We start from the raw sequence: 143493 nt of genomic DNA, 5'->3' as shown, positions 1-143493 counted from the left end.
AATGCAGAAACACTTCAAAAGGTGGGCTTGAAAGGTGTATCGGTGGAGCCCTTTGAGGTAAAAATTGCGAGTGGAGAGAGGATGAAGTATGAGGAGATTGTCAGAGATGTAAAAATGAAGGTCCAAGGGGTTCAAATTAGTATTGATTTACATATACTACAGTTGGTAGGACTAGATATGGTACTTAGGATATCATGGCTTCGGAGATTGGGCAAGATAGAGACAGACTACGAGTCGATGACCATGAAGTTCAGACTTGGCGGACGAATAAGGAAGTGGACCCGCTTGGGGCAGCAACGACATGAGGCCTTGTGCGGCCAATATGTTGGAACTGTACGGCCGAAAGCCTAAAGAAGAAGCTACATAGGAGGCCAATGGAGGAGTTTAACGACACTCGAAGCATATCCTTGGGGGCAAGGACATTTTTCAAGGAAGGAGGAATCTTGAGGACCCCCGCAAACCGCACCACAAGCCGAGCAACGACCAAGCACCAACCGAGGGCCAAGGTGGCCAATTGATATGTTTTGTGGTCGACCGATCCTTGGCCGACCACGAGGTTCATCCACGACTTCGGCACCGAGTGGGATCAGCCCGCGCGCCAGACCTCGCCCCATCAACCCAACGGGCAATCTCCACTTACACAACAATCCGACCTCAGGCCTGCCGAAGACCGAGCCGACCTCGGGTCTGCCGAACGCTAAGCCGAACTCAGGTCAAGCCGACCTCAGGCCAGGCCGACCTCGGAGCCTGCCGAAGGCCAAGTCGACCTCAGGCTAGGCCAACCTCGGGCTCTACCAAAGGCCGAGCCGACCTTGGCCAGAGGCCAAGCCGACCTCAGACCCCGCCGAAGGCCGAGCCGACCTCGGCCAAACTGAGACTCCCGAGCCGCGCGACCCAGCCAACCGGGACACACGTCTCGTGCATCCGGGACGCGTCCCAGCCAGCCATGCATCCCAGCCATCCATCAGCTGCATCCAACGGAGGAAGACCAAGTCAACCATCCAGGACGTGGGATCCATGCAAATCCGAGAGATAAAGATTGGAGATCTTCTAGGACCTCTCCAAACCATTGCTCACATGCCAATCAATGGTGGAGAAGCCTTGGATCCGTGGGAAGATCGTTTACCATGTTTATCTTAGGAAAAGTTACTTAATTTTGTCTAGGATCTTGAGTTTATAAAAGGGGCTACTGTAAAGCATCCCAGAGTAATTCGAGAATAATCCAAAGTTGAGTTTTAGTCTTGTTCTCTTGTGAGAGAGTCGGCCGTAAGGCTTGGGTGGCATTCTGCCGATTTCGATCTAGGGGTTAGGCCTTAGACTTAGGCTATTGAGAGGTTAGGCCTTCAATAGATTTCGGTCCTTAGATCTTGTGTTCTAGAACTTGGGCTAGTGGTAGATACATCAATCTCCACTAGATTGGGCTAGGAAGGAATCATTTCGATCCTTTGCTAGATTTGAGCTAGTAGAGATCCTTGATTGCTCTACTAGATTGTTTTACATTTTATTGTCCTTGTTCTTCAATTTGGAGTGGAATAAAATTCAATTTGCTTTCATTGTTGAACTTTGCATTGATTTATTCCACCGGCGTTACCACAATCGGTCCATCATCAACGATTTCTGAAGGGCGTACGTAAGGAGCGCAAGGCAAAGAGGCATGGTGAGGGGCTTTGGACCGTGAGCCCCTATTACGGGGAATCGCGCGCCCACGCACGGGCCCGCGGCATAAATGCCACTCTGTGGCATTAATGAGCCCGTGCGGACGGAGGAATCGCCCATGCGGTGTTTCACAGCGCGGGGAACCACGCGCAGGCACGGTTCCCCAGTGCGCGGAACCGCGCAGGGCGGGGAATCGCGGGCCCACAGGCGGCTCCGCGCCGGTGCGGGCGCTCTGCTCCGCGCGCGGGGCGCTTTGCCTGAGGAGCGCTTTCCCACCGCAAAGAAAAAAACGTACCAATGCGAATCGGCCATCAAAGAAAAAAAAAACATACCGATGCAAACCAGCGGTACACGACCGGTACGCATACGTACAGGTCGAGATCAGTCCGAAAACAGCTGAAACCAGTTTTCACGCTATTCGGGTATCGGTTCCAGACCGGACTGGTCCGTACCGGGCCGAACCGGCCGGTACAATCCGGTTCGGCAAACCATGGTTAAAACTATGCTATTAGATGAATACTTGTATGCATGGGTTATGGTCACCATGCACTAACAAACATAATAATGAAACTAGAAGTACTAGCGGATTGTCAAATCTTAAACTTTTACACAATTTTGAGACGTCTCACCTTGATCCATCTGCACTATATGCCATTGTGGTACACCAGTGTCCGGGAGCATCATAATCAACTCTAGATCCCAAACAATCATATAACCATGCTTTGATTTTTCCATCAATCGCAGTGGAGAATATAAACTGCAAGCATTACCAAGTAAGAGCGAACACAAATATGGTGTTAAATGGATAAAAGACGACTCTCCTATAAATTTCAGATATAATGTGGATTGAAGTTATCAACACCATCGGAGATAATGTGGATTGAAGCAAATGAACATGAGCTCACTTGCTCAACAAGTAAACCAAAATGAGGGCCAACCAGAAGAAGTCAACTTCATGAGCACTACCTGGATAGACTCTTTATAGTGAGGGCAGACAGAATACACAGGAGCTTCATGACCTTCGAATGCGAATTGCCTTTGTCCTGTTGTAGCGTCCCACACCTGTCAGTCATGCAATGAACATTGTGAACATCACTATGTCCTCTTCATTATCTTTTGAAAAACCAGAATAGTCTTCATTGATTAACCTTAATTGTCTTGTCATCGCCACATGTGATTATTGACAAATTTTTATTGGGATGAGAAAAGGCAATATCATTGACACCACCCATATGAGCGTCAATCTGTGCACCCAGAAAAAGGTCACAGGTTAGAAGCAAATATACAACTGCTAGGACAATATTGCTAGCTGACCTCCAATTGCTGTCGCAACTCTCCATTGGGATTAAAAGCATAGGTCTGCACAAGATGCTTTGAAAATGCAACTCCTACAAGAAATCACATAGCGGTGCTCACATGACTTGTCAAGTTGAAAAGAATCCCTATTCTGTGACAGAAAGGCATCCATATCGAAATGGAAATAGAATTAGCAGAGAATAATTTGCATTTAGCCATACCAAGAATAAATCCATCAGGACTCCATAAGCATCGATTCACAGAAATAGCTGCATCTTTCACCAATGCTGCCTGAATATAAGATTATTCTATTAGAAAGGGATATGTAAGTAATAGCATAATTTACCCAAAAGAACCTACTCAGCAAATAGAACATTACGAGTCTAACAAAGGCAACAGCAAACAATGCTCAGTCAAAGAACCAATACCTGTAAGGCCATTGAACAAGATTGTACATCCCAAACCTTGAACGTCTTATGTGCTATCTTTTCTCGAGATCCAACTTCCCATATTGCAATATCACCAACGTTTGTTCCAACTGCAAATGATAATGCAGCAACATATTGGTAAACAGTATAATTCAAAAACAAATGATTGCTAACATGACAATGTAGTTATTGTATCAAAGCAACTACCAAGAAGAATTATTTGTTGTTGTGGATGGAAGTCCAAGCTCATGACACTGGAACCCTGATTGAGGGCCCGTACCACAATTTTGGGAAGATCATCTGGAGTATAAAAGTTGGGAGGATGGCTTGCACCAGAGAATGGCACCTAAAAAAATCATTCCAATTATGTTTTCACAGACAAATGAAAGCATGATATTTAGAGAACCAAATTAAATCCTGGAGTATGTTTGCGGATTTTGATATTGCTATGCTCAACCTCATCGCATTGGCCAGTACGCATTTTCTTCATCAAGCTTTCAGAGTCAGCAGTTTGATAATCCATACCAGGCGCACTTGTAGGAATCCTTGGGTGCTTCAAAAATGCCGCTGCAACACATATCGCCACATTTTTAGATAACTCAAATGCTAAATATGAAACTGTCTCTGCTTGGCAATAATTCTACAGAGGTAAAAAGAATCACCTGTAGATGGAGGTTGCACAAGACCTGGGGCTCCTTGAGCCACAGCAGTATGTGGCATCGATGGGTTAGCACTCGACATCCATCCTGCAATGGCACTTGCAGATGGAGATACAACTGGTTGGAATGGCTGCATAATAAGCAGGTCTGCCATTAGTTAGTGGCCTGGAATTTGTGGAACCAATTTACCAGATAAGAGATAAAATAATTTGCTTACATTATGAGCACCAATAGGAGGAAATGCCCCTGGTTTTGGAATAGGTCCTACAAGGGGGCTGTTGGTGGGTGGAGGAGCACGCGCTCCGTTAGTAGGAGCACATGAGTGATCAGTAAAAAGTGTTTTGATATCTGGATTGGGTCGTGGGTTCTTGCAAAGTTGATGCTGCCAGTTCAAACTACAAGCAAAAGCATAGATAAGTAGAATATCAACTGAAACATAAGGTCAAGCAATGACTTAATGAAATGCAAAAGGAAAACCTACTTACACTATCATCTAGTATGGCTACAATACTGTAAATTTAGAGAGATGTGTGGGATGTGACTTCATCATTGTCTATGCATTTACAGAGATCATGATCTGTCACTACTCAAATCAAAGTCCTTCCACAATGAAATCAAATTTGTGAAGGAAACTTAAAGCACATAAACTGTCTCACTCATATGTCATGTACTATAAAACCTGAAGAATTGAACACAATCATTATGAGCACAAGAAAGGGTCTCTCAAGCTGAGAAAGGAACATATATCGATTTGGAATTAGATCTTTAGATACAGTAGGGCTCGAGATCTTAAAATTTATCACATTCCTTTTCACCAAAAATTGATTTCTTTGAAAGAGTAACATGAAAGAGAGGAGATACCTCTGGTTGATCAATGTCCGTAGTCTGGAAGCCTTAAAAGGTGGAAATGTGAGCTTGTCACGGAACAATGGATTAGCTTCAATAAGCTTCTTAAGCTCCATAAGCATAATATTGCGAGCAGACTTTGTGTCGCCATACTTGGAAAGCTGCTCATTCTGCCTGCACGAGCACAATTTAAACTGTAATATCGGTGCCAAGAAATGCAAGTCATGACGGAAAACAAGACAAAACCCAACAACAATTACCTGAAATTCTCCAGGGTAAGCAATTGAGTAATCTCCTTGAATAATTCTTCATTGAAAGATGAAAAGACTTTGAGATCCTTCACAAGTATTTCAACAGCCTTTGCTCTGTCATGCCTAAAATTAACACAATGACCAATTTAAAATAGTACAGATTTTACCAAGAATTCAGATGATAAAGTACAAAAAAACATTGGTCACACCTGTCAAGAGCCTCAAGATATTTCTGCTTCCTTATCTCAAAAAAGATTTTCATGGAATACCGGTTGTCATCAACCTTTGTGAACCCAGACAGATACCGTTCAACTTCATCCCACTCCCCTGCAAGAACTTGGTCCTCAAAGTGTTTCATATTAAAGAAAAAGCCAGATTCTTGTTCCAACCTAAAATTCCAAGAAAACGTGTGACGTCAGTATCCAGAGCCGATATAAAATTTATTCTCTTTTTCCTGAAATAGCTTAAGAAAATAAGGCAACTTACTTATGAACCGTCTCCCTGAACTTCTCCTCATCCAAGAACTGCAGTATAAGGAAAACCAGTTCCCTACTCAAGGAAGACATATTTCCGGGAATCCCTAAACGCTCCAGTGCAAAGATTTGATTTTTAAACAGGAAAACGTCAACAGGACAAGCAAAAGCCAAACTTTCCTATATATACCAAAAAAAGACTTTCCTTTATCACCTCCAAAATGACTGTTCCCTTCCTCACAAAACCCTTCAGACCAGCGACAAGGGAACCTTGTCCTCCCACTTCTCCCCACCTCCGCCTTCAAGATCTAGCCTGAGAGCTCAATTCCGGGTTCTCGGAGAATAATTTAGACCTCAGCCTTCCAAACTCTTAAACAAACAGCGGGAATAGAAAAGCAAAGCCTCCAAGATATATAAAAAACACAACTTTTCCCTTTTAATGCCCCCACTCAGCCCACAGAAACTCACAAGTTTCAAAGATCTGACCTGCAAACAAGAAAAACTCGAACTCAGCAAACAAACGACAACCACCGGCTCCGCTTCCGTCCTCCCCTCATGAAAATTTCATCTTCCGCCCATCCCTGACAAGCAAACCCACCGCATCAAAAACCCCAGAAAAAGCCCTTCTTGCCACCCACCAAACCCAGACGCACCAAACATCCACCCAAGAAACTGCAAGAAAATATCAAGAAAACCTACCAGCCAGCTTCAAATCCAGAGAAAGTCCTCGTTTCTTCGTCCACGCCAGATCTACAGCGAGAAGAAGATCCTTTTCGTGGAACTCGAGAGGAGACCTCGATCTGGGCCACGCCTGCCCAAGAAACGATGAGAAAGTAGGGAGATCTTGCGGAGAAACTGGATTCGAAGCTGAGAGAAGAAGACCCTTCTCGCGCTTTCTAGGGTTTCGAAAAGCCCTCCGCCCCTCTCTCTCTCTCTTTCTCTCTCTCCACCTTTTTCCTCTTCTGGCGCCGCGTTCGGTTCTCGGAGCTCTCCTCTCTCTCTCTCTTTCTTGGTGCCTTTTATAGCCCCATGCACCGATCCCCTCTCTCTCTATCTCTTTCTCTCTCCTCCTCGCTTTTATAGCCAGAGAAGAACCTGGCTATTAGTTCGCGTCCAACTTTGGCCCTATTCTTAACTTGCCCCTCGAGTTAGTTTCACCTCGGTGTATCCAACTGTCCTCTGACCTCTCACTTTTACGATTTTATCCCTATTCTTTCCAAAGCTGTTAATAACTCAATTTATAGTGGTGCCATCTAAACTTTACCAAAAACAAATTACACCTTTGACAAACTACTTTTATAATAAAATAAAAATATTTAAATATAACTAAAATACTATAATTATTACAAATATATATTATTACAATAAAATAACTTATAATTTATAATATATATTTTTTATTAAATAAAAATATTTTAACAAATACAGAGATTCAAACTCTACATGTATATAATTAATTTGAAATCAAATCTTGATAAAAATGTAATATTTTACATCATACTTTTGATATCACAGACTACACCCTTATTTTTATATTATTTTTATATAATAATTTTTATTTTATCTAATTTGAGGATATGACACAGACCTCAGCTATACGGAAATAAATAGTTTAAATTAAAAGTATTAACTGTTGTAAGTGCATGGGCTAAGATAGGGGTATTTCAGGAAACCGGGAAACCGGGTAAAGAGCCAGTCACGTCACAGCATTTAGAAAGCAAAGTGGGTGTCAGTTTCGACGGAGAAAACGGTCATTTTACAAACAGAAGGGTATTTCAGACATTAAGCCGAGTCTAGACTCTAGGCGCCACGTCATCCTTCCTCGTAGCTATTTCCTGCCCTCGCCTTCCAAATTTTTTCCCTTATTTTTTTAAGTTTATTAAATATTCCAAATATCTTAATTTCCGTAAAAAAATAATATAATAAAATCCTTTTTAACTGCGTATCTTATCTTATCGACCAATCAACGCGTCACTATCTCGTGCAGGGATCAAGAACTGTCCCGACTCAGAGAGATGATAAGGAGGCGTGCTTATCACGCCTCGATAAGCGCGCGGAGGGGCGGGGCCGATGGCCCGGTTTAATGCTTCGAATTGGAGTGGAATAAAAGTGTACGGGGTTTATCACTTCTTGGCAGGCCAGCCTGGAACTGGCACCGTGTAATGGTGGCCACTGGATTGATGACACGTGTCTCAGAAGGTACTATGGTCACGTGGAGTAGGATACTTTTTGTCTGACGTCCGCCGTATCCTTTTTCAGGTGGCCTCTCAGTTGTGGGCTTCCGTTTTGCGTGGGCAACGGGCGTGTCTTTCCTTTATTGAGGCTAAAAGCCGTCACGGTCGGGCAATGCGCTAAGGAAGCTTGGGCAGATGTGAACCCCATTGTTCTTTTCTTTCTTTAACATAAAAAAAAAAAGGTTTCTGCTCCCCAGAAAGAAGAAAAAGAGAGAGGAAAAAAAAGAAGGGTTATCTTCTGGCAAAGTGAACATCTCTGGAGTCTACTGTATCTCTCGTGCCTCTGCTGCATCTTTAGCACCAAAGATGATTCATCTCTTTTTGCAATGCCATCGGTGAATCACGTTACAACCATTTTAAGATTTAAGCAGATAGATAGAGAAAAAAATAATAATATTTTGAGAGTTGTGCAAAATATGATCAGATAGTTGATGCCGTGGAAAATGATCAGACATTTTTTTGTGCCAAAGATACAACCTCATCCGTCGGTCCAATGGCGAGGAGAGGTGACGTTGCAGTGCAAAGCTAATCTAGAAAGTAAAAAAATATATTATAATACAAATTTCTCATAAATATCTACACAATGATATCGTGTCCTTCATATCGTATTAAGAAAAGATTACAATCATGTTGCACTCGTTTCCTCTTCTAAATTTCTTCCAATTGAATGAAGACATAAGTATGCTTATCGAATCTTATAGTATGTGGAAACTTTTGTTGATGCTCTTTGGTGAATTAATTACATGCAACAAGGTTGCAGAGATATAGTGGAGTGCCATGAATATGTGTTGACTATTAATTGGTGCACTAAATACATCTAGTTATAATTAATTGAAGATTTTATGTAGTTGCATTTTTTTTTCTGAGAAAATGTTGCGGGCTCCAACCAATTCCTACGTAGTTGATGATGTTTGGTTGCACCGTATTTAATTCATTTAATCCTTCGGATACGTGGAATCGTCTCATAAAATTTATAGTGCAACTCAAATGTCAGTGTAGCAGTCCTCGTATACTAACTCTTTCAATGTGCATGGAGTTATAGCAATTGATAAGGAAAGTAGTACTTACTGAAAGTTGCAAGCAGTTATAACAAGTACCATGAAAGACAAAGGCATGATGATGAATTAAGATCGATTTCGGTGGGCCTTCGAGTATAAGATGGTAAGTTTCAAGTTGGTTTTATACGGTTAGAGTTGAAGGAGAAACTCGTATTAGATTAACTAATGTTTTTTATACGTGGTGCATGCAAAAAGAGACCAGAAGAGAAATCAAAGACGCGAGTTAAGTAAATTCGTTTTCCTTGTAGCATATAGTCTTATCCTAGCAATGGGACTTCAGAAGCCAAAATCAAGATGAAGTATTCCTATAATCCATCCTATATATCCCTCAAACTCTCAAGTGCGTTTCACGATATCATCTGTCTTCACACTTTTTTACTGTTAACTGCTCTAGATCTATGGTTTCACAGCAAAATCATTTCTTGCAACCGGTCACACCCTCCCATCAAATGGACCATTATGTTATATTCTCTCGTCCTGTGAACTGTTGATGGGGCACGTCAACAGTATCCCTGTCATATTTCCGTGCAAATAATTTAGCACCATATCACTTTGTGCTCAGATGATAGAACATTGAGTACTCGTTTGGTTCGCAGGAAAAAAATAGAGAAATATTTTATATTTAGTTGGAGTTTTTAAAGAAAAAAGATGAAAAAAATAATGAGACGCACTAAAAAAAATTATTTTTTCCGGCACTTTTTAAAGCCTATACCGACGTTTATAAGCATCGGTATTTTTTTCGACGGCGCTTTCTAAAGCGTCACAAAAGCGTCGGCTCGGTGAGGGTGGAAAAAAATCTACTGACGCTTTTAGCTAGAGGCCCAACCTTTTAGCGACGTTTTTTAGCGTTGCTAAAATCTGACACTTATAAGCATCTGAAAGTTAACGACGCTTAATGATGCTTAAAAGCATCGGCTTTCAACCACTTATATTTTTTATAACAATGCTTTAAAGTGTCATAATATTTTTAAAAAAAAATTATTAAAAAGATTTTTCTTTTTTAGCAAGCTTTAAAGGTCATCCTTCCAGCGCGTGGCGCCTTTCTTTTTAGCAAACTCAGAACAACGTTACGTTTCTGGCTTCAAATTTATTGAAAGCTCTGCATAAAAATTAAGAGAAAATATAAGAAAATAAACGAAATGGAAGGGATTTAAATTAGTAAAAGCCAAAGATTTATGAGAGGAGAAATTAGTAAATTAGCTCCACCTCGATTAACAACATATTCCTAAGGCTTTCATAAACTCTATTCCAGAATCATAACAAAAAATTTCCAAAGAACTCAATACAAGAAGGGCTGAAGTTTCAAAGAAAAAAAGAAACGAAGACAGGCAAACACAGGGAGGAAAGGGTGAGGGAGTACATGTCGAGCTCCTTGAGGTTGTAGGTGGCGCAGACGAGGCGGGCGGTGGAGGCGTCGTCCATCTTCCACCCAGAGAAGCTCAGTTGCTCTTTGCTAGCTAGCCAGCGACTGCTCCACCCCTCGCTGCCATTTTTGGCACACCCTGCTTGCCCTAAGTGCTCACTGTGCGAGGTCCCGGAAGGAGGAGACGAGGGAGAAAAGAAAAAAAGAGAAAAAAAAAGAGACAGAGAGAGAAGAGATTAAACCTGAAGGCAATAGCAATTGCGATATCGTTCCCAAATCCATGATCTTGAGAGGAGAAGCATTCTCGAGCTCTCTCGCCAGCTGATCGTAATCCACCTTCTCTTCCTCCTTCCTTCCCTTCCCCCTTCTCCCTCCACCGTTCTTGCTTCTTGGCGCAACTCCCCCGAAGAGTCGTTCCTCCTGGCGAGCTCCACCGCATGGAGCGGCTTCATGGCCTATTGCCTCTATAAAGGATAGTTGAGCGTCGACGACACAATCAACACCTCCAGATGCCTCACGAATCTAATTAAGGATTTGTAAGGAAGGGGGTTAGGAATTTTGTTCGTTCGGGAGGGGAGGGGGGTTAGGGATTTTGTTTATTCGGAAGGGGAAGGGGGGTTTATGTGGGAGAGTGGGGTGGTATCCGACGACGCTTTTAAGCGTCATCTGACCTAAGTGAGATGGCTTGGTCTCCGACGACACTTTTAAGCGTTGTCTGGCCTAAGTGGTGTCCGACGATGCCTAAAAGCATCGTCTTCAGTTAGTGTTTACACTGTTTAAAAGAAAAGTTGGTGTTAAGTAAAGGTTTAGTAAATAGGATTCCGACGACACTTTTAAGCATCGTCTGCTCTATTTTTTTTTGGCCTCCGATGACGCTTAGAAGCGTCATCTTATAAATTTGCTTTTTTTGATGCTAACTAGTATCGCCTTAGTTTCGTCTCCACCGATACTACTAAAAAGCATCGGCAAATTTTAGTGCACTCACCAAATTGTCGACGCTTATTTCTTGCGTTGGCACAAAAGAGTCGGAATATCCTATTTTTGTTGTAGTGATAAGACTCTCTTGTTTCACGGAAAAGAAAAAACTATGTGAGACGTAAAAAAAATCTAATACCAGCCGATTGGAAATTAAGATAATTTTTTTTCCAAAATATTCTTAAACCTTTAGATAAAATATGATAAAAAAATTTTATTATAGGCATAATAAGTATTTTATATAACTTTTCTAGAAAACTAGATGCTCAACTAAACGTAAGTCATTCTGAAATATGACATTTTTTTATAATCAACCAAATATAAAAAACAACCTTCTCATGTATCATATATACAAATATCAGTTTTTGAATAAAGATATTTCAGTAAAAAAAAAAATTCTGCGAACCAAATGAGTTTTAAGTGAAACTATTTGCTATCTAGCTTCAACCGATGTTTGTTGTCTGCTTTTTTTTTTTTTATGCTGAAAAAAAAGGGTAGGGGGGAGGAGGGGACAAGCCCACCCCCGCGTAGCAGCCCCACTGGGCCCCCGCCCCGCCAGGAGAATGTTCGATGCGGGCAGAAATGGCCGTGTGTTGGGCACCCCGACCGGTTTTACTCATACCCTCCCCACCCATAGGCCCGGCTCAGCTACTCCTCTGAGCTCTGGCTCGAGTCCCACGTGTGAGTACGTCACACCCGGCACCACCCCGGCTACTAGCAGTTCAAGAGCGATCCTACACCACAAGTCCAAGCAGTGGCCAAAGTAGTGAGCTCCGGTCCATAATTTAATCGTCGCCGCAGCGATTCGAACTTAGGACTTTGTGGTTAGAATTGCTGTCCAATACCACTAGGCTACCACCTTGGTGGCTTTGTTGTCTGCTCTTGGTCCATGACTTTTTGACGTAGATAAAGCCCGAAGGATTTGTTGCCTGAATCGTGACTTAGTGATCGGATAAAGAAGGAACACGTCGTGCACTTAATCACTAGTTCCTTGTGGTCCACTTTAATCACCAGTTTCTTGTTGTCCACTTAAGTCACTAGATACGGCTCGTCCATATATCATGGTCCACATCGACACGTCAACATCCATCTCTGTGCGTGGTCCTCCTTGTTGACCATGGAGGGTCACGGTTACGTTCATAACTGAGCCCACCACGTGGCGTACTGATCTTCTTACCGGCCAACGTAGACAGCGAGCGACGGGAGGCGACAAAAAAAAAAATCTAGCAAAGGCCTTAGCACGTACATGAAAAAGGAGACTCGCTGGTAATTTCACTATAGAAATTTTTACTGTCTTAAAGTTGGATCGTACAATTAAGCTACCAAAATGAGCAGCAGACCGAGATATAAACAGAAGTTATTTAGCATGTGTGTATATATATATATAATAGGTACGAATATATTTAAAAAAAATTAAAAAATAATAAGTTTTGGAGCGCTCTGAATAATCCCTCCTCTCCTAGATCAACTTTTTTTTTCTCAAAAATAATGTAACTTATAGTTTTTCTTTCCACTTTTTAAGGGTCGGTTTGTTGTTTAACTAGCATGCATGATGTACACGTTATCTCCTCCATTACCATTATTGCAGCGTTTAATCAAATGTGAATCATGGGTATGTCATTCTTGTGACTGATCACCACCTCCTGGTACATTGATAGGCGGAGTCAAGCAATGGTTCGACCAATTGATCTGGTGGATTTGGGACCACCTCCTATGGTAGGGTTTTAATGCACTCAATCAAGTATTCTATAATGCATCGAAGCTAGCACCTCCCCGAGTAACAATTGTGTCATCTATGTTCAAGAGCTGAGAGCCGCTGGGTGGGAGAAATTGTACCATACATCGTGTGCACGACATGGCTGTGCACCATAGCAATCATCTAGTATCTTTCCTATGGATCTTATTCATCGTCTGCTTGTTTCGGTAATTAATTCACGAGAAGAAGATGCGTTGATTAGCACAGTGCACAAACACATCGGTGCATGCAGTGTAGGGTATAATTTGGCTTTTTTCTGAACTAGGATGCAATTTATGAGACGATGAGTTAGACTTCCATTCAGCTGCATCCTATGTACAGGTGGTGCTGCAAAAAGTAGGGCACTGTATATATGTACTCTGAAGAGCGACAAAGCGATATCTAACATCATATTTTTTTGTTTCAATTTGGGAATAAAACGTTGCACTTCCAAGAGCTTGATGATCAGGCATGCACGTTGTTTCTTTTCAAAACGAGCGCATGATATCTACTTCACCTTCACACAGTACACACAACGCACGCTTACGCACAACACAGAGAGAGGGAGGGAGGGAAAGAGGGAGAGGTGGGGAGGGGGCCGCTCTAAATTTACTCGCAAGATATATTAGTCATTCATATGTAAAATATATGCATTAGTCTAGAGCTAAAGTCTTAGGTGGTTGGCTGCCAAGTCTAGAGTAATTGTGTTATAACGTTGTAACATCTATTATATAGACTGAAAGGCCTCTCTTTGTTTCATAGAGTTTTAATATTTGAATGTCCCGTACGTACGATTTTTTTTTTTTTCAATTTGATTCGAGGCATGATATTGAGAGAGGCTTAATTTACATTTTGAGCTAGGAGCTCGCGATACATGCATGATTATACTTTAACCCTATCTTAGGTATAAATATTAAAATGCATTCACACGTATATAAATGACTTTTTAGTAATAACTATTTATTATTATTAAATTGTTTTCTATTCTAATAGTTATTGTATTTATATATACTTATATAAAGGTAGCTAGATAATTTAAATTTTTTAAATAAATTTCACCGTCTCATAGACATATTGGTGTGCAAGACTTCTTAGCAAAGACAAAAATTGCAATTGATATTCCTTTGATATGCATGGATGTGGGATGGCCATTCTTCACCTCTCTTCCCATCTCTTTTCTTGCCTAATATTTTCATTATATCAATCACTACCATCCATGCCTTCTCTCATGTGCATTGCATTGTCAAACATGTTTGTACCGTCAAACAAAAACACGCACCTTTACACAATTATATATGTGTTTATACACAAGCATGCAAGCATTTAAATACATGCATATGAAAAATTTTAAATCTATCTACTAGTTCAATAGTTATTTTTATTAAATAATATAACAAACTCAATCATTAAATCATTATTTTTATTCTACAATCATTTTCATGTAATGTAGGAAGAAATGGTAATCAATATTTAATAGCTAGCCATTATTTCTATCATAGACGAAGATAATGATTGATTATTTCTAAAGAGCTTATGGCGTCAATAATGTCCATACTTTGCCTAAAACCTTAGGCCGTATGTTGTCAGAATATAGCATACTTTTTATTGAAAAAAAATGTAATAATGAGATAGTTTATGTAGTTCTTTGAAATTACACCACATCGATCATGCTAAACAAGATGTTTCAAAGGAAGGCAATGAACCTAGGGTCGAAATCTCTGGGCCTTTAAAGACCCCCCACATAAGTAAAAAATTCACTGAAACATGGAGAAGCTCCATTGGAGGGACATGGTCGTCATTGTCAAGCAAAACAAAAGAAAGAAAGTGGGAAAGCAGGAGGTTGGGAGAGAACCGCATCAGTGGTATGATTTTTGACCCTCCGACCAGTCTGCCTACCTTGGATTGCTATTGCTATTAAATATAAGTTTTAAAACGCCAGGAAAGAGATCACATGAGATTCGAGGAAAGTGGACATTCAGAAAAGGAACCATTTAGGTCGCCATATATAATATATAACAAATGATGGGATGAAATCGTGCACTAGAATTCTAGCACTGACTATTAATCACACACACACACACACACACACACACACACACACACACACATTTGCACTAGTTCCTTCTCAAATTGGCCTTACTAATCTTAATTTTTAGATTTTGAATCTTTTATAACTGCATTCTCCAAATTTAGGAGACGATTGTGGTTGCAATATATTGTAATCTAAACTTGTTCTCGAAGTGATGAGTCCTCCCAAAAAATTCACATATATATATATATATATATATGTACAGTTACTCGACATTATAGTTTGAAATTAATACCTTCGACGGACCCAAAACATGTCAAATACCACACTTGCCAATAGATTCTGTCGGAGCAAAACGAAGAAGTCCAACGAGATGAGCTGACAAAGCAGCCAAAACCATCCAATGGGTTTCGGAATCGGAGCCCTGATCTAGGAGACTAAGACCAGCCTTCTTGCTTATCTACTTTGATTGCTATCTGAAAGCAGACTTGAATTGCTTTCCTTTTGGACTAATTGAAGAAAAGCAATCGAAGTGAAGACCAATGAGACCAAAAGGCTTTTTACAAAGAAGCCTTGACCGTAGGCGAGTGAGAAAAGGAGATAAAAAAAAGAGGACAAGAGGTTAATTTGATGAAATGTCTGATAAAACTAGCGAACTAGATACTACATAAACGAGATTATCATAAAGGATAGATGGCTGCTGTGTCTCTGGCGGATTTTGTTTGGGCCAGAGACCTACAGGTTCCTTTTAATTGCCTCCGTTTGAAATTTCTGGTCCCCATTGACAAGCACAACTGCCAAGGAATTGTCTGTTGCCTTCTGATGAAGTTAGTCCAACTTTGGTCTCCTCTATCTAGTTTGTTGTAGGGTTCAAACCATGTGTTTGATTAAACTTTTGGAGAACTATAAGTCCAAACTTAATTCTTTGTAAACATAGTTTTTCAACAAATTATGTTAGCCCAATTCTTTGACATTCTTGCTCGATCACTGCTAGAAAAAAGAAAAAGAAAAGGAAACCATTGGAAGAGTCCAACAACGTACGCCAAGTAAAAAGCTAAACATTAATGCAAATTATCAAATTGGAGTAGCAGCTTAGTCTATACATTTTAAATAAACAAGCAGATCATCAAACAGCTAGCAGCTGGAGCATCTGATGAAGAGAGAACAACAGATCATGACTCATAGCATGCATGCACAAAAGGACTAACTTAGTGCTTTTACTTTCTTCTTTTCTATGTTCCGGGTGGTGCTCTCTACCTCCCTTTTCCTTAAAAAAAAAAGAGAGAACTTTCTTAGTACAGGGTTTTGCATGTAGACATATAATTCAAAAATGAAAGAGAGTGAGAGTTAGTTTTCTTCTCCATCCTTTATTTTTTTCACATTAAGCTAATAAAATAAGATACAATAGCAAGAGAAAAAAAAATCCATGATATTACCAAAACTTTAATAGTGTGACGAAAATGACCTTCTGGTCCCATGGCCTGTGCCTTAAATTGATGGCGACGTCTTCCAAACCTGCAAAAAAAAAAAACCGGCTTCTCCTTGTCTATGACCTGTTCATACCCAGCAGAGGGGCTTTTCTGTCCATAAAATAATAACAATAAAAAAGGAATACTAGTGAACAGAGAAAGGTCTCGGTCAAACCGTCAGTTAGGCGTTATAAAAAAAAAAAAAAAAAAGGAAAAAAGCCGTTTGGTTTTTAGCAACCGATATATCGCGATACGAATCTATGAAAGCGAAAAATAACGAGATAGAGAAGAAAAGAAAAGCCACGGTCGGAAGTGAGTGAAAGCGAAGGATAGAGCTAGCTTTTTTTTTTTTTCTTTTTTTTTTCTCGCACTAAAACAGGCACATCATACCATACGAGTACGGATACACGTAATAAAATCTGAAAATAAAACACCACAAAATGCCCTATACAATTCTCCCTCTCGGATCCATAGAGTACCATCCGAATAGCTCGCCACATAAGCAGATACTCAATCTGCAGTCCCATTGGCCTCTATGAATATATGTCGGATTTAGAAGATCTTCCTATTCCTTTCCATCGCTGATATATCTCAAATCAGAAAGTAATTCCTCCTTTTCACTTTGGCCTTCTTATCCAATCTATCACAGCTGATTGTTTTCTTTCTTTTGTGTAGCCTTTTTGCTAGTGGGATGATAGGCTGTACTCATATGAGAGCCGTGAAGAAGATGTAAATAATAATAATAATTAAAAAAAGCGAGGGATGGAGTGAGACGCACGCCAAGTCGCTGTCATCGGGCGGTTTCTATCGCGATCTTATCGTGTCGGCATTTTTTCTAGAATCTCCTGGAATAAGCCAACGTCGGCAAAGTCACTGCCATGCTTTTGGTGTTCAAAAATAGGAAAATAATACATCATATATCGCGATATATAGAAGGCTGTTCTCAGCTTGTGACGAGCATGAGAAGAAGCAAATGAGATGGATGGTACTCGCATCAAAAAGCTAATAAAAGTAAGCTGGATTAAGGCACGTGCGGAGAAATTTTATTATGGGCATTCCAAAGATATCATTCCTGCATGCTTTAAGATTGATTGCAACAATACAACAGTTTGGGATGGATGCAGGTAATCCATAATTAGCTGGCCTGCAGCAGACCATGAAAGGTAAGAGGGGAAAATTTAATAGCAATCATGACTGTCATGGGCTAAAAAAAAGTGCACACGAGTGTGTTGGCTGGTCAGTGTTTGATGTTGCATGGAGTTGTGTTATTCTTGAATCCTAATTTTGTGAAAGATCAAGATAAAAGGAAGGATGTAGTCATGGGTGGCGATTGTATCGCCATTGGATTATAGGTCGAGTCAAAATTTATTGGTTGAAACTAGATATATTTATTAAATAGATTAAAATTTAAATTTAAATCTAACTTATTTATTAAATATATAATTGATTCTGATTCGCATAACTCGTTTACTAAATAGATCGAAATAAGTTAAATAGAATAAATAGGTTAAGTAGATTTTTAATGAATTAAATAGATTAAGCAAATCCGTCTTAAAAAGATAAAAATGAGTTACGTAACTTTTAAATTAGTTAAATAGGATTTAAAAGAATTAAATAGGTCAAATTATGATCGGATCAAATTATTAAACAGATCAAAATAGATTAAATAAGTCAAAGATTTAAACCTCACATATTTAATAAACGGGTGTAGGCAAGTTGATCTATTTTGGATCCAAATCCAAATCTGCTTAAAGTGGGTTAGGTTGATCGGTCGTATCATGAGTTGCTGTTCCTAGGCGTAGCTTGTTGAAATGTGCAGGGAGTAGATTATATAAGCTTAAGATAACACGTGAAGTAACTTATATCTCAAACATTTTCTCGTGAGTTAATCTAATCGTGCAGCCATATGCCCTCTAGTCTCATCTCTACAATAATTTATATTTTCTCTTAATCAATCATGCAATGTGTCACGCCCCCGAAACCCATCACCCGGGTCCGGCACGCGACCGGCCGCATGATCCCTAGAGCAATGCCCTAAAGATCATGCAAGGCCTATGATAAACAACAATTCAAATAATTCCAATAATTCCAATAAATGCCAAAATCAAAGATTAATGGAATTCAATCAAATCCAGCTACAATGTACTGATTTATTACATAATTTCAAATGTCCATAAATCAAAGATAAATTGACTTCTAACTATCTAGCAGTCTGAATCCAGATCGAGCTCACTTCTTGTCCCATCCGACAGATTCTACGAATCCAGTGCCTCTGAAAAAAAAATGTAAGTGTAGTATGAGCTTTTTCAGCCCAGTAAGAATCCCAACAGCCACACACAACAAAATCATAAAATAATCAAGTATCAAAATATATATCATTTCATCATTTCAAAAGCTCAACAAACAACAAATATATGTAATCAGTACATATACACAAATCCTTTTTCACATTATGTGATCCATTCCCGTATTACTCAAATTCCAAAGTTTTCAAACTTTTCATTTCTGGCGTTGGACTAACCAAGATCATGTCCCAGTCCAAGACTGTACAAATCCCACGCATAAGCTCGTGGCAGCTATCCCACGCGTAAGCCCGTGGAGGCTATCCCACGCATCAGCTCGTGGCCGCTATCCGTAAGCCCGTGGAGGCTATCCCACGCGTAAGCCCGTGGAGGCTATCCCACGCATCAGCTCGTGGCCGCTATCCGTAAGCCCGTGGAGGCTATCCCACGCGTAAGCCCGTGGAGGCTATCCCACGCATCAGCTCGTGACCGCTATCCGTAAGCCCGTGGAGGCTATCCCACGCGTAAGCCCGTGGAGGCTATCCCACGCATCAGCTCGTGGCCGCTATCCGTAAGCCTGTGTAGGCTATCCCACGCATCAGCTCGTGGCCGCTATCTCATGACAAGGTTAGTCCAACCCATATTACATGTCTAGTTTTACATGTTCGATCACATTCCCATCACATCACATATTTTCATAAATTTTCAAAAATATGTTATTTCTTCCCAAATGAATATATCTCAATATATTCATTAAAAACAACATGCACGCCTCATAGGTGCCGCATCAACACATAAACAATAACAACATAATAATGAAAATATGTTGATAAACATTCATCTCATATGTGTCATATCAGCTCACAAGCAATAACAACACAACCGTAAAATAAATCCAACCAAAATGTCAATATATGCATAGAAGTGCTCAGATGTAGGGATTCTTACAGAAATTGTAGACTGACTCAAACACAGTCCGAATCACAACCTACGCGCTGGGGTGCTGAGTCCCCTGATCAAAACCTCCTGGCACCGCTGTCTCCTCCCCTACAGCATCAATCACAAATCACAAACTAAATCATTTAATATTAAAATATTCTGAACTATAATTCTCATCTGCTATGGGGTCCATCACCAGGTCCCCAAACATCTCAATCCCTCCAGATCTAGGGCAATCGGGGTGGCCCGACTCCCACTCCGTACCACCGGCCCATGTCGTCGCCAGCCGTGGCCGCTGCCACGCCGGCGACGATGGCCAGTCCCGATGAAAAGACCAAAAGAAGGGTGGATGATAGAGAAGGGTTCTTCCTCCACCTCTTTGGTCCAAGGGCAACAGTCGGGGTGGCTGTGCCCTCACCTCCCCACCCTCGACCACCATTGGCCGAACCATCGCCGGCCGCCCCTGCTGCAGTCGCCGGCGATGGTAACCGGCTAAGAGAAAGAGAGAGGAAGAAGTCTCTTCCTCTTCTTCTTTTTCTTCTTCTCTTATTACTATTATTATATTATTATTTTCCCTCCTTTTTCTTCTTCTTCTTCTTCTCCTTCTTCTTCTTTCCAACCGACACAGACCCCTCCCCCTTCCTCCATTTCTTCCACGAAAGGCCACCGTGATGGTGGCTCGGCCCCCAACCGACGACAACGACCGTGGCTCTCACCGTCGTCACCGGCCGGCGGCCAACCGACGAGAGGAAGAGGGAAAGGGGATGGGATCACGAGGGAGAGAGCCTCAGATCCACACTTCCCATCTTCCGTTAACCCTAGAAATCCCCCCTCAACCAACCCACACCAACACGGCCAACCCCATCGCCATAGATTCCGGCCAATCCCGGCGGCCGGTGGTGGCGAAATCCAAAAGAAAGGGGCCGAAACAGGGGTACCCTGTTTCGGATCCCTCTTCGACGGCTTCACCGGCCAAATCTCCAATCCAACACCTCCCAAAATTCAGAAATGGAAAGCAAAGGAAGGGAACCAAGCTTACCTCGGTCCGGCGGCGTGCTCCGGCGACCTTTCCGGCGAGAGATGGGTGGAAGAATCCGTGAGCAACCCGGATTAAAAAAAAATCACCGAAGAAAAGAGGAGGGTTTCCCCGCGGCCGGCCGGATCTCGGGTCTCCGGCGCTCGTCTCCTCTCCGGTGTCGCCTCTCCAAGCCGCCGCCGCCGTCGTCCCCCCCCTTCTTCCCCCTCTCTTCCACGATCGTGCCCTAGGCACGATCGTGATAAGGGGGTTGGGCCCGGTCTTTTCGGGCCGGCCCAACCGCCCCTTTTTTTTTTTGTTTTCTTTTTTTTTTTTTTTTTTTTTTTTTATTTTGGGGGTTTTACATTCTCCCCTCCTAAAAAAAATTTCGTCCGCGAAATTAATGTACCTGGAATACCAAAGAGTTGAGGATGTTTGGCTTTTATTTCTTCTTCGAGCTCCCAAGTGGCCTCTCTTTCGGAGTGGTTGCTCCATTGCACCTTTACATAAGGAATGGTCCGACGTCGCAACACTTGATCTTTTCTGTCCACAATCCGTACCGGGTACTCATCATAAGTCAGATCCTCATGCAGACTTATAGGCTCAAAATCTACCACATGGTTCGGGTCCGAAATATATTTCCTCAGCATTGAAACATGAAATACATTATGCACACTTGATAAAGCTGGTGGTAAAGCCAAACGATATGCCACTTCTCCAACTCTGTCCAAAATCTCGAACGGACCAACAAACCTAGGGCTCAATTTGCCACGAATTCCGAACCTCATCACACCTTTAGTAGGAGATACTCTCAAGAAAACATGATCGCCAACCTGAAACTCCAGTTCTCTTCTCCTATTGTCAGCATAACTCTTTTGTCTACTCTGAGCTATAAGGAGCCGTTCTCTAATCACCTGTATCTTATCCACAGTTTGTTGTACTATCTCTGGACCCAATACTTTTCTTTCTCCCACATCATCCCAACAAATTGGAGATCGGCATTTTCTGCCATACAGTGCCTCAAAAGGAGCCATCTGAATGCTGGCCTGATAACTATTGTTGTAGGCAAACTCAACCAGCGACAAATGACTATCCCATGCACCACCCAAATCCATGACACAAGCCCTCAACATGTCCTCCAAGATCTGAATAGTGCGCTCCGACTGTCCATCAGTTTGTGGATGAAAAGCTGTACTGAAGTCCAGTCTTGTACCAAGAGCTTTATGAAGGCTCTTCCAAAATTGTGACACAAATCTAGTATCTCTGTCAGATACAATTGAAACTGGAATCCCGTGCAGCCTCACAATTTGCTCTATGTACATACTTGCCAATTTCTCCAAAGAAAAACCAACTCTAAAAGGCAAGAAATGTGCTGACTTGGTTAGTCGGTCAACAATCACCCACACTGCATCATTACCCCGAGGAGTCTTAGGCAAAGCAGTCACAAAATCCATGGTGATATGTTCCCACTTCCACTGAGGAATGAGAAGAGACTGTAGTGGTCCAGCAGGCCTCTGATGCTCAGCTTTCACTTGCTGACACACTAAGCACTGTGCAACATATTGAGCTATATCTCGCTTCATGCCACTCCACCAAAATTTTTCCTTCAAGTCCCGGTACATTTTAGTACCTCCTGGGTGCACTGTATAAGCTGAGTTATGGGCCTCATCAAGAATCTCTTTCTTCATTTCTGGCACGTTTGGCACACATACCCTGCTCCCGAATCTTAAAGAGCCATCTTCATGCACCCGGAATTCTGACTGCACACCTGACTCTACTGTTTCTCTGATCTTCTGTAACTCTGGATCCTCTCTCTGAGACATCCTGATCCTTTCAATCAGAGTAGGTTGCACTGTGAGGGTAGCCAAATGTATCTTAGGATCATGTAACCGTATCTCAATCCCTGATCTCTCCAAGTCTAATACAATATGCTTCTGTGTAGTGATCAATGCTGCCAGTCCACTTGAGGATTTTCTGCTCAAAGCATCAGCCACTACATTTGCTTTCCCTGGATGGTAACTAATAGTCAGGTCATAATCTTTCAGTAGTTCTAGCCATCTCCTTTGCCTCAAATTCAGCTCCTTCTGTGTGAAGATATACTTCAAACTCTTATGATCTGTGAAAACCTCACAGTGTTCTCCATACAAATAATGCCTCCATATCTTCAGAGCAAAAACTACCGCTGCCAACTCCAAATCATGTGTAGGGTAATTCTGTTCATATGACTTTAACTGTCTAGAGGCATAAGCTATCACCTTCCCATTCTGCATCAGAACGCATCCTAGTCCTTTACGAGATGCATCACTGTATATGATGAAGCCTTCTGTTCCAGATGGAATAGCTAGCACTGGGGCTGTCACCAGACGCTTTTTCAGCTCTTGAAAACTCTGTTCACAGTCATCTGTCCATTCAAACTTTACTCGCTTCTGAGTCAAGCGACTTAGAGGCATGGCAATACGGGAGAATCCCTCAACAAATCTTCTGTAATATCCAGCCAATCCCAAGAAGCTGCGCACTTCAGTTACATTGGTAGGTCTACACCACCCAACCACTGCCTCCACTTTCATTGGATCAACAGAGACACCTTCTTTGGAGATCACATGCCCAAGAAAAGAAATACTATCCAACCAGAACTCACACTTTGATAGCTTTGCATACAACTTCTTTTCTCTAAGAATTTGCAATACTACCCTTAGATGTTCTTCATGTTCCTGTGAGCTCTTTGAATACACCAAAATATCATCAATGAACACCACTACAAACTGATCTAAATAAGGTTTAAATATCCGATTCATAAGATCCATGAAGGCAGCCGGTGCATTCGTCAAACCAAAAGGCATGACCAAAAATTCATAATGCCCGTATCTGGTCCTGAAAGCTGTCTTAGGTACATCCTCTGCCTTTATTTTCAATTGGTGATAGCCAGAACGAAGATCAATCTTCGAGAAAATCTGAGCCCCTTGCAGCTGATCAAACAAATCATCAATCCTTGGTAGTGGGTATTTATTCCGTACTGTCACCCTGTTTAGTTCCCGGTAGTCTATACAGAGTCGGAGGCTACCGTCTTTCTTTTTCACAAATAATACAGGAGCGCCCCAAGGGGATACACTAGGCCTGATAAAACCCTTATCCAGTAACTCCTGTAGTTGTTCCTTCAGCTCTTTCAATTCAGCTGGAGCCATTCGATATGGAGCCTTTGAAATTGGTCCAGTGCCAGGAATCAAGTCGATGGAGAATTCAATCTCCCTATCAGGGGGTAATTCTGGCAATTCATCTGGAAACACATCTGGAAATTCTGCCACCACAGGGATATTCTCTAACTTGGGCTCCTCTTTCTGGGTATCTAACACAGCAGCTAAGAATCCTTCACAACCTTTTGTGAGAAGCTTCTTAGCCTGTAAAGCTGAGATTAATTTCATTTGATGAGGTGACTTGCTACCCACCAACCCAAACACTGGCTGACCAGGGATCTGAAACTTGATCGTTTTCTCAAAACAATCAACAGTGGCATGGTATGCTGCCAACCAGTCCATTCCAAGAATCAAATCAAAGTCATTCATCTCTAAGACCAACAAGTCTGCATTCATTTCCCTGTCCTCAACGCCCAAAATACAGTTCTTGCAAACTGAATTAACTAATATAACATCTCCACTTGGCGTTGAGACACAAAGATCAAATTCTAATGGCACTGGTGATATTTCAGTATTCTTTCTAACAAAATTGGCCGATATGAATGAGTGGGTAGCACCAGAGTCAAATAATACATTTGCATCATATGACATTAACCTAATCATGCCTGTACATAGTCACAAGGCACCTAATCACAATCTTTATCCATACATGCACAAACATATATAACCCAACCAAATTTATGACATGCCAAACAAGAGAGAGTATTAGGAATGGATTTAGTACCTGTCACCACTGAATTAGAAGCCTTGGCATCTTGCTCTGTGAGTGCATAAACCCGACCCTGGGTCCTAGGCCTCTGCTGCCCTCCCTCTTGTTGTTGTCCCTCCTGAGGTGCTCGATTTCCAGGGGCTCTCTGAGAAGACTGAGGTGCCTGTCGCCTCTGCTGTTCCTTCCCACTAGGACAAACAACAGCCTTATGCCCTTCTTGACCACAAGAGAAACATGGCCCCCCAATCCAGGTGCAGTCTCGCTTAAGATGAGGTCCTCCACAGCGGTAGCATCTAATAGCACCTCGAGCTTGTCCTTTATCTCTGGTGACAACTTGATTCGGTTTCTGATCCTTTGACTTGAAGGGTCTACTATTTTGGCTCGGAGAATCAGTGGATCGAAACCTTTTCTTCATATTCTTTTCTCTGGCAGCCTGGGCATTGTCAAGCCCTTTTTCTATCACCAAGGCTTTGTTAACCACATCTTTATAACTGGACAGTTCAAATGCAGCGACTTGTTGTTGAATCCTTCCCCTGAGCCCATTTTCAAATTTCCTTGCTCGATCACTTTCCTCTGATATCAAAGTCGGAGCATATCGGGACATCTCTTCAAACTTTGCTGCATACTGAGCAACTGTCATATCACCCTGCTCCAGTCGGTCAAACTCCCTATATTTTTGGAATCGGATACCCTGGGGAAAATACTTCTCATGAAAAACCTTTTTAAATTCCTCCCAAATGAAGGGGGCATCATCCGGACCAAGCTTCCCTTTCTCCATCTCCCACCAGTCAGCTGCCTCACCCTGTAACATAAATGTGGCAAAAAGAACTTTCTCCTCATCAGGGCACCTCAGAGCTTGAAAGACTTTCTCCATCTGTTTCAGCCAGCTCACAGCCTCCATCGGGTCAGCTGTACCTTTAAATGCTGGGGGTGCATACCTCTGAAAATCCAACAGACTGACTCGGTGCTCCGACTGAGCTGTAGTGCCTTGGAACTGTTGTTGCTGCTGTTGTTGATACATAGCTTGCTGCTGCTGCAACTGTTGCTGCAAGAACTGTTGCTGCACCTCTACCATCCTCATTATGTCTTCCCTGGCAGCAACTTGCTGTTGCACCATCATTTGCATCAACTGTGAAGCACTTATCGTCTCCTCATGCTGAATACTTGGTCCTTCGGATGTCCCAATCTCCGGAGCTCCCATCTCTGGAGTACTACCAGTAGGGTCCATAGTGTGCTCCTGCTGTGGCACACTCCGAGTCGGCGTGGATGAGGTATCTTCCTGCTGTCCAGAGGGTGCCCAAGCCGTGGAGCCATCTGCAAATCGGGTCGGCTTTCGGGCACGCCCTCGACCACGCCCTCGCGCCATATCAACCTACACAATTTTTCCAGCATCAAGATCATCAGATTAAGAAAATTTCGCATCCTTCATATGCTAATCACACCATTTAATATCTTATGCATTTAGTGATTTTCCCCACTCAGGCTTACTCGAGCCTAAACCCTAGGATTCATAAACCTTAGGATACCTTAACCTTAAGCTCTGATACCACTCTGTCACGCCCCCGAAACCCATCACCCGGGTCCGGCACGCGACCGGCCGCATGATCCCTAGAGCAATGCCCTAAAGATCATGCAAGGCCTATGATAAACAACAATTCAAATAATTCCAATAATTCCAATAAATGCCAAAATCAAAGATTAATGGAATTCAATCAAATCCAGCTACAATGTACTGATTTATTACATAATTTCAAATGTCCATAAATCAAAGATAAATTGACTTCTAACTATCTAGCAGTCTGAATCCAGATCGAGCTCACTTCTTGTCCCATCCGACAGATTCTACGAATCCAGTGCCTCTGAAAAAAAAATGTAAGTGTAGTATGAGCTTTTTCAGCCCAGTAAGAATCCCAACAGCCACACACAACAAAATCATAAAATAATCAAGTATCAAAATATATATCATTTCATCATTTCAAAAGCTCAACAAACAACAAATATATGTAATCAGTACATATACACAAATCCTTTTTCACATTATGTGATCCATTCCCGTATTACTCAAATTCCAAAGTTTTCAAACTTTTCATTTCTGGCGTTGGACTAACCAAGATCATGTCCCAGTCCAAGACTGTACAAATCCCACGCATAAGCTCGTGGCAGCTATCCCACGCGTAAGCCCGTGGAGGCTATCCCACGCATCAGCTCGTGGCCGCTATCCGTAAGCCCGTGGAGGCTATCCCACGCGTAAGCCCGTGGAGGCTATCCCACGCATCAGCTCGTGGCCGCTATCCGTAAGCCCGTGGAGGCTATCCCACGCGTAAGCCCGTGGAGGCTATCCCACGCATCAGCTCGTGACCGCTATCCGTAAGCCCGTGGAGGCTATCCCACGCGTAAGCCCGTGGAGGCTATCCCACGCATCAGCTCGTGGCCGCTATCCGTAAGCCTGTGTAGGCTATCCCACGCATCAGCTCGTGGCCGCTATCTCATGACAAGGTTAGTCCAACCCATATTACATGTCTAGTTTTACATGTTCGATCACATTCCCATCACATCACATATTTTCATAAATTTTCAAAAATATGTTATTTCTTCCCAAATGAATATATCTCAATATATTCATTAAAAACAACATGCACGCCTCATAGGTGCCGCATCAACACATAAACAATAACAACATAATAATGAAAATATGTTGATAAACATTCATCTCATATGTGTCATATCAGCTCACAAGCAATAACAACACAACCGTAAAATAAATCCAACCAAAATGTCAATATATGCATAGAAGTGCTCAGATGTAGGGATTCTTACAGAAATTGTAGACTGACTCAAACACAGTCCGAATCACAACCTACGCGCTGGGGTGCTGAGTCCCCTGATCAAAACCTCCTGGCACCGCTGTCTCCTCCCCTACAGCATCAATCACAAATCACAAACTAAATCATTTAATATTAAAATATTCTGAACTATAATTCTCATCTGCTATGGGGTCCATCACCAGGTCCCCAAACATCTCAATCCCTCCAGATCTAGGGCAATCGGGGTGGCCCGACTCCCACTCCGTACCACCGGCCCATGTCGTCGCCAGCCGTGGCCGCTGCCACGCCGGCGACGATGGCCAGTCCCGATGAAAAGACCAAAAGAAGGGTGGATGATAGAGAAGGGTTCTTCCTCCACCTCTTTGGTCCAAGGGCAACAGTCGGGGTGGCTGTGCCCTCACCTCCCCACCCTCGACCACCATTGGCCGAACCATCGCCGGCCGCCCCTGCTGCAGTCGCCGGCGATGGTAACCGGCTAAGAGAAAGAGAGAGGAAGAAGTCTCTTCCTCTTCTTCTTTTTCTTCTTCTCTTATTACTATTATTATATTATTATTTTCCCTTCTTTTTCTTCTTCTTCTTCTTCTCCTTCTTCTTCTTTCCAACCGACACAGACCCCTCCCCCTTCCTCCATTTCTTCCACGAAAGGCCACCGTGATGGTGGCTCGGCCCCCAACCGACGACAACGACCGTGGCTCTCACCGTCGTCACCGGCCGGCGGCCAACCGACGAGAGGAAGAGGGAAAGGGGATGGGATCACGAGGGAGAGAGCCTCAGATCCACACTTCCCATCTTCCGTTAACCCTAGAAATCCCCCCTCAACCAACCCACACCAACACGGCCAACCCCATCGCCATAGATTCCGGCCAATCCCGGCGGCCGGTGGTGGCGAAATCCAAAAGAAAGGGGCCGAAACAGGGGTACCCTGTTTCGGATCCCTCTTCGACGGCTTCACCGGCCAAATCTCCAATCCAACACCTCCCAAAATTCAGAAATGGAAAGCAAAGGAAGGGAACCAAGCTTACCTCGGTCCGGCGGCGTGCTCCGGCGACCTTTCCGGCGAGAGATGGGTGGAAGAATCCGTGAGCAACCCGGATTAAAAAAAAATCACCGAAGAAAAGAGGAGGGTTTCCCCGCGGCCGGCCGGATCTCGGGTCTCCGGCGCTCGTCTCCTCTCCGGTGTCGCCTCTCCAAGCCGCCGCCGCCGTCGTCCCCCCCCTTCTTCCCCCTCTCTTCCACGATCGTGCCCTAGGCACGATCGTGATAAGGGGGTTGGGCCCGGTCTTTTCGGGCCGGCCCAACCGCCCCTTTTTTTTTTTGTTTTCTTTTTTTTTTTTTTTTTTTTTTTTATTTTGGGGGTTTTACACAATGTGTGCTAATTGGTTATTAAATGGCATAGGTCATATCCTAATGATAGATAAAATACTATGACTTTGCTCACTCGCCATGCTTGCAATTGATAAAATTATATAGACAAGGCTAAGTATTTGTAGTTTTATATGCGCCATGATTGCCAGCATTAATCTTGATCTCATGCATTGCATCATTGACCATTATCTAAAAAAATTATTTTCTAAAGAGAGCTATCCTTCTCCTCACAATGAAAACATAATTTTCAAGGAGCATGCTCCTGAGCCATCTTTAAGAATTGTTTAAGAGCCAAAGAAAGAGAAGATTTATTGTATTGTTCTTTCTTAAGGTTTTTCGTAATATATTCTTTTTAGTGCAATATATTTTCTTTCTGGAGTGGAAATGGATATTTAAGGTTGGCAGCTCAACAAGAATTTTTGATTACAAAAGGATCATTGAATGATGCTTGCCACTTTTCTACGTCTCATTCCTCCACAAAAATTTTCTTGGCTTTTCTCTTATTCCTTTCTTTATTTTTTTGGACTCAGTCAAAAGAAGCAAAGCATCAAAAAGCCGTTGTCAAACTAAACAAGCGATGCAGACATGGCTGGTTCCAAAAGTTTGATTGATCTTGACATCTTGAGATTGCACGACCAAAGAAGTAGTTTCCTTTACCAGCCGTAGTAGAAGGTAATGGTAGAAAGACCAGTTGGGGGAAAATAAATCGGGCCGCTGCACTTAAGCACATCGCCAACATATGATTGGAGGCATCCGATCGACCTAGAGCCGCCCGACCTGAAAGCGCCCGACCTGAAGACGCCCGACTTCAGGGCTCCCGATATCAGAGCTCCCGACTTGGCGCCCGACGAGCCGCCCGACCTGAAGGCGCCCGACTTCAGGGCTCCCGACATCAAAGCTCCCGACCCGGCGCCCGACTTCGAGACGTCCGACCCGGGCACCCGACCTTAGCATTCCTGACCTCAGAATCCCGGCCTCACCATTCACCTGTTGCGGTCACATTCTTCTGCAGCTCGACCAGGGACCATGCCCTGCTACCGCTGTCAGCAATTAATGCGCATGGCCTCTGCTGATCTCCGGCTCACTCACAATTGATGCGCATGGCCTCTGCTGATCTCCGGCTCACTCAACAATTAAAGCATCTACGGACCTCAAGCCCTCCACGGCAGATAGCTGAGCTACTCAGCCACGTCCGATCAACCACGACGACTCTCTGGCTCCGGCCTGATCTCCCACGGCAATGCATCGATTCACACGATCGCGCATTAATTCATATGATCATGCTCAATTACAACGGTAACCCGTTCGTCCCATCACATCATAGGTACACATGTACTCCTCTATAAAAGGAAAACCCCTCACCCTTAGAGGGGGCTGGACTCTAAAACTCTGGGATATATTCTCTCTCCCTCCACATACTTGCCCCCTCTGACTTAAGCATCGGAGGGCCGGTGCCAGAAATCCCGGCTACCGGCTTTTTTGCAGGTCTCCCGGAGGACACCACTCGCCGACAGATCGCCGCCCGCCATCTCACGTCGGAGCTCCTCCTTCTCAGCCACTGGTCGCCCCCGGGTCCAATTTCCAGCAACAAGACCCATATAGCAGTCAAATAACAAATCACAATTCTAACTTACTAGTTCACCTTATACACAAAAAGAGAAGAATCTATACATTACAATTTACAAGTAGGTTCTTCGATCTCTTTGGTTTATCAAAAAATTTGATCAGGTGAAATTGAAGTTAATTAGAAATGCATGTTAAAGCAAAATTTGATAAGCAAGTAGAATACTTAGTGTCTATAAGATAAATATTTCAGCCAAGTTTCTTTGGATTAAAACAAATATTGAAAATAATATGGAAGATGGTTGTTTAATCTTGATTTCATTGGATTGGTCGATTTATTCATCTCAATTTTCACATACTAGTCAGTAACTCAGACGATCTTGATACTCTCCAAAATTTCCTCATCTTTTGTCTCAATTAAGATAAGTAATGATATTTTGGCATTTGAAGACACTGCAAAGGACACAATATTAACTTTATTTGGGCTTTAATCTTGGAGATTAATGTCGAGCATCTTATCAAATTAGGTTGCAGGCCTTTGTATCTGGCCTTTAAAGTTCAATTATTAATAAAAAGAAAGGAAAACATAATATAGAAATATCTCCTTATTTATCCTCGTATAAGTGAGCTTGAAATAATATAAAAATGACTAAGCCTATAAAAGTGTGCCTATAAAAACTGATTACGCACAATTTATTAGACCATTTCCAATCTAATAAGCTAAACTCTTGTGGATTAGTTGCAGGGCTGATTTTTAGAGGGCGGAATTTGTTGCTCATGATATAAATAGGTGAGCTTAATTTGTGCTGGTGTAGATCTAGCATGTCTCAAACTATTTTTTTTAAAAGAAAAATTATAGATAAAATCTTATTCTATTTTTGGCATTGTTGTCAGCATGTTATTGGCCATCAAGAAAACATCTACACTAGATACTTATATCCTAGACACCAAAAGAGAGACAAATTTCGCACCCGGCTTGCATTTGCATGCATATATATACTCTTTGCTTTCTCCTAGAATATAGCATATGTGGTGTACATGTCCTCTTATTTTCTTTTAAGATGCAACATCTATATATACTAAAATATAGCATATGAGGTGTACATGATCTTTTTATTTTCTTTTAGAAAAAAATCTATCTATATAATCAATAAATGATAAAAAAGAATTTGAGCTTTTGACTTTGTGGTCAACGACCACATACTAACTAATTTTGCCATCCTTGGTGGGCAAAAGCACAATACTTTACCCTGTGGTCTGGATATAGAGATGTAGAGGCAAAAAAAATGCCACGACAAAATGCAGGATTGAAAAATACGGATACTCATACATGCTTCACACATAAATACATTAAGTTTTTTAAAAAACTTCTACTTATAATAAAAAACAAATCAAACATATTGATATTATATAGTACAATAAATATATTTGAGAGTAATTGATATTTTCTTTTAAACTGTACCAATGGGAGTGTTCTTTTTTTCTTTGATAGAAATGCTTGCAGGCAATAAGCTAAATATGGGAGAGTTTCTATACTGCGTATCATTCGAAAGAGTTTCTACGAGAGTCTTGAGGCTATTTCTCTCCCTCTTTGTCGACTTTTTTTTTTTTTTGGATTTTTCTGAATATACTCATGCCCGTTCAATATGAGGCGCTATTGTATCCAAAAAAAAAAAACAGGGAAAGCTCTTCAACAATCTCTAAACCCGTCCCAGTTTTGCCAAAGGCGGAATTAATCTTACAACACTTGATAATTAAGGAGTGATAATTCTCATTTACCATTATCTCTGCACAAGAAATTTTTGTTGCCAAACCACCCTAATGCCGTAACGGTTCACATCAGGAACAATGGATACAAACTTGCATGGTGGACCCTCCTATGGGCAAAATTGGAGATTAGTGAAAGTGATGGAGACTTTTGAAAGCTATCCTGAGTTATCATAATAACTATTTATCTTTTAGAATATTAACTATTGTACTTACCCAATTTTAAGATGGTGGATTGAGGTCCTTTTTGTTTTATTTTTCCATCCCTCTCTTTTGGCCAAATAACTTCGACATATTGCTTCCCATCTCATGCATGCCATTACCATCCTTTTCTAATATCATCACGGTTCTTAATCAATCACCCTCCCATTGAATGTGCCAGTATCTGTCAGATCCTTCAATCAATAAGAAGCAACAAAGTGGGTGGACAGATAGATTTTTCCATCATTTGGTAGTCTTAGATAAGACTATAATACAATAATATTCATCAATCACTTCCACTAAAGATATCTAAGTATCATTAAAGAAAGCCTCTCTTGTTATGGCAGGAAAACCTCTATCATTAATGAAAAATAAATCTGATGCCAATCACAATCACAGACAAGTAGGCCATTAGACAAGTGAGCAGTGGACCACTGCCACCCATCCAGTGGCAGATAGGTGGGTTCTTTCAGTGAGGATAAATTTCTAGGTACAAAGTGATGCTCCAGAGGTCCAACAGCATCCAAGACCATAAGCTTTTTAAGTGGTTAAAGGGTCGCATGCCTCCAAGGCCAATCAAATTATGGTACTTTAGTGCTATTAAAAATAGATGTGGAGCTTTTTGTCCTTTCTATTTCATTAGCATTCGGTGCTACAGCATGGTAGGTCTTGGATTTTGCTGACATTCACGCGCTTCCTGAATGGATTCAATAGAAGACAGGTGCCCGTCGCCAACTTTTCAATCAATTCTTCTAAAATATTTCTCTTTTCTTATTTGACTTATTCTTTGACATGCAGCTCTGAAAAGGACCCCAGGACCCCTTTCTGATCTCTTGTCTCAAATTAATGCATCATATTAACGTCTTAAATGTAAGTTTGTTGTCTTAATGATTATTGTAGTGGATATCTATTAAGGAACTAGTTGAGAATGGATAAATTACAAATTATTAGAAATTTTTCTTAGCTTAAAAAAGCATAATTACAACTTATGCAGCAGCTGCGGGGAAAAATATATTGTGGAAATGGAGGACGCGAAGTAATACATAAAATTAGGCCCATTGAAATATGTTGGAGATGCAAGAAACTAAATTAGAGGATATTTTATTTAATTTTTTCTCGATGCAATTCTCTAAATGAAAATTAAAAAAAGAGAAAATTCTGACAAATTTATCAAATTTTATGCTGGCTTTTCCGTCCACATTCCTCCTCCTCTGTAAGAAAATTGTTTAAGAGTTTATTTGACTATTTAAGCATGACTCTATATTAACCAAACTCTATCCAACTTAAATTCTATAGAAAAAAAATTTATGATTTTTTTTTCTGCAACCCAAAGATTAGAATATGAGCTGGATTTAGACAAGCTGTTAGAAAATACAATGTACATAGACCAACAAATCCAATTCTTACAGGCCACTCCTATAGAAATATCCAAATAGGCCCTAAGTTGAAAGAAGAATGCAAATTCAGAGAATTATATCGAGAAGTAGGGAACAAGTAAAAGGGCAATTTTTTAAACATGATTGATCATTTTGGAAATTGTTCAAGCTGAAAAATAGGCATTATATTCTTTAACACTTCAGAAGTTTATTGCACTGCTTTTTTGAAGTCATCTAGTTTCCTCACTGCCGTGCTTGGATTAGGATGTTTTTTTTATTAGCTGCAATAGCTTAGTATTAATGTTGTCAACCATTTTTTTAGCAGGACTGTTACAAGAGCCAAATACTGTTTTCAAAAGGTTAATTGGGTTCCCACCAACTCACTTACAGACAACCAAACATGCCCCCGGTCAAGACAAATATTTTTTGCCACAAGACCTTATGGCATGTCGAGTCTTACTTTCCGAACGAGCTAAAATCCGATTAGCAAGAGCGATACTTTGTCATCCAAAGGAAATAAAAATTAAAAAAGGGAAGTGTAACAAGGATCATTCTTACTGACTAGATTTTATTCTATTTTAGGGTATTTCATATGTGAAATGAGGGACATGTAAACCATGTATACCTCACAGATCGGATGGCTAAGGTCGGATTGGTGCTCTTGATCACATTTATCAAGTCTTCAGATCTCTCCCCCACAATAAGTTGGAAAGGTTAGAATGTAACATGCCACCAAGGTGGTAGCGCGTTGGCTTCCACCGGAGTGGCCTAGGTTTGAAACGCGTGGATGCTACCGGTGGGAGCATTACTGGCTCGTTGGTCTTGAGGTGGCGCTGGGTGACATACTCACATATGGATAATGAGCCTAGTGGAGGAAGCCCATGGGTTGGAAAGGGTATGCGGAAATTTGGGGCCTACATCGAATATTCTTTGGTAAAAGGGGGGCCCAGTGGAGGCTGCTACGTGGATGAAGTTCGCCTGTCCCCCCTCCTATTTTTTACCAAAAAAAAGAAAAAAAAAGAATGTAACATCAACTATCATCTCTTTCCAAAATGATGGTGGCTGTACCACAAATAGCAGACGCCACTATCATAGAAAACACCCTTTAGATCAGGATGTTTAAAAGAAGTGAAAACCGCGTACATCCATGCTTCAACTTACTCATCATTAGAGCACTAAAACTAGTTTAGGCTACTTTCCTTTTCCATGGCAATCTGACCATTCACAGGGTTGTTTTAATTAGTTGCTATGTTTTATTTAGTCCCTACTGTATCTTGTTTTAATTACCTTCCCCAGGAGCTTGTTGCATGATTTTTACCTTGGTCAAGTCTCCCTCCCTTTCAAGAATCTTAACTAGTATCTATGAATCTATGTTCACCGAAAAAAGAAAATCTACAAACCTATCATTAATTTTCAAGTCGAGCTTGAGCCAGGCTTAAGTGATATTGTTTAGGCTCTGCTTCAGAAAGGTCTGAAATGCTTAAGCTTCAGTTCAATAAGGTCTCTGAATTTTATTGAGCTTCTCCTCATGTCTATTTAAAAATTTTGTTATTTAGGTTTACATTTATATGTTGCTTTTATGGTATAGCTAGTATTATACAGACAACGTACATCTAACTACACCGACGATATTACTATATCGAGCACAACACAGATACCATACTCTACTCTATCTACCCTAGCTATTATGTACATGTTGCAATGAATTGCCATGATGTAAAGATAATAGGAATTTACTTGAAGCAGAGGAATCTTCACATATTTATTCCATGCCTCCTATTGTGCACAAATGAAAATTTTTCTTCAAGCTCCTAGTTTAAGTTCATCTTTTATCAAAGATCTTGATATTAGGCAAGCATGAATAAGCTACGTGGAGCTGCAAGTTTACCAAGCTAGTGAATCTAGGGGGTTGTGCAAATGGGCCATCCCTTGGGCTAACTTTTATGTTGTTCAGCCCAGTATTTTTACGAACCGGCACCATAGACCGGCCCATTTGCATCCCCAGTTTATCAAGGTTTCTCGAGAGTTAGGGATATACAAAGCCCAAATAGATACATACATGCACGCATGCATGCATGCATGCCCTTTGCTCAATTCTAAGGGATCTCAGGACTCACTAATTCACCAATTTGAACAAGCCTAACAAACAACCTGTCTTCTAACATCTATAGAAAATTACACCTACCTGATGGCCATTGATCCACTGCTCACAAGCCTTAGTTCATGTGTGGTTTGTGAAGATTGAGAAGGATGTTGGTAATATGGTATTTGAGGAAAGAACAACAAACACCATGAAGCTAGTCGGCAACATGTTTTCCGACATTCTCATTGTTGCGGACTATGTGAACTCCGATGTACTCACCAACTTTTTGTGTCCTGGGACTGAGAACAGTTTTTCCGACATATCTAATCATCATGGAGAAGCCAAATTTTATTTATTGAATGCACTTCCAAACCTCACTAAACTGAAATCAATGGAACAGTTTTTAAATGCTTCACTAATCAGAAGTAAATATGTTAAACTTCAAAAGAACTCTTGTAATGTCGAGTCAATAGTTGGATTAATTTACAATTCAATTTGAGTCAATGTCAGTTATTTCAATGGAGTTAAAAACCCTATGTGTGAATGATCTTTCTTCTCTTTTTTTTTTCTTGAGCCTTCTTACTTTATACATGCAGCTGTTTCTCTTCTAGGATTTTGTGTTCTCATGAAATGAACTCATGTAAATTTGCAAGTATCTGACCAATTGGGCTTAAGGTCTGAAGCTTGAGCGGCAGTGCCCTTTTTGAGCTTTTTCGGCCCACTCATTCCGGCCTGGCCCAAGTTACTACAGTAGAATGGTCAGTTGATCACTATAAAAAACATAAGACAAGTGGAAGACAGATACAAGAGAGCTTTAACAATTTTTAATGAAATAAAAAAAAGGAGTATGTGGAAAAATCGAAGATCGATAAGACCCACAGCATTTCTCTTTCAATGGATTATACTACATTATACGGCATAATATCCGTCAACTTCATTGCAGGTGGATAAATATAATAAAATCCAGATCTATGGGCGATCTTTGTTCTTTGCTATCCAACAGCATTGGCCATTCCGCTGGGCATTGCTTGATGGGTTAGTCTACCCTTGCTCCTACTCTCATGGCCTCCTCATTTATTTCTTCTAATACAGGGTTGCAAAAGATGCAAAAAATGACCACCTCATGGTCGATACCTCAATTCGGTGAATCGGATAGGAGCAGTGCTAAACCGTTTAATCTATTTAACTAGATTCATTTTTTTTAGGCTAGATTAAGTTAATTTTTTAATTAAATGGTCAGGTTCCGATCTAAATTTTAGATTAATTTAATAAAAAAAGTAAGTTTGGGTTGCCAGATTTTTGATTCATCGTATATTACCACCAAACGAGAATAAATAGAGAATGAGAATATTCATATCCTTTTTGGGACGGATTGAAGGGGACCGAACTACAACCCGACCCGCTGACACAATTCCTTACGGATTAAGGAACCACACCATATCCTCCCAATTTAAGGATTAGGGAACTGGATTTCATTAGGAGTCCAAATTTTTAAACGGACACGGATTTGGGTTTGGGGCGGACTGAACCGGATCGAGCTGCAAACCCGACCCGCCGACCCAATTCCTTCTCCTCTAAGGATCAACCACGGCGCCCCCCCCGTTTTAAACACTCCTTCGTTTCCTCACTTGTCTCTCGTCCTTCTTCCTCTCCGTTTCATCAGAGTAGGAACTCGGTCTCCATTTTTTTTTCTTCTTTTCCTGCCATTTCTTTTCTCTTTTTTCCTTGAAATTTTAAAAAAATGATTGGATTCTATCAATCGTAAACTCTTGGAGTTTTTTTTTTTTTTTTGATGACGTTGATCTCCGTTTCTTTGATGCGTTCCATCTACTCTTCGATTACGATTTTTTTCATCGTTTGGAAACGCTGGAATCGCTTTGGAGTTCTTGGATTCGAATCAAGTTTTTTTTTTCCTTTCTCGGGCTTTAAACCCTGAGAAGATTGTCTTGATGGGAATCCTCTTCCCCTGTTCCTTTTCCAAAACCCTAAGCTTCCCAAAACAATTAGTGTTTTTTCTGATTTCAGATCCAATTTGACTGCTCGTGAGCCTAATGTGGCTTAGAATCTCATAAATGATTGGAATTCATCAAATTTTATTCGACATAATTGCGAGAATGATACTATCAAGATCGATCTTTTATCCCATCCTTCCTGATTTCAGGTTTGAGTTGCATAACCCATCGATCATGGCTGCTGAAGCGAGCGCCAGCGCGGCGGTGGAGGCCCCAAAGACGGTCGTGCTCAAGAGTTCCGACGGCGAGGAATTCGAGGTGGAGTCGGTCGTGGCGATCCAGTCGGAGATGATCAAGAACATGATCGAGGACGGGTGCGCGGAGAGCAGCGTGCCGCTCCCCAACGTCGTCGGCTCGGTGCTCGCGAAGGTGGTGGAGTACTGGAATCGGCACGGCAGCCGAAAGTCTGATGGGGCGGCGGAGGGAGAGGCGAAGGAGCTGACGGAGTGGGAGAAGGAGTTCGTGAAGGTGGAGAAGGAGGAGCTGTTCGAGCTGATCAATGCGGCCAACTTCCTCAGCACCAAGCCGCTGCTCGACCTCTGCTGCCAGGCCGTGGCCGACACCATCAAAGACATGGCCGTCGAGGACGTCCGGGACTACTTCGGCATCGAGAGTGACTTCACTCCCGAAGAGGAGGCCAAGATAAGGCACGACGTCAGTTGGGCCTTTGAGTGATTCCTTCTACCTTCTTTAGACCGCCTCGATCTGCTCGCAACTGCGCGAGCTTTCTGGAGCCAAGCAAGTGCAGACACATACCGTCTATTTCTCGGTGTCTGCTCCTCTTTTAAAGCAAACAGGTAACATGCTATAATCTAGAATCATCGTAACATTATATTCAAGTTTGAAAAAAATATGTGTAGATGGTATATTGAATACGATTCTTCAATCATTCGAAATAATTTTTTCTTTTTTTATTTTTCACAAAAGATAGACGTAAATCTGCAACATAAGGAAGCCTTTCTATTAAAGGCTCCAAATCCTAATTGAATTTTTTGGCCTACATACCAAAATTACTACAATAGATAGAACTTAATCCTATACATCCAAGATGCACCAAAGTTCATAAAACAAAAAGATTACACATCATATTGGACTTAACCATAGTACCATTATGGGCCATACATCTAATTCGTTTTATAAAACAAAAATACGCAATCAGTGAAAGCTTATATTTTAAAAATATTCTAACAATAGATTGTTCCTAAGGCATAATAAGCTTGTTATTGGTTGAATTTGGGATGCTGGAGGTGAAAATCTGGTTTCCAGTTTGAAGAAGCAGGTTGATGGCATGAGTTCATGAGGATTGTGCTTCTAAAATTCTTACAGTAAAATGTGTTGTTGCTGTTTTACCGCTGCTGGCTAGCTAGTAGGTAGCTTTCGTTTTGCATTGCAGTGGGTCCTGGGGACATCCCTCCGCAGTGTGCAGGGAAGGCGGGATGGTGTTTTCATATGTAGCTGTGATATAGCAGTTTGAGATGTACAGGCAGGCCCGTAATCTATTCGACACAGAGACTAAATGGCTCTTTGTTATATTGCCTAGCCATTTAAATCGGTATTTTCGATGGTGTGGCCCTCGAAATTGTATGCACACATACGCCACATTAATTGGTTTTACGTTCCCGACAATTTGAATTCACTGGGAGGGGTGAACCGGGATAGACCCAACTTTTAGGGTGTGTTTGGAGATTCCGAAAGGATTAAGCTGAAAATTCTATAGAAATCAAACTTAGTGGCCCATACAACTTAATGCTTCTAAGGGCCAGCCCAAACCCAACCTAAATCCACCCTCTAGGTATGCTGGGCTGCAGGAAGGAAAAAAACATTCATAAAGATTATTTTTTTTCCCCCATAGAATTTGGATTGAGAGGTGATGTGGTTGATAGAGCCATGCTAAAATTAGTGGCCCAATTCAAGAATGTAGCAAAAATTTCATCCCAACCCTGCTGGATTATCCAAAAAAGCTCTTAGTAATCTTTTTTCTTACACAATAGCTATCTTATGACTTGAACCGCGCTGTTGTACTTGTCAGTCTAAACCTTTGGTGTTATACCAAGCAATGACTCAATGAAAAATATATAAAACTACACTATATTACCCAGTTATGCTCTTGATAATTTGGGATTCTATGAAGGATAAAATAGGGAAAGGCTTAGCCTTAGATTTTGAACCTATGTTATTGTACTTGTTAGTTCGAGCCTTTACCATTGTACTAAGCAATGACCCATTTTTTTAAAAAACTGAGGTCTATGCATAATGCTCCACTCCATTGCAGATTTTGGGAATGATCGGATGTATATGGATGGTTGTATCGCCAGGTGGCCTCATGCATCATAATGAAATCATCAAATCTTATATATCCATTTAGCTTGTTATTCCATAGTGCTTGTGGTTATGCACCAAAATTTTTCAAATGGTGAGTTGTCTTTGCCGTTTAAAATTTAGTGAGAATACTTATAGTGGTTTTCACTTTGTTCTTTTAGGATTTTTTTTTTTCCATTTCAAAAGAATTAAGGACCAACCCATCTATATGCAATAAACTAATCTTTATTTTGGTTAAATTAAACATATTTTTTTTTTCTAAAACGAAAGCTTTAAAATTCGTATTATTAAGTCCTATGCCAAGACAAGTGCATATACATATATAATTTAATTTTTATCCCTCATGTTCTTTCAATTGAACCATGTCATTACATTAACTCAGATTAGTTTCAGTGGCCCAGGTCCCTAATTGATAAAAAGAAGGTTGACATCTTTGAGCCCAAGACAAAGCCAAATTAGGTCAGGCTAGGTTTGAATAAACCTAGGGGTGGCAAAATATGATCCGACCTGCTAATCCGACCCATATTCGATCCGCCATAAACAGGTTTGGATTTGGCCTAAACAGGTTCGGTGATGCAGCACCAGTGCGGGGGAAGAGAAGAAGAAGGAAGAACAAGAGAGGAAGAAGGAAGAAGAGGTTCTAGAGACACAGGAAGAAGAGAAGGGGAGGAGGAGGAGGAAGAATAAGATCTGGGGGAAAAGAAATTCTTAATCATTCATTAAACCCTAATCATGAAAATAGTTCCCTATATATAGGGCCCAAATACACAACTTGCATAAACCCCCCTTACACAGAAATAAATCCTAATGAACCCACAAATAACACAAATAAGCCCTAAAATGCAAATAAGCCCAGAAATAAAATAAACCACAAATAAACCCTAGAATGCAAATAAGCCCAAAAATAAAATAATAAAATAAATATGCAAATAAACGAGTCTGGCTCAATCCGGGGGCTCAGAATCATCTGGATGAAGGGCTCTGATGTCCCCATCAACTCCTCCCGGGTGAGAAAAACTCGACCCCGTCGAGTACAGGTCTGGCCGGCTGTCATACTGCTCCAGAAGATCGGGGTCAATGCGTTGCAACTGTGCTTTGGAAATCCACGTCACATCAGACTTTGGTCGACCTTTCCACCGAACAAGGTAACGTTGGTAACCACCGTTCCTGCTTGAAATAACCTGCTCATCCAATATATGTTCTATTTGTTCTCTGCGTGCATGAAATTTGGGAGGTGGTGGCTCAACAGCAGGTAATAGGGCAGGGTGTCCAACATGGGCAGGTATAGCAATAAAGGGGTCAGAAGGCAGGAATATTATCTTTTTGTATGGGACTAAATCTTCAATATTAAATGTCGCACTAATCCCATAGTCATCAGGAAGATCCACAACATATGCATTCGAACTGGTTTTCTTTAAGATTTTGAACTGTTCTGCACTACAAATTTGCAATTTCTTAAACGTTTCCGAAGAAAGTCGTTCAAACCTAATTCTTATCATGATGTAATCTCTTTCACTTAACTCATTATAACGTCTGTGTAAATCAGCAAAGGATTTATATTTTAAGTTATTAAAGTGACTACAATTGCTGATTTCTCGATGCAATGAATGTGGATGTGATACAATTGATTGTGCAGACTCAAAGACTCTATACTGATGAGACATGAAAAACAGGTCTATGGGTTGCCTAGGTTTGTAATCATGCACTACTTCGAATGGACTCATACCTATGGACTTGTTAACCGAACTATTACATGCAAACTCAACTGTCGGTAACATTAAATTCCAGGTCCTAGCATATGCATTCGGTCTGAGCCTATGATGTAGAAGGTTGGGCAGAGATGCTCCGGGAACTAGATCGATTGCGCATTGGATATCATGCATTGGAGAAAGTGCATCCGGAAGATCATCAGGGAGTGCATCATGAAACTCCTCTAGAAGGGAAACTACTACCGGGGAATGTTCAAGGTTGGACTCCGCATGGGTAACTTTAGCTACAAGTGCCAATTCAGATGATTGGCTCTCAATATCTGTCACTACCTCTTCCACAGTTGTGATGTGAAGTGGCTTGGTTGTACTTAGATCACTAGTCTCCCTTTGAGAATCATTTTGGACAAAGTCTAATTCTGTAAGTTCGTCTTCAAAGTCTTCTTCATAGTCTTCTATATTTGGTTCATAGACTTCTTCGACATATTCGGCCTCTTGGTTCCTAACTTCTGGTTCAGTAATCGAGTAGGTTTTAGTGGAACATTGGGGCGCTATGTGGCCGAATTGTTGACACCTAGAGTATTGGGTTTGGTGCCTAGGAGAGTGGGGAAGGACTACAGGTGGTGCGACCAAACTGATTTTAGGTTGGGCTGTAACAGGGGTTGGCGATTTAGGGGTCCTAGAATTTTGCACGAGCTCACGGATCTCTTGTCTGAATTCCTTGTATCCAGCCCGTATGGCAACGATCTGTTCCTTGATAGACCTCAAAATGTCGGAATTCATGATAGCTACAGGGGTTTTAGGTTGACTGAGATAGTACTCCATATCACTACAGGTTGGCATGCAATGATGACACTGGGTGATGATGTGAAATGCAATGTCACTAATGAAACCTTAATAACTATAATGTAGGACCAAAGTTGATGCTGGACAACCTACTAATGCAATCTGTTATGACTTCAGAAATCAGCAAGTCTTCACAATAATAACTTAAAATTTAAATGTTGCTGATTTTTACTTCGGTTATTCAGAATTAAGGATTAAGATTATTCAATTTAAGAAGTTAGATTGCAATCAAGTAGTACAGTTGTTCTGATCCTAAATCAATATGATCGAAGAATGTTGAGAAGCATCCAGTTGTTAGGGTGTGCTAATTTAATATTTAGATTTTAACAGGGCAAATAGGATGGGTTTGAAAGTAGGGGTTCTATGTTCTGAATTTTGACAACAATATAAATTTTCAAGTATATGGCTATCATGCAAGAGAACTAGAACATAATTAAATGAACAAATCCAAGAAAAATGGAAACCTATCACCTGTGGCGGATGCAGTCAACCAGAATGGTGCGTTCGAGGTCTGGGGCGACTATCAGAAGCGAAGTGCAGCTGATGGGCTTGAAAAGGGAGGAGGGAGGGGGTGGTGTGGCCCCCCTGGAGAAGAAAAGGCCCGTTGAAAGAGGCTCTGCAGTGGCTCGGCCTGCTGACTTGGGCTCGTGAGAGAGAGTCGGGGCAGGCTCCTGCTGCGTGGGCCTGGGGTCGGCCCGTGTTGACTTTAGAAGGAGGGTGGGAGGCGCGTGGGATCGGCCAGATAGGAAGGGGTTTGAGGGGAAGAGGGGCGGCGGAAGGTGATAGGGGTTCGAGATGGGGACGGCCGGCGGCGGAGCAGAGGAGGCGGCAGGCAGGTGGCGGCGGTCTGGTGCAGCGGCAAACGGAGGGCAAGCCGGAGGCGGCGAGGGGCTTTGGTGGAGGGGACGGCGATGGGAGTTCGGAAGGTTGCGGCGAGGCGGAGGCAGCAGTGGGCGGCGTGCGATCGGAGAAGAAGCGGTGGGGGTGGCGAAGGCGGCCAGGCGGAGCGGCGTGGTGGAAAAAATGCTCGGACCGGCGGTTGCGAGGGCGGCAAGACAAAGGCGGCGCTGCGGTGGAACGGCGACGGCGGTCGCGGCAAGGACGGGCGGCGCTGTGGACGGCCGCGGTGACGAAGGCGGACGAAGGCGGTGGCAAGGCGGCGAGGCGGGCGGCGACGGCGGACGAAGGCGGTGGCGAGGGTGCTCACGGTGAGGAAGATGAACAGGTACCCTTTTTTTTTTTTTCCTTTTTTTTTCTTTTTTTTTCTTTTTTTTTCTTTTTTTTTTTACTTTTTTTAACTCAGACCCGTTAGGATTCGGGTTAACGGGTTTGACCCGATCCGATACCCTTTACGGACCCGTCACGTGTGGGTCACGTGAAACTTTTTATTTTTTATTTTATTTTTTTTTTTTGGACCCGGGTTACGGGTTGTGGGTTAACGGGTTGAGAACTCCCCGTTACCCTGATTCTTTCTTCAACCTCCCGACGGATTCGGGAGGGCGTCGATCTTCGCGGCGGCGGCTGCGGGCCGGGACAGGGATCACGACGGCGGCTCCACGACCTGCGGCGGCGGCGAGATCACGGCCACGGCTTCGTGGCCTGCGGCGAAGGTCGGCGGCGGTCCCCTCTATGGACCCGATGCAGGCGGTTGGCGGCAGACGCGGGCGACCCGGGTTGCAGCGGCGGAGGGAGGCGTTAGGGCGGCGACGGAGAAGGAGAGCGGTGTCCCACTTCTGGATCTGGCCACGGACGGTGGCCACAGGGGTCGCGGCCGAGAGCTTCCTCCGTCAGGACGGTTGCCGCGCGGTTGATATCAGGAAGGCGGGCTTCTGTGGGGTCACGGCGACCTCCGGCAGCGAGTCGAAGCGGCGGCGCTGGTGTTGTCGTCGGTGAGGGATGGAAGCGGTGGCCGCGATCGCGGTGACGGGTGGTCACGGGAACAGGGAACCTGCAAAGGTTTGTTTGTTTTTTTTTTTGGAAGGCTTGATGATGGAAGCGGGTGGTAGTGGGCAGTGGGAAGTCAAAGGAGAAAGGCGGAGGCGGAGGCGGTGGGGTGAAGCTGTGCAGCGGGCGTGGGGGTGACTATTCAAATGGCAGCAAAGAAGAAAGGCGCTGTGTAGGATCTGGGGCTTTGGCACAGGGGCAAAGCCGAGGCTCTGATACCAAGTTGATGCAGCACCAGTGCGGGGGAAGAGAAGAAGAAGGAAGAACAAGAGAGGAAGAAGGAAGAAGAGGTTCTAGAGACACAGGAAGAAGAGAAGGGGAGGAGGAGGAGGAAGAATAAGATCTGGGGGAAAAGAAATTCTTAATCATTCATTAAACCCTAATCATGAAAATAGTTCCCTATATATAGGGCCCAAATACACAACTTGCATAAACCCCCTTACACAGAAATAAATCCTAATGAACCCACAAATAACACAAATAAGCCCTAAAATGCAAATAAGCCCAGAAATAAAATAAACCACAAATAAACCCTAGAATGCAAATAAGCCCAAAAATAAAATAATAAAATAAATATGCAAATAAACGAGTCTGGCTCAATCCGGGGGCTCAGGATCATCTGGATGAAGGGCTCTGATTTCCCCATCATTCGGGTCGTAAACAGGTCGACCCGTTTAACCTGTTTATTAATTGGGTCGGATACAGGTTTTAGATATCTGACCCGTTTAAACCGTTTAACCCTTTTAACTGCTGGGCAGGTTAAACGGGTTAAATAGGTCTAAACAGGTTAAACGGATCTAAACAGGTCTAAACATGTCCGATTGGGTAGGTTAAACAGGTTGGATTGGGCAGGTTAAACAGGTCTAAATAGATTAAACGGGTCGGATTGGACAAACAGGTTAAACGGATCAGGTCGAGTTACCTATTTATTAAACATGACATGTTCAGATTGTAATTTCTAACCTGTTTAATAAACAGATCGGGTTCAGGTTTATAATTTTCTGATCCGATCTGTATGTGACCCAATTTGTTTATGACCCGACCCGATTGCCACTCCTAAACCTAGCTCAAGTTTGCAGCCCTAAGTTAACGAGAGTGGGTTTGCAGCCCTAATATATAAATAAAATACAAATAGACCTGCTGGTCGACATGGCAGTCCTAGGGGGGTAGGCGACAGCGGACACCTCGCGCTCCACCTGCACGTTGTACACCTCCTCCGGTAGCCGCGCCGCTCGATCCGCCCATGGATTCCCCCCCCCACCCCCCCTGGCGAAGCTGATCACGGCCGCGGCCGCCATGCAGTATCCCCCTCCGTCAACCTGGTCAGATTTCTTTCTGACAGCTCACCCCCTTCCGCTTGGTTCGGATTTTTTTTTGATCGTGAGGTGGCTCAAAATGAGCACCTGAAAAAAATTCTCTGTTACAAATATTTATTACTTCTACCTTTATTTTAATATATAACACGAACTCCCGAACCGTCCTTTTATCAACTACTCCGTTCGATCTCTCAGCTAGACAGCTCGCTCTCCGTCTCGTTTTAAAGACTGCATAGGGAAACCACCTAAAGACCTGCTTAGTATGACTATTTTAATTTTTATTTTCAAAATTACAAAAACCGATAATAAAAGTTTATATTTGGCAGTCAACTGATAAAAGTTACTTAGTAGGTGAGTTTGTGTGTCCGAATTTTTTAAAATTATTATTCAACTTTTTTTTAAAAAAAATTAAAGGGAATAGTTGAAAAACGGCACTTCTTTAACATGCAACATGTACCATGTTATCAAGTGCTCTCTTTACTGATGACTGAGAAGGCCCTAAAAAAAATACAGAACACCGTTCACACACCACAATACAGGCTTCTCTGTCCACAATATATATATATATATATATATTAACATCTATACCACTCAACAAATGGGCAGTGGAAGATGCTATGTATCCCACACCAGTCAACAGTATTTACATGGAGTACGGCTACCCCGAAGCAAATGTCTTAAGCTGGAGCAGGAGATTACCGAAAATTAGCAGCTGTCAGAACCACGGGGAGCAGTCAGATCGATCTAACTGAATAAACTCCAGCAATCCGTGCGTCTGTGTCCCAATAACGGAAAACCTAAAAATGAAACGAATATTATCAATGAAAGAAAAAGATACGAGCACGTCTTGGAAAATGAGAGAAAAAAAAATCTCACGCATTTTTAGGCACAAACCTTTTAGGGTCAGAATGATGAGGTGCCGACTGAGGTGGCACGTCCTGAAGCTTGAAGTTCCTTCAGAGTATTGGCGAGCCAATCCAAACCCTCGTAGAGGCCATCACCTCTAAGAGCACAAGTCCCTTGGATATGCCATATCCGGTTCCTCAGATCATATAGACCAAGCCCCTCACACACTTCCATGGGGGTCATTGCACCTTTCTGCATGAAAGCATGTTTACACCACATTTTAGGGACACGAGTATACACCCTTTTAATTCCTTTCTAAGAGATGGATGCCCATAGATCAGTGAATTTTTCAACTTGCTTGGGTCAATGCAAGAAAAATTATTCAAAGATGGGTGCAAAGCAATGCCTGTACAAGACTTAATATTCAAGTCCATGAAGTACCCTCTCTAATAAAAAAAATGCAGGTGTCTTCAACAAATCATAAAACCTAAGTGAGGTCACAGCCCATGACTCGTTATAAATTCTTAGCCAATGAAGTCATCATACCATAAACAAGAGAGAACCCGAATATCACTGGTCGGCAATCAATCCGAAAAGGCGCATGCTGAACGGCATGAGTCTGTTGAATGGAGATTATGTCCAAGCAAATCTTATGGAATGCCTGTCCAACTTTCTTTTAAAAATTTTTTTGATCAGGAGAGAAATCCCACCTGCTCGTTGTAGAAGAGAGTACCTGGGCTGATTTGAGAAATTGAAAGCAGGATCTGCACTGCAGAAATCCCAGAGTAAATTACTCAGTCAAACTCCCGAGGGAAGAACCTACTCAAGACTCTAACCCCAGACCCCCCCAGCTTGGGAGAAAAGGACTACGTCCACTGAGCTAAATCCAGGTTGTAACATGTTTAATAATTAACATGGACATCTCCTTGAAATCTCACCGACATGTGACCGCCACATACATGAGAACTATTCACCTGATAAAATTTCGATTTGTTAGCCTACCAAATGAAGCATACTTCCAAGGGAGGACTAAACTTACAAGTTACTGTCACTTTGTTTTCATCTGTTTCAAGGGAGAGGCAAAAATGATAAGTTTAACTCACAACGCGTAAATTTAGATAGAATCAACAAAATCATCTACATTCTGTTTAAAAATGTGAAAAGCAAACATCTTTTAGATGAACTAATTATGATATGACAGGAATGTTAACTACTAAATATAATTAGCCACAAATAACTTAGGGAAATAGAATCCTGCATATAATGTCTTGTCGCATGGATGTTCCTTCTAAATGGGGACGGACACTATGAACCTCACTCTCCCAAGGTTGCACATGCGGAAGAAGGTAGGCTGTGAGAAAGATGGCTTTGAGAGGCCAAGGAACAAGCCATGCGAGAGTAAGGGTACCTCGGCAATGAGAAGTCCTGGAGAAGGCAGTGCAGAGATGAAGGGTCAAGTCTTGAAAGGAAAAGAAGGTTAAAGAGGAGGAGACCATAAGGCTTATACAAGCCTTCATGGAATCAGTAGCATTTTCTGAAGTGGAGGAGAATTAGAGACAACCAGATGCATTAACTGGTAAGGGGATCTAATTGAAAGAAACTAGTGTCAGAGTTCATCCATAATGCATTGAAAAGGAGAAAGTTGTTTCAGCGGAAGCAAAAGAAAGAGAAGATTAGCAATTTAAAAGATTCTATATTGTCTTATTCATTTTCAGAGACCCGGATAGTAAATTTTCTAAACTATGGATCAAGGATTGTTTTGAAAAATCAAGTTTTGTGTTAATACAAGGTCAAGCCCCCACCTCAAGTCAACTCTTAAGACGATTCCTAGGATTATCTATCCTTTACAGTAAAAAAAAAAAATGATAGATGGCAAACTACATAAAATTTCATTAGTTATATATTGGCCTAAACTTGCAATATAAAGAGTTTCAATTATTCTGTAACCTGGATCTGGTTGCTTTCTAATAACCTCCAAAAATTGATATTTCTTAAAACAACAAACTAACATGCATGCGTACACACATATAAACAACTAAAAGCAAAGTTTGGAAAAAAGAGATCAAAGACTTATCTAATTTTATTTTGAATAATTGAATATAAATGAGAATTGCCGAATTCCCTAGTTGCATGATGCAAATTCTTTTTGCTTCTTTCTTCTTAACCAGAAAACCATCAGCTTCATCATGCAACCTTGGACAATTTGTGTGGTCAAAGCAAAAAATTAATCTAAGTTTAAGGGCCCCAACAGTCTCACAATGATTGCAATAGAATAGTCTCGAAACCTTGGTGACTAACAAAACATGAATACCAGCTACCTCAAGTGATCAAGTGCCATATAAATTGCTCCAGATAAATTCCTGCATGATGGCAACAATGATTATCCATAATCCCTTTTGCCCTTGTTCTTTAAATCAACAGGCCAGTTCCCCAGCAAAGGAGGGTCCCTTTTTGTCAAACTATTCAACACCCGTACAGCCTTCTTATGTGTCACTCTTACGAGAACTCTCTAATCCACAAAATACCTGTCTTTTCTACCTTTTCTATGGCCCTAGAGAAAACAATTTCTAGGGATCTGTGGAGTGATTGATTAAAACCCCATTTGATTTTGATGAGCTCAAAGCATTTGAGTATATCTTGTGATTACTAATGAATTCAATTGAGTGTTTCAGTGAAAATCCTGTCCAAGTGTCTCTAGATTTGGTTCATAGTATTTTGGATAAGTTAAGAAGTATGCTGAACCAAAGTCTGAGACTCGAGTCGACTTCCGAGTATCACGAGTCGACTCCAAGCGTATCAAGTTCACTGGCACGAGCTCGAGTCGACTCCAGATTAGTACGAGTCGACTCCGACTGAGAACAGAAAGAAGAACAGAAAGCTTCATCTCAGAACCTGTCAACGAGTCGACTCCTGAAGTGCGCGAGTCGACTCCAATGTTCACCGAGTCGACTCCAGGGAAGTAAGAGTCGACTCCAAGCAGTCACAGGCAGAAAAGTCAGAGAGCAGTTTTCGGGTCTGAGATTCGAGTCGACTCCAGTGGAACGCGTGTCGACTCCGATGGTTGGCAGGTCGACTCCAAAGAAGGTAAGAGTCGACTCTCAGAGGAACACAAGGAAAAAGTCAGAGAACGATTTTCGGACTCTGAGATTCGAGTCGACTCCCGCAGTACACGAGTCGACTCCGAGACTGAGCGACCATCAACAGACAGAAGACCATGTTACTGCCTCTGAGATTCGAGTCGACTCACAGACAGCTCGAGTCGACTCCAAGACAAGCTACACGTCAAAAGGCAGAAGACCAACTTTCGGAAACTGAGAGCCGAGTCGACTCCAAGGAGGTTCGAGTCGACTCCAAGACTGGATGAGCCAAACGACAGAGAATCGAGAGTTCGGGCTCTGAGATTCGAGTCGACTCCCAGGACAGTCGAGTCGACTCGAGTGGACAAAATTCAAATTTGGATCCACGGACTTCAGTGGATGAGCCGACTCCAAAAATTGCCAGGTCAACTCCAGAAGTTGGCGAGTCGACTCCAGGTCAAGACGAGTCGACTCCCAGTCAAGACGGCAACTTTAATTCAAATTTGGAACAGTTGCCGAGTCGACTCCGGAAAAGCGTGAGTCGACTCCTGCTACAGCCGAGTCGACTCCTGATCGCGCGAGTCGACTCCAACCCACCAACGGTCATATTGTCAGGCTGCGCAGAGTGTGCAGAACGGCCAGAAAAAGCAGAGTAACGGCTAGTTTCCGTGGGGGTTGGCTTAAATAGCCACAGAGGACTGTAGCAAGGCAGAGAACAGATATTCCACTCCAAGCATTCAAGTTTTCAAGCTCTCCAAGTGCTCTTAAACGAAAAAGGGGAGATCTGCATTTACTGCTCCAACAACTTCTTCCCAACAATCAAAGCTTCCTCCTCCTGCATTCAAATCGACCACTCTTTCAAGAGGAGACCGGAGTTCCAGAAGCCATACCTCTTCACCAGCTTAAAAGCGTTTGAGGGCTTCTAACTCCTTTACGATTATATTGTCTTAAATCTGCTTTTTGAGAAGCTATTTTCTGTTTTCTTCTATCTCTTGTATTTACTTGATTCAATCGGGGGATTGAATCAAGGGGTTTAAGGTTGGTTGGTGAGCCAAGTTAAAACCAACGTGTGTAAGGGTTTGATTGTGAGCCCGGGAAAACAATCGGGGTTGGTTCTAGTCGGTGAGCCTGGGAAAACCGACCGAGTTCGTTGTGAGCTCGTAAAACAACAAGTTTGGTTGTGAGCTTGCAAAACAACCGGCTGTAATCCAAGGGGGTTATAGTGAAATTCCCAAGTGAGACTTGGGGAGTGGACGTAGGAGCAAGGGTTAGCTCCGAACCACTATAAAACTTTGTGTTTGTAGTGCATTGTCTCTCATCTTCTTCCCCGCACATTACTCACAGCACTAGGCTTTAATTAAATAACTTGCTATAGTTTTTAATTAATCATCCACAAAGTTTTAATTAGCCAAATTATATTAAAAACCCAATTCACCCCCCCTCTTGGGTTGTCTATCTGGGCAACAAGTGGTATCAGAGCCAAAAACTCTTCCACTCAAGAGTTATAAGATCAAAATGACAACCCCATTTGGATCTTCTCACATTGAGGGTCAGTCCACCCAAAGACCCCCTTTCTTCAATGGATCTGACTACTCATACTGGAAGGCTAGGATGAGAATATTCATCCAAGCCCAAGACTATGAGATGTGGTCCATTGTAGTAAATGGGCCATACATCCCATCCATATACGTAGATGGTGTTAAGGTACCTAAACTTGAAATGGACTGGGATGAACATGACATGAGGAAGGCACAATTAAACTCTAAAGCAATGAATGTCTTCTATTATGCCTTAGACCGTAATGAATTCAATAGGATTTCAACTTGTAATTCAGCAAAAGAAATTTGGGACAGACTTGAAGTGACCCATGAGGGCACGAATCAAGTCAAGGAATCCAAAATAAACATCTTGGTTCATAAATATGAACTATTTAAAATGGATTCAAATGAAACAATCACATCCATGTTCACTAGGTTTGCTGATATTGTCAATGGCCTAAAAAGCCTTGGCAAGAACTATACTAACAGTGAGCTTGTCAGGAAAATCCTTCGGTGTCTACCGAGGTCGTGGGAAGCTAAAGTGACAGCAATTCAAGAAGCCAAGGACTTGAACAAGCTACCACTTGAGGAGCTTCTTGGATCCCTCATGACGCACGAGCTCACCATGAAACAACACAACGAGGAAGAGTCCTCCCATAAGAAAAAGGTAATAGCCCTTAAATCTACTTCTTCTAACAAGGACTTGTCTTGCAGCAGCAGCAGCGAAGAAGAAGAAGATGAGGAAGATGGTGGTGAGGCTCTTCTTGTGCGCAAGTTCAAGAAATTCATCAACCACAAGAAGTCCTATCATCAAAGGAGAGGCCCCTCAAATTCCTACCGCAAGGACAAAGGTAAGAAAAGGGAAAATGAGGGGATTGGTTGTTACGAGTGCAAGAAGCCGGGTCACATAAGAGCAGAGTGCCCCTTACTGAAGAAGGGGAGTAAGTACAAGAAGAAAAAGGCACTTGTGACTACCCTATCGGACTCCGACTCATCATCCTCCTCATCAGATGATGAACAAGAAGAGAAGGCCAATTTCTGTTTCATGGCCAACGAAAACGAGGTAACTTCCGACACGCATCCTGATTTTTCTTTTGATGAACTTTATGATGCATTTAATGAATTAATGGTAGAATATAAGGCTATAAATCTTAAGAATAAAGAACTGAAAATAACTAATCAATCATACCTACATAAATACGATAAATTAGTTAAGGATAAGGATTTAATCACCAAAGAAAATATAGAACTTAAAACAAGCAACCTACTTTTAACTCAAAAGACTAACACCTTAACTAAAGAAAATGAAAAACTAACTAAGGAATTTTCAGAACTTAAAAAATATAAACAAACCTTAGATAAGGATCTTACTAAAGAACTTAATGATCTAAAAGCCGAAAAACAAACAATAACTAAAGAACTTAACAAATATAAATCCATAGTTGAAAAATTCACATATAGCTCTGAAAAATTAAACATGATACTAAATAGTCAACGTGCGGTATTTAATAAAGCAGGTTTAGGGTATAAACCAAGGAATAAGCAAAAACTTCTTAGTAACTTTTTTGTTAAAGCTGGGGAAACTAAAATTAAGAAAATAACTTGCTTTTGTTGTGGAATAGTAGGACATAAAGCAAATGCATGTAATTTTAGGAAAAGTAAAACTAAAAGAAAAATTAAAAGGGTATGGGTTCCAAAAGGAACCAACTTGACTAACCATGAAGGACCCAAGAAAACTTGGGTACCTAAGATGACATGACTTGCTTGTGTAGGAGTGTCTTGCAGCCAAGGTCAACAAAAATTGCTGGTATTTGGATAGTGGCTGCTCAAGGCACATGACGGGTGATAAAGACCAATTTTTCACCCTTGAAGCTAAGAAGGGAGGTGCTGTGACGTTTGGAGACAACAACCAAGGTCACATCATTGGTATTGGTAAAGTTCAAATCACCCCTTCTACTTTTATAGATAATGTTAGATATGTTGATGGTCTTAAGCATAACTTGTTAAGCATTAGTCAATTATGTGACAAAGGATATGATGTTATGTTTAAACCATCACTATGCATTATAACAAATCCTAATGATAATAGTTTAGTTTTTAAAGGGATTAGACGTGGAAATGTATATGTGGTAGACCTAGAATACCTTGCAAAACATAACCAATGTTTAGTTGTTAATGAAACTAAAGATAATGATGCTAGTTGGTTATGGCACCGTAAGTTAGGTCATGCAAGCATGGCCACAATAACTAAATTAGTTAAAAGAGATTCCGTGATAGGTTTGCCAAAGTTAAAATTTGAAAAGAACAAAATCTGTGAAGCATGTCAATTTGGCAAACAATCTAGGAATTCTTTTAAACCCATAAAATGTGTCTCTACCTCTAGGCCTCTAGAATTATTACACATGGACCTATTTGGTCCAACTAGAACAACAAGCCTAGGTGGAAATAAATATGGTCTAGTCATAGTAGATGATTACTCTAGGTACACATGGGTCATGTTTCTAGCACATAAGGACCAAGCATTTTCCATGTTTAAAAAGTTCCATAAGGAAGTAACAAATGCTAGAGAGTCTTCAGTCATAGCCATTAGAAGTGACCATGGTACCGAATTCGAAAATCAATTATTTGATGAATTTTGTAGTAAAAAGGGGATAACCCATAATTTTTCTGCACCTAGGACACCACAACAAAATGGAGTTGTGAAAAGGAAAAATAGAACACTAGAGGAAATGGCTAGAACGATGTTATGTGAAAGTAACCTTCCTAAGTACTTTTGGGGAGAAGCCATTAATACTTCTTGCCATATATTAAATAGAGTTCTATTAAGACCCATCATAAAGAAAACACCTTATGAACTATGGAAAAACAGAAAACCAAAGGTTAACTATTTTCATGTTTTTGGATGTAGGTGTTTTGTACATAATAATGGGAAAGATAATCTAGGGAAATTTGACCCTAAATCTGATGAAGGAATATTCTTAGGTTATTCTACAACTAGTAAAGCCTATAGAGTCTTTAATAAAAGAACACTAGTTATAGAAGAATCTATACATGTTGTATTTGATGACTCTAGTGACATCTCCTATAGTAAGAAAGCCAATCTTGATGATGATATTGAAATACTTGAAGAAAAGATAGATGAGGTGGGATTACAAGATGGTAATCAAAAGTTGATTGAAGGAGAATCATCAAACCAAGAGCCTATAGTGGATCATGGGCTAACTAAAGCTTGGAGGTATGCTCACGGGCATCCTAAGGAACTAATTCTAGATGATCCATCACAACCGGTTAGGACTAGAGCATCTCTTAGAAATTTGAATAACCATCTAGCTTTTGTTTCACACTTTGAGCCCAAACATATAGAAGAAGCCGAAAATGATGTAAATTGGATAAATGCAATGCAAGAAGAACTAAACCAATTTACTAGAAACAAAGTGTGGGATCTAGTAGAGAGACCTTCTGAATATCCAATAATAGGTACAAAATGGATATATAAAAATAAACTAGATGAAAATGGAATTGTTATAAGGAATAAGGCTAGACTAGTAGCAAAGGGTTATAATCAAGAAGAAGGCATAGATTTTGATGAAACCTTTGCTCCCGTAGCTAGACTTGAGGCGATTAGACTTCTATTAGCATATGCATGCTCTAAGGACTTCAAGCTATATCAAATGGATGTAAAAAGTGCTTTTCTAAATGGGTTTATTAATGAGGAGGTGTATGTAGAACAACCTCCTGGTTTTGAAAATCATCAATACCCTAATCATGTGTATAAACTGAACAAAGCGCTTTATGGACTAAAACAAGCACCTAGAGCATGGTATGAGAGACTTAGTAAATTCCTATTAGAACATGAATTCTCTAGGGAAAATGTAGATACAACATTATTTCTGAAAAAGAAAAATAAGGATATGTTATTAGTACAGATTTATGTTGATGATATCATTTTCGGTGCTACTAACAATCGCCTCTGCGAGGAATTTGCTGATTTGATGCAGAGTGAGTTTGAGATGAGCATGATGGGAGAGCTGAACTATTTCCTCGGGCTTCAAATCAAACAATCTGAAGGAGGCATCTTCATCAATCAAGCAAAATATATCAAGGAGATGCTCAAGAAGTTTGATATGGAGGGAAACAAGTCAATCAGCACCCCCATGAGCTCATCATGCAAGTTAGACCAAGATGAATCAGGTAAATCTGTAGATCAAAAACTTTATAGAGGTATGATAGGTTCTTTACTGTATCTTACTGCAAGTAGGCCTGATATTATGTTTAGTGTGTGCATGTGTGCTAGATATCAGGCTAATCCTAAAGAATCACACCTAGCTGCAGTTAAGAGAATCTTTAAATACTTAATTGGAACTAAGAACATAGGGCTGTGGTACTCTAAAGAATCTAGCCTAAACTTAATAGGGTACACAGATTCAGACTTCGCTGGATGTAAGCTTGATAGAAAAAGTACCAGCGGGTCTTGTCAATTTCTAGGAGAAAACCTAATCTCATGGTTTAGCAAGAAACAAAACTCGGTTGCATTATCCACTGCAGAAGCTGAATATGTTGCAGCCGGGAGTTGTTGTGCTCAAATCTTATGGATTAAACAACAATTAGAAGATTATGGCATTAAACAAGATAAAATTTCCATTAATTGTGATAACACAAGTGCCATAAATCTAACTAAAAATCCAATTCAACACTCAAGAACTAAACACATTGAGATAAGACATCACTTCATAAGAGATCATGTATTGAATGGTGATGTGTCACTCCAATTTGTGTGTACTGATAATCAATTAGCAGACATTTTTACAAAACCCCTAAGTGAAGAGAGGTTTAGTGTGCTTAGAAGGGGATTAGGAGTGATTGATCCATCCTAGTGGGAGTTTTTCACTAGATTAATTGATTTTGATGATTAGAATGAGGTTAAAATAGAGTTTCTATGCAGTGATCATCAAATCAGTCCTTAATTAGGTGATTTTCCCTCATTTGGCACGATTATGGTATGGTTTTTAGGTGCGTGCCAAGGTTAGAGACGACTCGAGTAAGTTTCAGAGCCGACTCCTAAGGGGGAGTCGACTCGCGCATTAGCGGGAGTCGACTCGCAAAGTTGGCAGCTGAGGGGGAGTCGACTCGCACACTGTCGGGAGTCGACTCGAAGTCTACATGCGCTAACAGAGAGTCGACTCGCGCATATTCTGGAGTCGACTCGAGGTCGAGTCGACTCGCGACTCAGGGGAGTCGACTCGCAGTCGGGATCCGACTTTTTAACCCTAGGTTTGTCGTTTCGCAAACACTTTTCCTCAAGCCGCCACTGTTCACAAAGCCCTAGAGCCGACTCCTAGGTCATCCCCGATCGTCTCCAAGCCCTTTTTCCGTCGATTCTTCGCCGGACATTGAGTTTCCGTCCGTTCCTAGGTCATTTCCGGTCCGTCCCGAGCTTCCTCTGTCGGTTCTTCACCGTCCTCTAGGTATTTTTCTTCCCGTTTAGGTCAAGATGCCTCGTAAGACCGTCGTTAGGAAGAGGTCCCGTCCCGAGGCCGGTCCCGAGCGACGCTCCAAGGCGCGGCACGATCCCGCGAGGCAACCACCTCCGGATCGTTCCCCGCCTAGGGTGGTTCTCGTTAGGCCGTTGGCCGGGAAGGCCGTCACCTCCGGGAGGTTTGTCGATTTCAACTATCTCTCCCGGGAGGGGTTCACCATAGGCGATAGGCTTAGAGCCCAGGGCCTAGAGTACTTCCTCACCTTGGACCTTCCCACCTATCCTGGCCTAGTTCAAGAGTTTTACAGTACCGTCCATCGGGGAGATGGAGGTATCGAGGGTACGGTAGTAGGTGTCCCGTTGCGTGTCACAGAGGACCTCATTGCCCATATCCTTCACCTTCCATTAGTAGGGGTGGCTCCCGCACACCCTGAGGATAGAGTTGCGGCCCTTACGGTCGTCTTAGGGCATCCACCTCAGTCCCCCCTAGATGAGGTATCTGCTAGCTCACTTCCTATTGAAGTGAGAATCCTTTTGAGCATTCTGTCCAGGTCCATCTTCCCTAAGACAGGGAGATTTGATTTTGTGAATGAGAGGGACTTAGCTATTATGTCTTATATCCTTCAGGACACCCCGATCAACTTCCCAAAGCTCATTTATAGGTATATGTGTGAGCCCCTAGATAGACCTAGGCTCTCACTCCCATACGGGATGTTATTCACTCTTCTTTTTAGGCAGTACGAGATTCCCATTCCTGAGAGGGAACCCTCTCGTGCCTTGCGATGGACTGATCGCTTGTGTACGGGGACTATGCACAGGATGGGATTTCGGAAGAGAGAAGGGATCTGGGTTAGGAAGTCTACTCTCACTGCTCAGACCACCAGACCATCACTCAGTCCTGAGCCAGATTCAGACTACCCAGACCATCCAGACCTCCCATCCACTCCTCCTGCTCCTACCACCTTTGCCGGACCTTCCTCCTCAGCTACACCATCTATGGAGGTTCGGATTGATCCAGAGCAGCTCCGGGAGCTGCGGCAGGAGATCGTCCGAGATCTGAGGGACGAGCTGCTTCGGGAGCTCCGAGGTGCGGTGCCTGCTCCCACTCCTGCACCCGTATCTTCTCAGTTGGTCCCTTCCTTGACAGCCGTGACTGACATGACGGCTCATGTACGGGAAGAGATCTACAATGTCCGGAGTTTGGTCCAGGCCCAGTTCCACAGCATGAGTGAGGTTACGAGCTCCACTCGACAGATGCGAGAGGAGATAGGTCGTGACATGCACACCACCACCGAGGGGGCCGAGCGCTTGTCGAATGTACTCATCGACAAGCTGGACGCACTTCAGACATCGGTGACTGGGCTTCAGGCGTCGGTGACAGAGCTCTCCACTACACATAGCAGAGCCACCACGTCTATCATCACACAGCTTGGCCATGTCACAGATGCAGTCACCCTCCTCATGGAGCAGAGCCAATTGAGAGGAGGAGCACCATCCTCGAGAGGAGGAGCCACATCCTCGAGAGGAGGAGCCACATCCTCCAGAGGAGGAGATGCATCCTCGAGAGGGGGAGCTTCATCCTCGAGGAGGACATAGATGTGTTTGAGTTTTGTTTTGTATTGTTTTACTTTACTTAATGTATGCTCAAATGTATTCACATTCATATCAATACAATGAGTAGACATCTTATCTTCATTTCTGTGCCATTTGATGATTGGTTGTGCCATTTGTGCCATTGATTGTGTGTGATTACCTCCTTTTTGGTATGATGACAAAAAGGGGGAGAAATATGTATAAAATGTGTAAAAAGGGAGAAATATGAAAAAAATATGTAAAAGAAATCAATGAAAATAAATAAAAAGATAAACTCTTAAAAACACACACAAATTTGTTCTAAGTGGATTCGGTACCTCGAGGCTCATTATCTCTCTTTTGGGGCTCCTAATGGAGTAATCTCCAGAATCTATTCAAGGGATATTCGGAGATTAGCTGAATCCTACTCAAGAACAAATTGACAGATTTTTCCTCTAAAAACAAAAATTCAGTTCAAAAACTTCAAAGCATTAAAAGGAAATTCAGAGAATCAAAACATAGTTGAATGCATATGTTGAGGGGGAGAATCTGAATTTTAATCAAACTAAATCATTAATGACATATAAGCCAAACAATTGATTGCATAATATGAAGGCTTATATAATTCCAAATGAAAGGGGGAGCTTTAACTCCGAAATTTAATGTTTCACTCCTTTCAAACTTGGATAAATTAAATTATCAGACATTTGAATTCATTTATGGATTTTATTTCATTATTTATTGAGCAAGTCATTTTACATATACTCAAAGTTTTGTCATCATCAAAAAGGGGGAGATTGTGGAGTGATTGATTAAAACCCCATTTGATTTTGATGAGCTCAAAGCATTTGAGTATATCTTGTGATTACTAATGAATTCAATTGAGTGTTTCAGTGAAAATCCTGTCCAAGTGTCTCTAGATTTGGTTCATAGTATTTTGGATAAGTTAAGAAGTATGCTGAACCAAAGTCTGAGACTCGAGTCGACTCCCGAGTATCATGAGTCGACTCCAAGCGTATCAAGTTCACTGGCACGAGCTCGAGTCGACTCCAGATTAGTACGAGTCGACTCCGACTGAGAACAGAAAGAAGAACAGAAAGCTTCATCTCAGAACCTGTCAACGAGTCGACTCCTGAAGTGCGCGAGTCGACTCCAATGTTCACCGAGTCGACTCCAGGGAAGTAAGAGTCGACTCCAAGCAGTCACAGGCAGAAAAGTCAGAGAGCAGTTTTCGGGTCTGAGATTCGAGTCGACTCCAGTGGAACGCGTGTCGACTCCGATGGTTGGCAGGTCGACTCCAAAGAAGGTAAGAGTCGACTCTCAGAGGAACACAAGGAAAAAGTCAGAGAACGATTTTCGGACTCTGAGATTCGAGTCGACTCCCGCAGTACACGAGTCGACTCCGAGACTGAGCGACCATCAACAGACAGAAGACCATGTTACTGCCTCTGAGATTCGAGTCGACTCACAGACAGCTCGAGTCGACTCCAAGACAAGCTACACGTCAAAAGGCAGAAGACCAACTTTCGGAAACTGAGAGCCGAGTCGACTCCAAGGAGGTTCGAGTCGACTCCAAGACTGGATGAGCCAAACGACAGAGAATCGAGAGTTCGGGCTCTGAGATTCGAGTCGACTCCCAGGACAGTCGAGTCGACTCGAGTGGACAAAATTCAAATTTGGATCCACGGACTTCAGTGGATGAGCCGACTCCAAAAATTGCCAGGTCAACTCCAGAAGTTGGCGAGTCGACTCCAGGTCAAGACGAGTCGACTCCCAGTCAAGACGGCAACTTTAATTCAAATTTGGAACAGTTGCCGAGTCGACTCCGGAAAAGCGTGAGTCGACTCCTGCTACAGCCGAGTCGACTCCTGATCGCGCGAGTCGACTCCAACCCACCAACGGTCATATTGTCAGGCTGCGCAGAGTGTGCAGAACGGCCAGAAAAAGCAGAGTAACGGCTAGTTTCCGTGGGGGTTGGCTTAAATAGCCACAGAGGACTGTAGCAAGGCAGAGAACAGATATTCCACTCCAAGCATTCAAGTTTTCAAGCTCTCCAAGTGCTCTTAAACGAAAAAGGGGAGATCTGCATTTACTGCTCCAACAACTTCTTCCCAACAATCAAAGCTTCCTCCTCCTGCATTCAAGTCGACCACTCTTTCAAGAGGAGACCGGAGTTCCAGAAGCCATACCTCTTCACCAGCTTAAAAGCGTTTGAGGGCTTCTAACTCCTTTACGATTATATTGTCTTAAATCTGCTTTTTGAGAAGCTATTTTCTGTTTTCTTCTATCTCTTGTATTTACTTGATTCAATCGGGGGATTGAATCAAGGGGTTTAAGGTTGGTTGGTGAGCCAAGTTAAAACCAACGTGTGTAAGGGTTTGATTGTGAGCCCGGGAAAACAATCGGGGTTGGTTCTAGTCGGTGAGCCTGGGAAAACCGACCGAGTTCGTTGTGAGCTCGTAAAACAACAAGTTTGGTTGTGAGCTTGCAAAACAACCGGCTGTAATCCAAGGGGGTTATAGTGAAATTCCCAAGTGAGACTTGGGGAGTGGACGTAGGAGCAAGGGTTAGCTCCGAACCACTATAAAACTTTGTGTTTGTAGTGCATTGTCTCTCATCTTCTTCCCCGCACATTACTCACAGCACTAGGCTTTAATTAAATAACTTGCTATAGTTTTTAATTAATCATCCACAAAGTTTTAATTAGCCAAATTATATTAAAAACCCAATTCACCCCCCCCCCTCTTGGGTTGTCTATCTGGGCAACAGGATCGATCTATTTTTCCATTCTAGAAGAACTAAAAAAATGCACAAAAATATCATACAGCATTAAGATCAATGAGACCATACAAAAGAATGACAGGAAACCCCAATTTAAAAAAGAAGCATGCTTTACAATTAGGGATATATTTGTAAGCGTTCTTGGGGTTAAGGATTAGGACACTAAAAGTTTCCCAGACTAATGCAAACATGATTATGCTACAAGGTACGGTAAAAGCTTGAATGAGTTCAGTCTTCTGATTTCTCTATGTTTTGAAAGTATACATAGTATTTCGAGCCAAATTTTAAAACTCAGATAATAAAAGAATGATACTAAAAGAGAAGATGCTAAATTTGGACAGTGAAGTTCTGCAATACACAACATGGTGAAGAAGATGCAATATGCAAAACTACACGAGCATGGACAACGATTCAACAAACTGGCCAAATGTGGTAAAGCATTGAAAGAGAGATCTTTCAATGGACCCAAATGAAACTTCAGACAATTCAAACAAATTGTCAGATCTGATGATGCTGACATTCAATATTTAAAGGGGATTAAACATTGGGCCAGAACCTTCACCTTAACTGCCACCCCAGCTCCAGAAATTGTATTGCACCTAACTAAACTCTTTTGAGCATTTTTATAGCCCTTTTGTGGGTGGTAGACATTTTTTAGCTTAGACCATAGGTTACTATCACAATTTATGTCAATTAAAATTTGTTATTAATTCGCACATTATGCTTCATTTTTCAAATGGACCACTTCTGAATCTAGATATTATGAATCTACTATTTAAAGAATAAAAAGTCCTTGGGCAATCTCTTTTACCTATCTATTAAGCAATATTGCCCAAAATTTTTGACACATTCATCATGTGCATCTGCCTCCTGCCAAATTCTGGAACTGCTGCTACCCACACCTCAACTAGCTCCTTCTTGTAAAATCATATCAAGAAACGTGGACAGAGGGTTTCAATGAAGGCCTGCTGGCTAGTCACCTACATCAATGTTAAATTAAAGCAGTTTGGAGTAGTAATGTTCTGATGCTATGTTTTATGTCTCGGTACCGGACCCCGAAACCATACCTTGTACAAGTAACTTACTGATACATGTCAATCAATGATTCAAATCCCGTAAGGAAAGGCCGTCCCAATTTTTCCATGGAATGGAACGTGCCGCATCCCACCCAGCCCTGTCACTCAAGATAGTGGGGCATCCCAATAAATGTTTCCTTCAAAATTATCTTTCTACTATTTTAATAATTAATTTATACTGAAATATTACAATTTTGTAAAAATAAAATAATTAATCTATATTGAAAAAATATTACAATTTTATAAAAATATATATTGAAAAAAATAATTCTGCATCAGTAGTCAAAAAGGAAGAAAGCATGAGGAGACAGATGGAAACTATACATGAATACTCCTTGACTAAAAAGTTAGTTAGTCAAAAGTATTGATGCAGGCCACTCATTGAACCAAGGTTTATTTGTGTTAACTTCATCAAAAGGCAGATTTTTGATCTGTGACCAAAATTTAGGGACTACTCATTGATGTTTTCCTCATGAAAATTGAAAAGTTGCAGCTTCTGAGGCTAAGAATTCATCAGTGAGTAAAGATTTTTTTACCACTATTTCATCTAAAGGAAAATTTATCACTACAACCAAAACATTTTAGGGATTATTCTTTTGATGTTTTCTTTACCAAGATCAGAAAGTTGTACTTTGAGGGCCAAAACTTCATGCTGGGGTGTCATGAATTTGGACCTTCCACATCAGAGATTCCACATTTTCACGGAACAGAGCTGACTAAAACAATGTGCAAAAGTTTACCTTAAAATCTTTTCTCCAAATCTAGAATTACAAATCATATGTGAAAGAGTGAGGCTTAAACGTCATTCAGGAAACAGATAGCAACTTCGGAAAAGCCATAGAACCTAAGCACCACCAGGTAATTTAGTAGAAGTTTTGACAGGCATACTTAGAAACAAGAAGTTAAAAAGACGAGAAATTAAAAATATGCATGAGGTAGCAGTGAAGGTTTTTCTTTCTTAAAAAGAAAAAAGATTAAATACAAGGATCTTGAATTGTGGTAAATCCACCCTTATATCAACCTTAACCCTTCTCTCTTTGTACTAGTAAGGAACGAACTAAACAATGATGTTACAAATGATGTGCTGCTGATTGACCGACTTAGAATTACATTAATCAAATAAAGTTTAGATAAGTGCCTAAAATCAAGTAGATCGAAAAAAAAGAACACATAATGATTGCAAGCCAACTGTGAACACAAATATAAATGAAGCCAAACTAAACATAGAAAATAGAGTGAGATAAAAAGCGGAGATGTCCATACAGATTATTGCACAATAGCATGCATGATGGCAAGATTTAGTTACTCAAGGAATGTACAAACTAATACAGGTCATTCCACATATAAAATGCATATAGGTCAGAGCTTCAGGAAACATGGAACAAACGTGTACAATAAGCATAGCAGCGGACACATCATTAAGGTGGTTGTACAGGAAAGTTTGAGAAAATTAGTCAATGCTATAAAGTCAAAGAATTTAATGAGTCAAAACTTACTTGTTCTACCAACAGCAGTAAAACATAACCAATTAAGACAATAATAACAAATGCAGAGTAGTGGGGGAAAAGGACCTTAGTCCAAATACCAAAGCATTTAGCTACAGTAGGAAAGATTGCAGATATGGGCACGAAGAGCAAACTTAGTCTTCGGTAAAAGATTTGTAGGACAAAGCAACATATTGCACGTTTATCTAAACTCTAAACACATCAACATATCTACTTGTAAATTGACCACTTCAAGAAAGCCCTTCTCTAAAACTTTTTGGGGCACAACCCACTTGATTCAAAATAATTTGGTCTAGCTTTTTTAGCATCTTCTCACTTCATGATAACTTGAAGTAAAATTGTGGCCATGCCTCAACTGAGCAATAAAATTTGAGCAAGTTCTATTCAGTCCCTCATTGCTAATGAATTAAGAAGGAAACATGTGCAGCATGCATGTCCACTCTTCCAAAGAAAAGAAAGAAAGAGCTAAGCCCTTGAAAGGGTATAAAACTAGCTGTTAGATATTTAGATGGCATGCTGGGTTTCTTCACGAATGCATGGAAATTTATTACATATAAGCAGCAAGCTCTTGTGATTTGTGAGTTTCCAGTTTGACTTACCATGTCCTGTTTGTTTGCAAATACCAATATGACACTGTTAAGCATGAAGGGATCGTTGATGATGGCCTGATAGAAAATATAAAGTTGTAACCTGCATAAAAGCAGCAAAAAGAAATCTTTTATGCAGCAATAGGGTCTTAAACTAAGAATAAAACCTGAAACTCTGCTCTGGCTTTCCCAATTCTTTCTCTGTCCAAGGAATCAACTACATAAATCTGCAAGGAAGAAAGTGAACGGAAAATTTCATTATTTGCCAATAGAGGGACCTGCTTAATTGCACAACCACCATATCCGTGTAATATCCCCCCACAAGTTGGGAAAGGCTGAAGAAAGGAGGCTGAATCAGGAGTAGGAGGCTATCATCCTACAATCAGGAGATCTTGAGATCCAGGTATCACAGTTTAGATGCATTTTGGTGTTTCGATAGCATGAAATTTGGGAGATCAATAATCTCCCCTGATTCCTCCACCTCTCTCCCAAATAGCCTTCTCTATTCAGCAACTCCCACCTCTGTAGGAGACAAACAAGGATGCCCAAACAGGATTAAAATATATTCCAGCTTCAGTAACACTGACACACTTTATGAAACACATTTTGTAAGGTAACTGGTCACCGAGCTGTGATGTTACTCTCACATAGGACTGGATTTTTCATGATGCAAATGACAATTTTTGAGAATGTAACTTAGTTTACCAACATTTTCATAAGGCTTCTGCAAAAAGGATTCCAATTGCAGATACAAAATTCTTTCAAGAAGGAAGATTTACAGAATTTTGAGTGCTAAATTGAAATATTCAATAGTACTAGAGAAGGAATGTAGCTATAATTTATCTGTGAGATAAAACTGGTGATTATTTACCAGACCATCAGTGTTGTTAAAGTAATGCCTCCACAATGGCCTTAGTTTCTCTTGCCCACCAACATCCCACACAGTAAAAATCACATTTTTATACTGAACTTTCTCTACATTGAAGCCTACATAACAAGAAGACAAAGTAATAAACCACAAGTTCACTTTGAAGTCTATGAACTGCAGTGCAAAAGCAGTCATAATAGAAACTTTTTAGCACAATATAAAAATAATGAACTAAGTTTAATGGTTCATTAAGAACCATATGACTTTATTGCTGCATAACAATCAAAGAATAGATAGATGAAAGGCTTACTTTCATATATTACATACTAAAGGTTCCTATCATCTTGACTGCAGAAGTTATAAAGGGAGGTATGAGAGATAATTAGGCATGCATTGGTCATAAACACCCATATATTACATTATCAGAAGCTAATAGTTGCATATCTCAAAGTTTCTTTTCTGGCCCATACATGAAAAAGCTGTAACTAATGCTGCACAATTCTTAAAAAAATAAATCAGTCTGCAGTGATTTGGAGATTTAATAATTTCTAATAGAAAGCAACTGTGGAGATGCTTACTTCTCAACAAAGTAAAAAAAACAAAGTGACTATAAGGTGGGAGACTGGAAGGGAAAGAAATTTCTTATGCTTTAAGAATTTCTACCATAAGCATAATATCATAAGTCCATGTTTCTACAACATTTTAAAAGAACACTGCCAATTCGCTTCAATTATAGCATAAACCAAGAGTCTTTAAAAACAAAATGTTCTTTAGGCATCCTCTAAATTTTTTGCATAAAGTATTCAAGTTTAGAGGTGGCGAACAGGAAATTACTTATGATCAACTTATTATCCCATAAACAAATCAATGTAAACTAGCAATTTATGGGTTTACCACAAAAAAAAATTACTTGCAGCAGAAGATTTGTTTTGACAAGTAACATATAGAAAAGCTGAGAGAAGGTCAACTGATAATGAGAAGAAGAAGGGGAAAAAAAAAGCTCTTTACTTTATACACATGAAATAGAAACTAATATTGATACTAAAGCAATCTGCATATACACTTCCAGAATAAAATTAACCATTTATTCTGTTGGAATACCAGTTTAGGTGCACCATTCCTTCTATTGGTTATTTGGGGGTTATCCTGCAAAATGAGATAGTACATATATGAGCCAGCAATAAAGCTGTGGAAAGAGGCTCTTGCCTACCCTTTTACATGTGATTTTAATTGGCTCTTTTTCATGCGTTTCAGAAACCTTTAATGTTGTAAGAGAGGTGCTTAATAGTTTCTGCCTCACATTGGAAAAATAACAGTTGCATTAACTCTCTACGAATGTTTCTGAAAGAGGTAGACTGGACCAAAAGCTCATGCAAACTAACCAACACTTATGTGAGGAACATTCTTAGTGAACTACCAACCTCTTAAGAAGAACCAATAATTTCCAGGAAGTTAATATTCAGCTTGTGCAAAGATGTAAACAGTCAAGTTACAGGAGAAAAGATTAAAAAAAGATGACTGACCGCAATAATTGTGCAGCTGACTTTTATCCATTTAGCTTTTTATCTCTTAATTTTAATTGATAGGCTGTACATCCCTGTAATGGTGCCTTTTGGGAAAAAAAAAAAAGAAAAAGAGAAGGGATACTATATCTCTACTAGGACACTTGATTAGACCAACTAATAATTAGGCTACAAAGAAACCTTGTATGCTATATTATCATCCAGCCGACTTTATAAAGGCAAGGAGCCCAGCGACTTTAGGGATTTATTTTGGTCGTGTTACTTAATATTAAGTGATGGGTCACATACTGCAATGATATCACTAAAAAAAGAAAAGGAATCTCGGTTTCATATTATGTTCCTATCCAAATAGGAAATCAAAGGATCATTAATGACCAGCGATAAGGCCATCAAAAGGCTTTAGATTTTATAAAATTAAAACCTGAGAAAATTATCGCAAATTCTAGGTTTTCCTTCTTCCTACTAATACATTAAATTATAAATTAGTTTGAACCTATCAATATAAGTTCTACTACTAAGAAGACTAAACATTCATTTCTAATTAAGTTCTTAGAAGAAAATGTCATAAATGCCCAAAAATAACATCCTAGCAACAAATTTCCAATAGCTTATTTTACGATCACTGAACTAGACATTAAATAGAGTGCTCATGTTATCATCCATGCATACCAATTGTTGGAACTGTTGATAAAACTTCTCCAATGTGCAACTTGTACAAGATAGTAGTTTTACCCGCTGCATCTAGTCCAAGCATCACAACCTAAGGCATATCATTTCATAAAAATAAGAAAAAAAATTGAAAAAAATATGAAGTTCAGTTTATTACATATTAAATAACAAAACTGATGGCAAGAAAAGAGAATTGACTTTAAACCTTATCTACAAAAGCAAGAAAACACAGTCAAAAAGGACCTAGAATGTTAGGATTAAGGCAACGTCAGATAATGATAAGTGATACATATGCAATAAATATAACTTGAAGCAAACATTAAGCATCACTACTTATTTCAGTATTTCATGTGATAAGGTCCAAAAATGTGATCAGTACATACAAAGTATATATGCAATACATGGTATGAAAAAGTAAATTTTTCAAATCAAAATTCAACGAGACATACTTAATAACTACATATTCTGAAATTCAAAATACATAACTCCTTGCTAATGAAAAATAGGAGTTGAAGAGTAACTCCTTGCTTAGGAAAATACCTTTTGACCCCTCAAGTTTCCCCAAGTTTCACTTAACTCCTCTTTTGTTTACAAAAAATTTCAGTTAGATCCCTTAAGTTCATTAAGTGATCCAATGTGGTCCCACTGTCAATCTCTTTTTACATGATCTCAGTGGATTACATCATGTAAAAGTCACATGACAACTTTAGGACTAAAATGCCTTTCACTTGGCAACACTTTCTTTCTATTTCTAGGATGCAAGGTAGCGAGTGAAGATGGTCTTGAATAGGTATTTGGAGAAATGAGGGCTTGCATAGCAACAGCCTCAGGCTCGAGGAGTGCAACAAGGTCAGAGATGAGGATGAAGAGATCAAGTCTGACAATCCCCAGCTTCCTCCAGCAATCGTCGGAGATCCAGCCGGATCCCACCTTTCCCGCATGCCGGCCCACCTCTATCACCCCTCGTTTGACTAGCTGCACCCTGACGTGAAGCTCTCCTGCCTCCCGTTATTCCCCTTCACCGTTGACAACTCGAACAATACCATCAAAAACCTGCCTCAACCCTCAGATCTCTCATCCACCACCAGTCCAATCATCAAATCCCCAATCTGTCTCCCTATCACCCCCAAAACCCCAAACCCACCAAGATCAAAGCCTAAAAAATCGAGTCCTAACTCCAAGAAATTACTTTGAACTATTCACACAAGCACTAGAATTTTTTTTGATCACTCTCAATCAAATGGCCTTCAAATCGCCTCCATTTATCCATTGCCTTCTTCTCATCTCTCTCTCTCTCTCTGCTTCTTTTTGGGGAGATAAAGAGTGGAGCTTCTTCTGAGTACCAAACAAGAGGTGAGGGGCAACTGGGGGGAAGTCATCCAGCAAGTTGGAGGAAGTTGGCATTCACATAGGTGGCGTGGGGGTTGCCAGCGGTGGTCAACTGGTGGATCTTGGCTCCCAAAGGGTAGCTCGCAATCGAGGTGATTAGAGAACAAAGATTTGTGCACGAACTTCATGGCAAAATTGTCATTGGAGGCCAAAGAGGAATAGTGATAAATCTACCCCGATAAAAGACAAACGGAGAAGAAAAATAACAAAATAAGGGATAAAAAGATGGAGAGGGCCATTTTGTTTTATTTTTTTATTTTTCTCTGTTTGAAGTGGCATTAACTATATCTTCTCACTTTTCTGTTTCTATTGCTGCCACCGATGCTACTCCCAGCATTGAGGAAGAGGTTATCAATGGATGCAACACCATGGAGGGTGAGCATAGCCGCTGCTAAGAAGAACTTCCCCAAGATCTGCATCTAGGAGTCAGATGGTGTGGCTGGGACATCACTTGCAATATCATTGACAACCTTGATGCGTCGATGCCATACAAAGAAAGGACTTCCTTTGAGCAGGGAGGCAAGAGCCTCAGGGTAACAACGCCAGAGCCTGTTCTGATCAGAAATTTGAAATAACAGCAATGATAGCTTTGTCATTTAGATAGCATCTTAAAGCATTAGGTGGCAAGCAAGTCTCGGGACCACATTGGATCACTTAATGAACTTAAGGGATATAAATGGAAATTTTTAAATAAGAAGGGAGGTTAGCAAAAAGTATTTTTCCCTAACATTTATTTGATACATTACGACAGAACCATAGTACAAATGACCTATGATTAGAATTTGTGATTGAGCAAATTCCAAGCTACAATAACAAAGAAAGAATGGAGAAGACAAGAAAAGATTTAAAATACATGGTATGTCACTAGTACATAGCATCCCTACCAGTCTAAGTCAACCCCATATTGACCCATATGGATACATGTACTCTCTTGTGCAGGCCAAACCATTAGGTCGTATGGACCCATACTGCAATACATGTTGTATTGGTGGTGCGGACGCCAGTGCTAGACCGCCAGTCACTCGGGTCTACAACCGCTGCAGGGGGATGGTTCAGCCAGTTTTGGAGTGATTTTATTTTATTTGGACTTATTAGGGTATATTGTTATTGGACAACCTTTAGGGCTTATTTTGGTATTTTGTTATTTTGAGGGTCTTTTGTGAGACTAGTTTCTTTTTATAGGTCTTTTGCATTTTTTGGGTCTTATAAATATGTTGGAATGTACATTGTTTAGGGTATGCCATGAATGAAAATTGATTTTGAATTTCTTTCTTTAGCCCTAGCGTGTGAAACCTGAGCGGGGCTAGGTGCGAAGCCTAATTCTTCTTCCTCCTCCCTCCTCTCTCCTTCTTCCCTATTTCTCCTCTCTCTTTCTTCTCTCTTTCTTTCTTTCCCTGCTGTCCGGCATCAATTGGCCTATGACCGTTATAGGCCACGCCATGGTTTTTAAAACCTTGTGTACAAGCAAGGAAAGAAAAATGAAATGTAAGATAAAAGAAAAGGTATCTAACAAACATTTAGATTATAAAAATGATGTCTGATATAATTAGACAGGTTTGAGTACTAATTCGTGTATCTTCCGACATTTTTTTTTATAAAAGAGTATAAATTTACATCTTTATAAACTTGCAACAAAATCAAGAGGAAAAATTCAGATGAGTAGCTTGGGAGATATAGAAGAATCTATTACCAAAAAGAATGTATAGCACAATGACAATGCTAGACCAGAAATTAGAGATGCAGGTATACTGATATGCCAAAGCATCTGTCACATTTAACCTCTGCTGCGCCAATAGAATCAGTAAACTTAAAGTTCAAATCAAGAACCAAATAACCTTCAAATATAAAAGAATTAGTTTGGGTCAAGAATCAAGTAATCATCAGTAGTAAGTAGGTTGCTGTTGAAAATTATATTATTCCAATCTACATAGCACATCGTGCAGGGCATGAAACATATGATGTTTCACATCTCAAATGAAAACTTTGTTGTTCCTTTAGTAACAATCTTTCCATGTCAGCTTCAATGAAACTCAGACATAAATCCAATAAAGAAAAAAGTATCTATTCAATATCTGGGTCAATTAACAGATTTAAAACATTTCCCATCTTCGATGAACAGATTGGATGAAATTGTGCCAAATAAAACCTTACAAAAGAACATCAATTCATGTTTATTCTAGACCTCAAATCTACACACTACAGGTGTTACTCTAAAAGCCCACCAAGCATTAGGCTCAACCCAAGTTGACTAAAAAAGAGCCTCCATGATGTGTTGTGCCGAACATGTCCCTGACAACACAACACCTAGAGCAACTCAAAATCTCAGAGCATCTCCTTTGAAATCCTAATTGCTTCCTCTTACATATACATACATGTACATGTATATGTGTACGTATACATACATGTGTATATATATATTACAACTATGACATACAATCCACAAAATTGTAATAATCATCATCACTAAGCAAGACCCCCAAATTATGCAGTTGTGCTTTAGAAATTCAAGATTTTTTCATCAAGATGTTTGTGAGTCTCATTTCTTGCCTGATTACCTACCACTCCATCATGGTTCCTACATTACCTAAGTGCTCCAACAGAGTACCAAATTCGAGAGTTTCAAGCACCACCTTTACGTTTTAACATATAGGAATGTGATTTAAGTTGGTTGAAAAAATAGTGTAATACCCTGTAAAAAATGTGTTTCATTCTGGTCCAAAAGAACTAATCTAGATAGCAAAGCATATCCATAAGCTAAACGCTACCTTGTGAGATCAGATGAATTTTAGTGCTTCTATATGGCGCACTCCCATCACCTGTAGTTTTTCTTTTTAGAAGTGACGTCTATAGTATCAAGATCTAGATCATTTTCAAAGACAAAAGAGCTACTAATTGAAAATCTAGGACTATCTTATTGTCATAAGCAACCTTGCTCCAAAATCATTTGATTCATTAACCACAATAAGAACCAAAGAAAATGTTAAAGTTCTCTTTAAATGCCAAGGCAATATCTTTGTCAACCATCATCTCCATATGGTATAACTTGCATTTTATTTATTCATTAATCACATCTGTATTAAACCAGAAAAGCTTAAACCTTGACTATTTATGATCAAGCACACCCTCCAAAACATTAATCTACAAAAAACAAATCCAAGTTGATCCTCCCAACAAAACTTTTGACCACTGTTTCTTTGGAAACCACCCAGACCTAATTTAAGATCTTCATAATTCATCTTTAGATATTCATATGCTCAACTTTTGGTTTCTCCCCAATGTATGGATCTTCAAAATTCTCTCTTCTATTGCCATCCAACTCTCACATAAAAGAGCTTTCTCATTCTCATCCTATTACGCTATGAAGTTCTATATTTTTATCTACTAAAATGGCATCACTATACATGTCCTTAGTTAAATTTACACATATATCCTTAAAAATTTTAAAACCAACTAGCAGGGCATAACATCTCGCTAATCCATTAAAAATAATTACTGAAAGTTTTTTGAGTAAATAATGCCTAGTCTCCAGATATGGGAAACAATTACTTCAAAAGCAAGTTTGGAGGGTCACAGGAAAGCTCAAATGGTGAGACTTATATTTGAAAAGCCCATCGAAGCCCATCTTTGACTCTGTCTGGTCAGCAAATAGTTGAGGCAATCAACTCAATTCCCCGGATCAAACCTCATAATAAGTTCTGATGCTATAGTTTTGTCTCAGCCTCACTTTCTAAGTATTTTACATTATTTCCTATCAACTTAACAAGATAAATTAATAAACTAGAAACAATGAAATCGTCAAAATGGACTACATAAGAAGCTTTATAACATTTTACTAACAGTCCAAGAAGGCCAGCTTAATAAAAATAGCGATTGCACATCAATCTACATGTTTCAAATCTTTTTCTTTGAGTGATAAAGATTTATTCATAAACCATTACTGATGGGGGACAAATAAGATTTACAATGAAACCAAATATGATGCACGGTGTTTGTTACTTAAGATGATGGTTCTGAATATAGAAGCAATCGACCGAAGAAGATCAAGGAATTTTATCAAAAGCAAGAAGAGAAAAAAGTTAAAAGCAATTAGTTGGAAGCTAGTGACAGTCGCTACCATGCCAAGAACCACAATGGAACACTAGAAATACACATCTTGCAGCCGGATCGAAATATTCATGCCCAAAGAATAATGTTTATGTAACAAGAAAATTGTTTCCAGTTGCGTAATAAAACAGTAATTTTCCGTAAAAACCTTTCAAACTCCAAACAAGAAACCCGCGATCGATCCCCTGTATAAAAGAAAACCCACACGCCACCTCAAAATTCTCACGATACTTTGTACCTCCCATGATCCCGGACCAAAAGGCTCGAATGCAGACCTAAATCCTAGTTCGCGTTCCAAATCGCCGAACCCCAAGCCACTGACCCAACTACACAACGAAATCAAAAAGAATATCCAAAAAGAACAAATACAGAGGGTGCAATGGAAAGAGTTTAAAGAAAATCCCCCGATGGTTCAATCAACCATGGAAAGGGTCGATCATAGAAGAAAAGAATTGAAACAAGAAAGGCGCACCCTCATTTCTTTGTTGCCGAAGAAGGTGTCGAAGAGCTTCCGAAACGCCTGTCCCATGGCCGATCCTCCTCTACGGCTCTACGTCTCTCCTTCTCTTCTCCCACTCCTCGATCTATAACTCAAATTATCCAAACCCTTCAAGATTTTCTTGGGAAAAAATCGAAGACCGAGAGACACCGAAAGGCTTCGTTTTTAGGTGGAAGAGAAGGAGAGACGCGCTTCCCCCAGAAGCCTGTAACTCTTTAACGGCCAGTCGCTAATGCTGCGTGGGTACCGTACATACAGTGGTTTTTGTATAAACAAATCTCGACCGTTCGTTTATCAAGATGCCAAATGGACGGTCAGGAAAGGTCTTCCCTGAACCTCTTACCTATATAGTGCGCGCATTTTTTGACCCGAAGATTGAGACCGAGGTGAATTAATTGGAATCATTTTTGGTTCAATAAGATTTTATTCAGTCTCAAACAGGACTCGTTCATCCCCGTGTTCACTAGCCTCAGGACTACCATTCACTCTTTTAGCAGTCTCTTCACTACAACTTCCTTTGGATAAGTATCAATTTAGCCAACTCATGAATTGAAGGGAGGACTCATTCATCCCCTTGTTCACTAGCTTCAGTACTACTCTTCACTCTTTTAGCAGTCTCTTCACTACAACTTTCTTTTTTTTTTGCTGAAATACTACAACTTCCTTTGGATAAGTATCAATTTAGCCAACTCATGAATTGAATGGATGAAGTGTGTGTGCGCGTGAATGGATGAAGTGTGTGTGTGTGTGTGTGTGTTTCATATTTGGCAATCAAGGTTTGGGACTTGAAAAAGGTTGGGTTCATTGTGAGATTGAGCCAATCGAAGATTATGCGTCACTTTGATGCCAATTATACAATACTCAGATCGAACAATAGTCTAACTTCATTGTAAACTTTAATACTATTTGATACAAGCTTTTCTCGACAAGATCACGCTTATGACTTGATCTCATGAATGGTTTCTTAATCAAACCAGATTCAAGTAAACGATATGGCATGTGCCTTGCATTGCAATATGACTGATGCCAAAATATTTGTTATATTATTGCAGTGTAGAACCAAAAGGTGATGTATGCAGCATGATGGAAAATATTTTGGCTTTAGCCATTGCAAATTGTGGTTGGAGGGAACAACTGCAATAGATCATCCATCAAGTGCTGAAATATTTGATCACCGTCGGACCTAAATCTCATCTTCCCAAGCATCAATATAAGGATCTTTTTATTCTTTTATAGTTACTCATCTGTGTACAGATTCAATATTTAATTAAAATGAAAGCTGATACAACATATCCCGAGCTCAAATAAAGACATCAAGGAGTAGCTTTTTTCACTAACCACCTCTTAAAGAACGTTCCTCGTAGAAATTTGTCCTTGAAGAACACATCCTTTGCAGTATTCTATGTCTAGAAAAAACTCCAGAATAACAAATGCCAAATAGTTCCTTGCAAAAAAATTCCATGCAGCATATCTTGCAAGGCGATAATTGTAAATTTTAAGGTGAGAATACATATGCAATGCTATGGTGACTTACTAGTTGTTAATGCAATAGAAATCTTTGTAAACCTGTCCCTTACTGTCATTAGTGATCGATAGTATCGTATTAACGTACATGGTTTCCGAATTTATTATTCATATTCCAATTTTCTTAACTAATATTGCGGAGATGAGCAGTGCATGTACTACAGTTCAATTTGAAGTTCAAATTGCTTGATGCTGGAGATTATGAATTGAGTAAAATTAAGATACCTTTCGATTTTGAAGTCCTCTGCTATCCAAGACACTTGCATTAGATGATCTGAACCTAATATAATTTTAGAGTGTTGTTAAAAGAAGAGTTTCAAAACTTAATGTGAGAAATCCTTGCCATAAACATTTTTAAATTTGACAATTCTATGATTCAAATGGTATTTCTTGAAAATAGTAAATTCTGCTATGTTCATTCTAGAAAAGGAGCTTCTGAAATCCCTGTGTAATAAAGCACTTATATGTTGAATGGATTGACCGAAGGGAATTAAATGACAAATTTATTAGTTAAACAAATCCAAGATATCTATATGAATTCAAATTAGTTATTATATATATGTATGCAAACAATAATGTCATTATATTTGAAAAAAAAAATCAATATTACCATATTCTATAGGTGTATGTTTGAAATGTGGTCATTCACTGCGAAACAAGTGAGGGAACATTGATTGGCGTTTCAAACTCGGACAAGTCTACTAGATGATCAATTATACAATATCCTAAACTTACAGTTCTATCATGAATTCTGGTTGACTCTAGTCATATTTATAAGCAACTTTTAAGTTCCACAATTTGAATATCAAATATCTCGGTGACATTATGCACTAGAAATCTGCAATAATCTGCCTTTCAGGGATGGGAAGTTGCTGACCCAGCAAGTACACAAAGTAGCCTTTCATATCCCTCTATACTTCCAGCTAATAATTATTTTAAAATAAAATTGCAACATATGATTTATAACGTTATGATTTGAAGGAATTAAGTTATATTTTTACATTCTTTATGCAATCTTGTTGCCATATTTCATGAAAGCAAAATGGTTGAGTGATTGCTGCACTAATCGTCTGATGATTGATAGGACAAATGAAATCTGCAATAGCTACTTTGCCTTGCTTTTTCAGTTCTTGTCTCATTTTAATACAGGTAAACATGTTTTTATTTTAGTAAGGCATATAAATTAAATTTAATGTCATAACTAGTTTTTCATGTGGAGAAGAGCTCATACCTCAATAGAAGTTTCCAAAGTGCTAACTTCAGTAGAATTGAGAGTATTAACATAAATATTTGATTTTTCAAAATATTATCAATCTCTTACAATGTACAATCCAATTACAATGATTCAATTCTATCATATCCACTATTATTGGTAAAAACAGTGGTGAAAAGGCATCTAGTTTATTGTAATTTTCCACATAACACAAGCAACAACTGTTGCTCTTAATTAGCTTTGTAAATCCAACTTCGGTTATCTAAAATGTTTTCTTCAGTGTATAATTCCTTGCAAAAGATAGATAAGCAGCAAAATTCAATGCAGACAGGCCTGTCAACGCCAAGAAGTAATAATCGAGGTGCCCACTGTTCAAATCCTCCGATATCCACCCCGGACTCCCTCCTCTTGTCGTCGCAAGATCAACAAGTGTGACAATAAGAGAGCTCAAGTAACTGCCAAAGGAGATGGTGAGCAATGCAATTGCTGTGCACATGCTCTTCATTGTATCAGGTGCCTGGCCATAGAAGAATTCAAGCTGGGTAATGAGACTGAAGACTTCTGAGCCTTGCTATAATAAAATACTGGGGAAGTTGCCATGCGATACTTATATATTCACCAGCCTTGCCCCTCTCCAATCTCCTCGCCTCCACAAATGCTGCAGTTGCCATTGCTAGGATCATCAAAAACCGGCCAATTCCCATCCTCTGCAGTTGTGAAAGTCCCCTTCCGTTCCCAATGTAGCTTCTAGTTATTGGAACTATGATTTTATTGTAAAAAAGGACCCAAGCCATGATACATATCACTTCAAAAGAACACAAGGATGCAGGAGGGATAGAAATGGACCCGATCTTCGTGTTCATCGCACTGCCTTGTTGGATGAAAGTGGTATTCATCTGAGAATATGCAGTGCAGTAGAGGATGCCAGTCACCCATATTGGCAGCAGGCGCAGAAGTATCTTCAATTCTTCCACTTGAGTTATTGTACAAAGTTCCCATGAACTTTGAGGATCATTATCTTTTAGGTCTGAATACAAGATAATAGCAGCTTTGTCCAAAAACCTGAGCAGACATCATATAATTCCTTAAAGAAGACCAGTATAATAAATTCTACTACCTTAGAAGAAGACTCAGAGAGACGGTAAGAATCAACTGAGGGAGCAGCTCAGGATTTCATTTATCCATGACAATGATTTATATAGACGTAGTTTGTGTAAACAATATAAAATTAGAAAGGGAACATATTGGATTCAGCGAAATGACTAGTTGGCATAAAGTCAGTTTGTCCCTTGCTATTGAGTCCTGATATTTTCAGAAGTTTACCAAACAGATAATTTCATAAGCAATCCCTTGAAATAGGAGCTGTTCACTGATATATCTAAAGCCTACATTTGAAAAACATTTCTTGATTTGGAACCTGGAATATGGATTTCCTTGGCTTCATTGTAAAGTTTAATCAAAAAATATTAGTTGTGGCACCTGTCACTTTAAATTTTATAAAAGTACCTGAATTCTTCAGTATGCATCAATCTCTCTTGTCCCAAATTATCCGAGTTCTTGTCATTCACCTCATGCAATAGAGTGCTGTCTGTGGGTACTTCCAAGCTCATCTTCCTACAAGAGGCAACCAATACCTGAAAAACACTCTTCAGAGGACTCCCACTTGGCATCCGCAGCCGATAAATTGGTGTTCCTAACAAATAGCCTCCAAAGGCCAAAGCTATGCACAATGTTGCAATGCCAAACCCAAGTGCCCAATCTACATTTTCCTGTATATAGACTATCAAAGTGCCCGAAGTAAGCAGTCCGAAGGTGATAGTAACATAAAACCAACTGAAGAAAGCACGCTTCTTTTCTCTCTCGACCGGGTTCTCATCACTGAATTGATCTGCACCAAAAGGAAGCAATGCCGACCTGACTCCTCCACTCCCAAAAGCAATGAGATACAGCCCAGAAAAGAACATGAGATTCTGAGCTCTAGTTGCTGGCTGACATGAGCTTCCTTCACATGGAGGAGGCTTTAAAGATGGAGCAAAAGCCGAGACAGTGATGGTAATCATCCCCTAGTAATAATTAAAAAGATCAATGTAGAAGAAAAAAATAATTATTGTCATAATTTATGACAATGGAGAACGTGTTATCACACTAGTATTTTCGGAATGAATGATGAAGGGTTCTAAAGCTCGCAGACCACGAGATATATTGTGAGGGAGATGAGTATTGTCTTGTAATTCCCCCAATATGTATCAGCTATAAGAGCTCCAACCAGTGGTATAAAATAGCTTGTTCCACTCCAAGTAGCAGCATTTGCAGCATTAGAAGCATTGCTTCCATGGAGGACATTGCGTAGATATACAACTAAGTTTGTAGCAATGCCATTGAAAGCTGTACTCTCCAAGCATTCAAATCCTAGAAGAACAAGGAAATTTTAAGTCATATGCTGTGTCCTCAAAAAAGATTGTTTTAGTACAGGAAAAGTTAAGCTTGTACATAACCAACCAATTTTTTTTTTTTAAAAAAAAAACCATGAGAATCTCAATTTGTTCTTATGTTTTCCGTTTAGTATCAATGTCATACCAAACTAGGCCTAGAAAATTCCTGATACCTCCAAAACTAGTTAAAACTCTGAACACTTGCTGCATTTTTGCTCATATTCTGCAAGAACATGCCTTGTACCATACGGTGGCCATATTAGTAAATCTTTGAAAGGTATCTTGAACAACCTATATGATATGGGAATAGATTAAACCTCACCCAGAATAATTTTTGGTGCTTTCCAGTCACTAGGTTTGTCCTGTAACTGAGGTCCTTCACGTACTTCCAGTGATGTGTCATCTTCACAGTGCCTTGATGAATAGCTCTGGAAAAAAACACCAGATATCAGCAAAAATTATCATGGTTGATAACCCTCTGCAAATTATTAGTTAAGATTGTGTTGTGATATCTAGGATAAATGCTGAACTGTAATTATGCAAAAGTGTTTTGGTTAATGATGGCCAAGAAATCAGCAGGGCTGGGCATAAGTACAAACAAAACAATGCCCCAGAACAAACTGAAGACCCAGTTATATCCCAGAGCCATCCTTTATTTTTTTTCAGAGGCTTCGATTTGCCAAAGGGCCTTGAAGTAGGGATTCAACAGATCTCCAGCATTGATGAATTTATAAAGGGATATTACAGCTGTCAGGAACTCAGGATTGTGCACAAATTTCACCCATTATAGTATGCACGATCTTGGATATCATAGCAGAGACGCATACTGCATGCACAAACTTAGTATATCAGCTTAGAGCAATCTCCATATCAAATTCAAATTTAGTATCTGTACTAAATCATACAATTTTGCTATTCTATTATATTATATCTGATCTCCAGTATCTTTTCCATAATCATAGAATTTTGTTATTGTATTGTACTATATTTGGTCGCCCGAGTCAAGGGGATCAACTTAGTATATAAAGTACACCAGTGCCATAAACAGAACAAGAAATTTAAATCTCATTTCCAGTAGTATAAATTTTTCAAGGGAGCTCACAGAGAATGATCTATTGTTAGTTAGCTTCTAGATTGGCTTATCCTCCACCCTGGTTGGTCTCCAGACGGGCAGGCTTCTGAGTTCAGTCTCCTCTCCTCATCCAGAAAGGCTCCCAAAGCATCGGTGTATTCCATATTGGTTAGTTGATTGGAAGCATGTTTGCAAGGCCAAGTCTGAAGGGGGTTTGTGAGGCAAGAATTTAGAGGACATGAACTAAATGGGCATAGAGATTCCAAGTTAATCTGACAGCCAAATGCAGGAGACTAATGCACACCTCGTACTATTCAAGAAGGTTTCTGGCTCCAAGAACCGGGAAATTTGTTGTTGGCCTCTCACTTACATGGAAGGAAATCAGTAAGAACTTAAATGCCTTCTCGAACCGTTCAGCTTTCAGAGTTGGTAATGGTAGATGTGTGAGATTCTGGGAAGGCTCATAAGGAAGAGTCCATCCCACTTGCTCTTCTATTTCCCAATCTCTACTCAATTCATTCTGAAGCCTAATGTACTGTAGCTTCGTGATGGAAATGGAGAACCAGGGAATGGAAGATCGCCTCTTGGTATTGTGTGTTCACCATTTGTCTTTTAGATGGATCCAACCTACTTTAACGCACTCTTTGAAGTGATCTTGAATGGAGCTTCCCCTTCTTTTCTACTCATATAAAAGCCTAAATTAAAGCTTTCAGAGCAAGAAGGCTGGCAAAATTGTAATGATCGGAATGATAAGGTACAGAAGAAGCGTCAGAGCGCATGCAATGAGTTATGTAGATATCTAATTGTCGATATGCTTTGCTACATAAAATAGCAGGCTTCTGAAATTGGCTAATTGCGCTACCAACATAACAAAGAATCAATTTAGATGGTCAACATTTGTGAAGTTGAAGGTGCAAAAAGCCTAACTAAAGGGGTCTGGATTTTTTTAAAAAGAAATTGAAAGATCCCACATCGGCTAAACTCGTTTTAGAGTTTGAGCATATGAGGCGGATGTTTCTAAATCCTACAGGCGCATTTTGGATGGAAAACAAAATCAGAGAGGAGTCTAAGCGGCGCCTGCGCACACGTGCGGGCTCCGGAACCGGACAATATCTAGCAGGAAAGCTCCGTGCTCCCCCCTCATATAGTCCCCACGTGGGTACTGGGTGCCTCACGTACCCTACGCAGGCGGAGGCGTGACATTTGGTATCAGAACCGAGAACGACTCTAGTCCGAGGATTGGTGAATGAAAGATCTCACATTAGCTAAACTCATTTCAGAGCCTGGGTATATGAGGCAAGTGTCTTCAAATCCTGCATACGCGTTTTGGATAAAAACAAAATCGGAGAGAGGTCTGAGCGGCGCGTGTGCCCACGTGCGAGCTCCAGAATCGGACAATATTTGGCAGGAAAGTCCCGTGTTCCTCCCTCATATGGCCCTCACGTGCCCCGCGCAGGCGGGGGCGTGACAAAAATATTAGCTGAAGCATCATTTAATTTATTTTATATTATTTATTTATTTTGAGATCTGTAGGGGCCGGCTAATTCTCACCTACCCCAGTATCTCTAGAGAGTCCAGTTGATGATAGGGTGGGAGCTTGCCTGCTTCTTCTTATATGTTGAGGAAGATCTGATTGGCTGATACGGAGAGATTAGGCATAGAAAATATTAAAATTTATATAAGCCCGGTCCATGATCAGCTCTGTTTGAGAGCTAATTCTAACTTGTGCTGTGGTCAACAACGACGACGACAAAAAAAAAATGCAGAAAGGAAATCTGAAATAAAATGCACATAACCTTCCTTGACAAAGTCTAAGGGCAGGTAAGAATCCAAAGAGTCAAAAGTAAACAAAATTGACAAGGTCAACCCCCCTAGTTCATTCAAGGCTTCTTGTTGGCAACATGATTGCTAGAACTGTTAACACTTAGGATGACCATAAGAAGTTTGGTGGCTTGATGGTTGTTGGGGTGCAATGGACAGCTACCACCACGAAAAACAATAGCAAGCACCATCCAGCTGACACGTAGCCATTTCACGCGGCCCCACTACAAATACACGTATGTTTTTCCCCGATACAAAATGTTAGAACCCAAACATTCCATTCTCTCACGAATTTAGGAGAAATCAACGTAAACTAATACCAAAACGGGTATTTTGAGGGGAGAAAACAGATTAATAACCAGAAGTTTCACCAAAAACAACATAATAAAGATGAAAAATTTAAGGAAAAAGAGGATGTCGCTACCTTACTTAGCAAAGGCGTTCTCTCCCCTCTCTCCATAGAAGAACTCCCCAACTCCATTGCTCTTCCAAGTGGAGTCGGCCCTTCCCTTATCCAAGACCACCTCCTTCCAACCATATATATTTATGTTGTTACTGCTGTTGAGCAAAATGACTATAATGCCTTCACAGCATTGACGAACTTATGGATCAAATCAAGTACTTTGGGGTATTAGTCGTCTTCGAGAAAAAAAGGTTGGTGGGGTTGGTGAGGTGACGTTGGGCTATCGGCATACAGCTTCATGATTGGACTTTGATGACAAATAAATTTGGATGATTCATAACAAGAGGCACCACATGAGGTTGGGTTCAGGTTGCATCATTCTTGCGAAAGATGATTGATGTTCTTTCATGACATTGATCATTAGATTAGATTGCACGCTGAACAAATCTCAAAACATTTTAAAATTCTTTATTTATTCATCTGCATTGATCTCAAAGTGGTCATTATGCGGTCCAACGATGCATTCAGAGGAAGGTTAACCCTTCCTCAGAGTTCATTCCTTCGTATAATCGCTTCATGCAAACCACCAAACAGAAGGGCCTGACTATGAGCTCTGCATAAAGACAAGCTGAAAGTGCTGAGTGCAAAGTTTTTCTGAAATCTTTGGTATGTGGGTAACCCTTTGGTTTAGGCTCCACATACAAGATACTGTTATATATCTCGGATGATTCCAAATGGTGTTATTAATTTTTTTGGGTCCGCATCATAATACACGAAATAAAATTTTGCTGGCAACTTAACTACATCTTGAGCTTTTGCTCCAAAAAAAAAAAAAAAAGCCATCTTCAATGCTCCATAATGACTGTCTTGGGTGTGTACTTCCTTGCAAAAGCAAGATAGACAGAAAAATTCAATGCACATAGGGCTGCCCACAGCAAGAAATAGTAGTCTAGGTGGCCTTTGTTCACATCATCCGAGATCCACCCTGGTTCCCCTCCTCTGGTTGTTATAGCTGCAACAAGTGTGACAACAAGAGAGCTCAAGTAGCTTCCAAGTGAGGTTGAGAGCAGCGCAAGTGCAGTGCACATGCTCTTCATTCTTTCAGGTGCCTGACCATAGAAGAACTCCAGCAGCGTAATATTGCTGAAGACATCGGAGCCTGCTTGAATAAAAAACTGAGGAAGTTGCCACATAATGCTTATAGGTTCGCCGGTCTGAACACTCCCCAATCTCCTTGCCTCCACATATGCAGCTGTTGCCATTGTCAGGATTATTAGAAAACGGCCAATTCCCAAGCGCTGCAGCAGGGAAAGTCCAGTTCCATTTCTGAAGTAAATTCTAGTTGCTGGGACTATGATTTTGTCATAGAGAACGACCCAAATCATGACGCAAATCACTTCAAAAGAAGCCAAGGATGCTGGAGGGACGGAGAAGGACCCGATCCTGGTGTTCATGGCACTCCCTTGTTGGATGAAAGTTGTGAACAATTGAACACATGCAGCTGCATAGATGACACCAGTTGCCCATATAGGAAGCAAGCGCAGCAGTATCTTTAACTCCTCCACTTGAGTAACGGTACATAGCCTCCACGAACTCCTAGAATCACCATCCTTCAAATCCAAATCAGAAACAACAGCAGCTTTGTCTAAAAACCTGAGAACAAAATGCAGAATCTTGATAAGCGAATGTTGCTTCCCTTAGAAACTTCTGAAAGTATATGTAGAACGGGGGAGCAAGCGAACGGTAAAATCAGAAACAGCATTAGGCTTCATCTACAAAACCGGCGACCGTGGATCTAGTGATATGGGTGAAGATCAAAGCATATCAAGACAAAAATCTAACACTGTTTTAAGGTGGTAGACAAATTGATTTCGTAAATGGGTCATATTGATTTTTTTCTTTTTTTTTTCAAATGAACATATTAAGTTGAAAATATATGTTAGTCCAGATTTAGTGTAATCCAAATAACCACTCACTAGCATCATATTTCTTTAGTTATTGGTGGAGCCTTGCCAAGTACAACTACCTGAATCCATCAGTATGTGCTAATCTCTGCTGTGCCAAATCATGCGAGTTTTTATTCTCCTCGTACAAGAGACTGCCATCCTGGGGAACTTCCAAGTTCATCTTCTTGAAAGAGGAAACCACAACCTGAAGAACACTATTCAAAGGGCTGCCGCTTGGCATCCGCACCCTATAAGTTGGTGTTCCTAAGAGAAAGGCTCCTAGAGCTAGAAAGATGCACGTAGTTGCAATGCCGAACCCTAATGCCCAATTGACATTTTGTTGTATCCAGACTATTAAAGTGACCGAAGTGAAAAATCCTAAGGTGATGCAGAGATAGAACCAACTGAAGAAAGACCCCTTCTTTTCTCTTTCTGCTGCTTTCTCATCATTGAACTGGTCCGCACCAAAAGGAAGCAGTGTTGACTTGATTCCTCCACTCCCAAAGGCAACAAGATACAACCCAGAAAAGAAAGCAAGATTTTGAGCTCCACTTGCTGGGTGGCATGAGCTTCCTTCACACGCTGGAGGCTTTAAAGATGGGGAGAAAGCACAGAAAGTTATTGTGATCATCCCCTAGCAATGATTAAGGAAAGCATATCAGAGTAGACAAAGCATGATAATTGTTGAAATATATGACTAAAGAACAAGCCACAATATGGTTACCTATCTATATGTAAATAAGCATGTAAGCATGCAAATATATATGCACGTATAAATACTTTAGGAATGAGATATAAGGGGTTATAAATCTGACATACAAGAAGATAAATCATGAGGGAGATTTTGATTGTTTTGAAATTCCCCCAGACTGAATCAGCTATTACAGCTCCGACCAATGATGTGAAATAAGTTGTTCCACTCCAGGTAGCGACATTTGCTGCACTCGAAGCACTGCTTTCATGAAGGATGCTGTGAAGGTATACAACTAAATTTGCACCAACGCCATTGAAAGCTGCACTATCTAAACAGACGAGTCCTACAAGAACAATGTGTTCATGTAAGTAGATGTTATACATTTACAGAAGTAGCCCGTGACCATGATACATTTAATCATAATGGGCCTTATGTTACATGAATAAACATATCTGCAAATTGTAGCTTCTATTCCTCAAACTTCTCATGAAAAATGTGGAACACCAATATATATTATTCTGGAATTTTTCTCTTCAGGAATTGTACTTTAGAATGTTTTATCCGGCTGACAAAGAAAGGAACAAAAGCATACCCAATATAATTGCTGGTGCCTTCCAAATACTAGGTTTATGCTGCAGGCATGGCCCGTGACGTACTTCCGATGATCTGTCATCTTCGCAGTTGCTTGATGAATAATTCTGAAAGACAAGGCCAAGTAGCAGCATGAATAATAATGATCTTCTAATGCGGTACATCCCTCAAGTTTCTTCGTTTGTTCGTGAAATAATTGTTTACGACAGATAGCACAAAGTTTAATTGCTAGAAGAAAAACAGAGATAGTATTGTATGTAGATGAAAGCAAGGAGTTTAAATGGAACTATATTGATGAGGAGAGAAACTTTTTCCTAGAAGTATGGAGAACTTTTTTAAGGAATTTTGTTTTTCTTCTTTTAAAATTATGCAGCACTAAGTAAAGAGAATGACCATGGTTGTGGGCTGAAACAGACCATCTTGAGCTAGAAAGTAATCTCCACCCTTCTCTTTACTTAATTATGACCAAAGTGCATTCTCATCTAACTAAAATTGCATGATATCTAAACTAGTAAGACATCCCAAGAACTTATGGCATGCCTACCTCTGATACCTATCCATACCATATATTCCACTGAACAAAAGAAAGGACTCAAAGATCACATATCAAAGTCAAGCCCTGCATCAACTATCACCATTTGTGCTGACAACATCTACATATGTCATCAGTAAAACTAATGGATCTATCCACAACTTTTAAACCATATGGTTTTGCAATTGGATGAGTTGATTATAGAGGCAAAAACAAAGATAAGACATCGTATTAGAACTACATAGGAAGGATTTTTTTCTTACTCTAATTTCTTCATTAACACAATACGATGCAACAGATAAAGATGGATTCAGTAAATTATATTAGTTAAAAAGGTTAGATACAAGGAGTCGCCTTGTGTGTGGATTTCAGAAAACGTCATTAGCACTTGTGAGTAAAGTTTCATGGAACAATGGTGTCTCGCAACTTTGTATGAATCTAAACAATAGAGAAGTTCAAGAACATATGATGAGTGCTGTAGACGTTTACACTTTGAGATGAATTCCTTGTACAATTCTAATTATTTAGGCAAAAAAATAGCAACTTTTTTTTTTTTTGTCACCATGGAGGAGCTCAGTGATTGTCAATTAAAAGCAGTAGTCAGTGAAGATGGTAGGATGTGCCTAGCTTCTTTTTTTTTTTACTTGTTTTGTCAAAAATAAGCTTAGAATAACTTGAAGAAGAAGAAGAAGAAGGGAGATCTACAAAAATTGGAGAGTACATACTGAGATTACCTTGTTTAGCAGTAAAGGCCTCGTTTCCCCTCTCTCTAACGAATCCCCGTGCTCCATTGCAAGAGAGCAATGAAAACTCCAAGCCTTTTTTTGGGGGGGGTTAAAAAGAAAAAAAAACTCCTTGCTTTCGAGTCCCAATCTTTGAGGCCTCTTTCCGTCCCCTTCCTTCTTCCAGTGGAGACTGGACCGCTGGTGACACTTTTCCTCTAGTGAAGTTTTTTTTCCAATCCTGTCCACGTCCTTGCAACGTTGAACGCTGAAACACCAAGTTGGTCTTCGGCTCCACCGCAATTACTGGTATTCTTAATAAGTTAGGTTGGTTGGTGGAGCCGGCGGAGGTTACGAGCCATAGCATAATTTCCACATGATCACATCCTAATAAAACAATCAAGCGTAGCTGGCATCCAACATCCGGAAGTCGTGTACTCCCCGCTCAGATCTCACAAAAACGCTATATTTAATTTTAGATATGATTAACAGATGCGACCAATCATTTCAAGAACCATGTGATCTTGGGCACGACTCCCAAGATTTGGAAGAAGAGAGATAAGGACATCTGATTTATTACAAACAATCACAGGCTAAAGTGTAGAGAAGTATGAGAAACAATAGGAGGATAGTAATTTAGATAATATGGGATACAATAGAAAGCCAATAATTTTCTACTTGTAGAAAGAATTTTCATTCACTATTCTAGAAAATTGATGCCCGAGTATATAATGCACAAAAAAGTGGTTTTTTAAGATTGGGTTAACCGTGAGAAAATGACACGTCCTAGAACGACTTATATTTGGTTGAGTACGATAAAGTTATGTAAAATACTTGTATTATCCTTAATAAAGAATCTTATCCTATTCTATCTAAAAGTTTTAGAATAATTTTGATTATTCTAATTTTCAGTCAGTAAAAATTAGATTTTATTTATGTTCCGCATAAATTTTTATTTTCTATAAAATGTAAAAAATTTATTTTTATAAAAAAGTTATTTTTTCGATCACTCTACTTTGAAAACTTCAAGAAAACACGAAGAAGCACTTCTACATGTCCTATTAAGTATACTTTTTCTCCTCATTTTTTCTGCAAACCAAATGAGTCCAAAGTGGTTGGACAGGTTGGCTTGCAAATCATTGAAACTATCATAATTGGACTTTTAAGGGTTGATGCCGAGGTGAACTTAGTTTTGAGATTTCAATTTTTCTAGGGCATTTCTCTGTCTCTCAAAAGGAAAAGAAAAGAAAAGAAACAGGATACACTAACCAAGAGTGAGCTGACAGAGGTTAGACCAAAAACAATGGTAACTCGCCTGGGATTTGGATTTGAATATTTATCATTAGCTATTTGTAACGCTAAAAGCTCGGGTGTCCGGCCACGCACGGCCAGACACTACAGTCCAAAGCTTTCCTATTTCGTCACAAGATGAGGGGAATTTTCACTTGCCTCAATACCCTTTTCAAGAGCCCCAGTAGATTTTTTTTTATTAACAAAGATCGTCTTTTCTATTAAAAGAATTCAATGGTTCTCCTTTTGCGGGCCAAACATTAGCTGGAGATAATTTGAATAGAACTGGGAAATTTTATGGCCAATGTGCATAGATGGTGATGAATGGATCTTTTAAATGGTCTCCAGAAGCGCGGCGCCGCAACAAAATAAATTAGTTTCATAAAGAACTACATGAAAAATCCTGTTACTGATTTATGTTGATTTTCTTCGATACTTATCGGTCATTACAAACTTAACCATCTCGCCCTGCACCTTGCCAATATATTAACTATGTGCCTTTCCTTTCTTTTTTTTCATTTTTGGGTTTAGGCAGCACATTTAGATTTTTCTGGAGCATATACATCTCGTAGCATCAGTATGAATAACATTTCATAACTGAAACCAAATCTACTAGGCTGAGTACCACACAATTAAGCCTGAATGGTTAGTCACATAAAAGGTTACTCAATTAGCTGTGCTATTCGTCATCCTGTAAATGCGAATAATCCCAAAATGACTAAAAGTGGAGATAACCTCATCATGTTATCCAGGATAAGGTGAGAGAAAATCGAGTCGGACAGTGCTTTGATAAGCTATTTGATGACTGCCTTGGAGTCTCTCTCTAGAATGATGTTGGGGGCTCTCAGACAACCATATACCTTTCTCTCCCAATACCAATTTTTCTTGTATATTTTTTTCTTATCAATGAAAAAACCTCTCTTGTATTTTCCTGCAAAAAAAAAAAAAAAAGCGAGAGTCTCACATCGGCCACTCCTCCGAAACAGTCAGATTAGATTAGACTGCACCAAGAAAATGCCTGCAAAAATATAACTTTACATCACCAGATATATGCAATACTGAAATTCTATATTTAAGCTGCAGCATGTCAGACTTACCTCGCCCAGTAAACATTTAAGCAGACTTTATTCTCAGAAATTTGAGCACTTCATCTTTTGAGAGAAGAATTTGAGCACAAAGATGTTGATATAATTATCGCTTTTCAAAATATGCTTTCAGAAAACATGATAATTCGTTCAATTATACTGATACAACTCTACAAAATCCATTAAGGACACAAGAAACAATTCGCTTATAAGGATATTGCTGCAGCTATACACAACTGTAATGAGAAGAACTTCTAATTCATCATAGCATCAGCAATTCAATTTTGTAGGCTAATTTTTCTGACTACAACTTCAACTTCCTGAAATGACTTTCTTCAGAGTGTACTTCCTTGCAAAAGCAAGATATATGAAAAAATTTAATGCACATAGGCCTGCCCACGCCAAGAAATAGTAGTCAAGGTGCCCTTTGTTCAGATCATCTGGCATCCAGCCTAGTTCCCCTCCTCCTGTTGTTATGGCTGCAATGATTGTGACGACAAGAGAGCTCAAGTAACTGCCTAGTGAGATCGAGAGCAGCGCCAGTGCTGTGCACAAGCTCTTCATTGATTCAGGTGCCTGGCCATAGAAGAATTCAAGCTGGGTGATATTACTGAAGACGTCCGAGCCAGCCTGAATGAATAGCTGAGGAAGTTGCCACAAAATACTAAGTTGCGGTTCACCAGCCTTGACACTCTCCAACCTCCTCACCTCCACATAAGCAGCTGTTGCCATTGTTAGGATTATTAGAACACGGCCGATTCCCATCCGTTGCAGCTGGGAAAGTCCAGCTCCATTCCCAAAGTGGCGTTTAGTTGCCGGGCCTATGATTTTATCATAGAAAATGACCCAAACCATGACGCATATCACTTCGAAAGAACCCAAGGATGCTGGAGGGATGGAGACGGAACCAACCCTGGTGTCCATTACAGTCCCTTGTTGGATGAAAGTTGTAAACAGTTGAACACATGCAGCTGAATAGATGACGCCGGTTGCCCATATCGGAAGCAAGCGTAGAAGTATCTTCAGCTCCTCCACTTTACTGATGGGACACAGTCTCCATAAACTATGAGAACGACCATCCTTCAAATCTGAATCAAGAACAGTAGCAGCTTTGTCTAGAAACCTGAGAATGTGATGCAAAATCTTAATAGGTCATTTTCTATTCCTTTGCGAAGTCTTGAATTGAATGCAGAAAGGAAGGGTAAGGCAAGATATAGAACCTAAGAATGAAATCAGGCTTCATCCACAAGATAATGACTATGGATCTAGAAAAAAGTGTGAAGATCAATGGTATAAAAAAAAGGGCATATACCCGAGTTCAACCCATTACGACAGTATATAATCAAAGTCGATGCTTTAAGGTGGTAAACAGCCATATTTAGCACCTGGTGTTGATCCTGTAGTTTTAACGTGTGTATGTGCGTGTACATATACATGCAAAGAAAACCATCTACCATCTTGACTTTGACTTGGTAATATAAATTCAATCGGATTTGTTGCAATTTAATGACTTGTCACTAACATTATGTTCTATTGTAATGGGTGGAGCAATCTCAAGAATAACAACTATGTAAGAGTACCTGAATTCATTGGTATGCGCTAATCTCTGTTGCATCGACTTGTCTTTCTCCTCGTACAAGAGACTGACATCCCTGGGAACTTCTAAGTTCCTCTTCCTGAAAGCAGCAACCAGTACCTGAAAAACACTCTTCAAAGGGCTGCCAGTTGGCATCCGCATCCGATAACTCGGTGTTCCTAAGAGAAAGGCCCAGAGGGCTACAAATACAAGAAAAGTTGCAATCCCAAATCCAAGGGCCCAATCTATGTTTATTTGTATCCAGACTATCAAAATGCCCGAAGTAAAAAATCCTAAGGTGACAGAGAGATAGAACAGACTGAAAAATGCCCCCTTCTTCTCTTTCTCTGCTGGTTTCTCATCATCGAACTGGTCTGCACCAAAAGGAAGCAATGCTGACTTGACTCCGCCACTCCCAAAGGCAACAAGATACAACCCAGAAAAGAATACAAATTTTTGAACTCCATTTGCTGGGGGACATGAACCCCCTTCACATGCAGGAGGCTTTAATGATGGAGAGAGAGCAAAGAAGGTGATTGTTACCATCCCCTACCAGTGTTTAAGAAATGCAGATCAGAACAGAAGAATAATCAGAATATACCAGTATAAAATTACCTTTATCAATTGAGGAAAAGTACAAAATTGCTTTTATCAAAGAAAAGGAACACCATAAAAGAAATCTGGGAATGAGAAATGAAGGGTTATAAATCTGACATACGATGAGATATATGATATGGGAAAACAAGATTGTTTTGTAATTTCCCAGATATGAATCAGCTATGACGGCTCCAATCAACGATGTGGAATAACTTGTTCCAGTCCAATTAGAAACTTCTGCTGCACTTGCAGCACTGCCCACATGAAGAATGCTGTGAAGATATACAACTAAATTTGCACCGATGCCATTGAACGCTGCACTGTCTAAGAAATTGAACCCTACATGATCAATGAATTTACGTAAGCATTTGACTACAGTAAATTCAATTCCTCTAGATTACAGTTCAGCCATTAAGTATATATGCAAACTATAGGCTTCTATCCCTGTGCTTCACAAGAAATATACGGTAGTAATTGCATCCATATACATTAGAAAGATGTATCTCTAATAAACAAGTATAGAATGGGATCATACCCAAAATAATTGCTGGTGCCTTTGAGTTGCTAGGTTTATGCTGCGACCGGGACTGCTGTTCTACTTCCAATGATCTGTCACCTTCATGGTAGCCTGATGAATAACTCTGAAAGACGACCAAGTATCAGCATGAATAATAAAGAAATTCTATTGGTAATGTTCTGTCTGTTAGTTTCTTCATTTTTTCATGATCATATAATTAATTACTATAAGAGAATATCAAATGTCCATGAAGGTAAGAAGCATATATGGCACTATATCAATAGGGAAAGAATTTTTCTTTTTATAATAGTATGGATCACTAAAAGAAGTAAAGAGCATATCAGTAATACGCAGTTTGTGATTATCAACCAAAAGAGAACTTCTGAGCTGTAACAACATTCTCTTACTTTGCATGTCTTAAGTTGTGATCAAAGTGCACTTTTCATGACTCTCTCTCTCTCTCTCTCTGTGTGTGTGTGTGTGTGCGCGCGCACGCGCGCATGCGTGCATGTGTGGTGAGGAGTGCAATGGGAGTGCCAAAATTGTCGGAAAGTAAATCAAAGTTTGATGAAGTATAAATCAGTCTTGATGTATTAATTTAGCATTCATGAATGTGGCTCTAAGTATTTGTAAATGATGTCCCTTACAGTTCTATGTAAGTGTTTAATACTTGTGTCTTTTGGGGTATTGTAGTATATTTAGGTAAGGGCGTACAGAGAGTCATAGAGTCTTGCAATCAGTCAGTTTGTAAGTGGGACAACCAAGTGAGGAATTATTGTGTTGAGTATCTCCAAATTAGTCCCTTTGTAACCTTGTTTGAGAAATAGAATATTGTTTATTTCTTGTTCTACTTGCTCTTCTTGAGCTTTCAATTTTTCCCCACATTAAGCAGAGAATACTAAGTGTTTGTAACCTTGTTTGAGAAACAGATCACTAAGCAGCAGGGCCCAACATTAATCAGTCCCAGTCTGTTCTCACAGAAATTTTGTCATCTATCTAAAATTGCATTAATCTCTAAAATAGAAAACATCGTAGAGATTTTATGCCCTTATGCACCTTGAAACTGAGATGCTTTTCTCCATTCAACAAAAGGGAGTCAAAAGATCACTACTTTGATACAAGAGACTTTGAGCCAGCTGGTTGGCAACCCTTTCTTCAGTGCATGAGTTGAGGAGAGGTTCTTCTTTCAAACCCATAAGGTGGCAATACCACAGTATTTCTCCAAAAAATAAATAAGAAGAAAAGGATCATCTCAACCCATGTATCTGCTGTTACTTTTTCTGTCAACAAATTTTGCATCTCATACATAAAATCTGACGCTGACGTTCACAATCTATGAACTGTGAAGACATAATTTAATGATTGTGTCGATTGGCAAGGCAAAAACCACGGCAAATTTTGAGTTTGAGTTGGAATCATGCAGGAAAGATGCAACGACATGTCTTGAAATTAGCCGACTACAATGGATGCTATTTTATTCGAAAGCGAATCAAATTTGAACCTCTAAGAGATATCCCACAGAACACAATTGTCCCTTTTAACTCCTAGTTATTCTTATACATAATGTTATGCAATAAAGAGCGACATACTAACTACCCTGGATCGGGTTGGAAGGGTTATGGGGAGGTTTTCAGCGTAGTGTCTGCACTTAGGACTTTCGAGCGTAAATTATGTAGAACAATTGTAAGGCTCACAACTTTGTATGAACTGGAATAATGTCAATCAATAAGAGTGACCTAACATATAAGATCAGTTTCATAATATTTAATTGTTAAGATGGATATCTTGTAAAATGACAATTAATAAGGTAGGAAACAGCACTTTCAAGGAAGCTCAGAAATAGCACTAAAATGGTTGCTTAAAGGAGTAGGATGGTTTGGATTTGGAAACAATTCAGAATTGGATTTGTACTGACAAAGGGGGGAAAAAAGGATGAAGACCTAATATGACAAGGATAGAAGTTGGGAGAGAAGGATCATAAAGTCAATCCCCTGTAGTTGGGTTCACGCACTAAATCATTATGCTTATGATACTGAATCGTTGTAGGGAACTGCAATTCCAGGCAGCAAGATGCAAGAAAATAAACAATGAAATAATGTTGACTGAGAACTTTTCCAACTCCACTATGATCATAATTACTACGTTTTACTTGGGCGAAACCTCCAGTTGCCTGTTTGCAGGCGGCCCTGTAAATTTAAATTCAGCAGTTCCATCACAATAAACAATTAACCAAAATTTACAACAGAGTCTTATGATGATCCAGTTTCTGCCACCAACAAGGAATGCTAAATCCCATCCAAATCCAAATAAAAACAAATCTGTCCACATGAAATTCAGACAAACAATTTCAGACATATATTGAGAACTAATTCTAATAAGAAATTTTGGAGAAGCAAAAATCAGATATTTTTGAGAGAAAAAAGCCAATGATTGCAAACAGAGATGATCGTGCCTTATTAGAAAGCAGAGGCCTTGCTTCTCCTTTCTCCACAGAATCCTCGTGCTCCATTGCTGGAGAATAGTTGAGACTCTTGGTTTCCAGACCCAGTGCCTCTCTTCCTCTCAAAGGCTTCAATGAGGTCCCTTTAATCCCACCGTCCGCTAGCGTCCCGTTTCCTCCGTTGATTTTTTTTTCTTTAACTCTAGTCCATGTTCTCTCACGACTGTGATGAAGCTGACCTCCTGCCACACAGCTATTTTCGGCATTTTAAATTGGTTAGGTAGAGTCGATGCAAATGGGCCTATCGTTGGGGACAATCACATAACATGACCTTTTTTTTTTTTTTTTGCTAGAGAATAACATGACCTTCACATGGTGATGATACTACTTGGGCAAGTAAAGGTAATGAGAAAATGTCATGGGCTTGGATTCCCATGATTTTAAAATTATTATACATGCCACAATACTGGTGTCATTCTAGATGATTGTACGTGGGTCCGGATTTTTGGAGATATTTTAGCTTGTCATTAGCATCGAAAGATTCGAAGGCCAGCGTACATGCAGACTCGGAGAAGACGGTGTAAAGAAAGGGACAAGTTTGGCTCGCAGAAAGAAAAGCGAAAAAAAAAAAGTCAATATATATATATAGTTGAAATTTATATATAAATAGTTTTTTATAAAAAAATATTTTATGAGAAAGAAAAATTTATATGGAATATAGAAAAGTTCAATTCTTCTCAGCTGGAAATTAAAGATATTTTTCTGCAAAAATTTTTCTTAAACTTTTAGATACAATAGAATATTTTATTTTATAACAAGTATTTTATATTTTTTTTTAGAAAAATAAATGCTAAGTCACATATCAATTTGAAAATAAATGAGTTGTTAGTTGTAGAATATTATTTTTGTTAGACTTGAACCTAACGAAAATAACAAAAAAAGATTCAGAAAATTTCGTCCTCTTTTCGACAAAGTAAATAGATCTAAGACCTATCCACACTAGGATTTTTTTTCCTGCTATTTCAGATATTTGTATTTTATGTACTGTAGTAATTAGGAATAGAGAATTTTTACTTTTTCATAGTAAACTAAATACACAAAAAATATTTTTTAAACATTATATATTTAGACATTAATTTGTTGGAAGAAAATATTTCAGCCACAAAAAAAATTCTCGGTGGGGACCAAATGAGTTACGTGAAAAAGCCTCCCTCTTGCTCGTCTTTGTTGGTTTCTTTTTCTCCCCGCTAATCCGGCTTCGACAAACTTCACCATCTTAAATAGACTGGAAACTAACTGGCTGTATTCAAAAAGACAGCTTTCCTCACGCGATTTCTGCAGTCCGCATTCCCGGCCCCAGCGTACTAACGACCTGCCACCTTCCGCTACGTTTTATTTTTAGTCAATGGATTCCTAACCCCATGTTGCTTAGCTATATTTTATGAAAATAAGCATAAAATTGACTCTGTTTTTATAGGACCAAGCACACTCTGTAACATGTGACAACTTCACTGAAGAAGAATTCTATACTTCTTTTTTCAACAAGCGAATCAAGAGAAAAAAACTCTCTTATCCCTAACTCAACCTTTTAAAATTGATGAATTACACTCGACTGCATTAAGAATATGCAATCCTTGTAGAACTTCGAATCACCAACTACATTTAAGCAGTAAAAAAGTTGAAGTTATTTTGGGCCTTGTAGTTCTACATTAATATCATTAGCTTTTTATCTGCCATCATGTCTTTCCACTTTGTAAGTAACTTTCCAGTCTCATAATTGATTACACAGTGGTTACTAAGAAATGTAAAAAATACTTTTCAACTAGTCTTTTTGGATGAAATCTTGAATTGTTACAACAACATTATTCTCTTTGAGGTAAATCTCCTAGCACAAACAAGATAAGCAACAAAATTAAGGGGACTTGATGACCAGTCCCCATGCGAATCGAACTCTAACAGAAAAATCTCCATCTGCCAACTTTTTAACATCAAATCCATTAGGTATATTCTTTTTAATTTCTGGTCCCTTAAAAGGCGCACGCACCGTACATGCCTAACATGGTGGCGGATGAGGGAGGGACCAAAAATTTAAAAAATGGTCCACAAAGGGACCGCATGTTAAATAGCTCTAAAATTAATTTAAAAGCGAAAACATAGAGCCCTACCATCAACCACAAGAAATAATCAAAATGCCCCTCATCCGAATTATCTGGTATCCATCCACCCTGGCCTACTCACGAATGTGACAACTATTGAACTCAAGTAATTCCCCAACAAGATCATGAGCTGTCCAATGTGAAGTACTGAGGAGCTTGAGATCAACTTCTCATTCTTTGCAGCTGAGTGAGTCCAAGCCCACCACCTAAATAACTTGTCGCTAGCTTAGCAATCAACGTGCTGTAGACTTAGACCCATAACATGAAACTTAGCACTTGGAAGCCAAAGAGAGTCAAGTAGGAGGGATGGAGAAAGATCCAATCTTGGTATCCATCACACTCCCTTGTTCAACAGATTCGTCGCACGTTTCGGCATACGCAGTTGAATGGACAACGCTAACCAACTAGATTGGAAATAACCTCGAAAGTATTTTCAACTCCACGCGGGCGGCTGCGCATAATTTCCAACGACTGTAAACGCTGCCTGCTTGCAATCTAAATCCGACAAAAGTTGCAGCTTGGGTCAAAAACCCGAAAGACACGGGCAAAATGATTTAGACATTTAAGTGGCCTGGCTTGCTAAAATTAGAAATTTGGGAATTTAGAGATTTATTTACCAAGATACATACAAGTTCAAGCTAACGAGAGATTCTAATTTAACTTTTTTTTAAAAAAAATAAAAGAATATCGGTATGATTCATGCATAGCATACCATATCGTTTTGGTAATGATATTTAGTATGGATGACGTACCGAAGTTTGATATATCAAAAAAAATTTTGTACCGTACTATATCAATATTGTACTAATGAATCTCGAAAACCAGCAGTTACTAGAGCTGCTTAGTACGTGCTATTTTGGTGCTCGTGGGATGTTAAAGTCAATTGTCTTGCACCTCATACAAGCAATTTTTAGCTGCTGTCAGGCAGGCCTTGGGCAAGCAAGTTACAAATACCTGAAAAGCTCTCTTTAATGGACTGCTTGGGGGTTCTCACACCCTATAAATAGATGCTTCAACCAGGAAGCGCCTTATGGCCAAAAGTCATACAAAGAGTTTCTGATTTTATTGGATGTATTCGTACTCGTCAGATATAAATCATCCATTCTAAAAAAAAAAAAAAAAAAGAGGAGAGAGAGAGATAAAAAAAGAGAAATGATGCCATATCCAACTGCCAAGCCCTTCTCGTATGTCCACTGGACACTATCAGCATGCTAGAACTAAGGGCACCAGCATCTATGCAGCAGTAGAACCGATTGCTGAAAGAACTTTGCTCGTTTTTTTTTGCTGGGTTCTCATCATCAAACTGATGATCTGCACCCAGAGGAACTGAGGAAGCAGTAATGACTTCAACACTACAAAAGGCTATTAGATATAAACTAGAATAGAAGACAAACTCTTGCACTTCCATGGATGAGGGACCTGAATTTCCTTCACAGAAGGCTGAAAGTGTGACAATTATCATCCCGTCAGAAGAAAAGCTTCTAGGGATAGGAGATAAGATTGCATTCCTAGTGATTATTAAGGAAAACAGCAGTCATTTCATAATGTTTGCAGCGCAATGACAGTGTAGGACGGTGTGTGGCTTCAATCAATTAGCACTGAAGACTCGAAGTGAAAACACAAGTTAGCAAGCGGTGATCAGATGAGCCCAGAAGGCTAATTTATGAGCTACTCCACAACAATAGTTCAGAGATTAACTAGTATTGAAGACTACAAAGGGCATGCAAACATTCTAAGAGCATGATACCCATAGCATTCTAAGAGATTGCAGCCGAGCACGGTGCACTGAGATGCCCTTAAGAAACAACATGCTGTACTAAATTTGGTGACTGCTCTAATTTATGACTGCCATCAACCTGTGTAACAACTCAGGATCTCATCCAAATGGCTAGCCGGAAGATATTATTTGTATTTTTTGGTCCTGTATAAGTACCCAAGATCTACTCAGCAAATAACCGACGTAGAACTAAATACACACCCGCACGGATCCTCACATACTCCCTTCGTTCAAGCCCTGACATCCTCGTCAAGCTAAGGGTTCAAATCCATTCAAATCTAATCACAAACACCACAATCGGCCTGTGGTCAGCCCCAATAGATCTGTGCTGCAGTGTCCCATAATCCATAAAGGTTATGGGTCAGATCCGCTTTGATACTATTTGTAACAAATCAGGACCTCATCCAAAATGGCTAGCTAGAAGGTATTATTTGTGTTCCTTGATTCTGTATAAGTACCTAAGATTTACCCAGCAAATAACCGATGTGGGACTAAATAACCGATTGTGAGGATCCATGTGGGCATGTATTTAGTTCCACATCGCTTATTTGCTAGGTAGATCTTAAATATTTATACAGAATTAAGGAGTATAAATAATATCTACCAGCTAGCTATTTGGACGAGATTCTGAGTTATTATAGGATGTGCCTCCAATGAGCTCATGTTACTTTTGAACCCAAAATCGATACCCAACACAGGCTCTGAAGAAAGAAGTGCCAAAATGGCAGACCCAAGTCCCATCCACGAGTTCATTATAATAAAATCATCTTCCTTTTCAAGCTTTCTTTTCCCCTCAACTTTTAACCGAGACCTGTGATTGGAACAAGTTCTCTTTAATCAACATTCCGTCGCAATCTTAAAGCGACAGATGGTACAACTAAACCGTACATGAAGGAGCTGATGTCCGTGTGTTCGATATTTCTCTTGGGCAAGAATACCGCACGTGTGATGCACGTGAGACGAAGTAGATCATTTCGATCTCCCGCGATCACGCCAATCAGTAGCTGTGATTCTCTAATTTAGGAAACATGTGTCACTCGCTGGAGTTATCTTGAAACAAAATGTGTACCCCACGGTAGATCGTATCGTGATCGTGCAGCCTAGATGAGTAGATGGTACCTAACCTTCACCTAGAAGAGCGTCCCTCCCTTCGCTGCACAGTAATTGGCATCTCGGGGCATTCGGGATTGGTGCGGTACACGAGGTCACGTGGGTGAGCGGTGGACCCTCAGGACGGCTTCACCAATAAGTGCGTGGACGTTGAGCTGTCTCATCAAAGATATAGCGTTCGGCAAGCCGCCTCAGGATACGGACGACGGGATTCTATTCCAACTAGCTTCTAGAAGAAGCATCATGACCGTCCTGTAGCAATCTCCACCGACAAGTAGCCCCAGTGTTTGAGACGGTGCTCAAAGCAACGTCAAAATAAGAAAAAACCTTCATATGCGAGATATATGTTGGAGGCTGTATACGGAATATATATTGAAGGATGTATACGTCGTCCAAAAAAAAAAAAATAGCCTCATTGGTTGAGCGCTCATGAGAGCAGGTAAAGCATCTGCTTCTAGACGATACATGATGGATGCTACAAAACTATCATACTATCTAGATCAGATATATCTTTAAGAGACGAACCATGCTGCTGATTGGGTCGCATTATTTGCTACCCATCATTCTGAAAAATTTTTCTGGACCTAGCGAACATCTATTCCTTCTGCTTTGTGTAGCCTTCTTTCTAGTGATGTAGCTGGCTATGCTCATGCGAGAGCACTGTGAGCAGCCAATATACCAAAAAAAATAATAGCTAAATATTTTTTATTTTAAATTAAATGAAATAATTTTAATCAAAATTAAATAAGAATGATTTTGAAGATAAATTTAAAAATAAAAAATATTTGGTTTTGATTTCGGATTCTAATGATTCTTCAACCAATATCGAAATCCAATGTCGATACCAACCTCGAAACCAAAATCGAAATCAAAATCAAACTTGATATTTAATAATTATAATATTTTTATATTTTATATAAATCTAAAATATTGTATTAAAAATTTAATTAGATTATGAATTATATTATGAAAAATTTGGATAATATTTTTAATTTAAATTATTATATACAAAAATTTTGAAATGAATAAAAAATTACAGTTTTTGGTTTCGATTTTAGTTTTGCAATTTTTTTAGTAGCAGTTATAGTTTTTATTTCAAAAATCATTCGATTTTAGTTTTGATTTCGGAGGTGGTAGTGGATTTCGATTTTAATTTTGATTTTTTTCGCTAAATGCATCAAATCCATCCCCTTGGCATCCCTAATACACGATAGGATATAATTGAGGGACCAAACTGTTGCCACTAGAATCCAAACTGAAGAGCTAAGGCCAGTCTACAACCCAGGTGAGTAGTTAAGGTCTGTATCGAAGCTCCGAGCTTAAAAATTGCGTTGGAGACTGGAGAGTTGGTGGAAGCAGTTGATAGCAAATAAACTTGAGCTCGGACAAAATGATGCCTCAACAACCTAAAAACAGAAAAATAAGTTCTCTTGCTAGAATTTGTTTTGCGAAAGACCCTCCAACGTTCAAGTCAATCGAATTTTAGGAAAATAGGGAGACTTTGAGAAAGGCAAAGCTTCAAAATATAGAATGGGTGAGAAGAACATATCTGAAGATCCCCCCGGTCAGCCTTTTGTATAGAGTGAGGTTGGTGTATATTACCAAAAATTATAAGATGTGCAATAACTACTGGGCAATAGATCCCACATTGCGTATGTGGGGACAATCGTTTTCGATCGTGTAGTAATGGACGAGCTAGCATAAACACCCCTAAGTAGCCACATTCTTAAGGGTCATTAACTATCTTTTAAAACTTAGTTCAATGGGAGACACATGTTTCTTCTTTATTGCTCGATTGGATCAATTTAGTAGTCGGCCAATAACGAGATAAAGTTTACTTCGAACATTATCGAGGTCAGAATGACTTCGAACTATATCGGGATCCGGTCAATAAATATTCACCCATCACTTGCCTCCTCTAGTTCCAAGCCTACAATTTTTTTAGCTTGAGCAAAAGAAGTAGTTACACCATCCTGACAGAGCTTATTCATTAAAGTTAGCTGAAGTCATGCCTTGGACGCTTTTGGAACCTCATGGAATATTCTGGAAATAACATTTAATGCCGATGTGTTCGTTGAGATCTCCAAGGCATCATCATTTTGGCATGGTTTTTTGGACGGTGATTGGACTCTTCGATGAGATTTGAAATGGCGATACGTGTAAACTTTTAGCAGCAGATTGGATGACAGTTTATATAGCCGATCATTTAAGTGAAACTCTTTGGATGGATTATATGTGTTATAAGTATGCCCTATAAGCTAATGTGGCTGACACATATTTGTAATCTGGAACATAAATTTACACTTGACCCTTATTATTTATTAATAAGATTAGGCATTATTTTCATTCATGTTTGTATGTGTCCATGGATCGTCCAAGGAATTAATAAGATGACACATATTCTCAAGAGTTGAGAATTTAAGGCATGTGTCATTAGTGATTAATTTCTAAATGCTCCTAATCGATTGATCATCACGAGGACGGTGATCGATCCGCAGAGATTAGTGCACAAATCTCTTAGTCAGATGGATGAGTCTTGAATCTATAGTATGGGGACACTGGAGTGATTGTGAAAGTATTTGTTAGAGAACAAGGGTACTGAGCGTGACCAAAGCAAATAGTCACATGGATGTCTATCCACTCATCAATGACATACTTATACTGCAGTTGTATGACTGGTCCTTTGACCTGCGGTGCCTCGGCTATTCACTGTGAGGTTGCTGTAGTTTGACGAGTACATACATATGGGCTCTAGCCATTCGGATCCTTATTGTACAGATGAGCTGTAGTAGATTCACTGTATGAATAGGAGTGCATCTAGAGGGGATCTATCAACCTTGATAGATTAGGAGTGATCCTATGTGATTTGTGAGACTGAGTTCGATTAAATTCTTGGCCAGTTATTTTGGAAAAAGAGTTTTCCAAATCTCGAACTAGAGTCAAATAAATCTTGCATATGATAGAAGATGGGGTTTGACGAGTTATCCATAACCTCCATCCGGTCGGAATCCATGATAGAGGGATTATTTCATACGCTAACTGTACTTAGAGGTTCACACATTCCGTTCTGCTGGGTTGCCACTACATGCTGCTAGGTGTCACTGGTGGATTGTGAGACTCATAGGCATTTATCTGATGATCGGTAAATTCTGGTGAGTAGAACTGAAATTGTTTCAGTCCACTGAAAAGAATTTCAATAATATTGAGATGGAGATCTGAATATATCTCACTACCAGATAGAATAGAACCTACGGGGTTACACACATAGAAAATTTGATTAGTCAGATTGTCGTAATTATGATTTAGAATCATAATTGGTGTCAATTATCATTATGATTGGTGATTGAATTAACCCACTAAATATTAGTAAGTTAAAGAAAGAAGAATTAAGTGTAATTGATTGCAATTGGGCTGATTTGATGAGCCAAATCAAATTGGGTTCAACCCAAATTGAGTTGGATTCATGATTGGGTCAACCTTGATTAGATTAGGGTATATTTTTGGAATATGCCTTAAGTCGTGTTCACACTATGCGAACTTTAAAGTTTCCATGGCATTGTAGGATAAAAATACATTAAGTCGTGTTCACGCCATGCGGACTCTAAAGTCCACATGACATTGTAGGATGCATGGCGCCCCATCTACTTCTCCTAATATGATTAGGAGTTAGCCTAATTAAAAGACAAGTACTAATATGATTAAGACCCATCCAAGGAGCCATGAAAGAGGTCTAAGCCCAATGTGATTAGGCTCTAATCTCTTGATCCAAGAGCACATGTCATGCATTGATTTGAGGCGCCACATAAGAGGATTCTAATCCTCTTGATCAAGGCGCTATGGACACTTGGCATTGATCTAAGGGTGGGCAGCAAGGAAGAGTTTATCTCTTGATTAAATAAGCCTTGAAAAACCCTAAGCCACCAAGTATAAGAAGGAGGGAGGGGAGGCGTGTGGGAGATCATTGGAGTCTCTCCTCCACGCCTCCTCCCTCTCCCTCTCCTCCTCTTCTCCCACGATAGTAAGAGGGGTCCTTCCTCTTCCACGGCAGCAAAGAAAATCCCTTTCCTTCTCCTCTTCTAACGCAAGCAAGCAAGGCAGAAGAAGAAGAAAAAGTTTCTTCTTCAAGAAACAAGGATTGGTAGCTATTCTTCTTCTTTTCTTCTATGACAATCAAGAGAGATCTCTGCAAGGAGCTAACACCCTGATGAGATCATCATCTCTGATTTTCAGATCCTCATGTGGATACTTGTAGAAGCCGGACATGTGTGCGGCTACAAGGAGAATCTTTTACCATCGATCATCAGATTGTGGCAAGCATTTACCTGCACAAAGGTGAAGATGAGATCTTTACTTCCTCTGATTTTTGTTTTGGTTTTGTAATCTGATTTTTAATCATAATCTCCTCTTCCTTATGGGTTCAAAGGGATCTTCTAGATTATCGAATTCAGAAAAATTTTTGAATTCAACAATCCATGGCATGTTCATGAGATGAACAACGCCCTATGCGTATTTCCACTGCGATCGTCACATCGCATAGGGCGTAACTCAATAGTGGTATCAAAGCCACATTTTTGGGAGCATGATTAAGATTTAAAAGTTTGATTAAGTCATAATTAGATCTGATTTTAATTTTAATGCTTGCTGAAATTTTCTGCAAGCAGAAATTTCAGATTGCTGAAATTTTCTGCATGCAGATTTTAATTCCTTTGATCTTGCAATATTGTTTTTACAATTACAATGAGATTGCAATGTTTAAATTCAATTATTGCATGATCTGAATTTCAGAGGATAGCATTATAAATTTAAAATACAGATCTGAAACTTTTATGCATGAGATGCATGTGGTGATGATCAATGGATCCAACCCTTTTGGTATCAAATTGTAAAGACCTGTGATGTTTGTAATGTCATGTAATCTTTAAATTTTAGATGTCTGTGTGCATCTTAATTTGATGTATTTGAGAAACCTACGTGTCTCATAAAAGGGCTGTAATATTAATTATTATTTTTGGGTTTTAATCTGTGATGTGATGTACGTCAATGGTTGATCGATGTACAAGTATGAGATGCATGGCGCGATCTGAGTAGATGATGGCGATGGATCAAGGTGTTGATCAGAATCGAATCAAGGGTGCTCAGGATCGGATCAAGAGTTGAAGACGATCTAACCGATTGACGTACATATGTTTGTAATATGACCCAAACCGGATCCATGATCATCACCAGTTTAAATTTATAGCTTTTAATCATAGCTTTTAGCATTAATTGATATCTGCCTGCAATGAGCTTTAATTGCATGAGATGCAAATGTGAGCTGAGTGGGGTAGATTTTTACATTAGATGTAAACCTATGAGACCTAAAACCTCCTCAATCAATCGAGAGTGAACGATACATTGAGCAAGCCATATTTGATTAATTGATCTAATTGGTATCTAGGAGAGCATTAAAGGTGGTTACTTAATTAGGACTTTACTCTCTGAGTAAAGCGAGCCTCCCATCTACTTACCTCGCTAATTGATTGATTACCTTTGTGTTTGTAATATGACCCAAGAGACGACGGCATGCCAGTGCGGGAGATCTCCTCCGCATGAGAAAAGGCCCTATCCGCAACTACCCTCAGCTGAACTCTGCTGTCGTCGAAGACCCGAGCATATCTTTTTATCAGCTAGCCTTGGCATCATCGAAAAAGTAAGCACAGTCAATTTTTTAAAGAGAATACAAAAATATATTTGCTTGGACTTACAATGAGATGCATATTTTTAATATTGATATAGTATGTCATTCTTTACATATAACTCCTCACATAAAGTCTGCCAAACAAGATTGAGACCCTATTGAAGTATTATTTCATAAAGCCCATACAATAACTCTATTTGGTTGACAAATATTGTCTCTATGAAGAAGAATAGGCAAATCTACTGCTGTGTTGATTTTTTAAACCTAAATAAAGCTTAACCAAAAAGATGACTTCTTAGGTCTTTGGTACATCTTCTTGAGACAATTCGTGCTCAACTCCATGCCAGCTTCAATTATATATGAAGTTCGACTCGTATGAAGTCGGCAATCTAGGAGCCCACTTGATTTCAAGTTGTAAGCCACATATGCCGACTTCATCAAGCCCTTAACTCGCAGGTGGGATGATGCACTTGGGGCGGCGGTGGAGAAAATAATTAGAACCGTTTCCTTCTACGGCGGTAGCGCGGAGACGTACGTGGAGAGATGATACTGGCCCTCCTCTTCGCGAACACCGACGGCAACATCCTCATCGAGCGGTACGCACCCCACCCCGCTCCCGATCCCTTCTTCCCTAACTCTCTCTGTTTCTCCTCGGAGTCCTCTCTTTCTTTCTTTTGAGGAATCGCCCCGGGTTCTAAGGTTTCGGATCGCGCGTAGATTTCCTGATTTCCTTCTATTTTCATGTGATTCTCGTTTTTTGGGCGGTGAGTGGATGGAAAGATGACTTCCTGGTTGGATTTTAATGTCTGATAGGGTAATGAAACTAATTTGAAGCCTGATGCCCTAAATCTAGATCGAGGAAAACCTTGCAGTATAAATCAGATCATTGTATTATCTTTATTATCGTAGATTTCGTTATACCTAAAATCTTGCAGTTGAGCAGACAAAATCCTAGATCTGTAAATCATCTGGTAGTTCTTGAAGAGGAGATGGAACAGAAGGAATAATGTTATTGGCCTGATGAGACTGTTAAAGATTTGCTTTCGAACATTTTCCTGAAAACAGCTAATCAGTGCTCTTTGAGTTTTATTGCTGTAAGAACCTTAATGATATGCCTCGAAGTTGCATTCCTTGAAGAATTTGTTTTTTTTTTCCAGCATGAAAGACACAGTTAACGTTTTCAGTTAGCGAAATGATTGCTATAAGTGAAAACGTGTTAACTGTTTTTTTTTTTATTAGTCATCACATGGTTTGGAAGCACTAATGGGATGAGTGGAAACGCTAATGGCCTGTTGGTTTTACTGGTTTTCAGTTTTCATGGAGTGCCTGCAGAGGAGCGACTGCACTGGCGATCTTTCCTTGTGAAACTAGGAGCTGATAATCTTAAAGGAGCTAAAAATGAAGAGCTTCTTGTTGCTTCACACAAGTTTGCAAAATTCCCTTTCAAAAATTTAAGATTTTGAGTCGTATGGTATACAAGTATTGTGCATAAATTATTCTATTGACCTGGTACGAATTTGAGGGGCATGCATTATCATTCGAATTCTCTTGGAAATTTGGGATTAAAGTTGAAAAGAAAACATAAGGTTTGATCAGCTTAAAGTCTCAAAACTGTTGGCTTCCTCAAATGTTTAGTTTGTCACCTTAGGTTATTTTGTCATTTGCTTCATTTGATAGTTTTTATGCATATTTGATGTGTTGCTTTGTCCTTGAATTCTCTTCTTACATGTGGAGGATTTATCACCTGATACAGAGCACAAGTAACTTGTCAGTATATGTGGCTCTGTCATGTTATACTTGAAATATCTTGGATTTTCTTTTGTCGGCAAATGAAAAGAAAGGAATTACTCCTAAGATACCTGAGAAAAAAACTAAGTCATATGCAATATCAATAACCATCTGATATATCACTTAACAATCTTTCCATTAAATGCAGCAATTGTTTCAAATGCAGATGTCTAAGAAAGGGACCTTAAAAAAATAAAAATAAAAAGCAGATTTTTTGGTTTGTACAAATGGGTTTCCCTTCAAAGGCTGCCTTGGCATCAGTTTGAAGTATCAAGCTAATATATTTTTACAGAGCAACTGCTATATGTTGTCTGATGGTTTTCTTTTTTCTTTTCCTTTTTCTTTTTTTTCTTTTTTTTTTGTTTTTTTTTGGGGGTGGGGGGGTGGGGGTGTTGGGAAGTGTGGAGATGGAGTAGGTGGTATATGAAATGCCCTGAAACATGTGTAGGAGCATGAGTGAAATTCTGCTGGTGAAAGGTTGAATGGCACCTGAGATAGAAATTTGAAGCTTCTGATGTTCAGATCAGTAAACTTGGCCTGTCTTATCATTGGTAGACATGTATCAGTATTCTAATCTTTGCTGCACCTTAGGATTACTCATGACCGAAAACCTAAGAGCATATTAGTGTAAAACCCCATAGCTATTGTCTTCTTCAATTGTTTAGTGTTACATGAGCTTATCCTACCATCGTGGCATTGTTTTTAGTTGTTTTATGTATTTGGTGTCATGTCTTTGAAATCTCTTGGGTAGGAAGATTCAACACCTCAATACTACGAACGTATTATGGTGAGCCTATCTCTCTATTATGTCATATTTGAATATCTAGATTTGGTCTTGTTGGCAGTAGGAGAACATTTTCTTCTTTTTTTCAAGATACCAGGAATAAAATGTCAAAAGGGTGAGTCTTGGCACAATAGTGAGGTTGCTCCATTATGACCCGAGCATCACAAGTTCAAAACACAGAAATAGCCTCTCCACACATGTTGTAAGGCTACGTACATGTGATGCTCCCCAGACCATGCAAAGGCAGGAACCTCGTGAGATGCCGTTTTTTTGGAATACAATGACAAATTATATGTAGTATGTTTAGCCATCCAAGTTATCAAGTTTCTTTTCACCAAGTATGGTTATTTCCTAGAGGCACAACCTAACTCGAAAGATATTATTTCTTCCAAAAGAAGGAAGAGGAGGGGGGAGAGGAGGGAGAGAGAGAGAGAGAGCACATTTAGCACATAGAAATGGATCTGCCTTTTTTGTTATGTAAAATGGATTTTCCCCTGAAAGCTGCCTATTAATGGGGTGGAATTGTCACGTTATTAATGAAGGATATAATGTTGTATGGCATCTGATCTGGTTTTCTTCTTCTTCTTGGGCTTTGTGGGTTGGGGAGGATTTTCTCCTCCTTTTTGCTGGTTTGGGCTTGTGCTGGTGGGTGGGTTGGGGCCTTTTGGTTGGGTGGTGGTGGCTCATGACATGCTGTCTAAAACTGACAACTGATGGGGTCTTCTGCAGGGGTTGAAAATAGATACTATTTTCTGCGGATTGTAAGTTTGTTTCCTTGATAATAAGTTGGAAGCTTTGCTTACCATCTTCGCTGCTTTGTCTCATATTAGAACTCTGGGCAGGTGCATCCCTGCCAGTTTATGTGATTTACTGAATTATATGAGGGAGTCTACATGTTTTGAATATTTTACAGCCATACATGTAGAGTTATGCTTCATTTTCCTCTTCCATGTATTTAACTTTTTCCCTCTTTCAGGTCTGTGTATATTGTATACACCATCCTTGGAGATGTCTGTGTTTATGTTGTTGGCAAGGATGAGTATGACGAGCTTGCTTGTGAGTGTTTGGACTTTGGTTGCTTTATCAAATATGATCAACCTCTACAGGGTTGTCTCTATCTTAAGTAAAAACAATGTGACCTCATGTTTATGTTCTTCCTTGTATTTGATTGTGTTCAAGTGGCAGAAGTGATCTTTGTAATCACATCAACAATGAAGGATATTTGTGGAAAACCTCCAACTGAGCGCCTGTTCCTCGACAAATATGGAAAGATATGTCTGTGTCTTGATGAAATTGTTTGGAAGGTATAGAAACTATCTATACTTTTATCTTTCAACTGCTGATTTGATGAGTCTCTCTCTTCATTTCGGAGACTTTTATAACATTCACTGTTTTTTGATGCCTGTACCTATAACTTGACTTCGAGTGTGTAAACTATTGGCTCCAGGCTTGCTGGCCTTTTTATGTATGCCATATTCATATCAGCTATCCACCAAAGCTGTGGCAAATCCTCGGCTTAATAAAATATTGAAACTCCTAATTGATAGGAACTCTATTGATCATCAAGTTTTCTGTGCTGGTCTCATGAGAGCGGAAATATGCGTCTTATTTTAAGTGCATGGCAGCTTTTACACTGCCTGATTGTTCTAATTTTCTTGTTGTCCATTTTTGTTTGTTGTTAAGGGGACGCTGGAGAACGCCGACAAGGACAGGGTCGGAAAGTTGATAAGGCTAAAACCTCCTGCTGAGGCATGACTTGGAGACCTCTGGCGCTGTATCTGTCAGATCTATAAAACCAGATGGCCCATTTCATGGATCACCCTTAATGTTCTCTGTTCATTTCTCCCACATTGCTTTGTGTTTCACACTGTGTGTCGACCTTGTTTTATGCTTACTCTATAGTTCTCAAATGCAACAGTTGTCAATGGGTTTTGTGAAATGTTTCTTTTATTTATTTGTTTACTTTTGATATATCAGAATTCAGAAAATATATATCTCACTCTCCCACTCTCTCTTCCCTGCTATTGGAATTAAATGACAACCTAAATTATGTAGTCTCACCAATAACTATGCTTTTGCAGGAAATTTTTCAGCTAGAGTTTTCTGATGCTTTATGAGGATAATTGTTGTGGTGGAACTGCAGAGCTTCCTCCATCCAGTAGTTTCACCCATAACTATACTTTTGCAGGAATTTTTTTAGCTGGATCTTTCATCCAGATAACATTGATATCTATGCCTAATTCCTTATTGAAATGACGATAAATTGTGGCAAGTCTATAAAGTTAGTATTGGGTTTTACATGATTAAATCTAGGCCGAAAACATCAGATCCAGATTTATTACTGAACTAGGTAGCATGAACAGTGGATGATTAGAAAATAGCCTTTATGGACTGCATTGTGCTACGTAGTTAAGAGGTGATACGATCATGTTCCGAGGATTTCTTGATAATAGTTGGCAATGCGATTTTTATGTCATGATCCAACTCACGAAAGAAAGATCAATCTTTCTTCCATGCGAAAGGTACAATCCGGACCTTTGGATGACATAGTAATATTATTTAAGTTGGTAGTCAAAAATAAATATCAAACAGAACCCTCAATTATAATCTCACGACAAGGCTCACAAGTCACGACATGGTGATATATGTTTGTAAAACGTATGCGGTACATGTAAGTCTTAGAACCAAAAAGAAAGCAGCAAAAACTTGCACCAGCCGGGAATCGAACCCGGGACTGTACCGTGGCAGGGTACTATTCTACCACTAGACCACTGGTGCTTTGTATGACCTTGAAGTCAAACGATGTATTCTTGATGAGCCATTGTTTTCTTTCCTCGGCTGTTCGCCGCTTTGCACGAGATTCATCGAAAGTATGGAACATCTCATGCGTCAACTAAATTTATATATTTACGTCTGATTTGGTATCGCTTTTTATTATTATTATTATTATTTTTACAAGAATAAATTTTTATTTTCTTTTATTTTTAATTTTTGAAATGTAAATATATTTTGGTATGATTAATTATTTTTAAAAATATAAATATGATTATGGTGGTTAAGGCAACTAGGCATCAATAATGGCGGTGGAGGTAACAGAAGCGATAGTAGTAGTGAAGGAGAACCAACAATATGGTGGTGGTACAAGCAATTATAGCGACAATGATTGTTTAATAGAGATGGTGGGTGTGGATAATGGCAGCAATTACAATGGCAATGGTAAAGATAGAGTAACTATGGTAACCATTATAGTGTTGAAAATATTGACAACATTAATGACAACAACAACAATAATGGAGAGTGGCAATATAGAATTAATTATGGCAGCGATGGAGATGACAATTGCAGTCATAATAATGATGGTGCCATTAGTGGTGGTGATAGAAGATGCAAGTGCTCTATTTTTGAAAATAATAAAAATAATATTTTCTTATTCTTATTATTTTTAGAACTAATAAAAATATTTTTTTTTAAAAATAAAAAATAAATATAATAGCGCCAAACTTTTTTGTCTCGATTTTTCTGTGTTTCCATTTTCGAAATAAAAATTAATATATAAAAATGATGCCAGCATGTTTTGACTTTTCCGTACCAACTCTATTTTTTGTTTTGTAGTTGTTGTTTCTCTCCAAATTAGTGAAAGCACATGGAGATTAGCATCTATGGCATCACATTGCACCTCCTTGCTTCTGTTTTGCTGATTTCCAAAAGCTGGCCATTTTTAAGAAAATTAAAATGGTTTCGACCTAGGTCCAAATTAGTGTCTTTTTCTTCTTGATTTTTTTTAATAAATTGGATGATTTAAATTAAACAAAAAACAAACACAATTGAAGCGTATATTTTTTTCTTCCTGGGCCTCATCCCCGTTAGAAAATGTTCGATACGGACGGACAAATTTTACTCATACCCTCTCCACCCGTAGGGAGCCCCACCATGTAGCAGCCTCTTCCGCGTGTGAGTACGTCACACCAGCACCACCTAAGTACCGGCAGACCAGATGGCGATTCCACCGGATAAATCAGGCTCCGCATTTAATCGATGCACGCGCGTTTTGAAACTGGGCTACTCCGGTGGAATCTTAGCTCTGTTCCAACCATGCTACCACCAGGATTGTTTTTTTTGGGCTTTTGAAAATGATAGCAGCTGCAAGAGAACCTTACAATTTCAATACAAAGATGCTTTGTTTCATTGAACAAAATTGGATTTTAAATCTCTGCGGTGAAAGAAAAAGGCAATGCCGAAATACATGCATCCATTCGCGATCCCCATCCGATAATCCCCTCGTTGATATCTAAATGAAGCCGTACGATGTTCCCCACTGGATGATCCAAAGGAGCCAGCGTAGGACAATTTTTATGCCAACGGTCCGGAAGGTGGTCCGAGATGTACTTAGAAAGAGCCTGGAGGGAGCCCAATAATCTAAATGCTTTCTCATACAAATGGACCAACAAATTGGCGTCCATGTAAACTACTTCGTTAATAGATTGCAAGGGTCATTTAAGCTATCTGAAGTATCCATTATTGCTAAATACCGCATGCTCATTTGATCGCTAATTTGCAATTTAAAATGAGTCATGTATATGTCTCCCAAAAATTTACTTTTTATACTTTGTGAGAGAAAAAAAGCACTATAATTTCTATCGAGCCAACATACAATGTAACAGTAGCTCGAGCAAAAGCCATAAATTGGGACACATGTTGAACTTCATTAAGTCGACAAAACTAATAAATTTCTCCAAAATGTTATTTTACTCTTGATATGCTACTTACCATTTTTTCTTTATTCCTCGTGACTCAAGGTTAAATTTTTTTTTGATCTATATCTTATTCTTGTAAAATTTTATGCAAAACTCTTCACTTGTTCTTCGGCGTATAAGTCACGTACAATGAGTCGGTCTAAATTCTTTCAAATTTAAGGGAACCATAGGGCACTTACTGTATGGTTGTATCAGGCCTTTTCATTCATATATTGGTACGAAAACTTAATCAAAAGTTTTATGAGGATAATGTATATAATTCAGACTCGACTCGATAAAATCAGACAAGATATCAAGCTGCGGGGTCACAATCAAGAGCCTCTTGGACCAGATCTAGGTCCACCTAAATTCTTATTTCTTAGTGGCTTTGGACCTCATCCAATTTACCCCAATTTTACCACCAGATCCATTTGGGCAAATTGACGAACCCGGGTCAAGCCTCTATTGCCTAAGAGAAAGAGATCCAACCGGTTGCCCAAAATGACCCCCACTGTCTCCTTTCCTGCCCTAACGTTCCCACCCTGCCCCCGCGCCGGCTGATTTCCTTCCCAAAATACTTCCTACAAAAGTTGAATATTTGTTTCGAGGGAAATCTTTTCATCCCGAAGGGGAGGAGGAGCGATGCAGCGATGGTGCATCAAGCTCGGCCGCCACTTCCTATCCTCTTCCCGTTCTGCCCTCCGTCCCATCCCTCCCCGATGCCTTGAACCGGTGGCATTTCCAGCAAATACGCCGATCCTCAGGCCCGTTTCCTGGGACCCATCTCCCGGGGCATCCCGCCCCCAGCTTCTAGGATTAGGGTTTTTCCCTCCCTCTCCACTTCTTGGGGTAAGCGCGAGATTTTAATTGATTTTTCTTTCCTAAAGTTTGGTCTTGCTTTTTCTTTTCAAATCGAGGAGACTGGTTTCTCCTGTTTTTAATTACAAAATTTATGTTTTTTAGATTCTTTTTTGATTGATTATGCTAGCATTGCTTTTCTGTAAAATTTCTTTTCTTGAATCGTTTTTCTAACTCGAAGAGAACACCATCTGCTGTTTTTGTTAATAAAGTTTGGGATTTTTGTTTAATTTCTTGATTTATTATGGGAATGAGTCGTATTCGCTATAAGTTCTTTATTCTTGGATCTGAATGGATCGGTTAGCCCTCCTTTCTTTTATTTTCTCAAAAGAAAAGGTATTTTGATGATTTTTTATTGACAGTGTTATGAGTTCTGTGGGTTTTATTGGTGCTTTAATGTGGTTTCAGGCGATGCAAGCCCGGCATTATGCAGCCAAGGAGAAATCAAGAGCTCCAATTACGCCAGCTACTTCGAAAGTGAAGAAATACAAGCTTAAAGCTTTCTCGTGGGTTTGCTTTTCCTTTCTATTTTTTAGGGGTTTAATTGATTTCTCTTTTCTTTGATTATCTAATGTTTCCTCTTTTTGTTTTTTGGGTTTTAGATCTTTTAAGTTCAGATTTAGGACTATGAAGGATGGAAAGATCCGGCGGTGGAGGGCAGGAAAGCGACATAATGCGCATTTGAAGGTAGCCTTTTTATCCCCCTCTTCTGTAATAGATGCATCTGCTCTGGTCGTGCCTTGAATATAGTTGTAATTTAGTAGCAGAAACGTTGGCAACATAGCAGTAAGATCTTAAGTGGATCATTTTATTAGAATTATGATAGCCATAAACATCATGGCTGTTGTAGTATTGTAATATTAGATCTTGCTATATATAATATAGCATGCATGAGATGAATTCATCCATATACTTGGCTTTTTTATACTAAAATGAGGTAGCTTGTTGTCATATGCTTTCTCCTAAGTAAAATCTTTTACTTTTATGATTCATACACTACAATAGTCTGATTCTAATACATGACGCATGCATGAAAGAGAATTACATGTGGATTCAGATCAACCAAAACCAAAACTGATGTGTTGGGCATCTGGATTTTCTGTAACCCAAACCATAAGTATAGGCTTTTTCTTTGTCCTTTATTGCTGTCAAAGGTTACGTCTAGATATCCTTCTCACATATTGTTGTCTTATTAGAAATTTATTCATGATGTCTCAGCTATTAATTTGTAAATTTGATTTGATCGATTACAAATTCTAAAAGATGAGTTTTGGCTCGTTGGATACATGAGAGTTTGGGCTTTGATTAGTTGACAACGAGGTTGCACATGATATTTGTTAATAAAGGCTTTTTCTGGTATTCCATCATGTGTTGGAACAATTTACCTAATTAAACCTTAACTCTGATTTCAAGCTGATTTCTTGATTGAATTAAGACTAGTTTTGGTTTTATTATGATAAAACTTTCTCATATTAAGGAACTAGAAGTTGTTTTGGGGTAGTGGCCTTTCCTGCTACCTTTTTGTATTGGGAAAGTAATAGTAAGGGCCATTCAGAGACATGTTCTGGGTCTCCATCTACTGAAGGAAGAAGTCTGGTCTTAAGGTTGGATGGCTTTTAATTTTGTTATTGTACAAATGGCTATTCAAGCATTCCACTTCTTACAAAAAGAAAATCATCAAGTTCTTGTTCCATTTATGTTGATTTTTATTAATCTATTCATAAATGTGATTATCTCTTGAATTAATAGTACTAGAGCTAACATATTCCTTCTTTAATCAAAAAAAGTAGAATACATTCTAACGTAAACATTTCCGCATTTAGCATCAATCTGTTCTTTGCTGCTATAGCTATTGGTCTAACTTGCTTCTTCTACTATTGCTTTTGTCATGGGGCAGAATTGAGCTTGAATCCTATTAAACCCCATGCCATTCCCCCTCTCTCTCATTCATACTCATGCATGCGTGCATGCACACTCTGTTTGCATGTATAGTTTCTGTGATGACTAGCTTGCATTTGTTGGTGAAAGAAAGAGAAAGTTAAGATCATGACTTCAAGCTAGCTATCTTAATGAATCTGGATCTATTTTATATTATCTTAACATACCACTTTATTGTTTTGAACCAGCATGAATACATCCTTTAGTTATAATCACATGTCACTGAAAACTTATGATTTTCTTCTTTAAATCATAAGGAACGGACTGCGTAAATAGCTTTTTGCTGCCAAAAAAAAAAAAAAACTAGGCCACCCCAAGGTCACACTTTTTTTTTTTATCTGATGGAGGGAGACATGAATGAGATGAGTTACAAAGAAACCTTAACATTAGTTCCTCAAGACACTTGATACTTTCAAACTGAATGCCTTTTATTTTTTTAAAATAAAAATTTAATGCCATAGTTGGCCAACCATAAACAAGAGTTGTATGAGTGATTATTGGTATCTGCTTAGAATTTGACATGTACCTTGGTTAGCTTTACTGTTTTCTGTCCATCATGGTACTAAGGAGAAGCCCTTAAACAGTCTCCATTCATTCTAGAATCTGAAACTTCCAGTGCTCCGGTGAACCAAAACTAATCCATAGCACTTGTCCATTCATCAGATCAAATCTGGATTAAATAAGAACATGTTAAATAGAGATGATTGTAGAATTATAATCTGTTAGGCCTCAATTAGGAGAGAAGATAGCATTTTTTCTCCTAAGCCAATAGGTTCCCTATGCAAAGTCCCAGAATCTAAGAATAAATCAAGGGAAAAGCAATGCAGCTGCACCATAGAAAGTTAACAACAATGACAACCAGCTTAACAGCGACCTTTCAGTAATGAAGTGAAATTCAGTCCTAATATGTTATGAATAACCCACATTGGACAATCTTGAGATTTCATCGACTATCTTCCATGCATCTTGAACATTTTATTTTGAGTGTTATGGAGTCTCTTTCCTCTAAACCATCCATTAGAAAGCTATGGTATCTTTACATGCTCACTCACATCTAAGTGACCTCTCTTGCAGTGATATCATAGAAGCTGATTGTAGGGTTTTTTTTACAAGTAATCCACTACGGATGTCATATAGCTCGAATAATCATATGCTATAATTAATTCACTTTGAGCTGACCTATTTCTAAACAATTGAAGAGAATGCATGTGGCATGTGCTTATGCTCATCTAAGTTGTCGACCGTATCTTGAGCTTCCAATTAGCAACTGTGATAAAATATCGGCGTGAATTGCTCCTCTCAATGGTCAGACCACAAAGTTGATTTTCAATCTTATTGACAAAAATGCTTTGGAATTCTAGAAAACAAAGAAACCAGTTTGTAAGTCGGATGTAGTGTAGTATTTCTTCCTTATAAAATCAGGGCGTCAAATGTTGTAACTTGGCATTGAATTTGGTGAATTCAAATCATATTGTTCCCCTGAATAATGGAGTATGGTTTATGTTTAATTTTAAATTAATTTAATGGTGTTGATCAACTGTTCATATGTCAAATTTTCCTCTAGGGAATACTAATGCTGGATAGAACTATACAAGTGATTTATATGAGTATGATACTGGATTGAATAATTTTTCTGATCTTTTTGTAATTTGATATATGCATTCCTACTTTTTGCTGGTGCAATTCTCTTGTTTCTGCTTCCTGAAGGGAAAGAAGAGCAATATTTATCAAAGATAGGAGAGCCTATAGACTTGTCAAGAGTGAAGATGATTTAGAGAGCAATATTTTTCTTTCTTTTCCTCTTCTTTTCTTTCCTTTTTTTTCGCATGCATGCATGTGTATCAAAACTGGGTTGAAGTGGAGACATATGGGGGCGGTCATCCTTCCAAGTAATTTGCGCTTGCTTATGGCAGACATACAATATATAATACAGTCATCAAATTGTTGGTGGATTTGCAAATTTAAGCCTCAGTAAAATCTTGTTCAAAGCCATCAGGGAGGAAAAAATAAACAAGAAAATGGATATACCCAATTTGCAACTATATTTTGCAGAGTGAGAAACTTATGTCTCTCTTTTTTACAACTGTGCACAAATTTCCTTTTCCGAACTTTCTAGGACATGCAAAATAACTGTTTTAAAAGATTGCTTATATTTGCAAGTGGTATGATTGGTGCAAACTTTTGTTTTGTTATAATTTTTCCAGATATGATACCCTGCAAGTGAGTCGTTATTATTCTAGTTACATCTGGCTTTGTGAGAACAATTGCCATTGTTCTAGTCACTATTATTCTAAATATCCACAGGAACAATTGTCATTCGAGTCCAAGGTCCACAATATTAGGGTGCTGTGTGGTTGCGTGAGTCTTCTCCTTGCTTTATTTCTTGTTCTTTAGGCAAGCTATAAAGGCATTCATAAAAAAATAGTAAAAGGGAGCTACAAACTGCTTCTAAAGGATAGAGGAGACAACAAGGGAAAGGAGTCCCCTAAATTTGGTCAACACAAAAGAAACCTACTGCACATTCATCCTTTTTGTTCTTATGCTAATGTTTCATCGTTCTGAGTGGATGTTGATTAAGTTGCAAATCCTCAGTGTGTTTTGTGTTGGCAAGAGGCAGGACCTCTGTCCTGCCCCTCTTTTATATCTCCCTACTCTGTTGGAGGGAAGCTTCTGGTGTTAATAGTTGTTGTATTTATGTTTCATTATTAACTCTTTCAAAGCAGGATTTTTTTGACCTTGTACCGGCAATATTGCATTTGTGCTAAAATTGATATCATGGTTGTTGCAGACCAAGAAGGCAAAGAGAAGGCTTAGAAAGCCTGGGGTTGTACATGCAGCTTATGCCAAAGTGATTAAGAAGCTAAACTTTTGCGGCTAGAGCTTTAGGGGGGATTTTTTTTTTTCTAATTTTTCCTGAAGGCAGTATAACAAATTTTTTTTTTCTCTTCGAACTGATATTTGTAGCCCCTGAATTTTTTCGTGATGTAACATCTGCAAGAAACTATGCTTTTTTAGCTGGTACTTGTGCCCATGTCATGGCTACTTCTGATCACGAATGCCATGATAAAGAAACTCATTGTAGGGCTTTCTTATCTTTTATAAGGGATTTATATGCAAAATCCATAAATCAGGATTATATTTGTTGCTTATTGACTCAGTTGATGATATTGATACACTGAGTTTGCAGGATCATTTTACGGAGCAATAAAATTTCTACCAAAGCTTCATTTGTTTTCCTCTCTCTCTCTCTCTCTCTCAAGTATACCGTTTGCTACCTTTTTCTACTGTTTTGAGTATGCCCTCTCATATATATATATACATACATACATACATATATATATATATATATATATATATATATATATATATATATATATATATATATATATATATATATATATATATATATATACATATACATACATACATACATACATATATATATATATACATATACATACATACATACATACATATATATATATATACATATACATACATACATACATACATATATACATATACATACATACATACATATATATATATACATATACATACATACATACATATATATATACATATACATATATATATATATATATCTATATATATGCTGCATAATGCCAGTCTTCTATGACATGGCTCGGGGGCTCCACGTTGTGGCAATCGGATTATTGATTTGCATCTTTAATGAGGCAGATTCGCTGCTCTTATATTTTACTTCAACATGTCATCAGTTTTTTTCTTTCAAAAAAGTTATAAAAAGAGAAAGATTGGAAAATTATAAGAACCGATGTGGCATAGAGATTTAACATAAATTGCACATCAGAGCTATGCGTATTGGGCAGAGGGATAACTTTGGGGCAAGCATTTTCTGAGTCTCCTGGTTTTGTTTTATTTTTAGGTTATTTTAAAAATAAACTGAGAGGTCAGATACTTCAAAAGAAGCAACTACATGGAATGAAAATAAGTACAATATCTAGCATCATACTAAGGCCCGTCTGGCAGGGTTTTTGGAAGAGCTTTTCAAAAGCACTTTTAGATGGCAAAGCTAAAACAATTTTTTGAGATGAACTTTATTTTGAAGCTTCTTCAGAAAAGTATTTTTTTGGCCCAGTTGTAGAGTTATAAATTTTTTTTTTGAATAAAAATACCGATGATAAAATATAACAATTATATAAATAATAATATTAATATATAATAATAATAATTATAATATTTTATATCTTTATTATTGTATTATATTATAAATATAATATAATATTATATTATATCATTATATATTAATATATTATGTTATATAATATCAAACGATGTTATATTATTATACTATAATATACAATATTATATTACTCTATTATAATAATATTATATTACATTATAGTAATATTATACTACATTATATATTTATGTATTAATACATATTATATTTTATTATACTATATTGTATAATACTATGCAATGTTCTTTATGATTGGTTTGTCAAACTAAAAATATTTTCTTAATTTGTTTACTAAATACATATTAAAGTCTCACAATATTTTAAAAATGTAGTTACTAAACTGCAAATAACTTTTTATAAAAATTCTACCTCAAAAAGCTCTACTTTTGAAAGCTCTGCTGCCAAGGGGCCTAAATCAAGTGAGTAAAATTTGAAGGAAAATTTGAGCGCAAGATGAGATCCATATTGGTATTTTTCTTGGAACAAGCAGGGTAATCTTTCGAATTTATATATTAATTATATAAAATAACTAATTAATTTGTAATTTCTTTTGAATAGTTAATTTATTTTATATAAATAAATAATTAAAAAATCGTGAAGAGGGACAACGGTTGGATTAGGGGAGCCGTGGGGCATTGGTCTCCTGGCTAATAAAAGAGTGGAGAAGTTGTTTGGTAAAAAAAAAGAAAAATTATAATGAAGAATAATTTTATCAACATAGAAATTTATTCTTTACATGCTTCATCCATCTTTTTTTTTTTTTTTGCATCCTTTCAAAAAAAAATATTTTAAATAATGGTTAAAATTATAACCCATTCATCCTTCCTCGTAATCCCAGCCAAACACAGGGCTTTTTTTTTTTTTTTTTTGCTAAGAACACAGGGTTAATACCGCGCATTTAGATGGCTTCGACCGTTGCTTTATGTTATTTGGTGCGGCGGCAAGGGGTAGAAAGTGAGAAGAAAACGTAAGGGTTCAAAGGAAAAGGTCGGTACTCGACAGAATAGGAGAATGGAAGCCTACAAAGAGAGAGAGAGGGAGAGAGAAAGAGTGAAGCAGGGAAGGAAGATGAACGCGTTCAGGTTAGCGGGGGACATGAAACATCTCTTGAGCATCATATTGCTCCTCGATAGGATCCGCGCCATGAAATCCTGCGCTGGTACTCTAGGGTTTCTTTCCCCTTCCGATTTCTTTCCAACGAATCATTTATATGCTTGGTCTAGGGCGCGAAGGAATGTAGAGCTAAAGCGCTGCCTCGAGGGTCGTGAAAGTAAAAGAGCACGGCTTTCTTCCCCGTCTGCTAGATTGTTCCAGAAGGGCGAGAGGAAACCGATGCATTCCAAATCCAACGGCCGAGGTCGTCCTGAGCACCGGGGCCAGCCCTGAAACCGGCTCCTCTTTTATAAAACCTCATCTCGTTTCCCCTCCCTCCCACTCGCCGGAGTCTCTCCCACATCTTAGGAGGCGAGATTTATCTACCAAGAATCACCCCAAACCCTAGCACTTGCTGTCCGGAGCTCATCTCAGGTTGCATTCTCCTTCTCTCCTGCTGCATTTTCTCCTATTTGGGTTATTCTTCTTCCTGTATGGGGACTGGGATTGTGGCTTTGGGTTTGGGATGCATTGGCTCTGTTGCTGTTTCGTTTCTTCTGAGAAAAATTCGAAAAAGATCGGATTTTGGATATCCCGTGAACCTATTGGGTTGGCTTCTGGATCCAGAGTTAAGGATTTATGCTGCAGTAGCACATAACAAGGGGGAATCTATGAGAATCTTTGGATACTTGAAGATACATGCAATGAAGGTGGATTTTGTTGGGATTTGCGGGGGTGTTTGTCGATCTTTTATGCATTTTTTGGGAGTTATCTCTGTATTTGAGCGGGTTGGTTTGTAAGAGGGTTAATCTATAGAACGGAAGGCACTTAAAAAGATGAGAAAAAAATTACAGAATTTAGAAGAAGACTATTGCTATAGTGCGACAATGGCGTAAGAGCTTTAGCATCATGCTTCTCTTTGTTGCCGTTCTGTCACTAATTACTGTAGACTAGAGAAGATCGTATTTTGGATACCCTGTGAAGATATTGTATTGGCTTTACCCCATGATATGAAAGTATCATGGGGTGCCCAATGTGCCAATAATTTTGTAGATCTAAAACTAAATTCCTGGTAGTGCTACGGTAACAACGCTTTATTCCATTTTCCTTGTTAGTTACCCTTGGTAACCTTGTGTCATCAAGACATTTAGAATTCTCTGCTTATCTTCTTCGTGGGTTTATAAAGGTTTTCTTTTTCTTCTTATTTTCCTCCATTGTTATTGTGACATTGTTGTTTGATGTTTTGCCTGACAAAACCGTTTTCCTATTTCGTACCTGAGTCCCTTCTGTAATTACGTGGTTAAAGTTTGGGGACAATTGATATGCCTTTGTACTCTGTCAAACAGGAAATGGCTTCTACTTTCAGCACCATGTCTACAATTGTCTCTGTGGCTTCTCCCAGCAGTTTTGTCACTGATAGGAAGCTCTCAGCTTCTGCTCAAAGGTCCTCTTTCTCTTCTCTTGCTTCCATATCTTCTAGTTCTCTAAGCGGCAGGAGTCAGAACTTGCATCTACAAAAAAAGATGTAACTCTAGAATCAGGGCAATGGCCAAGGAATTGCACTTTAACAAGGATGGATCAGCCATTAAGAAGCTCCAATTAAGCTCTTATATATATATATATATTACAATGTTTTAATATTGTGATGATGCTTTCTTTTTCCACTCCACTGACATGACACTCATATATACTTAATTCACTTGTGTCAGACTGGAGTTAATAAGCTTGCAGACCTCGTGGGGGTCACTCTTGGCCCAAAGGGCAGGAATGTTGTTCTTGAGAGCAAATATGGGTCGCCAAAAATTGTCAATGATGGTGTCACTGTGGCCAAAGAGGTATTATATATGATAAGATTTTATGTGACTTACTATTTAAGGATTTTAACTTGTAATATTCTGATGGCATGGTTCATCAGAGATATGTGGATAATTTCTAGTTAGTCATGTGAAAATTCTGGGGATTCACACACTATCTTTAAGCACGATTTTAACCATATATTCTATTGAATTTGGAGTAAATAGGGACATTATGTTGTACTTAAGAAGACTGGAGAGTCAATGATTTGCTTGTCCATTATGTTCTCTGCTCCCCTTTATTTTTGTTCCAGATACCCATATTTAGAAGCATTTCATATTGATGTGCATGGTAATGCTTGTTGATATGGTTTTGTTAGAAGATGTCCATATGTAACTGTCATTTGTTTCTCTTTTTCTTCTTTCCTTTATCCAGTAAATTTGAGTGGGGATTGTGGGGGAGAACCCTTTCTCTTTTGTAGCTTTCTTGTTGAGCTTGAAGTGAGTTTCTATTAGTTCTCAATTCCTTGTAACTGATTCTCCCTAATTCGTCATGCACTGTTGCAACTTTGTCACTTATTTCGGAAACGTCTCATCAAAACTTTTGCTTGGACATTTAATATCTTAATGAAACGTAGTTTATCACTTTCTAAAGCTCCTGATTTGCTTGCCTACACATGGGATGACATTTTAAATGCTGAAACTGAACTAAGACTTGATGTTTCTTTGCTAATCATTGGTTTAGAAATGCACTTATAATTCGTGGTGTGTTAGGTTGAACTAGAGGATCCTGTGGAAAGCATTGGTGCTAAGTTGGTAAGGCAGGCTGCTGCAAAGACCAATGACTTAGCTGGGGATGGGACAACTACTTCTGTTGTTCTTGCTCAAGGTTTGATTGCTGAAGGTGTTAAGGTTTGTAACATATTCCTGTCCATCTGATAACCTCATTTTCATGAGTGGATCTTGAAGAGGTATTACATTATTATCTGATAAATCCCTGTGGTTTATGCAGGTGGTTGCAGCAGGTGCAAACCCTGTTCAGATAACCCGAGGTATTGAGAAGACAGCCAAAGCTCTAGTTGCAGAACTCAAGCTGATGTCAAAAGAGGTATGTGCAGGGTGCTTGAAGAGAAAATTTTCAAATATAACACATTTGGTTCTCACATTGCTCCCAGCACTTTGATTGCATTTCTAATTAAATAATGTTATACCTAGCCTAATAGCTGTTTGAAGTCTTCCAGCAGTTTCCACACAACTGAATGAGCTGCTCGGAATGCTTTAGTTTGCAATTTCTGTGGTGTTACAATTACAATGCACATAATTGCACCAGTGCATATATTTCAATATTGCAGGTTGAGGACAGTGAACTAGCCGATGTAGCTGCCGTAAGTGCTGGAAACAACTACGAGATTGGAAACATGATAGCTGATGCTATGACTAAGGTTGGTAGGAAAGGGGTGGTGACACTCGAAGAAGGGAAAAGCGCTGAGAATAGCCTCTATGTTGTAGAAGGAATGCAATTTGATCGTGGTTACATCTCTCCATACTTTGTAACAGATAGCGAGAAAATGTCAGTTGAATATGAGAACTGTAAGGTTTGTAATTAATTTGATATGGTTATGCATTGTAGTTTAACTCTCTGCTTTCATTTTGATGCTAATATCTTAATTTATGACCTTTGCCTTTTCAGTTGCTTCTTGTAGACAAAAAAATTACAAATGCAAGAGATCTTATCAATGTTTTGGAAGATGCAATTAGAGGGGGATATCCTGTCTTGATAATTGCTGAAGACATTGAGCAGGAAGCTCGTGCTACCCTTGTTGTAAATAAGCTCAGAGGTGCATTGAAGATTGCTGCACTTAAAGCCCCTGGATTTGGAGAACGCAAAAGTCAATACCTTGATGACATTGCTATCCTTACTGGAGGTTGGACCTTTTTTTTTCTCAAAAAAAAAAAAGTGATTCTAAATCTATAGTGGAAATATAATTTAGTGATGCTGTTAAATCTACACTGCACTTTGCATCAACAATTTTCTCCATTTTATAAGAGATCCTGACTGGCTATTATTGTGCGCAGCAACTGTAATTAGAGACGAGGTAGGGCTTGCCTGGATAAAGCTGACAAGGCGGTTTTGGGTACTGCTGCAAAAGTTGTGCTAACCAAAGATTCAACCACCATAGTTGGTGACGGTAGTACTCAAGAAGAAGTAACCAAACGGGTTGCACAAATCCATAATCTGATTGAGGTTTGATTTCCATTATCAGCCTAAATTGTTTGTTAATTTGAAACCTGTTAGATGGCCTAGATAATATGAATCTCTTTTCTCAGGCTGTTGAGCAAGAATATGAAAAGGAAAAATTAAATGAGAGGATTGCAAAGCTCTCTGGTGGAGTTGCTGTCATTCAGGTATTTGATTTTGGACATATTTCATTTATATGCTGATAATCAGTTAGTGTGACATATGAGTAATTGTGTTCTTGAATGTGAGCAGGTTGGTGCACAAACGGAGACAGAACTTAAGGAGAAGAAATTAAGGGTTGAAGATGCTCTCAATGCTACCAAGGTATGTTCTAAGGCACTGAATCGTGTTTCAGGCCCCTGCTATGGTTATGGCTTTGTGAAATATTTTGTTGACCTTTTGCATTCATGCACAGGCAGCTGTTGAGGAAGGCATTGTTGTTGGTGGTGGTTGTACCCTTTTGAGGCTTGCAGCAAAGGTTGATGCCATCAAGGATACTCTTGAAAATGATGAACAAAAGGTCAATGATATATGCAATCCCCCCTTCCTCCCTAGTTCAACTTTGGACCATCTATCATCACTTCTCTACTTTAGTTTTTTTACCTCACACGTCGAAAGAAAGAGGAAATGAGGTGATATCAGTGCCAACATGAAGTGCGCAAAACTGGACCGTCATACAGCAACTTGTCATTGTGTCTTGAATGTCCACCTCATGTTGGTTTGAATGGATTGCAGGTTGGAGCTGATATAGTAAAAAGGGCTCTGAGTTACCCGTTAAAATTGATTGCAAAGAATGCTGGAGTAAATGGAAGTGTTGTCATTGAGAAGGTATTAATTTCTTGCCTGAAAACTACTGAATTGCTGTTGTGACAATTGTTTTGCTGCTGCTTTCGTGTTTGGGGTTCTTCACCACTGTTCATTGTTTCAGGTCCTTTCAAGTGACTATTTCAAATATGGTTATAATGCTGCAACTGGAAATTATGAAGATTTGATGGCTGCTGGAATTATTGACCCAACTAAGGTTGACTCTTCCTCCTTTGGGTCATGCTTTTGTTCTTGTGACTTGCATGTTGTTGCCCAATATGGACCTTCCTGATCTTTTTTCATGAAATGGTCTTGCAACTGGTATTATAGGCAAAACACTAGAATTGTATTGGTGGCAATATTTTTCCCAAGGGTATCTATGTAAGCCTTGAACCTTGGATGCTTTGGGAAACTGCCTTCTTGGGGGCTCTTGTTAGCCGTATGTTGTTCCTAGAACAGTATGCTTTTTCTTTTCCTTGGTTTAGTCTTAATCAATTTTACTAAATTGTGCTTGAAGTTCGGAGGCATATTTTGTAGAAATTCCATGATTGATTAAACCTTTGGTTGCTTTCAACTGTTTTACACAGTATTTGCATAAACATTATAATACAACTTATTTGCAGATAACACTACCTTTAGATGCAACGGCGGTTGATATAAATCTTTAATTATTCTCTCTCTCCTTTTAGTTTGTTTATTAAGATTTTCTGAAATAGCATCTCCATGCAGATACTTCATCATCAGTCCTCATTTACTCTAGATGTGTGCTATAATTCTATTGTGAGTTACAGTTGTAGCTCTTATGCCTTTTGAGTTTCCTGCTGTGAAATATAGTGACTCGGCAAGCCTGAAGCATCTTCAAGTTTTTAATCAAATCTTTGGGTCAGACAGATGATGGATGACTCCAGTAGTAGCAATATCAGATGTTTTGAATATGAAGTTTAGTTTCCCTCATCTTGTAATAACTGGATGATATATTGCATTATTTTGAAGCAAGAAGTAAAATGTTAAATCCCACCTTTCTTTGATAAAATCAGGTTGTGAGGTGCTGCCTGGAGCATGCAGCTTCAGTTGCAAGAACATTCCTTACTTCAGATGTTGTGGTGGTTGACATCAAAGAACCAGAGACAGTGCCTGCAGGGAATCCGATGGACAATTCAGGTTCTACCTTCTGAATTCTAATCATTCTCTCTGCTATCCCTGTTCCTTTGTTATCAGAAACGCATTCTAATGGTCTTGTTTTTCGGTTTCCATCCAGGTTATGGCTACTAATTTAGCTGTGGGATACCAGGGAATGGAGAACCTGTTCCTAGGTAGTAACTGTCATGTTGGTTTTTTTGCATTATTTTGAATGAGAGCTCCATGAGGTTAGATTAGCATTCTTAAATTCTTGCAGCGGCACTATAAATGTGGTTAAGCTGATTGCAGCATTTTGTACTATCTTTGAGGAACCAAATTTAGTTTTTTTTTCTCCATCTCACGAATTTGTTTAGAAAGATGCGCAAATTAACCATGGATGTCTTGGATGCTTTGGTCAGCCTTGCAGGCCCTGCATAATTTTCCTTGTTATTGGGAATGGTAAAAAACTGATAGAGAGGTTCCTGGTCGGTCGCCTTGTTTCTAACAATTTTGGAGTCATACGAGCTTTGGACATTGGCTTTATAATTAGAGAGTATCAAATTGTCTGCTCCTCAGAACATTTATTCAGAGTGAAGTGTAGGCCGAGCTGGGTTTTCCTCAACCTGTTCCTTTTGGATTCAGAATTTACGAGGCTTTTCCTGACCTTTTTGATGGAATATAGGTCAATAAGTTTGGAGGTGCTCGAGCCTGATGCGATGCATGACTGAAGTAGGTGTCATGCTCCAAATGAAGAGGGTACAACTCACGATAACACGAAGTCAAATATTATATTTTAGATTTCAAATCTCTCAACTTCTACATTCATTTCAAAGAAAATAGAATAAATAGGAATCTAATTTTATTATAAATTTATAATCAATTGAAGAACTAAAGTTTTTTTGTATAGATCGCCAAGCTTGCTAGATGAACTCCAAGTCTAGACCATTTTTCGTCTTTATTGACCCTATTTGTCTGAAAAGAGAAAAATAAAAATAGAGATATATGAGCAATATAACTCAGTAAGTAAATTTTATATTATCTTACCGGATTAAGTATAAATTTTTTTTATGTTAATGCATCATTTAGAAAAAAAATAGAGATTTTACAAAAAAAATAAAGCATTTTATAGTACAGTATATTAAAATAAGTCATAAAGCAAATCGTGCATAAACAAATTATTCATATTTCATTAACATATTTTTAAGTTTATTTTGCAAATAAATATATAAATCAAATATTGCTCATATATATTTGTGCTACCGTCACTTTATATTCGTGATAGGGCCCGTGTTCGTAGTCGACAAAGATTTTTATTTTGTATGCCAACTTTATACCCGCTAGCGAAGCCTATGTTTGTATAGATGCTAGCTCCAAATGTCAATTTTTCTAATTTTAGGAATCATATATAGCTATCTTAGATCTTTTAGAAAACTTATTTCTTTTTTTTAAAACATATACATTAATGGATGAAAAATACTAAGTGACATGATCAGATTCATATTTCATAATAAAGCTATTTTTATTTAAAATATTTATGGAACTATTTTTCATAAAACATGATTTTCATTTTACATATATTGAGCTATAATTTTTAAAAAATATGACATATTTGCTGGCAATATCATATGCATGGAAAACAAGATAATTTAAAAAATAATGAGCATAAGATCTACTTATTTTTTTTGCTTTATATCGTCAAACTCAAATCAGCTAACCCTATTTAAAAACATTAAAAGAGAACCTTCTCTTCTTCTTATCTTCTTGTTTCCTAGCAAAATAGAAGAGGAAGGGAGGTAGGCTGATGGTTGTCATATCGTGGTCCGGCGAGGTAGCAGCAGGCGGCGGTGGCGACCAATAAAGAGCGACCGGTGGTGGCGGCCGGCCGGTTGGATTTAACCCAAAAAATAGGGCCGAGCATGAGTCTGTGATTCAATCAATATCAAGCGCTAGACGGCTTGCTGGTGGCTAGAGCTCCAGCATCTGGTCAAGGATAATGGCTGAAAGCCTTGGCGACAAATGCTAGTAGAGGTGATGTTTGGAAAAAGTAGAAGAAAGCGAAATAGAGCAAAATAGGGATCCTTTTCTCCAAATGATTTCCGGCCGGCGGCCGTGATTCCAAGACGTGAGAAGAAGAACAAAGAAAGGGAAAGAAGATTACAATGTTACCTCAGCTCCCGAAGCATCGGCGACCCTGATTTTGAGCAGCACAATGATGGGCAACCGTGAACTCAATGGAAAAAAAGGAAGAAGAGAGGGAAAGGAAGGATAGAGCTAGAGGTGGAGGGCTTAGGGGGGTGGGGAGGTGGTTATATAGAAAAAGTTAACTCTCACTGGGTCGAATGGAGAAAAACTTGGAGTCTCCCTCTCTGTTTTACTTTTTTTTTTTTTTTTTTTGCCCCGATGTGAGCTTGGGCTGGGCCAAGTTTGTGTCAGGCCAGTCAAGCGGACCGGGCCTTGACCGGGCCATCATAGTAGGATTTGTTTAGTGGGGAAAGTGATCTGCAAAAAGTGCAGGGGATGCTTAACCTGGAAGTGATGATTGGAGCTAATGAGTTGTTTATAGGTAAGCGGAGGCGTCTTCCGTTCGGATAGAACAAGATACCTAACAGAGAAAGCGCAGGTCTCTGCTGTACTGGTTGCTATTGGGCGGTGATGGGCAACCAACCTTGGTCAAAATTTTCAAAACTGTGATGGCTCGGCTATTTTCAGACGTGCGGTCCGATTGCAAGTACTAGACGCTATTGCTTTCTCCGAGTTGGGATCTGAGATGCCTGCTGCAAGCACAGCTAGAAATTCTAGTCCCATAGAAAGGCTAAACAGTTAGTGCTGTTTAGGGCGTCCTCTCACGTTGTTAGGGGTTGGACTTCGATCACTACTGAATCTTTTTTTTCTCCAAAAAAATATATTTATATTGCTACAAGAGGCTGTAGCCGTAACAATTCAGAAACTCATCCAAAATAGTTAGTCAGATTAAGTGGGGCGGAACACCCAAAATCTAATCACAAGCAAATAGGGTTCCAATCTTCTTCTTTTTTTTTTTTGTGTGTGTTCATGGAGATCGACAGATACCCGGAATCATCATGAAGTACAAAGATTGGAAATCATGTACACGAAGAAATGGTATAGAGTTTTCTTTCCTGCAGAAAATTTAAACTACGCATTAATGCATGCGACCCTATTTGCAATTCAACTCGGATGGCCGCCAAGAAGGAGGCAGAGTTCCGGTGTTTGCTTCTTGTTTTGAAGCTCTGGTTGACTTGCTGCATGCCATAAGCACGAGGCACGAGCTGCTGCATCTGATGATTTGATTTAGCGCGTGAATGCTAAGAGCTGGTAAAATGGATCAGAAATTTGATAGTTTGATGGGCCGTGTTCGGTTATTGGACGAACTTATGGAGTCAGGGCAGTGACCGTGCTTCTCGTGATGCATGAGTAAAATTGGAGAACAATCATGAATTAGTCGGGGATGGGATTTTTTTCGGATGTCTGATCCATCCCGGAAGTTAATAGGATCCATTTTGCAAAATAGAAATTTGACCCTTAGGTACTTGCTACTCGAACTTGATTATATATAATATATTTTTTTATAAATTTTTATAATATACATACATATATATATATATATTATGCTTGTTTGCTTGGGATTGAATTGAAAGTTTGGTGTATTATTGGTTTTTACTTAAAATTAGTTATACATAGATTGTTATGTAAAAGCGTTTTCTTCGGTTCCCTCGCCCTTCTTTTTTTTTATATTTTTTTTGGTAATTCCGAGTCAGGTATCTGATCTGACCCGAGTAAAGATTAGTCATGTGGGTTTGGATATCCGACGAATTTATTATTTTTTGATGAAATATATTTAAATTTTTTGGATAAATTTATAATATGATTAGGAATCAATTTGGATAGTAAAATTTTAAATAGATTCTGTGAGGCCCAATAGTTTCACATCGGAAAGACTTGTTTCAGAGCCTGGGCATATGAGGCGGGTGTCTCCAAATCCTGCATAAGCGTTTTGGGAGGAAAACAAAACCGGGGAGGAGTAAAGGACGCTTAAGTGAAGCCCCGAAACCGAACAATATCTGGCAGGGGAGCCCCGTGTTTCCCCCCTCATGTGGCCCCCACGTGGGCACTTGGTGCCTCACGTGCCCCACGCAGGCGAGAGCGTGACATTTGGTATCAGAGCCGAGGACGACTCTTGTCCGATGGTGGGAAGGGTGTGAGGCTCAATAGTCTCACATCGGAAAGACTAGTTGCAGAGCCTAGGCATATGAGGCGAGTGTCTCCAAATCCTGCAGACGCGTTTTGGGAGGAAAGCAAAACTGGGAAGGGGTGAAGGACGCTTGCGTGAAGTCCCAGAATCGAATAATATCTGGCAGGGGAGCCCCGTGTTTGCCCCCTCATGTGGCCCCTACGTGGGCACTGGGTGCCTCATGTGCTCCGCAAAAGCGGGGGCGTGACAGATTCGGATATAATTAAAGTAAATTTTACGAATAACCTATTCCAAGAATTAGGAAAAGGTGCTTCAAGACGTCCGATGGAGGGACGGATGAGTGCTACGGTTCGATGCATAAAGGCAGATGGCATCTCAACGTGCTATGACCTGTACGCGGCTCCTAAGTGGTGCATTGGGCCACCAAGGTGGTAGCCTGGTGGTAACGGGGCTTGGACTCAATCTGAGTTGTCCGAGCTCAAAAAGCACGGACGTCGATTAAATCAGGAGACCGCATACCCCACGCCTGGATGGCTCTGTGTGAATATGTTTTCGTTCCATCTATACTGAGGTGGCGCTGGGGTGACGTACTCATACGTGGATGGCTTAGTGGAATTTTCCATAGGTTCGAAAGGGCATGCGAAAATTTGCGACCCACATCGAACATTTTCTGGTGGAAGGGGGGGTTCAGTGGGGGCTGTTACGCCGGTGGGGTTCTGCCCCTCCCCTTCCCCTCCTAGTTTTTCACCAAAAAAAAAAAAAAAAGAAAAAAAGTGGTGCATTGGTGGGCTCCACTTGTACGTGAATCTGATGGAGTACTAATTACATCAGTGAACCAGGGACTTGCGTGCAGTCGCATGTCGTCCATTCCCCCTCATGCATGCCATCCTAAATGAAGCATTGGAGCTCTGCCGTTTAGCATGAGAGAGATTTATTGGCTGTTTCTGCGCACCGGAGGAGGATGTCGACCCTTTGCTTCAAAAATTAAGATACAACCTCTTCTTGGAGACGACCATGGCTTAAAACCTATTGTTCTCGAGCTCAAGGGTCTGTATATATATTCTTTCCTTTGTCTTATATCTTGTACTAAAAAAAAAAATCCACTGAGCTATATAAATACTGCTAGAAATTGGATGATATATTTATGTTTTGAAGAAATCTTGCTCAAGCCTCTCTTAATTTTTAAGATAATTTATTTTTTGATTATATGAGATGTATTTATATCAGATGGATCATGCGAGTCATTTAGGTTTTAGAGAGAGAGAGAGAGAGGGAGGGAGGGAGGGAGAATTAAATGATCCCCTCAAACTAACACTACGAGGGGCCATCAATACTCGCAGCTTCTCCTGTACTGTCCTTTTAACGGGTTTCTTTCAAAATATATTTTTTTTCAGGAGGAGGACAAGAGCTATCAACAGGAAAATATTTTCTTAAAGAGAAGGACAAGAGGCTGCAACAAATCCCATCACATCAACAGCTATCATCAAGTGAGATTGCTTTCTTTAACACAATTTCCACTATATTCTGGACATATGATTAGTTTAAACCTTTTCTTCGACTTCAGCAAAGATACCAGTACCCTTCTTGAAGCTTCACCATCCGAGAGCGATTTGACGGGCTCAACTGCTCATGGTGGACGTGGAATGATCAAACGGAGAGAGAGGAAGACCAAGAAACAAGCCTACCATGGTGTACAATAAAGTAGAGCTTACTATATTAATTCTTTGTGCACAGCTGTCGAGCTAAGCATCATTAGATTAATGATTGGCGATGTAAAAGAATCATAAGGTCTTTCCGGCAAGGTCTTCTACTGATTTAGAAGCCATAAGCCCCTTTTCTTTTGCATGGTAACACATCAAGCTCCACATCCTTCCATATCCTGGCCCAAGTAATGGCTACAGTTGCTCCCATAATATATTATATTGTTCACATTGCTCATGATGTCTCATACTTCCCATCAATCAAAACAGAAAGTCCAATCAAGAGAACTTTGGACCCTTGGTTTCAAATGGAAGTGACTTTGAGTAATGGAGTGGAGCAAATCACCAAAAGTGGGGAGCATCGCATTTCAATTTCTCCTTGAATGATTGATGGAGCAGCTCCCTCCCTCTCTAAAGCAGGCCAGAAATTTTAGGGTTCAAACTTTTCGTGCATGCAGTATCTAGGACATAAATCAGAAGCTAGTTATTTTTGCTCTACTAGCAAGAAACAAAAAGGGTTGGGCGGGTAAAAAGACCGCTTGAAAGATTTTCATGGACGGTTTAAGAAGATTGAGGAATGAAAACAAGTTGGCTGAAAAACCCACATCCATTATAAGGGTCCAAGTTTATGGGGCATCCCAATTCAAGCATCTAAAAGATAGTTTTAATATTTTTGTTCTAGTATTATAGTTACAAAGACTGACAGATGGAAGAGAAAAGCATCTGAAGGACTTGTAGGGACCGGTATGAACTTGCACCAAGATTAGAAAAGTTCATATTGACTCCATGTTTGCTCATAATTTCTTGGTGACATGTACTGTAGAACAAAGTCACCATCTGCTCAAAGCTCAACCATTCAACAAAAGGTGTCCATGCATTGAGTGGGTGCAAGACTCATTTTCCACCACCATGTAACAAAAAGTTCTTTACATGTATTATTGTTCCGAATGGCAAAGATCCTGAGAAGGGATTAGGGTGGAACCTAAAGATCGGATAAAAGCGACTCATCTTATAAAACTATTTTATCTCAAAGAATGCTAGCTTACCTCATATTTTCCACTACAATGACTCAAATTTTTAATTAGAAACTGCTTTGCATGATTATTGTCTAAGTGTCGAGCTTTCCTGGTTTCTCTTTTTAATTGAGTTCTTTGGTTTCAAGTATTAAACTAACTTAATTTGGCGAGAGAAAATAAGCGATAGTATAGTCATATCAGAAAACTTGCTATTGCATTACATGAATGAACAAACCATTAGCCATACGCTATTTTTTGTTGGGTCCATATGCGTGCATGCATGCGTTTGTATGCATAAAGAAACTTATATACTTGGGGTCGGAGTTACTCTTAGCCATCTTTGCTCGCTCCCTTAATTTCACTATTGTAAATAACATCATATGTGGCTCTGGAACATGCAAAATAACACAGGCAATTATATACTTTGGCAAAAAGTACCAAAGGGACTCTAGATTGCACATGGCAGAGATTTAAACACTGTACCCAAATTCATGACATATTGATTTCTAAAATTTAGTCAGTGTATAAATGCCAATAAACAAGAATATGTGCAGTGCAATGGATGTTAAATAGGGAAATATTGATGTAGAATTCTTCCCATATTGGATGCTGAATAAGCGATCTTATGACCAAATCACCAAATACATACCATTTTGATCGAGTTCCTCAACAAATGATTGGCATGCTAGTTTCTACTAAGTTAAACTCAGAAGGATGAGTGATGCATTATGATGGCAAAATGTATGGGTATTTTGCTTTGCTTGTTTCAAAAAAAAAGCTTTCTAAAATAAAAAGAAGAAGAAGAAAAAGCACCGGCTTAATTTATGCCAATTGAGCATACATGTTCCACAAGTCATGAGTACATGAAGATATCTGTAAGTGTATTTGGAATAATTAGATGGGTTTGTATTTGCATAGAAATTGATAGATTGTAGTATACACATGCACACTTAATTAACTATAATAATCGAGGACCTTATCCAAAAAGGTTAGCTGAAAAGTATTAGTTAGGATTTTTGGTCCTATATAAGCATCCAAGATCTACTTGTTGTGTAGTTAATGTAAGACTAAACACAAATTTGCATGGGTCCTCACATAATTCTATATTTAAGATTTGGAATTCTCAATAGGCTAAAGGTCCAAATCCATTCAAATTCAATCACAAATACTATAAATCCAATTATAATTACCACGATCAGCCTATGTTGTAGTGTCTTTTAGTCCACATAGACAATGAGCCGAGTTTACTTTAATACCATCTATAACAACTTAGGAGTTCATCCAAAAAGACTAACTAGAATGTATTATATTAGATTTTTTAATCTTGTATCCAAGATCTATCCAATGCATAACCACTATAGGACTAAACACACATCAGCATAGATTCTCAAATTAATATTATATAACACAAATTACGAATCCACATGAATAGAGAAGTGAACACGTTTAAGGGGGCAATCTAGATTGAATTATGGTGTGAAAGTATGGTTTTCAAGAACAGTATTTAATACTAAGCAGAATTCCAATGTTGAAAAATCAAAGGAATAGGAAATAGAAAGCTGAGGAACAAAAGAGCTATTCTAATCTCATTTTTTTTCCAAACTCCCAACTCCAAGCTCACCTACTCGTAGCACATGCAAGATATTATTCGAATAAAAATCGAGATCTTCATGCTCATCTCTCTTTCTTCCAAGTCCTTCGGCCACCTTCTTTTATGGCATGGCAAAGTAAGTCAAGCCATGCTCGTCCCTTTGTTTCAAATCTTCACTAGGCTTGAATTATTTTCCCCACTTGGAACGAAGAGAGGAGGGGGGGAGGAAGTGAAAAGAAAAGCTCATCCTATATCGACACTATCTCAACTTCCTCGTGAAAGCTTTTTCAGTCACATCTAAGACGTGTACTTGTTCTAACTGTAGAAAGCTTCTGTTCCTCAGCTTTCTGTCCCATCCTTCAATATTCCAAGGATGCGGGTCTACCATGGACCTGCTCCCAGTTCACCTACAACCCCCTTCTCTTTTTCTCCTAATCTGTAGACTGGTCTGTTAAATAACAAGAAAGAGGAAAGACAACAGAAAGAGACCCTTACCCCCCACATCAATATTCAAACTTAGTACTTAAAAAAGGTTTATACCAAGACCTTGGACAAAACTGCACCTCCATAAAACAAACTAGGGGTTGTTTTTCTTATAAGGTGTTTTGCTGCACCAAGATCTTGTTATAAACCTTTCCTAGCTTCTCCAAATGAGTTCCCAGCCCAATCAAACATGCTGAATGGATCTGAAGCTCTCACTCCCCTCTCCTCATCAGCTGGCTTGGTTTCCATGAATCCTTTCGAGAAGATGAGGCTCATCGGGTCAGGCTCCAGCTCTGCCAAATCTGCGAAGAAGTCATCGGGCTGATCCGAATCTGGGATCATGGGCTTGTAGCTCTGCTGGAACACCTGATCGAATTCATTATCTTCGACTGGATCCATGGCCTTCTCCATCTCTCTCGCTTCTTCTTTTATGGCAGGGGCGCTCGAGCTTGTTGCCTCCCTGGACTCTTCTTTAAGGCTTGCGGTTGGTTTTTGGTTATGAGCGGGGTTCTTTGAAGCTGAAGAGCCACTCTTTGTGGGTTGGGCTCTTGTAGATCCGGCAAGCGCATTCCTTTGAGTTGGCCATGGATGGTTGTGCTCCGATGTATAGGTGATGACTAACATGTTGGGATCGGTTCGACTTCGCTCAACTTGCTTCCTTGCCGAGCATCCCTTCGAACTGCTGCATCTGTAATAGCCCCTGAATTGCATCGAACTCATCAGCCATCTGGAGTCTAAATATATGAATGCACCATCCAACTTATGGGGAAGAACAAGGGTTAAAAGAAACAAGAAGTTTTCGAATAAACTTGATGTATGCTGACGGAAAATGATAGCAATGTTTATCACTGAAATGAGCAACTTCTGTGACTAAGAACAATCCATTCTTTCATTAATAGTTATATATATAAAAAAAAAACATTAGTTGTAATGCAAAGTCTCTGTTGCTTTAATTCATTGAAAAAAATAATGTACGAATAGTAGAGAGAATTTCAAGGAACAAGGCCAACAAGACCTTGATATATGGTTATAATTTTTTAACAATGTTTATTTCGTAAACTTGAAACTTATACGACAAACAAATCATGAAGTCCTCCTGGATTAAGATAGAAAATGTATTAGGTGTAATTAATTTTAAAATTAATGTTGCTCCAACTGGCATGTGTTTTCAAAGTCGTGATTTGAATTAGTCATGTGAACTTTAATTTAAGAGAGACAGTAGCACAAAATGGACTTGAAAAAATTGCTTTCTTTCTTCTACACAGGATCCCTTTTCCCTTCACATGCTTTTTCCTATATGCAAGGATGATTAGAGGATGCAAGATGATGCTTGGAGCCATGGCATCCACCCTTGAGGAAATTAAGGAAACAGCAGAAAAAGGGAGAGAGAAATAGTATTTTCACAATAATAAAAGATGGATCAGAAATACTAGTTTAAATTTGCTTGGTAATCATCACAGCCTTATTCTATTCTTCTCATTTGACTTCTACATTAGCAACTCATGTGCTTCGGCCGAAAATTAAGAGGATGGAAGAAGAAAAAAAAAAGACCTTCCAGTGAAGGAGAATCTGGGATTTCATCAGCATGTGATGATGGGGAGAATTACCTTGGATAAGGGGATCCCTTGATGGGTTTTTGACCATATTTCCTCCAAGCCCATAGATCAGAGGGAACCACCTCTCCACTAGGTCTGTTGCTTGCTGCTGCTGGTGCTGGAATGCAAACCACTTTCTTTGCCTGGCTTTTTCTACAAAGATTAAGAAGAAGGCCAGTTAATTTTCTTCGTCTAAATTCTAACAGAATGATGAGGGAAAAAAATGAACGAAGGAAGAAAGAAAGAGAGAACGTTCTGGTAATTAATTATTGCCTATATTGTTCAACTTTAAGCTGTTCATAAATTCTGACAGAAAAAAATTAAAGGGCATCAAGATAGGGATGGAAGAGACCCATCCTTTCGGTGGGTTTGGCAGCAAAAGTTTCAGATAGCAAGAATGAATGGTAAGCTTGTGCTTGAACTCATGACGCATGAACTAGTCTTTAGGCATCTGTATGTGTATGCGTGTTTGCGTGCTCTTTTTAGCTATGCCTTGTGACCACTTGAAAACCAAGTCTACGGTTGGCATCATAAAAGAGAAAAGCCCCATCTTTTATGACCCAAATCCTTGGATTTCCATCAAGTTTTATGGTCAATCACACAAGATTACTCCTTTTACATCATTCCCATCAGAACCCACTTCCTATATTGTCTTTACACTTAAATGTCAAAGACTTCCCCATTAGGCTCCCACTTCAGGTTAGATAAGTTTAGTGATCTTTGCCTATCGTTTCCATCAAATCCCACTTCCAACATTATTTTCTATGGATCCACCGGAGGAAAAAAAAAATGAAAAGCAAAACAATTAAGCAAACCATGGCCTTTGACCTGAACATTTTTTTTTCCCTGCCTGGATTTCTTAAAACAAGAGCTGGAAAAAATTTCAGGTTTCTTTCATCAAAGTGTTCAAGAATCGAACGATCCGAACCTTCGCTTGATCCCGGTAGTTCGAGGGGACGAGATCTGCACCCCAGCGGTGGGATCCAGTGGGCAGCCGACGGAGCCACCAGCCATCTTCACCATGTCGCCGGTTACTATTGGAGAAGGCTTGATCGCTCTCGGCGAGAGCGGAGAATTCTTGCTGGTGCTCGGCGAGATCTGAAGGACCCGGGAGAAGATATTACAAGGCGATCTCATCTCCTCACCCATCAGCATCTTTTTCTGCTCTACGAGGCCATTGCTGCCGCCACCGGCGCCGGCATCGCCACCCTCGGGGCTCATGTTGACCAGGCCCGATGTCGTGCTTGGGCTGCCGTCGTAGAACTCCGAACCGACCAATTGGTCGAGCAGCGGGTCTCGGAGGTTGGCGAAGGGGTCGCCGAAGTCGCTGGCCGGGGCCTGGGTTGACGGTGGGAAGGTCGCGGGCTCCGAGAGGAGCTGCCAGTCGGCGATCGGGAAGTCGGCGCTCGAGGGACCGCCGCGCCCGCCCGCCCGGACGATGTCAGCGAGGTCGCCCTGGTCATTCTCCATCCTTTGCCAAAAGAAGTCACACATGACTTCTCTGATAGCTCAAAGAAGGCCGGAAATCTAAGCTTGGATTGTGTAGGTGATCTGATGGCTGCTGCACCAAAGAAGCACCGGACACATGCATCAAGAGAAGCACCAGAAGGGAGAAGGGGAGAGAGATGGGACGCAGGCTACAACTCAAGGATGTTCTTAAATGAATCAAAAGTAGTAGTTTCTAAGAGGACAAAGAGGAGAGAGAGAGAGAGAGAGAGATGACCTTTTATTATATGCACAAAGACGCTGACTTTTTCATGGTAGAGGCTTCTCCATACGCAACAAAGAGAAAGGTAGAGAAAGCGAAGGGAAGAGTAGATTATTATTAATACAGCTACAGAAAGCAAGGGAGGAGTGGGAGAGGTGTACTATATGGAGAATGGGGTGGTTTTATCATGGAATATGGGTGGGGGGACTGGTGGATGGAGAAGAGTCCAAATCCATATAACTATTGTGGTTTGATTATTCTTTGGCGGTGCGTTTAGCCTTTTGCTTTTGTCTTATTTTCTCTCTTTGATGGGTTTCTTTGGCAAAAAAAAAAAAAATCTTGGTTATTTGAGACCAAATGTGGGAAATGAAAGAGAAAGAGGCGGCAAGCTGCCGCATTTCACGGCTTTGGTACTCCTTCTATTTTCTCTCTCTCTCTCTCTCTCTCTCTCTCTCTCTCTCTCTCTCTCTCTCTGTGTGTTTTTTTTTCTTTTAATGAGTCTCGAATCTTGATTCCTTTGGAGGGAGTCTTTGAGATGATGGTTCATGTCATCCTAATCTCTCGTGTTACACAAAGATCTCCTTTCAATTCTTGTGGTCTTTCAGAATGTTGAAGGCTTAGTACATGAGCGTGTAACTGCAAAATAACATGATGAGAAGAAACACTTTTACCTTCTTTGAGGTTCACCTCCGAAGTCACACAGGTTCTCTGTTCTTTTATTGAAAAAATGAATTGAGAGGTTGCAAAGAGGAGATATTTTGTTGAATGGAGCGGCAAAAGGAAACCTTAGACAAAAAATTGCATCACAAAATTTCTTACAAATATAATAAATTCATATTTCTCGAATTGGGAAGTTGTGTTTCTGAATTTGGGTTCAGGTTGTATCTTTCACACAAAAAATTATTGATCTTTTTTCATGATGTATTGCACCCCATGCAGCTCTCAAAGCACTCCAAGCTCTCCCATTTATCATCTTGCATAGATCTCGAAACGATGTTTGTACAATCTATCGGTGGATTCATGTGAACGAAGGTGAATTTTGCTTTCGTGTGAATTATTCACTCGTTCTTACAACCATCATTCTTAAGATCAAAGAGTCGGACAAAAAAAGGAGGAGAGATTTCGGTTCCTGGTTCTCCTATAGCTAGATTCTTCGGAACCGTAAAAATCTTTAGAATGGAATTCCAACTCAGCATCTTTTGAGATTTTGAGACCCGTGCCCCTTGAATTTTGAATTAAAACATAAAAACCAGGCTATATTCCAGAACCAAATTTAAAAAAGAAGGAAAATTGTATAACTGATTTTTTTAAAAAGAATAGTAAATTTAGATTTCTCAAATTGAAAAGTTTTATTTTCGAATTTTAAAACATAGAAACCAAGCTATATCCCAATTGTAGCACTTAGGGATTAATGCTAGGGAATGCATTATATCCACATGGATGGTTGCCTGGGCCTCCTAATGTAAGCTGGCAACTTAACAATCAATCACTTTTCTGGTGACTGGTATGATTTACCAAACCCCTTATGCCACGTGGAAAAGGAACTTTTCTATACACATAACAGGCTCCGCATAGCATCATTTATTTGGGAGGAGCTATGCCGAATTGTTTCTTTCCCCAGTTATTAGATACCCTCTTTCTTTCAAGAGGGAAAAAAATATTTGTATGACAAAACATATCTAAAATACCATGGTTAAAATCATGCAGAACTATAAACATGTCATGATTTGCAATATACTTAAGCACTTATTTTATAGTTAACGCTAAATTAGGGCCAGCAATGCTTGACCTGTTTAACCCGTTTTACATGATTTAACCCATTGCAGATGGTTACCTATTTAATTAAATGATTGGGTTCAAGTTTGGATTTTTGACCCGCTTAATAAAAATATCTGAGTTCGGTTAATATATTTTTGATTTATCATATACCTGATTTGATTCGTATCATATCCGACCCTACTCGATTGCCACCCTTATGCTAAATATCAAGTTCACAATATCGATACTATTGTGAGACATGTAACATCTACAATAAATTGCAAGAGAATATAATTTAATGTAAAACTCAAAAAAAAATGTAGAATATATGGCATGGATACATAAACACGTCATATAATTTTCATTAGCATGCAAACCCACAGTGTGAGACCATAAAACACCCTGAAACTATATAATGTAATATACATATATAGATAGATAGATAGATTTGTGGTCAGCCGCTTTTCATCTACATGCATATAATTCTAAAACTAACCAAGGCAAGAATTTAACTAAAATAGTAGGCAAAACATCAAATATTTTATTCTACAACTTGATTTATAAGGGTTTTTTTGCATACACTTGGTTTTTTGCATACAACTTGACATCTTAAATATTTACGTGCATCCACATGCATATAATCCACAACCAACTTTCTTCTATTATTTTGGATATCAACTAATCTTTTTTTAGTTGATAAATTTTATTTCATTTATGCATTTTTCATTTTCTTCGGCTTTCAAAAAATTGTCACACGGATTAGCTCGTTAAACTATAATTCATAATTCTAGCTTTCATGATTTAAGATGTCAAACACTTCAACAGAATTCAAGTCACTCATTTTATGCAAGTTACCATATCAAAGGCTCTTTGTTTTCCAGAAAAGATAATTTTCCTAACAATTGATTGAACTCCTACCAGCATGGAATTGATAGCATAAACTCCTCCATTTAGGGTTACTTCCATGATGCAGCGCTAATTAAAGGGCAAATCATAAACTAATGGTTCTAGTCTTCTTTGAAACAGTAGCGGTTATCATTATTTTAAGTAGTAAAAACTTCTGATTGAAGTGCAAACCAATTATTAATAGCAGGATAGAATCAAATATATTATCTTACAATGCTGATGATGTAATAGAGTTTGCAACAATCAAAATCAATTACTATGCTAACTGTATCCATTTAAGCAATCCAGACCTCCATGATAGGCACATATTTGTTTTGTTATGATCTAGGCAATAGATTTGCTTTGTTTTAAACAGTTTTTGGATCTTACACTCCGTGACCTCTCCACCATCAAACAATGAGAATTAAGGAAATTTAAAATTCTTCATAGCTTTTTTTTAGTTCCAATTGCAAGTCCCATTTTACCTAATTAACACCTTAAACCTCTAAGTGTTGTCCTGGATTTGGGAGGGCCTCTTGGTCATTTGAAATGCCATGATAAAGGTTCAAAGTAGAACGAAGGTTGCTTTCACAGGGAAGTCCCTTTGAATCCAAGGCAATATTATAAAACTTGTTTTCGTTGCCAAGGATATAAAAACTTCATCACTTATCTTCTAGTCCATTATCTTTTTCAGAGAATGAAGTAAGGTTTACGGAAACTGATTTGGTCAAAAATTGTTTTGTTTGATGAGTTTTATAGATGATGTCTGAGTCGGCATTTGCTAAACTAAAAATCTATGGCTGATCATAGATAATATGGAGACAACTGATGACTATGATCAACTTAATTACCTATTGGCCACCAAATACATGAAATTGTGACCACAATTTGAATGATGACTATGATCAACTTACCTATTGGCCACCAACTTACCTAATTTTTTGTCGATCAAAGATATATTCAATCAATCTCCAAGCGGATTGAGGCAGTTGACCACAAGCATTCAAATTGATAAATCGCCAGCAGTGGTTTGAGAACCAGCTTACCCGAACCAACTTACTGCTTGCTCTGGCTTTCCTACATAATTTCTGGCTCAATTCGTGGAGCCACGACAAGAAAAATACGAAATCGGTGATGAAAAAGACAACAATTTTGAATAGGACTATGGTAAAAGGCAAACAAAATTGCTTGGTTCTACTTCAAATGTCAACAGTTCAAACTGAACCAAATCTGACCATCAGGGCTGGGCTAGTTTTGTCTTTCATAGTTTAAACTATAAGCTGATACATTCCAAATAATATAGAGAGAGTGCAACAAAGTGAGGAATCACCACTAAAGTTTACAGTAGTCAATGCAAACTTGACTATATTATTTCATTCTCCACAAGCTCTTGCACCACTTTAAGTTTAAGGGTTTGACTCACAGCTCCAATAATGAGTCAAGTCAGTGAGGGTTGAGAGTACCCTTAGGCACAATTGGAGTGTGTTTTTTTGGATGTTAGTGTAGTTCTTTTAACAATGGATAGGACAGCTTGTATCTACTCACAACAAGCACTTTAAAAGTAGTTGGGGACTTTTCAACAGACCTCCGTAAGGTTCTCTAGGGTCTTTGGGATTAGGAGAGATTGAAATTGACCCTTGGACTAGAGGAAGATAGGTGGAGTTAAAACAATTCTGGTCTTAGGAGTTTGTTGGAGCTGGATATATATTAATATTGGTGAATTGAATTTTGGGGATGCACATCGAAGAGGTCTGGAAATCAACTTGCTTCTTATTGTATGCGAGTATACGAATTGGCTTTGGGTAACACAGTCGTTATATATTACTTGTAAGTAACATGTTATAAATGCTAGTTTAAAGTAATGCCTGGAAATTTGTTTATTAGGCAGAGAATCTTGAGAACAGAAGGTAATAATATTCTAGTGAGGCTGCAATCAAAAGATTAAGTGCTTCAAGAATGCTCATTGTTATCAACTTGTTAGAGTAGGATATACATATATGCACATACTATGTGAGGAAATATTTCATAGCTAACTGTATTTCAGATATTAGGAAGTATTTGATTAGAGGAGTGCCAAAAGTCCAAAAATATGCAACTTCTCAGTTTACAGTAAGTTGATATTGTAGCAAAATCTTTTTCAGTTTATACAGCATTTTCATTCGTAACAGTGTATTACAGTGTATCAGATAGTACTGCAGTGCCATTGACCAGTATAACAGTCCTGCAACCCTATGCACTGGTAAAGCAACAATAAAAGACGTTTTATAATATTTGTACTTGTGGTTTGCAGTATGAATGCTTATAATTGCAAGAAAAAGGAGAAGTATACCGTAGTTGCTATTAGATTTTCTTGCAAGCTTTGTGTATTTGGGTATTTGGGTTCTTGTATCTGTGCTTTGTGTATTTGTTTATATTTGTATGTGTATAGGCCAATAATTGTTACCTTAGTATGTATATATGTATATATGTACATACATACCTGAATTTATATTTAATTGGTACTCATACATGGGTCATATGAAATGAATTCCAATGAGCTATTATTGACAATATAGCCT

At 39.5% G+C, this 143493-nt stretch overlaps 7 protein-coding genes, 1 non-coding gene and 3 pseudogenes across 19 annotated transcripts in view; 4 read left to right on the top strand and 7 right to left on the bottom strand.

Moving 5' to 3' along the window:
- Positions 1 to 6694, bottom strand: part of LOC103706477 (protein TOPLESS-RELATED PROTEIN 2-like) — a 20836-nt gene extending 14142 nt beyond the window's left edge. The window contains exons 1-16 of one of the 3 annotated variants that reach the window (XM_088718965.2): positions 6309 to 6694; positions 6096 to 6190; positions 5623 to 5789; positions 5346 to 5525; positions 5146 to 5259; positions 4901 to 5059; positions 4257 to 4434; positions 4043 to 4169; positions 3838 to 3947; positions 3588 to 3726; positions 3381 to 3490; positions 3174 to 3243; positions 2971 to 3044; positions 2805 to 2900; positions 2623 to 2718; positions 2286 to 2413 (exon numbers count right to left, since the gene is read on the bottom strand). In XM_088718965.2, the coding sequence (XP_088575091.1) occupies positions 2286 to 2413; positions 2623 to 2718; positions 2805 to 2900; positions 2971 to 3044; positions 3174 to 3243; positions 3381 to 3490; positions 3588 to 3726; positions 3838 to 3947; positions 4043 to 4169; positions 4257 to 4434; positions 4901 to 5059; positions 5146 to 5259; positions 5346 to 5525; positions 5623 to 5702 (1661 nt within the window). In that variant the 5' untranslated portion in view covers positions 5703 to 5789; positions 6096 to 6190; positions 6309 to 6694. Of the gene's footprint in view, positions 1 to 2285; positions 2414 to 2622; positions 2719 to 2804; positions 2901 to 2970; positions 3045 to 3173; positions 3244 to 3380; positions 3491 to 3587; positions 3727 to 3837; positions 3948 to 4042; positions 4170 to 4256; positions 4435 to 4900; positions 5060 to 5145; positions 5260 to 5345; positions 5526 to 5622; positions 6191 to 6308 lie in introns of all 3 variants that reach the window. The other 2 variants (XM_008790586.6, XM_008790596.6) reach the window with 2 other exon arrangements.
- Positions 6695 to 37328: 30634 nt separating this feature from the next.
- On the top strand, positions 37329 to 38699 carry LOC103706470 (SKP1-like protein 4 pseudogene; annotated as a pseudogene). Its single transcript, XR_015976639.1, has 2 exons — positions 37329 to 37452; positions 37950 to 38699. The product of XR_015976639.1 is annotated as an SKP1-like protein 4 pseudogene (transcript).
- A 7686-nt stretch (positions 38700 to 46385) lies between these two features.
- On the bottom strand, positions 46386 to 73659 carry LOC103706460 (uncharacterized). Of its 6 annotated transcripts, XR_015976637.1 has the most exons (10): positions 70529 to 73393; positions 67450 to 67540; positions 65261 to 65376; positions 64557 to 64616; positions 64402 to 64467; positions 47716 to 47751; positions 47488 to 47546; positions 47324 to 47396; positions 46826 to 47029; positions 46386 to 46728 (listed from the first exon to the last, which is right to left on the bottom strand). XR_015976637.1 is itself a non-coding variant. In XM_008790563.6 (7 exons), the coding sequence occupies exons 1-6, from the start codon at positions 73469 to 73471 to the stop codon at positions 46835 to 46837; spliced, it is 585 nt and encodes a 194-aa protein (XP_008788785.1). In that variant the 5' UTR covers positions 73472 to 73653; the 3' UTR covers positions 46386 to 46728; positions 46826 to 46834. The 6 variants fall into 6 exon arrangements, 4 of the variants coding, with proteins under 4 accessions (XP_008788785.1, XP_088575087.1, XP_088575086.1 ...); XR_015976638.1 differs by lacking the exon at positions 47716 to 47751 and having other exon boundaries at positions 70529 to 73391; XM_008790563.6 differs by lacking the exons at positions 47324 to 47396; positions 47488 to 47546; positions 47716 to 47751; positions 70529 to 73393 and adding an exon at positions 73415 to 73653.
- Positions 73660 to 76233: 2574 nt separating this feature from the next.
- On the bottom strand, positions 76234 to 82076 carry LOC103706448 (protein NRT1/ PTR FAMILY 8.3-like; annotated as a pseudogene). The gene is made up of 5 exons (XR_016399970.1): positions 81928 to 82076; positions 78933 to 79038; positions 78370 to 78587; positions 77685 to 78241; positions 76234 to 77240 (listed from the first exon to the last, which is right to left on the bottom strand). The product of XR_016399970.1 is annotated as a protein NRT1/ PTR FAMILY 8.3-like (transcript).
- Positions 82077 to 82555: 479 nt separating this feature from the next.
- On the bottom strand, positions 82556 to 86757 carry LOC103706438 (protein NRT1/ PTR FAMILY 8.3-like). 2 transcript variants are annotated; one of them, XM_017842389.5, is made up of 5 exons: positions 86395 to 86757; positions 85139 to 85244; positions 84672 to 84889; positions 83933 to 84486; positions 82556 to 83559 (listed from the first exon to the last, which is right to left on the bottom strand). In XM_017842389.5, exons 1-5 carry the CDS (start codon positions 86458 to 86460, stop codon positions 82752 to 82754), a joined length of 1752 nt encoding a protein of 583 aa, XP_017697878.3. In that variant the 5' UTR covers positions 86461 to 86757; the 3' UTR covers positions 82556 to 82751. The 2 variants fall into 2 exon arrangements, with proteins under 2 accessions (XP_017697878.3, XP_008788759.3); XM_008790537.6 differs by having other exon boundaries at positions 86404 to 86753.
- Positions 86758 to 88847: 2090 nt separating this feature from the next.
- LOC103706428 (protein NRT1/ PTR FAMILY 8.3-like) lies at positions 88848 to 94425 on the bottom strand. The gene is made up of 5 exons (XM_008790526.6): positions 93909 to 94425; positions 91475 to 91580; positions 91061 to 91278; positions 90347 to 90891; positions 88848 to 89889 (listed from the first exon to the last, which is right to left on the bottom strand). Exons 1-5 carry the CDS (start codon positions 93963 to 93965, stop codon positions 89079 to 89081), a joined length of 1737 nt encoding a protein of 578 aa, XP_008788748.2. The 5' UTR covers positions 93966 to 94425; the 3' UTR covers positions 88848 to 89078.
- A 10490-nt stretch (positions 94426 to 104915) lies between these two features.
- Positions 104916 to 109195, top strand: LOC103706418 (uncharacterized). Its single transcript, XM_008790515.6, has 5 exons — positions 104916 to 105212; positions 105929 to 106042; positions 108165 to 108244; positions 108368 to 108492; positions 108872 to 109195. The coding sequence occupies exons 1-5, from the start codon at positions 105160 to 105162 to the stop codon at positions 108941 to 108943; spliced, it is 444 nt and encodes a 147-aa protein (XP_008788737.1). The 5' UTR covers positions 104916 to 105159; the 3' UTR covers positions 108944 to 109195.
- A 700-nt stretch (positions 109196 to 109895) lies between these two features.
- Positions 109896 to 109966, bottom strand: TRNAG-GCC (transfer RNA glycine (anticodon GCC)). Its single transcript has one exon. It is a non-coding gene; the product is annotated as a tRNA-Gly (tRNA).
- Positions 109967 to 112476: 2510 nt separating this feature from the next.
- On the top strand, positions 112477 to 117953 carry LOC103706410 (Ribosomal protein L35). The gene is made up of 4 exons (XM_008790503.5): positions 112477 to 112770; positions 113188 to 113285; positions 113382 to 113466; positions 117506 to 117953. The coding sequence occupies exons 1-4, from the start codon at positions 112564 to 112566 to the stop codon at positions 117593 to 117595; spliced, it is 480 nt and encodes a 159-aa protein (XP_008788725.2). The 5' UTR covers positions 112477 to 112563; the 3' UTR covers positions 117596 to 117953.
- A 3298-nt stretch (positions 117954 to 121251) lies between these two features.
- Positions 121252 to 126045, top strand: LOC103706400 (ruBisCO large subunit-binding protein subunit beta, chloroplastic-like; annotated as a pseudogene). Its single transcript, XR_016399969.1, has 13 exons — positions 121252 to 121633; positions 121744 to 121869; positions 122602 to 122739; positions 122840 to 122935; positions 123180 to 123422; positions 123518 to 123752; positions 123904 to 124072; positions 124156 to 124233; positions 124319 to 124390; positions 124482 to 124586; positions 124802 to 124894; positions 124995 to 125087; positions 125908 to 126045. The product of XR_016399969.1 is annotated as a ruBisCO large subunit-binding protein subunit beta, chloroplastic-like (transcript).
- An 8252-nt stretch (positions 126046 to 134297) lies between these two features.
- On the bottom strand, positions 134298 to 138275 carry LOC103706394 (putative WRKY transcription factor 14). Its single transcript, XM_008790480.6, has 3 exons — positions 137513 to 138275; positions 136597 to 136737; positions 134298 to 135689 (listed from the first exon to the last, which is right to left on the bottom strand). Exons 1-3 carry the CDS (start codon positions 138076 to 138078, stop codon positions 135131 to 135133), a joined length of 1266 nt encoding a protein of 421 aa, XP_008788702.4. The 5' UTR covers positions 138079 to 138275; the 3' UTR covers positions 134298 to 135130.
- Between the last annotated feature and the right edge of the window lie 5218 nt (positions 138276 to 143493).

This window comes from Phoenix dactylifera, chromosome 3 (genome assembly GCF_051530095.1).
Source record: "Phoenix dactylifera cultivar Ajwa chromosome 3, Ajwa_hap1_PhDact_Kaust_v1.1, whole genome shotgun sequence".
NCBI lineage: Eukaryota > Viridiplantae > Streptophyta > Magnoliopsida > Arecales > Arecaceae > Phoenix > Phoenix dactylifera.
Note: the sequence above shows the minus strand (reverse complement) of the source record. Positions and strands in the feature narration are given on the sequence as shown.

Coding starts and splice junctions, on each gene's coding strand:
- LOC103706428 (XM_008790526.6), bottom strand. CDS start 93,965: ATGGAGCACGAGGATTCTGTGGAGAAAGGAGAAGCAAGGCCTCTGCTT. Junction 91,581..93,908: donor GGCCTCTGCTTTCTAATAAG/GCACGATCATCT, acceptor GTCGTCTTTCAG/AGTTATTCATCAGGCTACCA. Junction 89,890..90,346: donor GCGCATACCAATGAATTCAG/GTACTCTTACAT, acceptor TCACATTCTCAG/GTTTCTAGACAAAGCTGCTA.
- LOC103706438 (XM_017842389.5), bottom strand. CDS start 86,460: ATGGAGCACGGGGATTCGTTAGAGAGAGGGGAAACGAGGCCTTTACTG. Junction 85,245..86,394: donor TGCTAAACAAGGTAATCTCA/GTATGTACTCTC, acceptor CTTGTCTTTCAG/AATTATTCATCAAGCAACTG. Junction 84,890..85,138: donor GGCACCAGCAATTATATTGG/GTATGCTTTTGT, acceptor TTGTTCTTGTAG/GACTCGTCTGTTTAGATAGT.
- LOC103706460 (XM_088718959.2), bottom strand. CDS start 73,471: ATGGGACAGGCGTTTCGGAAGCTCTTCGACACCTTCTTCGGCAACAAA. Junction 64,617..65,260: donor TTAACAACACTGATGGTCTG/GTAAATAATCAC, acceptor TCTTCCTTGCAG/ATTTATGTAGTTGATTCCTT. Junction 64,468..64,556: donor AAGCCAGAGCAGAGTTTCAG/GTTTTATTCTTA, acceptor ATTTTCTATCAG/GCCATCATCAACGATCCCTT.
- LOC103706394 (XM_008790480.6), bottom strand. CDS start 138,078: ATGTGTGACTTCTTTTGGCAAAGGATGGAGAATGACCAGGGCGACCTC. Junction 136,738..137,512: donor ACTACCGGGATCAAGCGAAG/GTTCGGATCGTT, acceptor TAATCTTTGTAG/AAAAAGCCAGGCAAAGAAAG. Junction 135,690..136,596: donor AAGGGATCCCCTTATCCAAG/GTAATTCTCCCC, acceptor GATGCAATTCAG/GGGCTATTACAGATGCAGCA.
- LOC103706410 (XM_008790503.5), top strand. CDS start 112,564: ATGCAGCGATGGTGCATCAAGCTCGGCCGCCACTTCCTATCCTCTTCC. Junction 112,771..113,187: donor CTCCCTCTCCACTTCTTGGG/GTAAGCGCGAGA, acceptor ATGTGGTTTCAG/GCGATGCAAGCCCGGCATTA. Junction 113,286..113,381: donor TACAAGCTTAAAGCTTTCTC/GTGGGTTTGCTT, acceptor TTTGGGTTTTAG/ATCTTTTAAGTTCAGATTTA.
- LOC103706418 (XM_008790515.6), top strand. CDS start 105,160: ATGATACTGGCCCTCCTCTTCGCGAACACCGACGGCAACATCCTCATC. Junction 106,043..108,164: donor CTTCTTGTTGCTTCACACAA/GTTTGCAAAATT, acceptor TCCCTCTTTCAG/GTCTGTGTATATTGTATACA. Junction 108,245..108,367: donor TGAGTATGACGAGCTTGCTT/GTGAGTGTTTGG, acceptor ATTGTGTTCAAG/TGGCAGAAGTGATCTTTGTA.